The 144,179-nt window shown below is 44.2% G+C and overlaps 1 protein-coding gene across 1 annotated transcript; it reads right to left on the bottom strand.

The window, feature by feature from the left end:
- Positions 1-53,459: 53,459 nt before the first annotated feature.
- On the bottom strand, positions 53,460-142,026 carry LOC126190845 (uncharacterized). The gene is made up of 4 exons (XM_049931430.1): positions 140,968-142,026; positions 120,593-120,659; positions 71,795-71,976; positions 53,460-53,762 (listed from the first exon to the last, which is right to left on the bottom strand). Exons 1-4 carry the CDS (start codon positions 141,041-141,043, stop codon positions 53,632-53,634), a joined length of 456 nt encoding a protein of 151 aa, XP_049787387.1. The 5' UTR covers positions 141,044-142,026; the 3' UTR covers positions 53,460-53,631.
- Between the last annotated feature and the right edge of the window lie 2,153 nt (positions 142,027-144,179).

Genomic DNA, 144,179 nt, shown 5'->3' with positions numbered 1-144,179 from the left:
AGACAGAGGCCCTGTCATGTGGCACTCGCGGTGTATACGCCGAAATGAAATGTAAATAATACATCTTTTGTAGTACTCGTCGCTCTACTGCAGTGTCACACATGCCAAATGAATAGGAAAACGGTAGAATGTCCGCATAGGGCCATGTTTTTACCTCCACTGTCACGTGGCTGAATGTGTATAAGGCCGTGTGGCATCATTCAAACACTGCCAAATTGTCACACTAGCTGTGTATCTCTATCAAAGTGGACATATGTCCTCATCTCGGTGGCGATTAAAACGATTTCGCCCCCGTCGACAAGGTATCCCCCTTTAAACGCTCATCTCTTTTTACCTCCACTGTCACGTGGCTGAATGTGTATAAGGCTGTGTGGCATCATTCAAACACAGCCAAATTGTCACACTAGCTGTGTATCTCTATCAAAGTGGACATATGTCCTCATCTCGGTGGCGATTAAAACGATTTCGCCCCCGTCGACAAGGAATCCCCCTTTAAACGCTCATCTCTTTTTACCTCCACTGTCACGTGGCTGAATGTGTATAAGGCTGTGTGGCATCATTCAAACACAGCCAAATTGTCACACTAGCTGTGTATCTCTATCAAAGTGGACATATGTCCTCATCTCGGTGGCGATTAAAACGATTTCGCCCCCGTCGACAAGGTATCCCTATTTAAACGTTCATCTCTTTTTACCTCCACTGTCACGTGGCTGAATGTGTATAAGGCTGTGTGGCATCATTCAATCACAGCCAAATTGTCACACTAGCTGTGTATCTCTATCAAAGTGGACATATGTCCTCACCTCAGTGGCGATTAAAACGATTTCGCCCCCGTCGACAAGGTATCCCCCTTTAAACGCTCATCTCAATTCTGCACGCCGCTCGGCCAACAGCGGCCTACTGCAGACCGACACTTAAGAGACGCCAAATGCAGATCGACATCGAGAGAGAGGCCCTGTCATGTGGCACTCGCGGTGTATACGCCGAAATGAAATGTAAATAATACATCTTTTGTAGTGCTCGTCGCTCTACTGCAGTGTCACACATGCCAAATGAATAGGAAAACGGTAGAATGTCCGCATAGGGCCATGTTTTTACCTCCACTGTCACGTGGCTGAATGTGTATAAGGCTGTGTGGCATCATTCAAACACAGCCAAACTGTCACTCTAGCTGTGTATCTCTATCAAAGTGGACATATGTCCTCATCTCGGTGGCGATTAAAACGATTTCGCCCCCGTCGACAAGGTATCCCCCTTTAAACGCTCATCTCTTTTTACCTCCACTGTCACGTGGCTGAATGTGTATAAGGCTGTGTGGCATCATTCAAACACAGCCAAATTGTCACACTAGCTGTGTATCTCTATCAAAGTGGACATATGTCCTCACCTCGGTGGCGATTAAAACGATTTCGCCCCCGTCGACAAGGTATCCCCCTTTAAACGCTCATCACCAATTCTGCACGCCGCTCGGCCAACAGCGGCCTACTGCAGACCGATACTTAAGAGACGCCAAATGCAGATCGACATCGAGAGAGAGGCCCTGTCATATGGCACTCGCGGTGTATACACCGAAATGAAATGTAAATAATACATCTTTTGTAGTGGTCGTCGCTCTACTGCAGTGTCACACATGCCGAATGAATAGGAAAACGGTAGAATGTCCGCATAGGGCCATGTTTTTACCTCCACTGTCACGTGGCTGAATGTGTATAAGGCTGTGTGGCATCATTCAAACACAGCCAAATTGTCACACTAGCTGTGTATCTCTATCAAAGTGGACATATGTCCTCACCTCGGTGGCGATTAAAACGATTTCGCCCCCGTCGACAAGGTATCCCCCTTTAAACGCTCATATCTTTTTACCTCCACTGTCACGTGGCTGAATGTGTATAAGGCTGTGTGGCATCATTCAAACACAGCCAAATTGTCACACTAGCTGTGTATCTCTATCAAAGTGGACATATGGCCTCACCTCGGTGGCGATTAAAACAATTTCGCCCCCGTCGACAAGGTATCCCCCTTTAAACGCTCATCTCAATTCTGCACGCCGCTTGGCCAACAGCGGACTACTGCAGACCGACACTTAAGAGACGCCAAATGCAGATCGACATCGAGAGAGAGGCCCTGTCATATGGCACTCGCGGTGTATACGCCGAAATGAAATGTAAATAATACATCTTTTGTAGTGGTCGTCGCTCTACTGCAGTGTCACACATGCCGAATGAATAGGAAAACGGTAGAATGTCCGCATAGGGCCATGTTTTTACCACCACTGTCACGTGGCTGAATGTGTATAAGGCTGTGTGGCATCATTCAAACACAGTCAAATTGTCACACTAGCTGCGTATCTCTATCAAAGTGGACATATGTCCTCATCTCGGTGGCGATTAAAACGATTTCACCCCCGTCGACAAGGTATCCCCCTTGAAACGCTCATCTCTTTTTACCTCCACTGTCACGTGGCTGAATGTGTATAAGGCTGTGTGGCATCATTCAAACACAGCCAAATTGTCACACTAGCTGTGTATCACTATCAAAGTGGACATACGTCCTCACCTCGGTGGCGATTAACACGATTTCGCCCCCGTCGACAAGGTATCCCCCTTTAAACGCTCATCTCATCTCTTTTTACGTTCACTGTCACGTGGCTGAATGTGTATATGGCCGTGTGGCATCAATCAAACACAGCCAAATTGTCACACTAGCTGTGTATCTCTATCAAAGTGGACATATGTCCTCATCTCGGTGGCGATTAAAACGATTTCGCCCCCGTCGACAAGGTATCCCCCTTTAAACGCTCATCTCTTTTTACCTCCACTGTCACGTGGCTGAATGTGTATAAGGCTGTGTGGCATCATTCAAACACAGCCAAATTGTCACACTAGCTGTGTATCTCTATCAAAGTGGACATACGTCCTCACCTCGGTGGCGATTAAAACGATTTCGCCCCCGTCGACAAGGTATCCCCCTTTAAACGCTCATCTCAATTCTGCACGCCGCTCGGCCACCAGCGGACTACTGCAGACCGACACTTAAGAGACGCCAAATGCAGATCGACATCGAGAGACAGGCCCTGTCATATGGCACTCACGGTGTATACGCCGAAATGAAATGTAAATAATACATCTTTTGTAGTGGTCGTCGCTCTACTGCAGTGTCACACATGCCGAATGAATAGGAAAACGGTAGAATGTCCGCATAGGGCCATGTTTTTACCTCCACTGTCACGTGGCTGATTGTGTATAAGACTGTGTGGCATCATTCAAACACAGCCAAATTGTCACACTAGCTGTGTATCTCTATCAAAGTGGACATATGTCCTCATCTCGGTGGCGATTAAAACGATTTCGCCCCCGTCGACAAGGTATCCCCCTTTAAACGCTCATCTCTTTTTACCTCCACTGTCACGTGGCTGAATGTGTATAAGGCTGTGTGGCATCATTCAAACACAGCCAAATTGTCACACTAGCTGTGTATCACTATCAAAGTGGACATATGTCCTCACCTCGGTGGCGATTAACACGATTTCGCCCCCGTCGACAAGGTATCCCCCTTTAAACGCTCATCTCATCTCTTTTTACCTCCACTGTCACGTGGCTGAATGTGTATAAGGCTGTGTGGCATCATTCAAACGCAGCCAAATTGTCACACTAGCTGTGTATCTCTATCAAAGTGGACATATGTCCTCACCTCGGTGGCGATTAAAACGATTTCGCCCCCGTCGACAAGGTATTCCTCTTTAAACGCTCATCTCAATTCTGGACGCCGCTCGGCCAACAGCGGCCTACTGCAGACCGACACTTAAGAGACGCCAAATGCAGATCGACATCGAGAGAGAGGCCCTGTCATATGGCACTCGCGGTGTATACGCCGAAATGAAATGTAAATAATACATCTTTTGTAGTGGTCGTCGCTCTACTGCAGTGTCACACATGCCGAATGAATAGGAAAACGGTAGAATGTCCGCATAGGGCCATGTTTTTACCTCCACTGTCACGTGGCTGAATGTGTATAAGGCCGTGTGGCATCATTCAAACACAGCCAAATTGTCACACTAGCTGTGTATCTCTATCAAAGTGGACATATGTCCTCATCTCGGTGGCGTTTAAAACGATTTCGCCCCCGTCGACAAGGTATCCCCCTTTAAACGCTCATCTCTTTTTACCTCCACTGTCACGTGGCTCAATGTGTATAAGGCTGTGTGGCATCATTCAAACACAGCCAAATTGTCACACTAGCTGTGAATCTCTATCAAAGTGGACATATGTCCTCACCTCGGTGGCGATTAAAACGATTTCGCCCCCGTCGACAAGGTATCCCCCTTTAAACGCTCATCTCAATTCTGCACGCCGCTCGGCCAACAGCGGACTACTGCAGACCGACACTTAAGAGACGCCAAATGCAGATCGACATCGAGAGAGAGGCCCTGTCATATGGCACTCGCGGTGTATACGCCGAAATGAATTGTAAATAATACATCTTTTGTAATGGTCGTCGCTCTACTGAAGTGTCACACATGCCGAATGAATAGGAAAACGGTAGAATGTCCGCATAGGGCCATGTTTTTACCTCCACTGACACGTGGCTGAATGTGTATAAGGCTGTGTGGCATCATTCAAACACAGCCAAATTGTCACACTAGCTGTTTATCACTATCAAAGTGGACATATGTCCTCACCTCAGTGGCGATTAACACGATTTCGCCCCCGTCGACAAGGTATCCCCCTTTAAACGCTCATCTCATCTCTTTTTACCTCCACTGTCACGTAGCTGAATGTGTATAAGGCTGTGTGGCATCATTCAAACACAGCCAAACTGTCACACTAGCTGTGTATCTCTATCAAAGTGGACATATGTCTCACCTCGGTGGCGATTAAAACGATTTCGCCCCCGTCGACAAGGTATCCCCCTTTAAACGCTCATCTCTATTCTGCACGCCGCTCGGCCAACAGCGGCCTACTGCAGACCGACACTTAAGAGACGCCAAATGCAGATCGACATCGAGAGAGAGGCCCTGTCATATGGCACTCGCGGTGTATACGCCGAAATGAAATGTAAATAATACATCTTTTGTAGTGGTCGTCGCTCTACTACAGTGTCACACATGCAGAATGAATAGGAAAACGGTAGAATGTCCGCATAGGGCCATGTTTTTACCTCCAATGTCACGTGGCTGAATGTGTATAAGGCCGTGTGGCATCATTCAAACACTGCCAAATTGTCACACTAGCTGTGTATCTCTATCAAAGTGGACATATGTCCTCATCTCGGTGGCGATTAAAACGATTTCGCCCCCGTCGACAAGGTATCCCCCTTTAAACGCTCATCTCTTTTTAACTCCACTGTCACGTGGCTGAATGTGTATAAGGCTGTGTGGCATCATTCAAACACAGCCAAATTGTCACACTAGCTGTGTATCTCTATCAAAGTGGACATATGTCCTCATCTCGGTGGCGATTAAAACGATTTCGCCCCCGTCGACAAGGAATCCCCCTTTAAACGCTCATCTCTTTTTACCTCCACTGTCACGTGGCTGAATGTGTATAAGGCTGTGTGGCATCATTCAAACACAGCCAAATTGTCACACTAGCTGTGTATCTCTATCAAAGTGGACATATGTCCTCATCTCGGTGGCGATTAAAACGATTTCGCCCCCGTCGACAAGGTATCCCCATTTAAACGCTCATCTCTTTTTACCTCCACTGTCACGTGGCTGAATGTGTATAAGGCTGTGTGGCATCATTCAATCACAGCCAAATTGTCACACTAGCTGTGTATCTCTATCAAAGTGGACATATGTCCTCACCTCAGTGGCGATTAAAACGATTTCGCCCCCGTCGACAAGGTATCCCCCTTTAAACGCTCATCTCAATTCTGCACGCCGCTCGGCCAACAGCGGCCTACTGCAGACCGACACTTAAGAGACGCCAAATGCAGATCGACATCGAGAGAGAGGCCCTGTCATGTGGCACTCGCGGTGTATACGCCGAAATGAAATGTAAATAATACATCTTTTGTAGTGCTCGTCGCTCTACTGCAGTGTCACACATGCCAAATGAATAGGAAAACGGTAGAATGTCCGCATAGGGCCATGTTTTTACCTCCACTGTCACGTGGCTGAATGTGTATAAGGCTGTGTGGCATCATTCAAACACAGCCAAACTGTCACTCTAGCTGTGTATCTCTATCAAAGTGGACATATGTCCTCATCTCGGTGGCGATTAAAACGATTTCGCCCCCGTCGACAAGGTATCCCCCTTTAAACGCTCATCTCTTTTTACCTCCACTGTCACGTGGCTGAATGTGTATAAGGCTGTGTGGCATCATTCAAACACAGCCAAATTGTCACACTAGCTGTGTATCTCTATCAAAGTGGACATATGTCCTCATCTCGGTGGCGATTAAAACGATTTCGCCCCCGTCGACAAGGAATCCCCCTTTAAACGCTCATCTCTTTTTACCTCCACTGTCACGTGGCTGAATGTGTATAAGGCTGTGTGGCATCATTCAAACACAGCCAAATTGTCACACTAGCTGTGTATCTCTATCAAAGTGGACATATGTCCTCATCTCGGTGGCGATTAAAACGATTTCGCCCCCGTCGACAAGGTATCCCCATTTAAACGCTCATCTCTTTTTACCTCCACTGTCACGTAGCTGAATGTGTATAAGGCTGTGTGGCATCATTCAATCACAGCCAAATTGTCACACTAGCTGTGTATCTCTATCAAAGTGGACATATGTCCTCACCTCAGTGGGGATTAAAACGATTTCGCCCCCGTCGACAAGGTATCCCCCTTTAAACGCTCATCTCAATTCTGCACGCCGCTCGGCCAACAGCGGCCTACTGCAGACCGACACTTAAGAGACGCCAAATGCAGATCGACATCGAGACAGAGGCCCTGTCATGTGGCACTCGCGGTGTATACGCCGAAATGAAATGTAAATAATACACCTTTTGTAGTACTCGTCGCTCTACTGCAGTGTCACACATGCCAAATGAATAGGAAAACGGTAGAATGTCCGCATAGGGCCATGTTTTTACCTCCACTGTCACGTGGCTGAATGTGTATAAGGCTGTGTGGCATCATTCAAACACAGCCAAACTGTCACTCTAGCTGTGTATCTCTATCAAAGTGGACATATGTCCTCATTTCGGTGGCGATTAAAACGATTTCGCCCCCGTCGACAAGGTATCCCCCTTTAAACGCTCATCTCTTTTTACCTCCACTGTCACGTGGCTGAATGTGTATAAGGCTGTGTGGCATCATTCAAACACAGCCAAACTGTCACACTAGCTGTGTATCTCTATCAAAGTGGACATATGTCCTCACCTCGGTGGCGATTAAAACGATTTCGCCCCCGTCGACAAGGTATCCCCCTTTAAACGCTCATCACCAATTCTGCACGCCGCTCGGCCAACAGCGGCCTACTGCAGACCGATACTTAAGAGACGCCAAATGCAGATCGACATCGAGAGAGAGGCCCTGTCATATGGCACTCGCGGTGTATACGCCGAAATGAAATGTAAATAATACATCTTTTGTAGTGGTCGTCGCTCTACTGCAGTGTCACACATGCCGAATGAATAGGAAAACGGTAGAATGTCCGCATAGGGCCATGTTTTTACCACCACTGTCACGTGGCTGAATGTGTATAAGGCTGTGTGGCATCATTCAAACACACCCAAATTGTCACACTAGCTGCGTATCTCTATCAAAGTGGACATATGTCCTCACCTCGGTGGCGATTAAAACGATTTCACCCCCGTCGACAAGGTATCCCCCTTGAAACGCTCATCTCTTTTTACCTCCACTGTCACGTGGCTGAATGTGTATAAGGCTGTGTGGCATCATTCAAACACAGCCAAATTTTCACACTAGCTGTGTATCACTATCAAAGTGGACATACGTCCTCACCTCGGTGGCGATTAACACGATTTCGCCCCCGTCGACAAGGTATCCCCCTTTAAACGCTCAACTCATCTCTTTTTACGTTCACTGTCACGTGGCTGAATGTGTATAAGGCCGTGTGGCATCATTCAAACACAGCCAAATTGTCACATTAGCTGTGTATCTCTATCAAAGTGGACATATGTCCTCATCTCGGTGGCGATTAAAACGATTTCGCCCCCGTCGACAAGGTATCCCCCTTTAAACGCTCATCTCTTTTTACCTCCACTGTCACGTGGCTGAATGTGTATAAGGCTGTGTGGCATCATTCAAACACAGCCAAATTGTCACACTAGCTGTGAATCTCTATCAAAGTGGACATATGTCCTCACCTCGGTGGCGATTAAAACGATTTCGCCCCCGTCGACAAGGTATCCCCCTTTAAACGCTCATCTCAATTCTGCACGCCGCTCGGCCAACAGCGGCCTACTGCAGACCGACACTTAAGAGACGCCAAATGCAGATCGACATCGAGAGAGAGGCCCTGTCATATGGCACTCGCGGTGTATACGCCGAAATGAAATGTAAATAATACATCTTTTGTAGTGGTCGTCGCTCTACTGCAGTGTCACACATGCCGAATGAATAGGAAAACGGTAGAATGTCCGCATAGGGCCATGTTTTTACCTCCACTGTCACGTGGCTGAATGTGTATAAGGCCGTGTGGCATCATTCAAACACAGCCAAATTGTCACACTAGCTGTGTATCTCTATCAAAGTGGACATATGTCCTCATCTCGGTGGCGATTAAAACGATTTCGCCCCCGTCGACAAGGTATCCCCCGTTAAACGCTCATCTCTTTTTACCTCCACTGTCACGTGGCTGAATGTGTATAAGGCTGTGTGGCATCATTCAAACACAGCCAAATTGTCACACTAGCTGTGAATCTCTATCAAAGTGGACATATGTCCTCACCTCGGTGGCGATTAAAACGATTTCGCCCCCGTCGACAAGGTATCCCCCTTTAAACGCTCATCTCAATTCTGCACGCCGCTCGGCCAACAGCGGCCTACTGCAGACCGACACTTAAGAGACGCCAAATGCAGATCGACATCGAGAGACAGGCCCTGTCATATGGCACTCGCGGTGTATACGCCGAAATGAAATGTAAATAATACATCTTTTGTAATGGTCGTCGCTCTACTGAAGTGTCACACATGCCGAATGAATAAGAAAACGGTAGAATGTCCGCATAGGGCCATGTTTTTACCTCCACTGACACGTGGCTGAATGTGTATAAGGCTGTGTGGCATCATTCAAACACAGCCAAATTGTCACACTAGCTGTTTATCACTATCAAAGTGGACATATGTCCTCACCTCAGTGGCGATTAACACGATTTCGCCCCCGTCGACAAGGTATCCCCCTTTAAACGCTCATCTCATCTCTTTTTACCTCCACTGTCACGTAGCTGAATGTGTATAAGGCTGTGTGGCATCATTCAAACACAGCCAAATTGTCACACTAGCTGTGTATCTCTATCAAAGTGGACATATGTCTCACCTCGGTGGCGATTAAAACGATTTCGCCCCCGTCGACAAGGTATCCCCCTTTAAACGCTCATCTCTATTCTGCACGCCGCTCGGCCAACAGCGGCCTACTGCAGACCGACACTTAAGAGACGCCAAATGCCTGATCGACATCGAGAGAGAGGCCCTGTCATATGGCACTCGCGGTGTATACGCCGAAATGAAATGTAAATAATACATCTTTTGTAGTGGTCGTCGCTCTACTGCAGTGTCACACATGCCGAATGAATAGGAAAACGGTAGAATGTCCGCATAGGGCCATGTTTTTACCTCCACTGTCACGTGGCTGAATGTGTATAAGGCCGTGTGGCATCATTCAAACACTGCCAAATTGTCACACTAGCTGTGTATCTCTATCAAAGTGGACATATGTCCTCATCTCGGTGGCGATTAAAACGATTTCGCCCCCGTCGACAAGGTATCCCCCTTTAAACGCTCATCTCTTTTTACCTCCACTGTCACGTGGCTGAATGTGTATAAGGCTGTGTGGCATCATTCAAACACAGCCAAATTGTCACACTAGCTGTGTATCTCTATCAAAGTGGACATATGTCCTCATCTCGGTGGCGATTAAAACGATTTCGCCCCCGTCGACAAGGAATCCCCCTTTAAACGCTCATCTCTTTTTACCTCCACTGTCACGTGGCTGAATGTGTATAAGGCTGTGGGGCATCATTCAAACACAGCCAAATTGTCACACTAGCTGTGTATCTCTATCAAAGTGGACATATGTCCTCATCTCGGTGGCGATTAAAACGATTTCGCCCCCGTCGACAAGGTATCCCTATTTAAACGTTCATCTCTTTTTACCTCCACTGTCACGTGGCTGAATGTGTATAAGGCTGTGTGGCATCATTCAATCACAGCCAAATTGTCACACTAGCTGTGTATCTCTATCAAAGTGGACATATGTCCTCACCTCAGTGGCGATTAAAACGATTTCGCCCCCGTCGACAAGGTATCCCCCTTTAAACGCTCATCTCAATTCTGCACGCCGCTCGGCCAACAGCGGCCTACTGCAGACCGACACTTAAGAGACGCCAAATGCAGATCGACATCGAGAGAGAGGCCCTGTCATGTGGCACTCGCGGTGTATACGCCGAAATGAAATGTAAATAATACATCTTTTGTAGTGCTCGTCGCTCTACTGCAGTGTCACACATGCCAAATGAATAGGAAAACGGTAGAATGTCCGCATAGGGCCATGTTTTTACCTCCACTGTCACGTGGCTGAATGTGTATAAGGCTGTGTGGCATCATTCAAACACAGCCAAACTGTCACTCTAGCTGTGTATCTCTATCAAAGTGGACATATGTCCTCATCTCGGTGGCGATTAAAACGATTTCGCCCCCGTCGACAAGGTATCCCCCTTTAAACGCTCATCTCTTTTTACCTCCACTGTCACGTGGCTGAATGTGTATAAGGCTGTGTGGCATCATTCAAACACAGCCAAATTGACACACTAGCTGTGTATCTCTATCAAAGTGGACATATGTCCTCACCTCGGTGGCGATTAAAACGATTTCGCCCCCGTCGACAAGGTATCCCCCTTTAAACGCTCATCACCAATTCTGCACGCCGCTCGGCCAACAGCGGCCTACTGCAGACCGATACTTAAGAGACGCCAAATGCAGATCGACATCGAGAGAGAGGCCCTGTCATATGGCACTCGCGGTGTATACACCGAAATGAAATGTAAATAATACATCTTTTGTAGTGGTCGTCGCTCTACTGCAGTGTCACACATGCCGAATGAATAGGAAAACGGTAGAATGTCCGCATAGGGCCATGTTTTTACCTCCACTGTCACGTGGCTGAATGTGTATAAGGCTGTGTGGCATCATTCAAACACAGCCAAATTGTCACACTAGCTGTGTATCTCTATCAAAGTGGACATATGTCCTCACCTCGGTGGCGATTAAAACGATTTCGCCCCCGTCGACAAGGTATCCCCCTTTAAACGCTCATCTCTTTTTACCTCCACTGTCACGTGGCTGAATGTGTATAAGGCTGTGTGGCATCATTCAAACACAGCCAAATTGTCACACTAGCTGTGTATCTCTATCAAAGTGGACATATGGCCTCACCTCGGTGGCGATTAAAACAATTTCGCCCCCGTCGACAAGGTATCCCCCTTTAAACGCTCATCTCAATTCTGCACGCCGCTTGGCCAACAGCGGACTACTGCAGACCGACACTTAAGAGACGCCAAATGCAGATCGACATCGAGAGAGAGGCCCTGTCATATGGCACTCGCGGTGTATACGCCGAAATGAAATGTAAATAATACATCTTTTGTAGTGGTCGTCGCTCTACTGCAGTGTCACACATGCCGAATGAATAGGAAAACGGTAGAATGTCCGCATAGGGCCATGTTTTTACCACCACTGTCACGTGGCTGAATGTGTATAAGGCTGTGTGGCATCATTCAAACACAGTCAAATTGTCACACTAGCTGCGTATCTCTATCAAAGTGGACATATGTCCTCATCTCGGTGGCGATTAAAACGATTTCACCCCCGTCGACAAGGTATCCCCCTTGAAACGCTCATCTCTTTTTACCTCCACTGTCACGTGGCTGAATGTGTATAAGGCTGTGTGGCATCATTCAAACACAGCCAAATTGTCACACTAGCTGTGTATCACTATCAAAGTGGACATACGTCCTCACCTCGGTGGCGATTAACACGATTTCGCCCCCGTCGACAGGGTATCCCCCTTTAAACGCTCATCTCATCTCTTTTTACGTTCACTGTCACGTGGCTGAATGTGTATAAGGCCGTGTGGCATCATTCAAACACAGCCAAATTGTCACACTAGCTGTGTATCTCTATCAAAGTGGACATATGTCCTCATCTTTGTGGCGATTAAAACGATTTCGCCCCCGTCGACAAGGTATCCCCCTTTAAACGCTCATCTCTTTTTACCTCCACTGTCACGTGGCTGAATGTGTATAAGGCTGTGTGGCATCATTCAAACACAGCCAAATTGTCACACTAGCTGTGTATCTCTATCAAAGTGGACATATGTCCTCACCTCGGTGGCGATTAAAACGATTTCGCCCCCGTCGACAAGGTATCCCCCTTTAAACGCTCATCTCAATTCTGCACGCCGCTCGGCCAACAGCGGACTACTGCAGACCGACACTTAAGAGACGCCAAATGCAGATCGACATCGAGAGACAGGCCCTGTCATATGGCACTCACGGTGTATACGCCGAAATGAAATGTAAATAATACATCTTTTGTAGTGGTCGTCGCTCTACTGCAGTGTCACACATGCCGAATGAATAGGAAAACGGTAGAATGTCCGCATAGGGCCATGTTTTTACCTCCACTGTCACGTGGCTGATTGTGTATAAGGCTGTGTGGCATCATTCAAACACAGCCAAATTGTCACACTAGCTGCGTATCTCTATCAAAGTGGACATATGTCCTCATCTCGGTGGCGATTAAAACGATTTCGCCCCCGTCGACAAGGTATCCCCCTTTAAACGCTCATCTCTTTTTACCTCCACTGTCACGTGGCTGAATGTGTATAAGGCTGTGTGGCATCATTCAAACACAGCCAAATTGTCACACTAGCTGTGTATCACTATCAAAGTGGACATATGTCCTCACCTCGTTGGCGATTAACACGATTTCGCCCCCGTCGACAAGGTATCCCCCTTTAAACGCTCATCTCATCTCTTTTTACCTCCACTGTCACGTGGCTGAATGTGTATAAGGCTGTGTGGCATCATTCAAACGCAGCCAAATTGTCACACTAGCTGTGTATCTCTATCAAAGTGGACATATGTCCTCACCTCGGTGGCGATTAAAACGATTTCGCCCCCGTCGACAAGGTATTCCTCTTTAAACGCTCATCTCAATTCTGGACGCCGCTCGGCCAACAGCGGCCTACTGCAGACCGACACTTAAGAGACGCCAAATGCAGATCGACATCGAGAGAGAGGCCCTGTCATATGGCACTCGCGGTGTATACGCCGAAATGAAATGTAAATAATACTTCTTTTGTAGTGGTCGTCGCTCTACTGCAGTGTCACACATGCCGAATGAATAGGAAAACGGTAGAATGTCCGCATAGGGCCATGTTTTTACCTCCACTGTCACGTGGCTGAATGTGTATAAGGCCGTGTGGCATCATTCAAACACAGCCAAATTGTCACACTAGCTGTGTATCTCTATCAAAGTGGACATATGTCCTCATCTCGGTGGCGTTTAAAACGATTTCGCCCCCGTCGACAAGGTATCCCCCTTTAAACGCTCATCTCTTTTTACCTCCACTGTCACGTGGCTGAATGTGTATAAGGCTGTGTGGCATCATTCAAACACAGCCAAATTGTCACACTAGCTGTGAATCTCTATCAAAGTGGACATATGTCCTCACCTCGGTGGCGATTAAAACGATTTCGCCCCCGTCGACAAGGTATCCCCCTTTAAACGCTCATCTCAATTCTGCACGCCGCTCGGCCAACAGCGGACTACTGCAGACCGACACTTAAGAGACGCCAAATGCAGATCGACATCGAGAGAGAGGCCCTGTCATATGGCACTCGCGGTGTATACGCCGAAATGAATTGTAAATAATACATCTTTTGTAATGGTCGTCGCTCTACTGAAGTGTCACACATGCCGAATGAATAGGAAAACGGTAGAATGTCCGCATAGGGCCATGTTTTTACCTCCACTATCACGTGGCTGAATGTGTATAAGGCTGTGTGGCATCATTCAAACACAGCCAAATTGTCACACTAGCTGTTTATCACTATCAAAGTGGACATATGTCCTCACCTCAGTGGCGATTAACACGATTTCGCCCCCGTCGACAAGGTATCCCCCTTTAAACGCTCATCTCATCTCTTTTTACCTCCACTGTCACGTAGCTGAATGTGTATAAGGCTGTGTGGCATCATTCAAACACAGCCAAATTGTCACACTAGCTGTGTATCTCTATCAAAGTGGACATATGTCTCACCTCGGTGGCGATTAAAACGATTTCGCCCCCGTCGACAAGGTATCCCCCTTTAAACGCTCATCTCTATTCTGCACGCCGCTCGGCCAACAGCGGCCTACTGCAGACCGACACTTAAGAGACGCCAAATGCAGATCGACATCGAGAGAGAGGCCCTCTCATATGGCACTCGCGGTGTATACGCCGAAATGAAATGAAAATAATACATCTTTTGTAGTGGTCGTCGCTCTACTACAGTGTCACACATGCAGAATGAATAGGAAAACGGTAGAATGTCCGCATAGGGCCATGTTTTTACCTCCAATGTCACGTGGCTGAATGTGTATAAGGCCGTGTGGCATCATTCAAACACTGCCAAATTGTCACACTAGCTGTGTATCTCTATCAAAGTGGACATATGTCCTCATCTCGGTGGCGATTAAAACGATTTCGCCCCCGTCGACAAGGTATCCCCCTTTAAACGCTCATCTCTTTTTAACTCCACTGTCACGTGGCTGAATGTGTATAAGGCTGTGTGGCATCATTCAAACACAGCCAAATTGTCACACTAGCTGTGTATCTCTATCAAAGTGGACATATGTCCTCATCTCGGTGGCGATTAAAACGATTTCGCCCCCGTCGACAAGGTATCCCCCTTTAAACGCTCATCTCTTTTTACCTCCACTGTCACGTGGCTGAATGTGTATAAGGCTGTGTGGCATCATTCAAACACAGCCAAATTGTCACACTAGCTGTGTATCTCTATCAAAGTGGACATATGTCCTCACCTCGGTGGCGATTAAAACGATTTCGCCCCCGTCGACAAGGTATCCCCCTTTAAACGCTCATCACCAATTCTGCACGCCGCTCGGCCAACAGCGGCCTACTGCAGACCGATACTTAAGAGACGCCAAATGCAGATCGACATCGGGAGAGAGGCCCTGTCATATGGCACTCGCGGTGTATACACCGAAATGAAATGTAAATAATATATCTTTTGTAGTGGTCGTCGCTCTACTGCAGTGTCACACATGCCGAATGAATAGGAAAACGGTAGAATGTCCGCATAGGGCCATGTTTTTACCTCCACTGTCACGTGGCTGAATGTGTATAAGGCTGTGTGGCATCATTCAAACACAGCCAAATTGTCACACTAGCTGTGTATCTCTATCAAAGTGGACATATGTCCTCACCTCGGTGGCGATTAAAACGATTTCGCCCCCGTCGACAAGGTATCCCCCTTTAAACGCTCATCTCTTTTTACGTTCACTGTCACGTGGCTGAATGTGTATAAGGCCGTGTGGCATCATTCAAACACAGATAAATTATCACTAGCTGTGTATCTCTATCAAAGTGGACATATGTCCTCATCTCGGTGGCGATTAAAACGATTTCGCCCCCGTCGACAAGGTATCCCCCTTTAAACGCTCATCTCTTTTTACCTCCACTGTCACGTGGCTGAATGTGTATAAGGCTGTGTGGCATCATTCAAACACAGCCAAATTGTCACACTAGCTGTGAATCTCTATCAAAGTGGACATATGTCCTCACCTCGGTGGCGATTAAAACGATTTCGCCCCCGTCGACAAGGTATCCCCCTTTAAACGCTCATCTCAATTCTGCACGCCGCACGGCCATCAGCGGCCTACTGCAGACCGACACTTAAGAGACGCCAAATGCAGATCGACATCGAGAGAGAGGCCCTGTCATATGGCACTCGCGGTGTATACGCCGAAATGAAATGTAAATAATACATCTTTTGTAATGGTCGTCGCTCTACTGAAGTGTCACACATGCCGAATGAATAGGAAAACGGTAGAATGTCCGCATAGGGCCATGTTTCTACATCCATTGTCACGTGGCTGAATGTGTATAAGGCTGTGTGGCATCATTCAAACACAGCCAAATTGTCACACTAGCTGTGTATCACTATCAAAGTGGACATATGTCCTCACCTCAGTGGCGATTAACACGATTTCGCCCCCGTCGACAAGGTATCCCCCTTTAAACGCTCATCTCAACTCTTTTTACCTCCACTGTCACGTTGCTGAATGTGTATAAGGCTGTGTGGCATCATTCAAACACAGCCAAATTGTCACACTAGCTGTGTATCTCTATCAAAGTGGACATATGTCTCACCTCGGTGGCGATTAAAACGATTTCGCCCCCGTCGACAAGGTATCCCCCTTTAAACGCTCATCTCTATTCTGCACGCCGCTCGGCCAACAGCGGCCTACTGCAGACCGACACTTAAGAGACGCCAAATGCAGATCGACATCGAGAGAGAGGCCCTGTCATATGGCACTCGCGGTGTATACGCCGAAATGAAATGTAAATAATACATCTTTTGTAGTGGTCGTCGCTCTACTGCAGTGTCACACATGCCGAAAGAATAGGAAAACGGTAGAATGTCCGCATAGGGCCATGTTTTTACCTCCACTGTCATGTGGCTGAATGTGTATAAGGCCGTGTGGCATCATTCAAACACTGCCAAATTGTCACACTAGCTGTGTATCTCTATCAAAGTGGACATATGTCCTCATCTCGGTGGCGATTAAAACGATTTCGCCCCCGTCGACAAGGTATCCCCCTTTAAACGCTCATCTCTTTTTACCTCCACTGTCACGTGGCTGAATGTGTATAAGGCTGTGTGGCATCATTCAAACACAGCCAAATTGTCACACTAGCTGTGTATCTCTATCAAAGTGGACATATGTCCTCACCTCGGTGGCGATTAAAACGATTTCGCCCCCGTCGACAAGGTATCCCCCTTTAAACGCTCATCTCAATTCTGCACGCCGCTCGGCCAACAGCGGCCTACTGCAGACCGACACTTAAGAGACGCCAAATGCAGATCGACATCGAGATAGAGGCCCTGTCATATGGCACTCGCGGTGTATACACCGAAATTAAATGTAAATAATACATCTTTTATAGTGGTCGTCGCTCTACTGCAGTGTCACACATGCCGAATGAATAGGAAAACGGTAGAATGTCCGCATAGGGCCATGTTTTTACCTCCACTGTCACGTGGCTGAATGTGTATAAGGCTGTGTGGCATCATTCAAACACAGCCAAATTGTCACACTAGCTGTGTATCTCTACCAAAGTGGACATATGTCCTCATCTCGGCGGCGATTAAAACGATTTCGCCCCCGTCGACAAGGTATCCCCCTTTAAACGCTCATCTCTTTTTACCTCCACTGTCACGTGGCTGAATGTGTATAAGGCTGTGTGGCATCATTCAAACACAGCCAAATTGTCACACTAGCTGTGTATCTCTATCAAAGTGGACATATGTCCTCACCTCGGTGGCGATTAAAACAAATTCGCCCCCGTCGACAAGGTATCCCCCTTTAAACGCACGTCTCAATTCTGCACGCCGCTCCGCCAACAGCGGCCTACTGCAGACCGACACTTAAGAGACGCCAAATGCAGATCGACATCGAGAGAGAGGCCCTGTCATATGGCACTCGCGGTGTATACGCCGAAATGAAATGTAAATAATACATCTTTTGTAGTGGTCGTCGCTCTACTGCAGTGTCACACATGCCGAATGAATAGGAAAACGGTAGAATGTCCGCATAGGGCCATGTTTTTACGTCCACTGTCACGTGGCTGAATGTGTTTAAGGCTGTGTGGCATCATTCAAACACAGCCAAATTGTCACACTAGCTGTGTATCTCTGTCAAAGTAGACATATGTCCTCATCTCGGTGGCGATTAAAACGATTTCGCCCCCGTCGACAAGGTATCCCCCTTTAAACGCACATCTCTTTTTACCTCCACTTTCACGTGGCTGAATGTGTATAAGGCTGTGTGGCATCATTCAAACACAGCCAAAATGTCACACTAGCTGTGTATCTCTATCAAAGTGGACATATGTCCTCACCTCGGTGGCGATTAAAACGATTTCGCCCCCGTCGACAAGGTATCCCCCTTTAAACGCTCATCTCAATTCTGCACGCCGCTCGGCCAACAGCGGCCTACTGCAGACCGACACTTAAGAGACGCCAAATGCAGATCGACATCGAGAGAGAGGCCCTGTCATATGGCACTCGCGGTGTATACGCCGAAATGAAATGTAAATAATACATCTTTTGTAGTGGTCGTCGCTCTACTGCAGTGTCACACATGCCGAATGAATAGGAAAACGGTAGAATGTCCGCATAGGGCCATGTTTTTACCTCCACTGTCACGTGGCTGAATGTGTATAAGGCTGTGTGGCATCATTCAAACACAGCCAAATTGTCACACTAGCTGTGTATCTCTATCAAAGTGGACATATGTCCTCACCTCGGTGGCGATGAAAACGATTTCGCCCCCGTCGACAAGGTATCCCCCTTTAAACGCTCATCTCAATTCTGCACGCCGCTCGGCCAACAATGGCCTACTGCAGACCGACACTTAAGAGACGCCAAATGCAGATCGACATCGAGAGAGAGGCCCTGTCATATGGCACTCGCGGTGTATACGCCGAAATGAAATGTAAATAATACATCATTTGTAGTGGTCGTCGCTCTATTGCAGTGTCACACATGCCGAATGAATAGGAAAACTTTAGAATGTCCGCATAGGGCCATGTTTTTACCTCCACTGTCACGTGGCTGAATGTGTATAAGGCTGTGTGGCATCATTCAAACACAGCCAAATTGTCACACTAGCTGTGTATCTCTATCAAAGTGGACATATGACCTCATCTCGGTGGCGAAAAAACGATTTCGCCCCCGTCGACAAGGTATCCCCCTTTAAACGCTCATCTCTTTTTACCTCCACTGTCACGTGGCTGAATGTGTATAAGGCTGTGTGGCATCATTCAAACACAGCCAAATTGTCACACTAGCTGTGTATCTCTATCAAAGTGGACATATGTCCTCACCTCGGTGGCGATTAAAACGATTTCGCCCCCGTCGACAAGGTATCCCCCTTTAAACGCTCATCTCAATTCTGCACGCCGCTCGGCCAACAGCGGCCTACTGCAGACCGATACTTAAGAGACGCCAAATGCAGATCGACATCGAGAGAGAGGCCCTGTCATATGGCACTCGCGGTGTATACACCGAAATGAAATGTAAATAATACATCTTTTGTAGTGGTCGTCGCTCTACTGCAGTGTCACACATGCCGAAAGAATAGGAAAACGGTAGAATGTCCGCATAGGGCCATGTTTTTACCTCCACTATCACGTGGCTGAATGTGTATAAGGCTGTGTGGCATCATTCAAACACAGCTAAATTGTCACACTAGCTGTGTATCTCTATCAAAGTGGACATATGTCCTCACCTCGGTGGCGATTAACACGATTTCGCCCCCGTCGACAAGGTATCCCCCTTTAAACGCTCATCTCATCTCTTTTTACCTCCACTGTCACGTGGCTGAATGTGTATAAGGCCGTGTGGCATCATTCAAACACAGCCAAATTGTCACACTAGCTGTGTATCTCTATCAAAGTGGACATATGTCCTCTTCTCGGTGGCGATTAAAACGATTTCGCCCCCGTCGACAAGGTATCCCCCTTTAAACGCTCATCTCTTTTTACCTCCACTGTCACGTGGCTGAATGTGTATAAGGCTGTGTGGCATCATTCAAACACTGCCAAATTGTCACACTAGCTGTGAATCTCTATCAAAGTGGACATATGTCCTCACCTCGGTGGCGATTAAAACGATTCCGCCCCCGTCGACAAGGTATCCCCCTTTAAACGCTCATCTCAATTCTGCACGCCGCTCGGCTAACAGCGGCCTACTGCAGACCGACACTTAAGAGACGCCAAATGCAGATCGACATCGAGAGAGAGGCCCTGTCATATGGCACTCGCGGTGTATACGCCGAAATGAAATGTAAATAATACATCTTTTGTAATGGTCGTCGCTCTACTGAAGTGTCACACATGCCGAATGAATAGGAAAACGGTAGAATGTCCGCATAGGGCCATGTTTTTACCTCCACTGTCACGTGGCTGAATGTGTATAAGGCTGTGTGGCATCATTCAAACACAGCCAAATTGTCACACTAGCTGTGTATCACTATCAAAGTGGACATATGTCCTCACCTCGGTGGCGATTAACACGATTTCGCCCCCGTCGACAAGGTATCCCCCATTAAACGCTCATCTCATCTCTTTTTACCTCCACTGTCACGGAGCTGAATGTGTATGAGGCTGTGTGGCATCATTCAAACAAAGCCAAATTGTCACACAAGCTGTGTATCTCTATCAAAGTGGACATATGTCCTCACCTCGGTGGCGATTAAAACGATTTCGCCCCCGTCGACAAGGTATTCCCCTTTAAACGCTCATCTCTATTCTGCAGGCCGCTCGGCCAACAGCGGCCTACTGCAGACCGACACTTAAGAGACGCCAAATGCAGATCGACATCGAGAGAGAGGCCCTGTCATATGGCACTCGCGGTGTATACGCCGAAATGAAATGTAAATAATACATCATTTGTAGTGGTCGTCGCTCTACTGCAGTGTCACACATGCCGAAAGAATAGGAAAACGGTAGAATGTCCGCATAGGGCCATGTTTTTACCTCCACTGTCACGTGGCTGAATGTGTTTAAGGCTGTGTGGCATCATTCAAACACAGCCAAATTGTCACACTAGCTGTGTATCTCTATCAAAGTAGACATATGTCCTCATCTCGGTGGCGATTAAAACGATTTCGCCCCCGTCGACAAGGTATCCCCCTTTAAACGCTCATCTCAATTCTGCACGCCGCTCGGCCAACAGCGGCCTACTGCAGACCGACACTTAAGAGACGCCAAATGCAGATCGACATCGAGAGAGAGGCCCTGTCATATGGCACTCGCGGTGTATACGCCGAAATGAAATGTAAATAATACATCTTTTGTAGTGGTCGTCGCTCTACTGCAGTGTCACACATGCCGAATGAATAGGAAAACGGTAGAATGTCCGCATAGGGCCATGTTTTTACCTCCACTGTCACGTGGCTGAATGTGTATAAGGCTGTGTGGCATCATTCAAATACAGCCAAATTGTCACACTAGCTGTGTATCTCTATCAAAGTGGACATATGTCCTCATCCCGGTGGCGATTAAAACGATTTCGCCCCCGTCAACAAGGTATCCCCCTTTAAACGCTCATCTCTTTTTACCTCCACTGTCACGTGGCTGAATGTGTATAATGCTGTGTGGCATCATTCAAACACAGCCAAATTGTCACACTAGCTGTGTATCTCTATCAAAGTGGACATATGTCCGCACCTCGGTGGCGATTAAAACGATTTCGCCCCCGTCGACAAGGTATCCCCCTTTAAACGCTCATCTCAATTCTGCACGCCGCTCGGCCAACAGCGGCCTACTGCAGACCGACACTTAAGAGACGCCAAATGCAGATCGACATCGAGAGAGAGGCCCTGTCATATGGCACTCGCGGTGTATACGCCGAAATGAAATGTAAATAATACATCTTTTGTAGTGGTCGTCGCTCTACTGCAGTGTCACACATGCCGAATGAATAGGAAAACGGTAGAATGTCCGCATAGGGCCATGATTTTACCTCCACTGTCACGTGGCTGAATGTGTATAAGGCTGTGTGGCATCATTCAAACACAGCCACATTGTCACACGAGCTGTGTATCTCTATCAAAGTGGACATATGTCCTCACCTCGGTGGCGATTAAAACGATTTCGCCCCCGTCGACAAGGTATCCCCCTTTAAACGCTCACTGCCAACATTGCTTCGCATTACACGTTTAATAACATCATCAATCCGTCATTATACTGACTGCCTGATGGAGGTTTTTCTGATGATTTCTCAATTCTGCACGCCGCTCGACCAACCGCGGCCTACTGCAGACCGACACTTAAGAGACGCCAAATGCAGATCGACATCGAGAGAGAGGCCGTGTCATATGGCACTCGCGGTGTATACGCCGAAATGAAATGTAAATAATACATCTTTTGTAGTGGTCGTCGCTCTACTGCAGTGTCACACATGCCGAACGAATAGGAAAACAGTAGAATGTCCGCATAGGGCCATGTTTTTACCTCCACTGTCACGTGGCTGAATGTGTATAAGGCTGTGTGGCATCATTCAAACACAGCCAAATTGTCACACTAGCTGCGTATCTCTATCAAAGTGGACATATGTCCTCATCTCGGTGGCGATTAAAACGATTTCACCCCCGTCGACAAGGTATCCCCCTTTAAACGCTCATCTCTTTTACCTCCACTGTCACGTGGCTGAATGTGTATAAGGCTGTGTGGCATCATTCAAACACAGCCAAATTGTCACACTAGCTGTGTATCACTATCAAAGTGGACATATGTCCTCACCTCGGTGGCGATTAACACGATTTCGCCCCCGTCGACAAGGTATCCCCCTTTAAACTCTCATCTCATCTCTTTTTACCTCCACTGTCACGTGGCTGAATGTGTATAAGGCCGTGTGGCATCATTCAAACACAGCCAAATTGTCACACTAGCTGTGTATCTCTATCAAAGTGGACATATGTCCTCATCTCGGTGGCGATTAAAACGATTTCGCCCCCGTCGACAAGGTATCCCCCTTTAAACGCTCATCTCTTTTTACCTCCACTGTCACGTGGCTGAATGTGTATAAGGCTGTGTGGCATCATTCAAACACAGCCAAATTGTCACACTAGCTGTGGTTCTCTATCAAAGTGGACATATGTCCTCACCTCGGTGGCGATTAAAACGATTTCGCCCCCGTCGACAAGGTATCCCCCTTTAAACGCTCATCTCAATTCTGCACGCCGCTCGGCTAACAGCGGCCTACTGCAGACCGACACTTAAGAGACGCCAAATGCAGATCGACATCGAGAGAGAGGCCCTGTCATATGGCACTCGCGGTGTATACGCCGAAATGAAATGTAAATAATACATCTTAATAATGGTCGTCGCTCTACTGAAGTGTCACACATGCCGAATGAATAGGAAAACGGTAGAATGTCCACATAGGGCCATGTTTTTACCTCCACTGTCACGTGGCTGAATGTGTATAAGGCTGTGTGGCATCATTCAAACACAGCCAAATTGTCACACTAGCTGTGTATCACTATCAAAGTGGACATATGTCCTCACCTCGGTGGCGATTAACACGATTTCGCCCCCGTCGACAAGGTATCCCCCATTAAACGCTCATCTCATCTCTTTTTACCTCCACTGTCACGTAGCTGAATGTGTATAAGGCTGTGTGGCATCATTCAAACACAGCCAAATTGTCACACTAGCTGTGTATCTCTATCAAAGTGGACATATGTCCTCACCTCGGTGGCGATTAAAACGATTTCGCCCCCGTCGACAAGGTATTCCCCTTTAAACGCTCATCTCTATTCTGCACGCCGCTCGGCCAACAGCGGCCTACTGCAGACCGACACTTAAGAGACGCCAAATGCAGATCGACATCGAGAGAGAGGCCCTGTCATATGGCACTCGCGGTGTATACGCCGAAATGAAATGTAAATAATACATCTTTTGTAGTGGTCGTCGCTCTACTGCAGTGTCACACACGCCGAAAGAATAGGAAAACGGTAGAATGTCCGCATAGGGCCATGTTTTTACCTCCACTGTCACGTGGCTGAATGTGTATAAGGCTGTGTGGCATCATTCAAATACAGCCAAATTGTCACACTAGCTGTGTATCTCTATCAAAGTGGACATATGTCCTCATCCCGGTGGCGATTAAAACGATTTCGCCCCCGTCAACAAGGTATCCCCCTTTAAACGCTCATCTCTTTTTACCTCCACTGTCACGTGGCTGAATGTGTATAATGCTGTGTGGCATCATTCAAACACAGCCAAATTGTCACACTAGCTGTGTATCTCTATCAAAGTGGACATATGTCCTCACCTCGGTGGCGATTAAAACGATTTCGCCCCCGTCGACAAGGTATCCCCCTTTAAACGCTCATCTCAATTCTGCACGCCGCTCGGCCAACAGCGGCCTACTGCAGACCGACACTTAAGAGACGCCAAATGCAGATCGACATCGAGAGAGAGGCCCTGTCATATGGCACTCGCGGTGTATACGCCGAAATGAAATGTAAATAATACATCTTTTGTAGTGGTCGTCGCTCTACTGCAGTGTCACACATGCCGAATGAATAGGAAAACGGTAGAATGTCCGCATAGGGCCATGTTTTTACCTCCACTGTCACGTGGCTGAATGTGTATAAGGCTGTGTGGCATCATTCAAACACAGCCAAATTGTCACACGAGCTGTGTATCTCTATCAAAGTGGACATATGTCCTCACCTCGGTGGCGATTAAAACGATTTCGCCCCCGTCGACAAGGTATCCCCCTTTAAACGCTCACTGCCAACATTGCTTCGCATTACACGTTTAATAACATCATCAATCCGTCATTATACTGACTGCCTGATGGAGGTTTTTCTGATGATTTCTCAATTCTGCACGCCGCTCGACCAACCGCGGCCTACTGCAGACCGACACTTAAGAGACGCCAAATGCAGATCGACATCGAGAGAGAGGCCCTGTCATATGGCACTCGCGGTGTATAAGCCGAAATGAAATGTAAATAATACTTCTTTTGTAGTGGTCGTCGCTCTACTGCAGTGTCACACATGCCGAATGAATAGGAAAACGGTAGAATGTCCGCATAGGGCCATGTTTTTACCTCCACTGTCACGTGGCTGAATGTGTATAAGGCTGTGTGGCATCATTCAAACACAGCCAAATTGTCACACTAGCTGTGTATCTCTATCAAAGTGGACATATGTCCTCATCTCGGTGGCGATTAAAACGATTTCGCCCCCGTCGACAAGGTATCCCCCTTTAAACGCTCATCTCTTTTTACCTCCACTGTCACGTGGCTGAATGTGTATAAGGCTGTGTGGCATCATTCAAACACAGCCAAATTGTCACACTAGCTGTGTATCTCTATCAAAGTGGACATATGTCCTCACCTCGGTGGCGATTAAAACGATTTCGCTCCCGTCGACAAGGTATCCCCCTTTAAACGCTCATCTATCAAAGTGGACATATGTCCTCACCTCTGTGGCGATTAAAACGATTTCGCCCCCGTCGACAAGGTATCCCCCTTTAAACGCTCGTCTCAATTCTGCACGCCGCTCGGCCAACAGCGGCCTACTGCAGACCGACACTTAAGAGACGCCAAATGCAGATCGACATCGAGAGAGAGGCCCTGTCATATGGCACTCGCGGTGTATACGCCGAAATGAAATGTAAATAATACATCTTTTGTAGTGGTCGTCGCTCTACTGCAGTGTCACACATGCCGAAAGAATAGGAAAACGGTAGAATGTCCGCATAGGGCCATGTTTTTACCTCCACTGTCACATGGCTGAATGTGTATAAGGCTGTGTGGCATCATTCAAACACAGCCAAATTGTCACACTAGCTGTGTAGCTCTATCAAAGTGGACATATGTCCTCATCTCGGTGGCGATTAAAACGATTTCGCCCGGTCGACAAGGTATCCCCCTTTAAACGCTCATCTCTTTTTACCTCCACTGTCACGTGGCTGAATGTGTATAAGGCTGTGTGGCATCATTCAAACACAGCCAAATTGTCACACTAGCTGTGTATCTCTATCAAAGTGGACATATGTCCTCACCTCGGTGGCGATTAAAACGATTTCGCCCCTGTCGACAAGGTATCCCCCTTTAAACGCTCATCTCAATTCTGCACGCCGCTCGGCCAACAGCGGCCTACTGCAGACCGACACTTAAGAGACGCCAAATGCAGATCGACATCGAGAGAGAGGCCCTGTCATATGGCACTCGCGGTGTATACGCCGAAATGAAATGTAAATAATACATCTTTTGTAGTGGTCGTCGCTCTACTGCAGTGTCACACATGCCGAAAGAATAGAAAAACGGTAGAATGTCCGCATAGGGCCATGTTTTTACCTCCACTGTCACATGGCTGAATGTGTATAAGGCTGTGTGGCATCATTCAAACACAGCCAAATTGTCACACTAGCTGTGTATCTCTATCAAAGTGGACATATGTCCTCATCTCGGTGGCGATTAAAACGATTTCGCCCCGTCGACAAGGTATCCCCCTTTAAACGCTCATCTCTTTTTACCTCCACTGTCACGTGGCTGAATGTGTATAAGGCTGTGTGGCATCATTCAAACACAGCCAAATTGTCACACTAGCTGTGTATCTCTATCAAAGTGGACATATGTCCTCACCTCGGTGGCGATTAAAACGATTTCGCCCCTGTCGACAAGGTATCCCCCTTTAAACGCTCATCTCAATTCTGCACGCCGCTCGGCCAACAGCGGCCTACTGCAGACCGACACTTAAGAGACGCCAAATGCAGATCGACATCGAGAGAGAGGCCCTGTCATATGGCACTCGCGGTGTATACGCCGAAATGAAATGTAAATAATACATCTTTTGTAGTGGTCGTCACTCTACTGCAGTGTCACACATGCCGAATGAATAGGAAAACGGTAGAATGTCCGCATAGGGCCATGTTTTTACCTCCACTGTCACGTGGCTGAATGTGTATAAGGCTGTGTGGCATCATTCAAACACAGCCAAATTGTCACACTAGCTGTGTATCTCTATCAAAGTGGACATATGTCCTCACCTCGGTGGCGATTAAAACGATTTCGCCCCCGTCGACAAGGTATCCCCCTTTAAACGCTCACTGCCAACATTGCTTCGCATTACACGTTTAATAACATCAGCAATCCGTCATTATACTGACTGCCTGTTGGGGTTTTTCTGATGATTTCTCAATTCTGCCCGCCGCTCGACCAACAGCGGCCTACTGCAGACCGACACTTAAGAAATGCCAAATGCAGATCGACATCGAGAGAGAGGCCCTGTCATATGGCACTCGCGGTGTATACGCCGAAATGAAATGTAAATAATACATCTTTTGTAGTGGTCGTCGCTCTGCTGCAGTGTCACACATGCCGAATGAATAGGAAAACGGTAGAATGTCCGCATAGGGCCATGTTTTTACCTCCACTGTCACGTGGCTGAATGTGTATAAGGCTGTGTGGCATCATTCAAACACAGCCAAATTGTCACACTAGCTGTGTATCTCTATCAAAGTGGACATATGTCCTCACCTCGGTGGCGATTAAAACGATTTCGCCCCCGTCGACAAGGTATCCCCCTTTAAACGCTCACTGCCAACATTGCTTCGCATTACACGTTTAATAACATTATCAATCCGTCATTATACTGATTGCCTGATGGAGGTTTTATGACGTTTTCTCAATTCCGGAAATACTGACGAACACTATGGAAACATAGTAGACCTTGCCGTATGTTACGAATGCAATGGCTAAGAAATACATATCAGCGGCGTCACATATTTTACGTTAATTGCCTGGACATGTCATTGCAGTACAGATAAGACTACTTCACAGGTTTCAAAAAAAATTGTTAACTGTATTTGTTGATATTACAGCACTAAATTTCAAGAATTCGATTGACCTGCCTGTTGTCAGAAACCTGTTATACGTAATCTCGTCGACTGCGACTGCCTCTCTCATAGACAATTTTGCTTTTCTCTTCTACTTCGTATCAACATTAGTAAATTGTTGTAAGAAGAACGACTCACGCTAAAATGGTTTGACATGTATTGTTTCCGTGGTTGAGATTTTCGTTAGGAAATTATCATACAACAATTAGATTTTTTTCCACTATTCCCGGACGTATTTCCCCATTTTTGTTGTTTTCTGTTGTATATCATCTATAGCTAGACTAATTGCTTCACACGCTTTCTTTTGGGTTTTCGGTACAAAATGATGAAAATGGAAGTAAAAAACTTCCAAATCCATTATCGCTTTTGCAGAGCGTTTATTCAGATTATGGCAACACAGTTTGCCAGAACCGGGCAGGAGAAAAACGCTCCACTAAAGAGATTGTGGCAGTTTGAAGTTTGTTCATTCTATTTTCATATCAATATAGATCGTTCCTAGAATGGAATAACATGACGTATATACAGGGTGTTTCAAAAATGACCGGTATATTTTAAACGGCAATAAAAACTAAACAAGCAGCGATAGAAATACACCGTTTGTTGCAATATGCTTGGGACAACAGTATATTTTCAGGCGGACAAACTTTCGAAATTACAGTAGTTACAGTTTTCAACAACAGATGGCGCTGCAAGTGATGTGAAAGATATAGAAGACAACGCAATCTGTGGGTGCACCATTCTGTACGTCGTCTTTCTGCTGTAAGCGTGTGCTGTTTACAACGTGCAAGTGTGCTGTGGACAACATGGTTTATTCCTTAGAACAGAGGATTTTTCTGGTGTTGGAATTCCACCGCCTAGAACACAGTGTTGTTGCAACAAGACGAAGTTTTCAACGGAGGTTTAATGTAACCAAAGGACCGAAAAGCGATACAATAAAAGGATCTGTTTGAAAAATTTCAACGGACTGGGAACGTGACAGATGAACGTGCTGGAAAGGTAGGGCGACCGCGTACGGCAACCACAGAGGGCAACGCGCAGCTAGTGCAGCAGGTGATCCAACAGCGGCCTCGAGTTTCCGTTCGCCGTGTTGCAGCTGCGGTCCAAATGACGCCAACGTCCACGTATCGTCTCATGCGCCAGAGTTTACACCTCTATCCATACAAAATTCAAACGCGGCAACCCCTCAGCGCCGCTACCATTGCTGCACGAGAGACATTCGCTAACGATATAGTGCACAGGATTGATGACGGCGATATGCATGTGGGCAGCATTTGGTTTACTGACGAAGCTTATTTTTACCTGGACGGCTTCGTCAATAAACAGAACTGGCGCATATGGGGAACCGAAAAGCCCCATGTTGCAGTCCCATCGTCCCTGCATCCTCAAAAAGTACTGGTCTGGGCCGCCATTTCTTCCAAAGGAATCATTGGCCCATTTTTCAGATCCGAAACGATTACTGCATCACGCTACCTGGACATTCTTCGTGAATTTGTGGCGGTACAAACTGCCTTAGACGACACTGCGAACACCTCTTGGTTTATGCAAGATGGTGCCCGGCCACATCGCACGGCCGACGTCTTTAATTTCCTGAATAAATATTTCGATGATCGTGTGATTGCTTTGGGCTATCCGAAACATACAGGAGGCGGCGTGGATTGGCCTCCCTGTTCGCCAGACATAAACCCCTGTGACTTCTTTCTGTGGGGACACTTGAAAGACCAGGTGTATCGCCAGAATCCAGAAACAATTGAACAGCTGAAGCAGTACATCTCATCTGCATGTGAAGCCATTCCGCCAGACACGTTGTCAAAGGTTTCGGGTAATTTCATTCAGAGACTACGCCATATTATTGCTACGCATGGTGGATATGTGGAAAATATCGTACTATAGAGTTTCCCAGACCGCAGCGCCATCTGTTGTTGACAATTGTAACTACTGTAATTTCGAAAGTTTGTCTGCCTGAAAATGTACTGTTGTCCCAAGCATATTGCAACAAACGGTGTATTTCTATCGCTGCTCGTTTAGTTTGTATTGCCGTTTCAAATATACCGGTCATTTTTGAAACACCCTGTATAACCTTGTAAAATCGCGTTGACTACAGACGATAATGACAATATTATTGATGGTGTGTGGGTCGCTTTAATATGTTAAGGTATGAAAAACAAGTATTGTCAATAAATATCGAACGTGTGCGCGCCTGTTAACAGCCCTTGTGAAGTGACGTGCTGTGTGTAATCTGTAACAGAGCTGCAGCCAGCAGCCGATGCGGCAACACTGTTGCTGCAAGTGACAGTGGTCAACGATCAAGATGTTTTAAACGGACCGTAGCTCCTGGAAGAAAAGATATTGCGAGACATGGCCTAGCCTCGGCCTAGGGGATGTTTCCAGAATGACATTTTCACTCTGCAGTGGATTCTGTGCTAATATGAAACTTCTGAGGATATTAAAACTGTGTTCGGGACGGAGACTTGAATTCGAGACCTAGCCAACGAAAGACAAAGGTCCCGAGATCGAGTCTCGGCACAGTACGAAGCTATAATCTGCCAGGCAGTTTCGAACTGCGCGCTCTCCGCGGCAGAGGGAAATTTTCATTTTGAAATCTTTACGTTCGTGTCCTCTATTACTTAAGAAGGTTATAGTTATTCTGTACAAAAAAATTTCTGCTCTGCGTCGTAAGACTTCGCGCGATTTTGTCGGTGGCTTCTGCTTTCTATTTACAATGCAATGACATGTCACAGTGCTCGTAATTTCGTCGAATCTTCACAGGCTCAGTACTCAGTACTTAATCCAACATGCAGCACAACTTGCGCTATGAATAGTGGCTCGGTGATATTCGTGTGTATCCTAATGTGTGTTCTGATTCAGCTTACTGCATCGTAAATGTTAAGATTGCAATTTTAATGATTCTCTATATGATTTGCTTTAAGTGCTGTACCATCAAAGGGTAAAACTGACTTTTTTTGTTCAGTAGTTCTGTTACGCCTTTCAGTTTTAATAAAAATCATCTAATAGTTTTTAACTTTACGTGTGTTACTTTATTATAAGAAACTAAATTATATCAGGTTATGCGCCCAGGTTTGTTTTAAATAAACGGAATCTGCGATAAATCCCTGGCCCCTAAGTGTACTCTCACGTAAAGTTAGCCGAGATGGTAACTGAAGCGGAAAAATATCGTATTCTTTTATTCAACGGAACGAATTTCAACAAATGGAAATTCTCCTTGAGGAACTGGAACTATTACCATTTGTGCAAGCGAATTATCTCACAAAAGTAGAATTTGTCGATGGAATGGAGAACACGCAGCGTGCAGCAAAGGAAGCACGATTGGCTGAAATGGCTAAACAAGATCGTAAATGTAAGTCTCATCTTGTTCAACGCATTGCTGACGGTCACTTGCAATACACGAAAGATAAGGTAACTTCTTTTGATTTATGGACCCCTCTGTGCAATACGTTCGAGAGAAAAGGAATTGCTGGTCAACTTCTGTTGAGAAAACAATTGTTAACTACGAAATTTATCTCATCAAATGATTTGCTAGTTAACCACTTTCTGAAGTCTGATAAACTGATTCGTGATTTACGTTCGACTGGAGCTACTGTCGAAGAAACGGACAAAGTGTGCCATTTGCTTTTAACGATGCCTGCGAAATACAACGTAGTGGACACTGCAAACGAAACGCTCTGAATGAAAGACCTGACGCTGAGCTTCGTGAAAAATAGGCTACTGGATGAAGAATCGAAGCGGAAGGGAGTCGTCGGGAAAAACAAAAAAGATGAAACACCGCCTCCTACATCTTTTCATACTCAACGGTATCAAAAAAGGGTTCTTCAGACACCAGTAAACAAGAAGTCAACAAGGAACTTCTTTCAGCTTTACTTGTCACCGTTGCGGGAAGCCTGGACACAAAAGGGCTAATTGTAGAGTTAAGGTACCAAACAAGAACTCAGGAATCAGCAACTCTGTGGTAGTAGCTAACGTCAAAGAGGAAGATGGGTTTTGTCTTGCAGCATCAAATGAAGATCAGTCAACGAACAACGTAAATTGGTTCTTGGACTCTGGAGCGACGGAACATCTGATTAACAGTAAGATACCTCTCACTAATTTAAGGAAACTGGAACATCCAATTAAAGTCAGAATAGCTGAGTCAGGCATTTTTATTGAGGCTAAAGTAAAAGTAAATTACAGTCACTAGTGTGGTAAAGGGAAAGGAAATTCAGATAACGATTAATGATGTTTTATCTGTGCCTGGTCTTAATTATAATTTTCTGTCAGCCTGTCAGTCAGAAAACTAGAAATGAATGGTTTTAGTATTACATTTGAAAAGGCTCAAGGTTTAATTCAAAAAGGAAAAGAAACTGTTGCCATTGCAAATAGGAATTAATCTCAGTTATATGCTCTCAATTTTTTTGCAACGAAAAACCTTGTCAGCTGCTTCAACTGCAACTAATGCGAATCTGTGGCATAACAGATTAGGCAATTTGAGTTATGATAACATTAAACGCCTCCAGTCACAAGTTCATGGTACGGAATTGGACACTTCAACAATCCCCACGGAACAATGTTCAAATTGCGTCGAAGGAAAACAATCACAGCTGCCATACCATCACAATAGGAAACGTGCCACCAGACCTCTTCAGTTGATCCTCAGTGATTTGTGTGGGCCAACTGCGCCGGTATCGTTCGACGGAAAGTATGTGCTCACGTTCGTCGACGACTTTACACATTCCACAGTGGCCTAGCACTGGAATCGAAGTCAGAGGTAACTCGCTATCTGAAGATGTTTCACGCCATGGCTATAGCTCACTTGAAGAGCATCAGATTGTGCTGTGACAGTGGTCTTGAATACATGTCAAATGAATTAAAACATTTTTTTGAAGAACAAGGAATACAGTTTGAGGTTACAGTCAGGTATACTTCTCAGCAAAGTGGTGTTTCAGAACGACTGAACAGAACTATTACTGAGTAAGCTCGTTGTATGGTACTTCAGTGTAAATTAGATAAAATGTTCTGGTCAGAAGCTGTTCGTACTGCCGTGTACCTGCTTAATAGAACGCCTACCGCGGCTTTGGAAGGAAGGGTGCCTGCAGCTTGGTGATATAATGAGAAGCCTAATTTGAGTAAGCTGAGAGTGTTCGCATGAACTGCTTATCTACTGGTACCAAAGGAATTTAGAACAGAGAAATTTGAAGGCAAGTCCTTAAAATGCTATTTCTCTGGTTACTGTCCTAATGGCTACAGGCTCTGGTGTCCAGAGGAAGGAAAAATAGTCACAGGAAGGAACATTGTTTTCTACAAAGGAAGATTTGACTTTGAAAATAAACCATCTGAGGACTGGATCCCAGAATACGTACAGGAATCATCCGAGAAGGGTGATAATGAAGAAGACATCATCGAAGAAGACGCCAAACCAAGTGATGGAGGTCATGAAAGAATTCCCATAGCAGAACTGACCTGTGAAGAGAGAGGAAGCTCAAAATTTATCAGAAAAAAAACTGTTCGATGTTCTACCAGGAAGAGGAACCCTCCTAAATGTCTGAAAGACTATGCTGTTCTTGCACTGCCGGCCGGAGTGGCCGAGCGGTTCTAGGCGCTTCAGTCTGGAACCGCGCGACCGCGACGGTCGCAGGTTAGAATCCTGCCACGATTATGGATGTGTGTGATGTCCTTAGGCTAGTTAGGTTTAAGTAGTTCTAAGTTCTAGGGGACTCATGACCTCAGCAGTTAAGTCCCATAGTGCTCAGAGCCATTTTTTTGTTCTTGCACTCAATGCTGATTCATTTGTGGATGATGTACCGAAAAGTTACAAGAAATTGCAAATCGTGAAGATAAGGAATACTGGTATAAAGCTGTACAGTATGAAACTGACTCTAGAAAAGGAGAATAAGACTTGGATCTCTGTTAAATTACCACCTGGAAGTAAGACTATTGGCAGTAAGTGGGTATTCAAATTAAAAAAGACAAGGATGGAAATATCATAAGACACAAGGCTAGACTTGTAGCAAAAGGATGTTCACAGAAAAGGGAATTTGACTACGATGAGACATATGCAACAATGATCACTTAACACTTCCGGGCTGAGAGGACGTGGTCCATACGTAAGTCTCTCCCCCTGACGTTTCGCCTACGACTGCGGAAGGCATCCTCCGAGGACAAGAGGCGAACTGCAACGAGAGCACGAGTGAGCGCCGTATATACACTCCTGGAAATGGAAAAAAGAACACATTGACACCGGTGTGTCAGCCCACCATACTTGCTCCGGACACTCGAGAGGGCTGTACAAGCAATGATCACACGCACGGCACAGCGGACACACCAGGAACCGCGGTGTTGGCCGTTGAATGGCGCAAGCTGCGCAGCATTTGTGCACCGCCGCCGTCAGTGTCAGCCAGTTTGCCGTGGCATACGGAGCTCCATCGCAGTCTTTAACACTGGTAGCATGCCGCGACAACGTGGACGTGAACCGTATGTGCAGTTGACGGACTTTGAGCGAGGGCGTATAGTGGGCATGCGGGAGACCGGGTGGACGTACCGCCGAATTGCTCAACACGTGGGGCGTGAGGTCTCCACAGTACATCGATGTTGTCGCCAGTGGTCGGCGGAAGGTGCACGTGCCCGTCGACCTGGGACCGGACCGCAGCGACGCACGGATGCACGCCAAGACCGTAGGATCCTACGCAGTGCCGTAGGGGACCGCACCGCCACTTCCCAGCAAATTAGGGACACTGTTGCTCCTGGGGTATCGGCGAGGACCATTCGCAACCGTCTCCATGAAGCTGGGCTACGGTCCCGCACACCGTTAGGCCGTCTTCCGCTCACGCCCCAACATCGTGCAGCCCGCCTCCAGTGGTGTCGCGACAGGCGTGAATGGGGGGACGAATGGAGACGTGTCGTCTTCAGCGATGAGAGTCGCTTCTGCCTTGGTGCCAATGATGGTCGTATGCGTGTTTGGTGCCGTGCAGGTGAGCGCCACAATCAGGACTGCATACGACCGAGGCACACAGGGCCAACACCCGGCATCATGGTGTGGGGAGCGATCTCCTACACTGGCCGTACACCACTGGTGATCGTCGAGGGGACACTGAATAGTGCACAGTACATCGAAACCGTCATCGAACCCATCGTTCTACCATTCCTAGACCGGCAAGGGAACTTGCTGTTCCAACAGGACAATGCACGTCCGCATGTATCCCGTGCCACCCAACGTGCTCTAGAAGGTGTAAGTCAACTACCCTGGCCAGCAAGATCTCTAGATCTGTCCCCCATTGAGCATGTTTGGGACTGGATGAAGCGTCGTCTCACGCGGTCTGCACGTCCAGCACGAACGCTGGTCCAACTTAGGCACCAGGTAGAAATGGCATGGCAAGCCGTTCCACAGGACTACATCCAGCATCTCTACGATCGTCTCCATGGGAGAATAGCAGCCTGCATTGCTGCGAAAGGTGGATATACACTGTACTAGTGCCGACATTGTGCATGCTCTGTTGCCTGTGTCTATGTGCCTGTGGTTCTGTCAGTGTGATCATGTGATGTATCTGACCCCAGGAATGTGTCAATAAAGTTTCCCCTTCCTGGGACAATGAATTCACGGTGTTCTTATTTCAATTTCCAGGAGTGTATAAGTCATTCAGCGGGCGCAGCTGTAAATCACGTGACGTCGGCTGTGCTATAATCTCTGATATTGCCAACTTTCTCAATTGGAATTAATCGATTGCCACGCTGTTTCTGCAATGGTGACATCCATTTCTTATCCATCTTAATGCCTTCATCTTTTCTATCAAAATTGTTGCAGTGTTTGGCAATCTCAATGGCCTCTCTGTACATTCGCGCATAATAATGGCGGTTGTCTCAGTAAACTTTATTTCATGATCGCCTTCCTGAAAAACATGTTCCTCTACAGCCGATTTATCAATATGTCCGAGGCGGCAGTTCCTTTTATGTTCACACCAGACGGGTGTTGACGCTTCATTTGTTATGACTATATATATAGACATATTGATAAATCGCCTGTAGCGGAACGTGTGATTTAGGAAGGTGATCATGAAATAAAGTTTAGTGAGACGACCGTCAGAGCAAAGACGATGCATTATTATGCGCGAATGTACAGAGAGGCCATTGAGATTGCCATACACTGCAATAATTTTAATAGAAATGATGAAGGCATTAAGCTGGATAAGATATGAATGTCAACATTGCAGCAACAGCGTGACAATCGATTTATTTCAATTGAGAAAGTTGGCAATATCAGAGATTATAGCACAGCCGACGTCACGTGATTGACAGCGGCGCCCGCTGGATGGCTTATACAGGGTGTATCAAAAAGGTAAGGCCAAACGTTCAGGAAACATTCCTCACACACAAATAAAGAAAAGATGTTATGTGGACACATGTCCGGAAACGCTTAATTTCCATGTTAGAGCTGATTTTAGTTTCGTCAGTATGTACTGTACTTCCTCGATTCACCGCCAGTTGGCCCAATTGAAGGAAAGGTAATGTTCACTTCGGTGCTTGTGTTGACATGCGACTCATTGCTCTACAGTACTAGCATCAGGCACATCAGTACGTAGCATCAACAGGTTAGTGTTCATCACGAACGTGGATTTGCAGTCAGTGCAATGTTTACAAATGCGGAGTTGGCAGATGCCCATTTGATGTATGGATTAGCACGGGGCAATAGCCGTGGCGCGGTACGTTTGTATCGAGACACATTTCCAGAACGAAGGTGACCCGACAAGAAGACGTTAGAAGCAATTGATCGGCGTCTTAGGGAGCACGGAACATTCCAGCCTATGAATCGCGACTGGGGAAGACCTAGAACGACGAGGACACCTGCAATGGACTAGGCAATTCTTCGTGCAGTCGACGATAATCCTAATGTCAACGTCAGAGAAGTTGCTGCTGTACAAGGTAACGTTGACCACGTCACTGTATGGAGAGTGCTACGGGAGAACCAGTTGTTTCCGTACCATGTACAGCGTGTGCAGGCACTATCAGCAGCTGATTGGCCTCCACGGGTACACTTCTGCGAATGGTTCATCCAACAATGTGTCAATCCTCATTTCGGTGCAAATGTTCTCTTTACGGATGAGGCTTCATTTCAACGTGATCAAATTGTAAATTTTCACAATCAACATGTGTGGGCTGACGAGAATCCGGACGCAATTGTGCAATCACGTCATCAAACACAGATTTTCTGTGAACGTTTGGGCAGGCATTGTTGGTGATGTCTTGACTGGGCCGCATGTTCTTCCACCTACGCTCAATGGAGCACGTTATCATGATTTCATACGGGATACTCTACCTGTGCTGCTAGAACATGTGCCTTTACATGTACGACACAACATGTGGTTCGTTCACGATGGAGCTCCTGCACATTTCAGTCGAAGTGTTCGTACGCTTCTCAACAACAGATTCAGTGACCGATGGATTGGTAGAGGCGGACCAATTCCATGGCCTCCACGCTCTCCTGACCTCAACCTTCTTGACTTTCATTAATGGGGTCATTTGAAAGCTCTTGTCTACGCAACCCCGGTACCAAATGTAGAGACTCTTCGTGCTCGTATTGTGGACGGCTGTGATACAATACGCCATTCTCCAGGGCTGCATCAGCGCATCACGGATTCCATGCGACGGAGGGTGGATGCATGTATCCTCGCTAACGGAGGACATTTTGAACATTTCCTGTAACAATGTAACAAAGTGTTTGAAGTCACGCTGGTACGTTCTGTTGCTGTGTGTTTCCATTCCATGATTAATGTGATTTGAAGAGAAGTAATAAAATGAGCTCTAACATGGAAAGTAAGCGTTTTCGGAGACATGTCCACATAACATAATTTCTTTCTTTGTGTGTGAGGAACGTTTCCCGAAAGTTTGGCCGTACCATTTTGTAACACCCTGTATACGGCGCTCACTCGTGCTCTCGTTGCAGTTCGCCCATTGTCCTCGGAGGATACCTTCCGCAGTCGAGGGCGAAACGTCAGGGGAGAGTCTTATGTAACTGCTAGAATAATGCTACTTACTGCAATCCAGCCAGGATTGGTTCTGGAACAATATGATGTCGCCAACGCTTTTCTTCATGGCTTACTCAAGGAGGAAATATACATGACTAATCCTGAAGGAATGGGTAATCCAGAAGAACTGAAAGACACAACTGGTTTGGTTTGCAGGTTACAGAAACCTTTATGCGGCTTAAAGCAAGCACCACTAACATGGAATCACTCTATTCATACCTTTATTATGTCTATACGATTCGCTCAGTCAGAAGCAGATAAACGTCTTTACTATATGATTTTAAAGGAAGTTGTCATTTACATTGTGCTCTATGTGGATGGCATTTTGATGGCAGGAAATAATAGAGAGGAAACGGACAGAGTGAAATTTAAGTTACAGTAAAAGTTCAATATAAAGGAACTGGGAGAACCACAATCATACTTGGGAATCGAGATTTCTATGAACAACGGAGAAATGTAATTGAGCCAAATATCATATTTGAAGAATTTGCTACAACGATTCAAACACGCAAGCTTTTAATCCGGTCAAGACGCCTATGGAAGTTCAACTCGAAATCAAAGATGGAAAAACGATCGGTAAGCCCTGCAGAGAGTTAATTGGATGTTTGATGTGCGCGAAGACAGCAACAAGACCTGATTTGTGTGTGGTCAATTTCTTGAGCAGATATCAGAACTATCCATCGGACCAAGACTGGGAAAGCTTAAAAAGAGTTTTGAGAAATATCAAAGGATCCGTCAAATATGAGACTACATTATCGAAAGGATAATCAAGAAGTTCTTCTGGCCTATGCTGATGCAAACTGATATAGAAAAGAAGACACAAGACCTACCTCTGGTTATCTATTAAAATGTTTTGGAATCACCGTCTGTTGGGCAACAATGAAACAGACTAGTGTTGCTTTGTCTTCTACAGAGCAGAATATGTAGCTTTGGCGACAGCTACAGCAGAGTTACTCGGGGTGTAATATTTGCTGGACGTTATTCAAATTCCATTCCAGTTACCAATTCGTATATTTGAGGATGATCAGTCCTGTATACTGCTACTGAAAACATGGGAACAACGACGGTTGAGACACGTCAAAGTTAAATACAATTTTGTGCGTCAACTTCACCACCGCAGTATCATCACGGCCGAGGATGTACGTTCAGAGGACCAGATTGCACATATTTTTACTTAAGGCTTTACCAGCTCCTAGATTCATTGCTTTGAGAAGCTTGTTAGGTTTATTTTAATTTTTGTTAGCGTTAAATGTAAAATCATTAAATTGAGGAGGGGTGTTAAGATTGCAATTTTAATGATTCTCTGTGAGACTTGCGTTAAGTGCTGTATCATCAAAGAGTAAAGCAGGCGTTTTCTGTTCGGTTGCTCTGTTACGCCTTTCAGTTTAATAAAAATCATCTAATAGTTTTTAACTTTTCATGTCTTATTTTATCGTAAGAAACTAAAGTACATCAGTAAATAACTGTTAGTTTGCTCAAATTCCTCTGGCAATATCTAGTGCCACGTACAGTACCACAGTCGAAATTGCATTTATGAATGTACGTTTATTGTTCAATTATGTTTGTGCAATATTTCCTCCCAATGAGTATTTTTGCAGTAAGGTTGGATTGCTGTATTTGGAGATGGGGCGCAATCATACATCCTGCCCTGGCCACAGTGCTGGCTGGCTCTCAGTGGCCTAGAGCATGCCTAACGTGATCAAGATTGACTGGTCAGTGATGCCAAACGTTGAGTGACTCTGCTCTGTTAGAAACAACTGACGTGGGCACTATCTACGGAAAAAATTGTTTCCGTACAACAAAAATGAGGATGCAAGCAATCTCCAAATGTACAAGTTGTTGTAATGAAATGTTGAGGCATTAGATACACTAGTAACAGTATTCTAATCGGATATTTCGTGAGTGAGGCCTGGAAACATGTGTGCACAACAATATATAAATAAGGCAAAGCGGAGAGGGATTACGATAGTAAACATTTTCAAGCAATCAGTAGGAAAATGACTTGAAAAGCTACCAGCGTAACTGTTACGGTGTAGAGCACAGGAAATAACAGTAATATGCATTGGCTTACCTGTAATACGGTGTGGCGATCTTGAGATGAAGCCTCGTTGTGCACTCGGAATGTTATTCCATTAAGAGAGAATTGATGTTACATTAAACATTGCAGCTGAAAAGAACACACACAGAACTCCACGTGCGTTTCACACACACCGGGCGCTACTACTATGTAGCAACTAGGTGGCGTGAGTAAAGAACAGTGTTGCCAACAAGACTCAACCGAATGTCACTAAACGTTGGGTGGAAGTCTGTTCTGTAATTCTTTTATAAACTTCACTGTAAAATCAGTGCATCTGTTTGTTATTAATTTGATACTGTCCTCCGATAAGTTAAACTTGCTAGCACAGGTTTCAAACCTCCTCAGGGGACACCGCCTTAACGTAGCACTGTCCGTGCGGACGAGGAGGTTTGCGTGCTCCGGATCCGGAGGGCTATGCCGACGGTACCTTAGCTACCAGAAGGATCACCCAAGCCGGACAGGCCAAAGGGGAGGAGCCAGACAAAGTGTGTCCCACAACGATCTATCGCCCCCCTTTCCTATCCCAAACCTGTCCTCACCATTTCCTTTTCCTGTCATTTCCTGGTATATGTACAAAAGGGCAGAAAGACGTCTATAGGTGTGGAGAAGCCAATCTTTCTACGGGAGAAAACCCTGAATGAAAAATCCTTGTCCTCCAGGTTGGGGGTTGGCGACGGGCTACCAACCCGTCCTGGAAAAAATAATCACCGGTACTAGCATCACAGAAGAGCCTCGGATAGGACTGATCTCTGTAAAACGACCTAAGCAAGAACAAGGACTACGGAAGGAAATACAACTAGGGACCTGGAATGTCAGAAGCCTATACCAACCTGGGGCAGCAAAAGGTGTAGTAAGGGAGGCAGATAAGTATCAAATTGATCTATTGGCCCTGCAAGAAACAAGGTGGACAGAAACCGGAGCTACAGAAATGGAAAACTATGTCATATTCCATGGAGCCTCAGAAACAAACCACTCACTAGGAACTGGTTTTGCAGTGAAGAAATCACTCTGTACCACCCTCATAGATTTTAAATCAATCAACCCCAGAATCTCACTCCTAACCATAGACACGGGAAAACACAAACTCACATATATAAATTGTCATGCCCCAACCGAAGAAAGCGATGACATCAAAAAAGATATTTTCTACGAGGAATTAGAAACGGTTTTAGACAATGTACCAAGTGAACATTACAAAATTATCCTTGGAGATTTTAATGCGAAAATAGGGAAAGAAGCAGCCTTCATGGGGACCATCGGAAAGCACAGTTTACATGATGTGAGCAGTGATAACGGCACTAGGCTGGTTAGCTTTGCGACTGAAAAAGGCTTGTTTATAAGTAGTACTGATTTCGACAGGAAGAGAATACATAAAGGAACCTGGGTGTCTCCAGATGAGAAAACAGTGAACCAAATTGACCACCTAATTGTAGAGAAGAGAATAAAGAAATGGATACAAAATGTTAGAACGGCAAGAGGTGCGGAATGTGGATCAGACCACTTCCTTGTCAGAGAAAGGATGAAAACAATATGGAGAGCCAGGAAGCACAAAAGAATGCAAAGAGTCACTCGATATGACCATGAGAGTCTGACTGAAGATAATATAAGAAGAACTTTCAAGATAGCACTAACAAACTGTTTTGAGGCTTTGAATGAAGAGGAAGGAGATACTGTGGTAGATCAGAACTGGAAGGCGATTGCAGAGACCATTAAAGAAACAGCCCAAGAAGTAATCCCAAAGCGAACTAGGGGAAAAAGAGTGTGGTTCAATGAGGAGTGTGAGGGAGCTATCAGGGAGAGACAACGGGCCAAACTACTGTGGATACAAAGCAATATGCAAGAAGAAGAAAAATCGAAGTTTGAAGAAACACGACGGCAGACCCAAGCCACATTGAGGAAAGCAAAAAGAAAATATGTTAAAAGTATCATGGAGGAAGCTGAACAAGACTTTCATGGAAATAGGTATAAAGAACTTTATAGAAAAGTGAAAAGTTTTAGAGGAGGGACATACCATCAACACAGATTCATAAAAGATGCCAATGGAAGAATGTTAACAGAAGATCAAAAAATTGGAAGAAGATGGATGGAATACTTCAGAGAATTACTAAACTCTGATGAACGAACCGAACTACTTGAGTTTGATGAACCAGTAACAGTAGACCCAGAATATCCTCCACCCACCATTGAAGAGATAAGGAACCAGATTAAAAACCTTAAGAATGGTAAAAGTCCAGGTGAGGACGGTATTCCTGCTGAACTTCTCAAGGCTGGAGACGAAATCCTCTGTTTCAAAATCCACAAGCTAATCGAGCAAATTTGGGTAAAACATGAAATACCAGAGGAATGGAAGGTAGCTGTGATATGCCCCATATATAAAAAGAAAGATAAATCCGTATGTGACAACTACAGGGGCATAGCGCTACTCAACACCTGTTATAAGATCTTCTCCAACTGCCTATTAGAACGAATAAAACCTGTAGCAACAGACATAATTGGAGAATACCAAGGAGGTTTCCAGGCAGGGCGATCAACCACGGACCAGATTTTTGTCCTAAAACAGGTCTGTGAAAAAATGTACGAATACGGACGAGAGATACATCTCCTTTTAGTAGACTTCAAGAAGGCTTACGACAGTATACATAGACCTAGCCTGATTAGAACTATGACAGAGTTTGGTATACCAAAGAAGTTGGTCAAACTGGTAGAGGTGTGCCTAAATGACACAAAACTTAAGGTTAAGGTAGGCAATCAAATGACAGAAAGCTTCCAAGATGTAACAGGATTACGCCAAGGAGATGGGCTATCACCTGTCCTCTTCAACCTGGCACTTGAGAAGGTAATGCGGGATTTCAACAAAGAAAACATCAAGGGCATTCAAATTGGTAATGAACACATTACATATCTGGCCTCTGCAGACGACATTGCACTATTAGCATGCACACAAGAAGATCTGAAGAGAAGTATCCAGACCTTGGAGTTATTGGCAGCTAGGATCGGTCTACAAATTAGCTCTGAAAAGACAGAGTATATGACCATAGGAAGAAAGATCCAGAACTCTCAAGATTTAATTGTGAACAACACCAGGTATAAACATGTGAAAGAGTTCAAATACCTTGGATCATTTTTTACAGAAGTAACATCAACTGAAGCAGAGATAAAAGCACGACTGTAGGCGGGAAACAGATACTATCACTCTCTAGACCCTATATTAAAATGTAGAAGTGTCTCGCAACAACTAAAGCTACGGTTGTATAAGACATTAATAATGCCAGTAGTACTTCATGGTTCTCAAACCTGGAGCACTCGAAAACAAGACCTTACGCGACTGCTAACATTTGAAAGGAAAGTCCTCAGGAAAATATTTGGACCAGTCAGAGGTCAGACTACTGGAGAATGGAGAAGACGCCATAACACTGAATTAGAAGAGCTGTACAAGGAGCCTAACATCTTGGGAGTGATGAGAAGCAAAAGACTGCAATGGGCTGGACATGTTGTTAGAATGGAGGCAACAAGATGGCCCAAAATCACAATGGACTGGATCCCGTCAGGCAGCAGACCAGTGGGAAGACCTAGAAAGAGGTGAGAGAAGACCTGTTGCAGCTGGGAGTCACGGAAAACTGGAGACAGATAGCAGAAGACAGAGACGGATGGAGAGCTCTAACTGTGGTGGCGCGCGGTCCTCTGCGCCTGATCGCGTGAAGAAGAAGAAGAAGAAGCACAGGTTTCAAAAGCATTGCCGAGTGTAGTAAAGGGATTAAGATGACTTTCTTGAAAAGACGTTCATGGTAATACCAGGCTCGTAAATCACTCTTCTATAAACTGATCGCAAAAGAAAAGTAAGCGTGACGAGCAATTTCATGGCTGTTAGAACTTCACATAACACACTTTGTACACAAGCACAGCAAATTGTTTGGATCTTGGAGCACAGAATGGAACATTTCCGCTGCGTAACAATTTTGTCTAGTTTTACATATAGAGAAATGCAATTTCAGTTCATCAGTTCATCGCATTGTAAAATACTACCGACTGCTGGTTGTATGGAATTCCATCGCATAGCACGCACATTACATATTTTCAATGGTGCTGTGCTGCAATTTATTATTTCGAATATTTACTGTATACTCCTAGAGTCACATTTTAAACTGGTTCTTGAAAATTTGTCAGTAGACTTTCTCGGGATAGTTCACATCTATCTTCAGTAGTCTACCGCTTCAGTTTCTTTAGTATTTTGTGACACTTTCCTGTCTATCAAACAAACTTGTGACCATTCGTGCTGCCCTTCTCTGTAAACGTTCAACAAACCTGTTAGTCCTATTTGGTACGGGTCCCACACACTTGAGCAAAATTCTAGAACCAATCGCACATTTGATTTGTAGGCCATCTCCTTTGTAGACTGACTGCCCTTCCCCAGTATTCTACCAGAAGTCAGTCATGTGCTTTACCCACGACCGAGCCTATATGATCATTGCATTTCATATCCCTACAAGGTCCCGATTCCATCTGACTGAATATTATGCAGCTTCTTTCAGACACCCTTCCTTATAGATAATTGTATAATCTGCAAAAAGCCTGAGGTTACTATTAATATTGTTTCCAAGGTCATTAATATACATCATGAACAGCAATGGTCCCAAAACACTTCCCTGGGGCACACCCGACGTTACTTTTACATCTGACGATGACTTTCCATTCACGTTAACATGCTGCGTCCTCCCTTCCAAAAAGTCCTCGATCCAATCACAATTTTCACTTGATATCCCACATGATCGTACTTTAGACAACAAGCGTTGGTGTGGTACTGAGTCAAATGCTTTTCGGAAATCAAGAAATACTGCATCTATCTGCCTGCCTTGACCCAAAGCTTTCATTAAGTCACATGAGAAAAGTGCGAGTTGTGAATCAGAAGATCGATGTTTTCGGAATCCGTATTGGTTGACATGGAGGAGGTCATTCTGTTCAAGATCTCTCGTGTGTTTGAGCTCAGAATATGTTCTAAGAATCTACAACAAATCGCTGTCAAAGATATTAGACGGTAGATTTGTGGATCACTTCTACTACCCTCTTGTAGACAGGTGTGACAGGATATTACCAAAATTTGGGCACAGTATTTGTTCGAAGGATCTACGATGTATTGTGGTTAGAAGAGGGGCTAACTCAGCCACAAATTCAGTATAGAATCTCATAAGGATTCAATCGGACCCTGGAGCTTTGTTCAATTTTAACGATTTCTGCTGTTTCTCAACGCCACTGACACAAGTACTTATTTTACTCATCTTTTCAATACTACCAGGGTTAAATTGGGGTAATTCTCCTGGATTTTGCTGTGTAAGGCAACATTTGAAAACGGAGTTAAGCATCTCAGTTTTTTATTTGTTACCCTCAGTTTCAGTTCCTGTTTCATTCGCTAAGGACTGGACACTAACTTTGGAGACACTAACAGACTTTACGCGTGACCAGAATTTTTTTTGCGTTTTGCGAAAGATCATTTGACAATATTCTGCTACGGTAGTCATTGAAGGCTTCACACATTGCTCTCTGACCAGCCATTTTCAAGCTGTTCATTTTCAAGCCACAGTTGCATCCCTTCTGGTCCTTCATATCTGTTCTCTTCTTTTGAGAAGTTCAGTCTGAGAGTAGCAGAGGAATTGGACCTTGCTTCAGACACTGTTTCTAGAGGAGGACATTTAGTAACTATCCTGTCATTTCATCTGAAATTTGTGTTTTCCAAAAAGCTTCATTTTTCTGAGAGTGAATATGATATACTTGTAAACAAAATTAGTACAGAATGGAACTTGCACAGCCAGCTATTTTAAGCAATGTTTTTATACTTCTTAACAAATTTATCAGAAAATTGCAGGAGATGCCCACGAACTATCAAGACGTCCTTTTCTTGTTGAGTCTGTATTATGACTAAGTAGCTGCTCTACATATATAAAGTTCCTGTCCTGTTGCAACAATACAGCAAGTCTGTCACGTCCAAAGACAGAGAGATACTCAAATGTGAAACATGGGGAAGGGACAAACAGGCACACGCACGCACGCACCCACGCACACACACACACACACACACACACACACGCACACACACACACACAGAGAGAGAGAGAGAGAGAGAGAGAGAGAGAGAGAGAAATCATGACAGCAACAGCAGACACATAAAGGAACATGCCACAGAGGCTGTCGTGAAAACAGGCACTCAACACTTAGGTATACACTCACACACACACACACACACCCTACCACACAAAACCTACAGGTAAAGAAATGTTCCATGGAAAATAATGTGAAAGAAAGTAATGTAATTACTACAAGTAGTGGATTTATGTAGCTGTCAAAATCGTTTGTGTATCCTGTTTAACTATGAACTGTTTTAAATGGTAATTTTTATCGTATATATGTGAGGCCCTTTTGTATATGTTTGAACTATTATTTCATAGTCAGCATACAAATTCATCCAGAAAAACTGACAGTGTGAAGAAAGTTAAAACATTACCACTTACATGCAGCATAATAGCAGAAACACATGCACACAGTTATTTTTAAACAATTTAATCGTGTACTTATGAAGGAAGGATAGGGCTCTTACATGCACTTGAAATTCAGACCCAGGAATTAAAGTGTACACAAAGGACTGATGATAAACACATGTAACATTTTACAAGTGTTCACAGATTTTTTATATTTGCATCCAATGACAGACTAAAAGCTGGGGAAAAAGAAACTTCCTGTCTTTCCGTATAATTCATCTAATCATGCATTTTTCCATTTTGTGAAACGCCATCGATAATTTTAAAGAAAAATTGTTGGCCTATTTGTACATTGTAAGATCAGAAGAATGTTTAGTTCAGTGTGTAGCTGAATTACTAACACAGGTTTTGAACATCACGTTGCTACAGAGCTTGATGTATTGGAGATGTACAGATATGGTAGGTACTCGTAACTTAGTTTTCGTTTACTGGGTAGGCCTATATGAAATTTCTTGCTTTTTCGGCAGACAGCTTACTCGAACTTGTGCAGCACAAAACAGAACTGACTACTACAGACAGACCGATTTGTATCACTTGTGACAAAAAAAGGGACTGTAGTATCAAGTGAATGTAAGGAAGCTAACGTTTTCGAAGAGGCATCTGCGTGACATTCGGTTACAATCATGATAAACTTTGCTCTTCATCATTAAAATCAACCTTTTCAAGAACATAAACAAAACACAAACTTACCTTTGAACTTGAATAAGGAGTAAAGTTCTTCCATTGAATCTTGATAACCATTTCTTCCTCTTTGTTTCATCCTCTAGAAATTTAAAGACATAAATTATTTGGGCTCTTTCGTAATTTCTTCTATATAGCGGCACAGAACGTCGAAATCGAATTTCAGCCGTAAAAAGATCATCAGAGGTTGTTCGAGAACATACAAATCGCCCAGTTTAGTGCACACAGAATAAAGAAAAACTTTTCACGTTCAATCAAGTAATAATTATACTCAAGAACGAGCTCATTTACGATAGATAGCGTGCAGTGTGAATGTTCCTCTGTTGCCTAAGTACGACGCAATGTTGTGACGTCATGCACTACGTGCACAGGCTTTCTTTTATCTAGGAGGTGGAAGTACGAAATCAGTCTTCAGACTGTGGACCACCACAGCAACCAGCAACGGTGTATCCGCGGGAATGTGTCCTTCACGGAGCGCCACTATTTACACTGTAATTTATATGTTCTCAATTTCTTTCCCAATACTTTTACCTCGCCACAGTAAACAAAAGCCACTACCGATTGTAACTTAAGATGACTGATGAGCACTCCATCTGACGTTTCCTGCTTATATCACGACCATTTTTTTTTACACACTAGTGTCTCTATGGGCGTTTGTCTCTTGTTACCTAGCGATGGCAAAACAAGCCGGAAATCGGTTTGAAATAAACATACGTTAGTTTATAAAATGCAGTTTCTTTTCTTTCTTCCAGGGTTTATAACGAATTTATTGGAATTTGCGCAGCTGAATAAGTATTAAGGAGAAAAAAGGACATTTTACTAATAACTATATTTGCATATTCAAGAACAAAAGAATAATTAGCGAACACAAAGAGTGTTAGACAATGCCAAAGAGGTCTATTTAACACAGTGCACTTTGCGCCGTCACACACGAAATATATTGTTCACACAATTTCAACACCCCTCCTTGAACTTATATTTTGTGTGTTTCTTCCACAAGATAAACCAAATAGTCCCACAATCTTCTCAAACTTCTCCCTTTCCAAGGGCTTGGTCAGGAGGTCAGCTAACATGTCTTCTGTGCGCAGATAGTCCACGGCAATGTTCTGTCGCTCTATGTGGTCCCGAATGAAATGGTGCCGTATGTCAATATGCTTTGTCCTAGCACTGGTGACATCATTTTTAGCTAGGTTTATGGCTCCCTTATTGTCACAGAAGATGGTTGTAGGTTCCTCAATTACATTGGGCTCTATTTCACTTATTAATGTTCGTAGCCATAATGCTTCCTGTGGGGTGTAAGATAGTGCCATATACTCGGCCTCTACGGTGCTCAATGCAACAGTTTTTTGCTTTCGACACGACCATGATGTGAGGCCCCCCATTAATTTAAAACAGCAGCCAGTGGTGGCGTATCTGTCTCCCAATTCACTCCCCCAGTCCGCATCACTATATCCCTCTAGTTTTGCGTTACTATCTCTATGGTATTTTAACTCATAGTTTGAGGTTCCTCTTAGGTATCGGAATATCCTCTTTACAGCTTTACAGTGCTTTTCCTTTGGGTCTCTGCAATATCTGCTCACTGCATTGGCGGCAACAGCAATGTCGGATCGTGACGTTTGAGACAAATACAACAGACTCCCTACTGCTTCTAAATAAGGAACATTCTTGTCACATTCCACATCAGTCTCATTTACACTTAACTTCACTCCTACTTCCATTGGAGTACTTATGGGTTTGCAATCACTCATGCCAAATTTATTTAATATTTTTTCCGTATATGGTGATTGACTTATGCTCAATTCTTGTTTTTCTTCATCCTTAGTAATCTGCAGACCTAAATAACATTTGACTTCTCCCAAATCATGCACCTTAAACTTGGTTTGCAGCTGTTTCTTGAAAATTGTCATTTGGCCTTCACTTTCAGTCAGGATAAAGAAATCGTCCACCCATATCGCCATTATTATTATTTCTTCTTTTCTCCCTTTATAGTAAATGCTGGGATCTGCCTTGGATTGCTTCATATTCATATTTATTAGAGTTTCATGTAGACATCGATTCCAGCAACGTCCACTTTGTTTAAGTCCATAAATACTTTTTCTCAAACGCAAAATCTTTTTAATTTCTGATCTGGTTTTTATGGCTTCCCTTGATGGAATGACATATATCTCCTCCTGCAGTTTCCCATTTAAATATGCCGTTTTAACATCCATATGATGAATTATTAAATTTCGTTTTACTGCCAATTCTAAAAGATATCTCAATGATGCATACTTGACTACAGGTGAAAAAGTTTCTTCGTAATCTACCCCTTGTTTTTGTGAATATCCGTTTACCACAAGTCTTGCTTTGTATTTTGGTGATGAGATTTCAGGGTTCTTCAAATTGAATACCCATCTTGCCTGCAGTGGTTTCTTATCTCCTGGCATATCTACCCATTCAAAGGTTTCGTTCTGATATAAAGATTCTAATTCTCTCTTCATCGCTTCTTTCCATTCTTGAGAGTTTGGGCCACTCATTGCTTCTTCTGCTGTTCTTGGCTCATCATTAAAAGACTGTGCTGTTACATCTCAAAATCCGGATTTTCCTTCGGTTTTGGTACACGAGAAGAACGCCTTACATTGTTTTCTTCATTTTTTTCATCCTCTAACTCATTGTCATCATAAATTGTATCCATTTGTCCTTGGCTGTCGTCTTCCTCTTCTTCACTTTCTATTTCCTCATACAAGGTTTCACCTTCTGAACTAGGTGCAGTTGACTTAGTGGTTTTGCTCTCTTTTGAATCCTTTCTATTTTCAAAGAATATTACATCTCTACTTGTGACAATCTTTTTAGTCACTGGATCCATTAATCGGTAGCCCTCTGAATTTTCACCATAGCCTACAAAAATATACTTTTTAGCTTTCGGATCCCATTTTCCTCTTAGCTGTTTTGGAATATGTGCCATTGCATCACGCCCAAAAACCCTTATATTGCTTAGATCAGGTTTCTTTCCTATCCATATCTCATAAGGGGTTCTATTGTTTAATGCGATTGTAGGTGATCTATTGCTCAAATATACAGCTGTTGACACTGCCTCTGCCCAAAAAACTTTGCATAATTCAGCGTCAGTCAGCTTGCTTTCTCAACAATGGTCCTATTAGCCCTCTCAGCAACGCCATTTTGAGATGGGCTGTACCTTATGGTAGTTTGATGCCTGATTCCCTTTTCTGCCAGAAGGTTCTTCAATTTATGGTTAATATATTCTCTCCCGTTATCAGACCTGATGATCTTGATCTTCTTTCCCGTCGACCTTTCAGCCATATTGCAATATTCCTCAAAGATATCTCTCACTTGGTCTTTAGAACTAAGAAAATAAACCTGAGTATATCGTGAGTAATCATCAATAAACGTAAGAAAATAATTACTCCCACCTATGGATTCACACTCTATCAGGCCACATACATCTGTGTGGATTAACTGCAAGACTTCTGTGGATTTACTCTTACTAGTCTTGAAGGGTAACCTTGCTTGTTTTCCCTTTATACATGTCTCACAAGGATCCTTGGACACACTAAAATTCTGTATACCATTTACCATATCCTTTATTATAGACATACTCTTTCTATTTAGATGTCCAAGCCTCTGGTGCCATAAAAAACCTTCTGCTGAATATACTGAATCACTAACATTTTTATGTTTACTGTCAATGGTATCCAACTTAAAAATACCCCTTTCGTTACTTGCTGTAGCTATAACTTCACCACTTTCACTGATTACTCTTGCACCCTGCATGTCAAAAGTGACTGTATTTCCTTTCTTGACAATTTCCCCAACAGACAGCAGGTTAGTTGCCACATTTTTCACATAATGAACATTGTGTGCTCTAACCATATCTGATTCACCATTTACACTTACATGTAGATCTAGTTTCCCAACCAGGTGACACCGGAGCTTGTTGCCATCAACAGTAGATATTCCCATATGAGTCTTATCTTTGATTTCATAAAGAAGTGATTCATCTTTAACAATATGCACATATGCACCTGAGTCTAAAATCCATTCCATATCACGATTACTCATCCCACCAAAAGAATAAAAACATGAGAGTGCCTTACCTTTGTTATTGGTCCTTCTCTCTGGGCTATCAGTAACATACCTCTTTTGCTGAGTGTCTGATCTTGGGCTTACTTTTTCTTTGCACTGAGACGCAATATGTCCCATCTTCTGACATTTATAGCACCTCACCGATTTCTTCTTTTTGTTTTTTGAGTAGAGAGAAGACGCACCTTCCTTCTCCAATGTACAACAGCTTGGAGCACTCTTTACGTCCTGCAGGATTTTCACCTTAACACTGTCGCCTGTGATTGGTATACCCGAGCTTTCAAGTCCCATAATCATAGGTGCATACCTTTCGGGCAGTCCTGCCATCAGCATTGTTCCTATCCATTCGTCAGCGATCTCGAATCTGATGTTTCTCAGTTGGTTCGACGTGGTTATTATTTCGTTAACGTATTCGTCTACACTCTTACATTTGTCCAGACGAGTGGTAATTAACTCGCGTAATAATCCTACTTTTCTCGTAAGACCACCATCCTCGAATGCACTTCGTAAATTGTCCCAGACTTCTTTCGCTGTAGCAGCTTTTTCAACGTGAACATAATTCACCGAATTAATCAGTAATATCAACTTTGATTTTGATTTCTTATCCTTATTTGAATAATTCTGATCTGTGGATTTCATTGTCCCATCTACCACGTCCCATAGGTCGTCTAAACGTAAATACGCTTCTACTGCGAACTTCCAGGTTGCATAGTTTTCGCGACCTATAAGTTTTTCAATCTGTGGAATTCGTGCCGCACTCATTCTTAACGGTAACTTGCTTTTTATTGCCGTAAAGAACACCAAAAAATAATGCGGAAAAAAAATTGCGATCGTCCTGTAAGGATAACTCGCACTTCACGTAAATTGGAACTTTTCCAATACTTTCTCCCTACTATTTTATTGATATACTTATTCCAAATGCAGCCTGGGCCCATAACCTATTGGAATTTTCGCAGCTGAATAAGTATTAAGGAGAAAAAAAGGACCTTTTACAAATAACTATATTTGCACATTCAAGTACAAAAAAATAATTAGCGCACACAAAGAGTGTTAGACAATGCCAAAGAGGTCTATTTTACACAGTGCACTTTGCGCCGTCACACACGAAATATACTGTTCACACAATTCCAACAGAATTGACTGGATCTTTCACTAACAGATTCGAAAATCTTTTCCATGGCTTTCGTGAGTTTCGGATTTTCCCGATTTTTTTGGATTGATTATTGACAAAAATCACGATATCATTGTACTTACCTTTTTGATTTTGTTTAGTGACAATATCCTTATTATACGACAATGCTTGATTCATTGCATGAACGACACCGTAGTTTAACTTGGCGCTTGTATTTGATATTGTTTTCCGAAATCATAGAGTAAAGCTTAATTTTACACTTGCACAACTGTTCAGTTGTTTCTGTATTATTTTTTATAGTTGCCATAAAATAAATAATTAATTATATCACACTGCTAACGCTTAATACTAACATAATAAGATATACAGGAAGAACGAAAATAAATAATCTCTCCTTTTTTTAATCTTATTTGTGTAAGTATTTCTTTTAAGAACAAGTTAAATAAACACTTTCTTACTTATACAACTGTGCTAACAGCTGTTGTTTGATAGCATACGCGGGGAAACCAAATTCGCACACACTTCACAGTATGGTTCCTTGCACGCTAACAATACAAAAATATCTGTGGCAATTTTGGGTCCTCGGCATATTTTGATAAAAACTGGTGGTCAAAGAGTGGCAATTTGGAACATTTGCTGTTTTCTTCACCACGCACTTTCATCTTCTGCCCATTCCATACCACTATCAACATCGCCTTCCCCTTCTCCAGTTGTAATAGATCTCCCAAAGTAAAAAATCACGGGCCGTTTTTTGGTCCACATCTTTTTACTTATCGTTCACTACTGAATTCTTAATTCTCCTAGGATGGAGACCTTCGATAGTCAAGTGTCACATAACCATATATTTAAGCACCACTTTGTCTACCACATCTGAACCTAAAGCATACCATACGAAATGAAAGTACCTGCTGTACTTGTAACTACAGTGTTACCAAGTTGCCATTCTTTGCCTTCTATATCTCACCGGTAATTATCACAGAATGAGACTTTGCTACGAACATTTGTATTTCTAGTATGCAAGGAATCGCGATGTCAGGTGTCCAGTTTTCCTTCATCTCCTCTGTGTGTTTTTTCCACATGCATCTAATCCACAGGACAGGCAAGTCATTGTAAAGGATTTAATGATGAGTGATTTTACGCAATCTTCTGATTATGTGACATTAAATAGAGCCGTAACCTACAGGACGCAGCCAGTATACATCGCATTGACGAACACTGCATATTCATCGATTTGACGCCACTGCCAAGTGGTCGACAAGGACCAGATGGTGGTAGTCATGTGGCACCGAGTTGGCTGTTGCCTGGCATGTCGGTCTGCGCCTGTCGTCCAGTCCTGTTACGAGTTCCCGACGTATCTGCTGGAAGCTGGTGATCTCGTGGAGAGCGCTGCCTGCACGTTTTGCGACCTGGAACAGGGTGCAACACGCAGAAATCACACATACATGCCGAAAGGATTCTCAACTAACTACAGTTGACTGATTAATGGTGCATTACACGCAAGCAGTAAAATCGGGTTAAAATCAGATCAGGAGATCACGCCTGACGTTGTATCTATGACATACACAGAATTACCATGAGCGCTACCTACGAGTAGAGCGCCACACTTGAAGGGATTGCAGCATTTCAGTTAGATTAGATTACATTAGATTAGATTAGTACTTTTTCCATCGATCATGAATACGACACTACGTAATGATGTGGAACACGTTAATAAAAGGTGTCAATACAAGATATTACATTACACAAAATATTACATGAAATTCAATATATTTTTTTGGGGTGGGGGGTCGGGAAATTACCGACTTACTATATCCAAAAATTCATTTAATGAGTAGAAGGAGTTGCCATTAAGAAATTCTTTTAATTTCCTTTTAAATGCTATATGGCTATCTGTCAGAATTTTGATGCTATTAGGTAAGTGACCAAAGACTTTTGTGGCAGCATAATTTACCCCCTTCTGAGCCAAATTTAGATTTAACCTTGAGAATTGAAGATCATCCTTTCTCCTAGTGTTGTAGCCATGTACACTGCTATTACTTTTGAATTCGTTCGGATTGTTAATAACAAATTTCATAAGTAACTATATATATATATATATATATATATATATATATATATATATATATTTTGTGAGGCTACAGTGAAGATCTCTAGCTCTTTAAATAAGTGTCTACAGGATGATCTTGGATGAACTCCAGCAATTATTCTGATTATACGCTTTTGTGCACTGAACACTCTTTTATTCAATGATGAGCTACCCCAGAATATGTGGCCATACGGAAGCAGAGAATGAAAATAGGCGTGGTAAGCTAATTTAGTGAGGTGTATATCGCCAAAATTTGCAATGACCCTAATAGCATAAGTAGCTGAACTCAAACGTTTCAGCAGATCCTCAGTGTGTTTTTTTCCAGTTCAACCCCTCATCAACGATTACACCTAGAAATTTTGAATATTTTACCTTAGCTACCGATTTCTGATCGAAGTCTATATTTATTAACGGTGTCATTCCATTTACTGTGTGGAACTGTATTTTATGTGTTTTGTCAAAGTTGAATGAGAGCCCATTTGCAGATAACCATTTAATGATATTCTGAAAAACATCGTTTACAATTTCGCCAGTTAATTCTTGTCTGTTAGGTGTGATAGCTATACTTGTATCATGGACAAAAAGTACCAGCTTTGCATCTTAGTGAACATAGAATGGCAAGTCATTCATATATATTAAGAACAGCAGAGGACCCAAGACCGAACCTTGCGGCACCCCATTCTTTATTGGCCCCCAGTTTGAGAAATCACCAGTTTTTTGCATATTATGTGAACTGCTTATTTCAGCTTTCTGCACTCTTCCAGTTAGGTATGATTTAAACCATTTGAGCACTCTCCCATTCATACCACAAGTAAAGAACCCCTAGGGACGCATTAGAGACGTCTGTCGAACAATAGAGCGAAAATCCATCATGCCACGAAAGACACTCGCGGCCAGTGACAGGGCCTGCATCGTCACATTACGTTTAGGACCCTTGTCAACAAGGGAAGTTGCCCGACGTATGCACCGGAGTCTAAGTTGTATGGTGCGGTCACGGAATAGGTTCCACTTGGCAGGCGGTGTTGGGAGTTTACACCACAAAAGGCCATCAACGTACGACAGGTGCACATGATGGTCGATATCTACGACTTGGTAGAGTCAAAGGAACCGTGGGTTGAGTGCTCCAGAACTGAATTTGGTGTTTGGAGAGGCTACAGGACGTCACGTATAGCATCAAGCTATAAGGAGACGATTACATGACGCGAATTACAATCTTGACGACCATGCTGAGCACCACGTAGTACACAACAACACCAAGAACTCCGTTATAGATGGGCAAGAACCATGCTGAACGGACGCCACAGGATGGGCGTCGGATTGAGTTTACGGACGGAACTCGGGCCTGTTTGTACCCTGATAATCGCAGACAACATTTTTGGACATAAAACAGGAGTAGCGAATGCCTTCAAGGCGAAAGAACTTGCCCCCCTTCTAACAGCCGTGTACCGCAAGTCTCTAGAGGAACGGAAGGTTCCAAATGACTGGAAAAGAGCACAGGTAGTCCCAGTCTTCAAGAAGGGTCGTCGAGCAGATGCGCAAAACAATAGACCTATATCTCTGACATCGATCTGTTGTAGGATTTTAGAACATGTTTTTTGCTCGAGTATCATGTCGTTTTTTGAAGCCCAGAATCTACTATGTAGGAATCAACATGGATTCCGGAAACAGCGATCGTGTGAGACCCAACTCGCTTTATTTGTTCATGAGACCCAGAAAATATTAGATACAGGCTCCCAGGTAGATGCTATTTTTCTTGACTTCCGGAAGGCATTCGATACAGTTCCGCACTGTCGCCTGATAAACAAAGTAAGAGCCTACGGAATATCAGACCAGCTGTGTGACTGGATTGAAGAGTTTTTAGCAAACAGAACACAGCACGTTGTTATCAATGGAGAGACGTCTACAGACGTTAAAGTAATCTCTGGCATGCCACAGGGGAGTGTTATGGGACCATTGCTTTTCACAATATATATAAATGACCTAGTCGATAGTGTCGGAAGTTCCATGCGGCTTTTCGCGGATGATGCTGTAGTATACAGAGAAGTTGCAGCATTAGAAAATTATAGCGAAATGCAGGAAGATGTGCAGCGGATAGGCACTTGGTGCAGGGAGTGGCAACTGACCCTTAACGTAGACAAATGTAATGTATTGCGAATACATAGAAAGAAGGATCCTTTATTGTATGATTATATGATAGGGGAACAAACACTGGTAGCAGTTACTTCTGTAAAATATCTGGGAGTATGCGCGCGGAACGATTTGAAGTGGAATGATCATATAAAATTAGTTGTTGGTAAGGCGGGTACCAGGTTGAGATTCATTGGGAGAGTCCTTAGAAAATGTAGTCCATCAACAAAGGAGGTGGCTTACAAAACACTCGTTCGACCTGTACTTGAGTATTGCTCATCAGTGTGGGATCCATACCAGATCGGGTTGACGGAGGAGATAGAGAAAATCCAAAGAAGAGCGGCGCGTTTCGTCACAGGGTTATTTGGTAACCGTGATAGCGTTACGGAGATGTTTAACAAACTCAAGTGGCAGACTCTGCAAGAGAGGCGCTCTGCATCGCGGTGTAGCTTGCTCGCCAGGTTTCGAGAGGGTGCGTTTCTGGATGAGGTATCGAATATATTGCTTCCCCCTACTTATACCTCCCGAGCAGATCACGAATGTAAAATTAGAGAGATTAGAGCGCGCACGGAGGCTTTCAGACAGTCGTTCTTCCAGCGAACCATACGCGACTGTAACAGGAAAGGGAGGTAATGACAGTGGCACGTAAAGTGCCCTCCGCCACACACCGTTGGGTGGCTTGCGGAGTACAAATGTAGATGTAGATGTGTCCCACATGTGCAACAAGGTGGTGGTGGAATGATGTTTCCCGGTAGGACTGCCAGTATCTGCTGTGCAGTATACAACGCTCCCACAGTGTCACCTCACCGATGAAAGATATACTGAGATGCGATGCTATAAGCAGTAGGATAAGTTTTGCATCCTTCTCTATCAACACTGGCCACTGTACACCTCGAGTGGTTGTTGAGGGCAGTCTCACTGACCCACGGCACAGGGACGAGAGTGTGCAAGCAACATTGCGGCTGTATCGCCACATTCTGGTGACGTTTCACCTTGATGTTATCTCACGTGCTCATCGCTATTCTCGTGAACACATTCCTTCAGGGACATCGTAATGGAGTGACCCTCTAGATCCCATGACATGAATCAAATCGAACAGTTGTGGGATCGGCTGAAACGAGATGTTTTTGGACTTCGACAATCACGTGCACTCTGCGCGAATTACGCAGAATCACCACTGGGGGCGGGACAACTTGTACCAGGCCTGGCTGGCTTGATGATCTGATCGATGGTACGCCAAGACGAATTCAAGCCTACATCCGAGCAAGGGGACGTTCCACCACTCACTGACGTTGGTGAGAAGCGCTGAGAAAAACCCACCGTGGGACACAGACGATTTTGTTGATAAATGTACATAAGAATGCTTCAGAGCCAGTTTGTATGTTCAGTGATACGAATTTCAAAATAAAGGGATGAGCAAAACTTTTCTATCTTTGACAAAAATAGCAGGACCTTAATTATTCTCGACAAATAATGTTTTGTCAGGCCAGTACTGCTGAAATACACTGCTTGTACTCTGTTACTGAATGTATAAATAACAGGCTTATTTTATTAAAAATACAATAAAACAGGTCAAAACACACGAGCTTACTACAGTACAGATCTACACAAGGAGCAGAAGATGATACTGAAAAATGTAATGCAACTGCTGTTGCAATTACACTGACTATAAACTTTCAGCATTACGTTTCTAGTTGTGAATAAGTTGAGTTTTGTCACACAGACGTGCAGATCCACTATCGATATGGTATTTTATGTCAGCAATCACGTTTCTCAGTTCAGATATACTGTTACATGTCAAGTAAGGCTTTTTTCTTGGCTCCTTTGAGTGATAAAGTTTGTCACACAAGGTACGCAAGATAGGTACTGTTAGCTGACGAAAGATTTCTTTTACCAGTACCTCTCAGATTCTTTGCAAGGCATCGAAAAGCCCACCGTAGGATGTTATGACTTTGAATGAGCTCTGTGCAACCTTTGGTCTAGTGCGCGAAGATCCCTGAAATCGCCCGTTCCATATTGCAGTCAAGGAATCTGTTCTGCGAGGCGTTAGCAATTAATTGAATCTCATCGTCTTGGTGAAATACATTAAATAATCTGTTGTTCCTCCCTATAAGAGTAAAGTCTCTATCAGGTGGTAGGGAACTGTGCCTTCTCACGAGGAACGTCTGGTTCAAAGTGGTGAAATATTCACAGATTACCCTATTTTGGGAAACGGAAGTGATCCATAAGTTGTAGTTCTGCCCCATGCAACAGTCAACCAAGATTGTCAGATTCCAAACCTCATTGAGCGGAGTGAAACATGTAAAGACGATCGTCACAATTCATGAAGATATCTCTGCTGGGCTCTTACACTGAGAACACTGAAATCAGTTACCACCAGTATTATGTGTTGCCAGGTTGTAACAAGGCTACTGCCGGCCGGAGTGGCCGTGCGGTTCTAGGCGCTACAGTCTGGAGCCGAGCGACCACTACGGTCGCAGGTTCGAATCCTGCCTCGGGCATGGATGTAGGTGATGTCCTTAGGTTAGTTAGGTTTAATTAGTTCTAAGTTCTAGGCGACTGATGACCTCAGAAGTTAAGTCGCATAGTGCTCAGAGCCATTTTTTGAACAAGGTTACTGCTATTGACAAAACACAGAATAATGATTCGACTGTGGACAGGAACACTTTTAGCATCGATTAGTACCTTTCCTGTTTTGGAGGCGATTCAGTATGTTTCTTCGCTAAGTCTCTGTCATAATCCGGGTTTCAATCAAGCGAACGGGAATGTTTCCCTCTTTTGTCTTCGAGGGACGAGTTGCTGGTCCATTTGCCGGCCAAAATTTACACGTTGCGAGGTGTAATACGGGAAAAATTACACAGTGTCTTTTCACAAACGCGTAGCTTATCGATATCCGTAGGCGTTCGCAAGATAGTGCAAGAGAGGGCACTTTTCCCCTTCTGGAATCTGGGGGGGGGGGGGGGGGATGGGAAGGGGTTATATACACTCCTGGAAATGGAAAAAAGAACACATTGACACCGGTGTGTCAGACCCACCATACTTGCTCCGGACACTGCGAGAGGGCTGTACAAGCAATGATCACACGCACGGCACAGCGGACACACCAGGAACCGCGGTGTTGGCCGTCGAATGACGCTAGCTGCGCAGCATTTGTGCACCGCCGCCGTCAGTGTCAGCCAGTTTGCCGTGTCATACGGAGCTCCATCGCAGTCTTTAACACTGGTAGCATGCCGCGACAGCGTGGACGTGAACCGTATGTGCAGTTGACGGAGTTTGAGCGAGGGCGTATAGTGGGCATGCGAGAGGCCGGGTGGACGTACCGCCGAATTGCTCAACACGTGGGGCGTGAGGTCTCCACAGTACATCGATGTTGTCGCCAGTGGTCGGCGGAAGGTGCACGTGCCCGTCGACCTGGGACCGGACCGCAGCGACGCACGGATGCACGCCAAGACCGTAGGATCCTACGCAGTGCCGTAGGGGACCGCACCGCCACTTCCCAGCAAATTACGGACACTGTTGCTCCTGGGGTATCGGCGAGGACCATTCTCAACCGTCTCCATGAAGCTGGGCTACGGTCCCGCACACCGTTAGGCCGTCTTCCGCCCACGCGCCAACATCGTGCAGCCCGCCTCCAGTGGTGTCGCGACAGGCGTGAATGGAGGGACGAATGGAGACGTGTCGTCTTCAGCGATGAGAGTCTCTTCTGCCTTGGTGCCAATGTTGGTCGTATGCGTGTTTGGCGCCGTGCAGGTGAGCGCCACAATCAGGACTGCATACGACCGAGGCACACAGGCCAACACCCGGCATCATGGTGTGGGGAGCGATCTCCTACACTGGCCGTACACCACTGGTGATCGTCGAGGGGACACTGAATAGTGCACGGTACATCCAAACCGTCATCGAACCCATCGTTCTACCATTCCTAGACCGGCAAGGGAACTTGCTGTTCCAACAGGACAATGCACGTCCGCATGTATCCCGTGCCACCCAACGTGCTCTAGAAGGTGTAAGTCAACTACCCTGGCCAGCAAGATCTCCGGATCTGTCCCCCATTGAGCATGTTTGGGACTGGATGAAGCGTCGTCTCACGCGGTCTGCACGTCCAGCACGAACGCTGGTCCAACTGAGGCGCCAGGTGGAAATGGCATGGCAAGCCGTTCCTCAGGACTACATCCAGCATCTCTACGATCGTCTTCATGGGAGAATAGCAGCCTGCATTGCTGCAAAAGGTGGATATACACTGTACTAGTGCCGACATTGTGCATGCTCTGTTGCCTGTGTCTATGTGCCTGTGGTTCTGTCAGTGTGATCATGTGATGTATCTGACCCCGGGAATGTGTCAATAAAGTTTCCCCTTTCTGGGACAATGAATTCACGGTGTTCTTATTTCAATTTCCAGGAGTGTATTTTCGATTCATTAGAAAATACTCCCGAATTTGTAGCAGTGATTGTCTGCGATATACGTAAACTGCAGAATTTGAACGGCAGGGAGCAATAGTCAGTACTATGGCTTTAGCAATAGCTATACAGGATGTCTCAGGAGTAATGGCTAATATTCAATGATATAACAGGAACGAGAATTCGAAGCAAAAAAATTTAGCAAACATGGGATCTAAAATGAATTACTTAAGAGCTATGAGCACTTCTTCATCTTCGATATCGGGTAACAAGCTTATTTATTGCAAGCTTTTTGGTTTCCATATTTTGAAAGGTGACAGTATGGACCAAAATAAGGAAAACATGTCCAATAAACAGGGGCTTAAGAGCTGCGAAAACTTGTTCATCTTCGCTACAGTGAAACACATCTCTTCTACGGAACACGTGTTCATAGCTCTTAAGGTGTTTTAGAGCCCATGTTTCTTTGCTTCGAATGACCTTACCTGTTATATCCCTGAATATTGAATGTTCTTCTTGGGAAACCCTGTGTAATTTGGATTTGTTTGGTTGCCACACTGTTTACGGGACATTATTGCCGATTGCTTGGTGCGGCGGCGCTTACGATACTGTCCTTCACAGAACAGAGTTGCAAGAAGCCCCCCAATCTTATCTTTGTTCCTTCCACAGAGAGCACTTATTGAGATGCAAAAAACGACCGACCTAACAACCTGGCGTATGGATTCGGCAATGATTCCCAGACATAAACGCGGCTTCAGTGTATCTACCCGATATCCTTTCCTAATTCCTCCACAAACGCTCCCTCCCCTTGCTACATAACGTAATTTCAATAGTAGTTTACCATTTCCCTGTGGACAAAGAAGACACATGGCGGCTTTCTGATATGGCAGAGCTATTGCAGTAGACCGGGGGAGTTCAACCCGCGTCCCGCGGACAGCATGCGGGCCAAAGCAAGTATCAATACGGTCCAAGAAGTGAGCGTGCATCAGACGATCGGCAATAAAATAAAATAAAATAAAAAATCCATAAAACTCGGTTTTCGTCACGCTATAATTGATCCCCCACAATCTCGTTGTTAAAACCGAACAGTCCGTCAGACTCGCTGCTATGTTTCTTACAGCTACTTCAGTTGCAACTGCGAAAATAGAGATTTAAAGATGCATAATGTAATAATGAAAATAATTTATGGAAATACAAGGAAGTTCTATGTTATATCTGAACAGCTATAGGACTGAATCAGCGTTAATGCTAGGAATTCCTCAGAAGTTTGTGTGTTGAGTACGGTGATACCGCTTATTTTACAGAAGTAAGGTGGCGCATTCGAGACCAGATACATTATTAAAAAGATTTTATAGCATAATTAATGAAATCAAATCGTTCATAATATCGAAAGTAAAATCGGTGCCAGAACTTGAGAATGCCAACTGGGTGGCAGATGTAGAATTTTTGGTAAACTTCACTGCTATTTGCATGACAGGCGTCTTGAGGGTAGAAAACTATTTTCAGTACATTGTTTCAAACAATAAATGGGTCCCAGATGAGACTGAAATTATGGCAAGTACTAGTAAATGCAAATATTCTCTTGTAATTCAAACACGTTGGCCAAACGTAATACTAAAAAAAAAAAGGCTCTGAGTACTATGGGACTTAACATCTGAGGTCATCAGTCCCCAAGAACTTAGAACTACTTAAACCTGAGTAATCTAAGGACATCACACACATCCATGTCCGAGGCAGAATTGGAACCTGCGACGGTAGCACCAGCGTGGTTCCGGAGTGAAGAGCCTAGAACTGACATCGATTTGTTGTAGAATCATGGAACATATTTTGTGTTCAGACATAATGACGAATACGCACAACTACCATGCCGGCTGCCATTCATCTATAGAGGCGGTCATCCCCACTGCCATAAAGAAACAAAACACGCTCAGACACTTTCTCTACATATACGAGGTTCGATCCGAAAGTAATGCCTCCTATTTTTGTGGTGACATTGGGTGTCAGATCCAGATGTCGTCGGTGTAGAGCTAATACTTGAACCTTTCCCGGCCGTTGTGGCCGAGCGGTTCTAGGCGCTTCAGTCTGGAACCGCCCTGCTGGTACCGTCGCAGGTTCGAATCCTGACGCGGGCATGAATGTGGTGTGTTGGGGCTTATTGGCGCTCAACATCGAGGTCATCAGCGCCGGCATGAATGTGCGTGATGTCCTTAGGTTAGTTAGGTTTAAGTAGTTCTAAGATGAATGCGCAACTCCGATGTGTAGGTGTATATCTGAGATAACAATGATACATTATGTAGACCGCCAGTTGAAAATAAGCCATTGCAAGGCAATGGAAGTACAAATAGCGGGATGTAAATTTGGGATTACTCAGCGATACAGATGGCTGTACCGTAGGTGCAACCACAACAGAGGGTTATCTTTTGAGAGGCCAGACAAACGTGTGCTTCCTGAGGAGGGGCAGCAGCCTTTTCAGTAGTTGCAGGAGCAACAGTCTGGCTGATTGACTGATCTGGCTTTGTAACACTAACCAAAACGGCCTTGCTGTGCTGGTACTGCGAACGGCTGAAAGCAAGGGGAAACTACAGCCGAAATTTTCCCGAGGGCATGCAGCTTTACTGCATGGTTAAATGATGATGTAGCCCTTTGGGTAAAATATTATGGAGGTAAAATAGTCCCCCATTCGGATCTCCGGGCGGGGACTACTCAAGAGGACGTCGTTATCAGGAGAAAGGAAACTGGCGTTCTACGGATTGGAGCGTGGAATGTCAGATCACTTAATCGGGAAGGCAGGTTAGAAAATTTAAAAAGGGAAATGGATAGGTTAAAGTTAGATATAGTGGGAATTAGTGAAGTTCGGTGGCAGGAGGAACAAGACTTTTGGTCAGGTGAATACAGGGTTACAAATACAAACTCAAATAGGGGTCATGCAGGAGTAGGTTTAATAATGACTAAAATATAGGAGTGCGGGTAAGGTGCTACAAACAGCATAGTGAACACATTATTGTGGCCAACATAGACACGAAGCCCACGCCCACTACAGTAGTACAAGTTTATATGCCAACTAACTCTGCAGATGATGAAGAAATTGATGAAATGTATGATAAGATAAAACAAATTATTCAGGTAGTGAAGGGAGACGAAAATTTAATAGTCACGGGTAACTGGAATTCGAGAGTAGGAAAAGGGAGAGAAGGAAACATAGGAGGTGAATATGGATTGGGGGTAAGAAATGAAAGAGGAAGCCGTCTGGTAGAATTTTGCACAGAGCGTAACTTAATCATAGCTAACACTTGGTTCAAGAATCATAAAAGAAGGTTGTATACATGGAAGAATCCTGGAGATACTAAAAGGTATCAGATAGATTATATAATGGTAAGACAGAGATTTAGGAACCAGGTTTCAAGTTGTAAGACATTTCCAGGGGCAGATGTGGACTCTGACCACAATACATTGGTTATGAACTGTAGATTAAAACTGAAGAAACTGCAAAAAGGTGGGAATTTAAGGAGATGGGACCTGGATAAACTGACTAAACCAGAGGTTGTACAGAGTTTCAGGGAGAACATAAGGGAACAATTGACAGGAATGGGGGAAAGAAGTACAGTAGAAGAAGAATGGGTAGCTTTGAGGGATGAAGTAGTGAAGGCAGCAGAGGAACAAGTAGGTAAAAAGACGAGGGCTAGTAGAAATCCTTGGGTAACAGAAGAAATACTGAATTTAACTGATGAAAGGAGAAAATATAAAAATGCAGTAAATGAAGCAGGCAAAAAGGAATACAAACGTCTCAAAAATGAGATCGAAAGGAAGTGCAAATGGCTAAGAGATTTGGCTAGAGGACAAATGTAAGGATGTAGAGGCTTACCTCACTAGGGGTAAGATAGATACTGCCTACAGGAAAATTAAAGGGACCTTTGGAGGAAACAGAACCACTTGTACGAACATCAAGAGCTCAGATGGAAACCTAGTTCTAAGCAAAGAAGGGAAAGCAGAAAGGTGGAAGAAGTATATACAGGGTCTATACAAGGGCGATGTACTTGAGGACAATATTATGGATATGGAAGAGGATGTAGATGAAGATGAAATGAGAGATACGATAACGAGTGAAGAGTTTAACAGAGCACTGAAAGACCTGAGTCAAAGCAAGGCCCCAGGAGTAGACAACATTCAATTAGAACTACTGACGGCCTTGGGAGAGCCAGTCCTGACAAAACTGTACCATCTGGTGAGCAAGATGTATGAGACAGGCGAAATACCCTCAGACTTCAAGAAGAATATAATAATTCCAATCCCAAAGAAAGCAGGTGTTGACAGATGTGAAAATTACCGAACTATCAGTTTAATAAGTCACAGCTGCAAAATACTACCGCGAATTCTTTACAGACGAATGGAAAAACTGATAGAAGCCGACCTCGGGGAAGATCAGTTTGGATTCCGTAGAAATGTTGGAACACGTGAGGTAATACTGACCCTACGATGTATTTTAGAAGAAAGATTAAGGAAAAGCAAACCTACGTTTTTAGCATTTGTAGACTTAGAGAAAGCTTTTGACAATGTTGACTGGAGTACTCTCTTTCAAATTCTAAATGTGGCAGGGGTAAAATACAGGGAGCGAATGGCTATTTACAATTTATACAGAAACCAGATGGAAGTTATAAGAGTCGAAGGCATGAAAGGGAAGCAGTGGTTGGGAAGGGAGTGAGACAGGGTTGTAGCCTCTCGCCGATGTTATTCAGTCTGTATATTGAACAAGCAGTAAGGGAAACAAAAGAAAAATTCGGAGTAGATATTAAAATCCATGGAGAAGGAATAAAAACGTTGAGGTTCGCCGATGACATTATAATTCTGCCAGTGACAGCAAAGGGCTTGGAAGAGCAGTTGAACGTAATGGACAGTGTCTTGAAAGGAGGATATACGATGAACATCAACAAAAGCAAAACGAGGATAATGGAATGTAGTCGAATTAAGTCGGGTGATGCTGAGGGAATTCGATTAGGAAATGAGACAGTTAAAGTAGTAAAGGAGTTTTGCTATTTGGGGAGCAAAATATCTGATGATGGACGAAGTAGAGAGGATGTAAAATGTAGACTGGCAATGGCAAGGAAATTGTTTCTGAAGAAGAGAAATTTGTTGACGTCGAGTATAGATATAAGTGTCAGGAAGTCGTTTCTGAAAGTATTTGTATGGAGTGTAGCCATGTATGGAAGTGGAAAATGGACGATAAATAGCTTAGACATGAAGAGAATATAAGCTTTCGAAATGTGGTGCTAGAGAAGAATGCTGAAGATTAGATGGGTAGATCACATAACTAATGAGGAGGTATTGAAGAGAATTGGGGAGAAGAGGAGTTTGTGGCACAACTTGACAAGAAGAAGGGACCAGTTGGTAGGACATGTTCTGAGGCATCAAGGGATCACAAATTTAGCATTGGAGTGCAGCGTGGAGGGTAAAAATTGTAGAGGGAGACCAAGAGATGAATACACTAAGCAGATTCAGAAGGATGTAGGTTGCAGTAGGTACTGGGAGATGAAGAAGCTTGCACAAGATAGAGTAGCATGGAGAGCTGCATCAAACCTGTTTCAGGACTGAAGACCAAACAACAACAAGAAGTCTAGGGGACTGTTGACCTCAGATGTTAAGTCCCATAGAGCTTAGAGCCATTTGATTTTTGAACCTTCTGGCTAAACTTTAAATTGCATAGCATCTGCTGAGTTCCTTGCGCAGTTCCTTCTAGTAGTCTTTTACTAACATGTCTGAGCATGTGAACATTCCCTTTTAAAGATCAGTGTTTCTGCTGTAGTTTTTTTGTGTAAGTGGTTCTATCATGTTATGTAACTGGATCTTAGCTTGGCACGAGTGTGAAATGTCATTAAGTCACCGTTCATTGGTAACTGTTTCCATTATACGTATTTTGAGGGAAATGCTATATTGTAGTTTGAGTTTCTGAAGTTTGTCAGGAATTCTGTTTTCATAATTAGGTAAAATAAAGCGGGGGGTATTAGTGCCTGGCAACATTAAGTTTGTAATTGACCTTTTAACAAGTGCTTCTTTAATGGATTGAAATAGTAAGCTTATTAGGGTATTTTAGTGAAGAATGTTGAGTGTGGCCATCTTAATGTAATAACTGGTTTTAAGGAGTTTTATGAAGTGTCTATGTGAAGTAATTGATAACTGCTATGCTTAAAGTTTCTACAAATGCATGGCACATTAAGTTTTTTATAAACTCCTCTTAAGTGACTGTTTATTTGAGTACTGAGTACGTCGGGTTTCTAACTGTATTTGCAAAGCTTTATCTAGTGGCTGGTCCACAATTTGTAATTGTCAAATTCCTTAAAAGGCGTAATGTCAATAAACTGTCTTAATTATAAATTGTGACCACCAACCATGATTCCATCCAGCTTCCTCTTCTATGGCATCTGAGATATGGTGGGTAAGTGTGGTACGAATAGGGAACCATGTTGCACCTTCCTCTTTCATTTTTAGGTGATTCCGTTGTTCTGTGGAAGCTGGCGGCAGCAGAGGAGTGTTCAAAATGGTGTCTGATAGGGACGCGAGTATTCAACTGCGATGTGTGACTGAATACCTCACTGCGGAAGAAAATGCGCCGATTGAAATCCATCAACGCTTGCTAAAGGTGTATGGAGACGATACAGTAGAAGTGAGCAATGTGAGGCGATGGGTACGGCATTTTCAAGGTGATGAAAAGGGTGTGCATGACAAGCCATGTCCCAAATGGTTCAAATGGATATAAGCACTATGGGACTTAACATCTGAGGTCATCCCCTAGACTTAGAACTATTTAAACCTAGCTTACCAAAGGACATCACACACATCCATGCCCAAGGCAGGATTCGAACCTGCGACCGTAGCAGCAGCGCAGTTCCGGACTGAAGCGCCTAGAACCTCTCGGCCACAGCGGCCGGCTCTACTGCGCATAGCACTTCTTTTGTCATCTTTGTCGTTCGGAAAACATGTCTTACGTCTTGCCCGTCCAGAACCCCACCTATTTTTCTGGAGGTAGCCACAAAGTAGTCACAGTGAAATGAAAGACCCGAAAAGATAGGTTGTTTTGTGATTGTTGAACATCTTCACGTTTCCATTCCAGAGTCTCAGAGTCACCGTTTCGGAACTCATGCTTCACCAGCTTTACCTCGGACCTGAAATGGTCCTTGTCAAAGAAGTTGCCATTCTGCTTAGCAATGTGTTTAAAAGCACTCTCTTATGGCATACATAGTGGAATCTCCGCGTGCTGAAATATAGGGCAGCGTCTTATGACTCGTGGTATACTGACTACTGGGTACCCGAACTGTCTAAATGGTTTACGTTGTACTCAGCCGTCAGAAAATGGTAACTTTCCTTCTTTTCCATCTCGGCACTCAAGCGGCTGTTGGGATACATGCTGCTGATACCATCTGGCGACTTTCGAAGAGTTTTGATGACTGGTGACTCGATCAGAAATGTGTCGTCGGTGTAGTAAGGTGAACGGCAGCCTCCGCAAAGAAGTTAACCACGCTGGATTCAAAAAGTAGGAAAGCGTCAGAGTCTAGTATGTTCTATTGAGAAAAACGGGTCACAGCAAGGGTCCTTCTGAAACTAGATCCAGGCTGACGATAATATAGTTTGGGTGAACTCTGATATGCTTTACTACGAGGGTCACTCCAAAAGAAATGCACACTATTTTTGTAAAAATACAGTTTTCATTCTGCATGTGTGAAAGTTTTACAGTGTGTAGATACATCCTTGCCGCTTGTTTTCGAACTTATTTCAACCTGTTCCCGTGAGTGGCGCCTTCACAGCATGTCTTCAAAGATGGCTGCTACACTTGACGTTCGTCAGAAGCAACGTGCTGTCATAGAATTCCTGTGCTGTGAAAACGAGACAGTGGGAAACATCCACAAGAAGTTGAAAAAGGTGTATGGAGATGCTGCTGTCTGTAGCAGTACAGTTAGTCGGTGGGCAAGCAGGTTACGTGATGAAAGCGGGCACGGCAATATTGAGGATTGTCCTCGCAGCGGCAGGCCTCTTACTGCACACACTCCGAAGTGCAGGGAGTTAACGAATTGGTGACTGCTGACAGACGCATCGCAGTGAACGAATTGTCACGTTACGTTGGGATAGGGGAATGAAGTGTTTGCAGAATACTGAAAGTGTTGACGTTAATAAAGGTTTGTGCCAGGTGCGTTCCCGGGATGTTGACAGTGGCCCACAAAGAAACAAGAAAAACGGTATGAAGCGAACTTTTGGAACAGTACGAGAATAGTGGAGATGAATTTCTTGGAAGAACTGTGACAGGTGATGAAACATGGCTCCATCATTTCTCACCAGAGACGAAGAGGCAATCAATGGAGTGGCATCATGCAAATTCAATAAAGAAAATAAGAATTCAAAACGACACCTTCTGCTGGAAAAGTTATGGCTACGGTGTTTTTCGATTCCGAAGGACTCTTGCTTGTGGACATCATGCCAAGTGGAGCCACCATAAATACTGATGCATATGTGACGACACTGAAGAAGCTTCAAGCTCGACTGAATCGTGTTCGACCACATCGGCAAAAGCAGGATGTTTTGCCGTTGCACGACAATGCACGGCCACATGTCAGTCAAAAAACCAAGGAAGCGATCACAAAACTCAAATGAACAACACTGAAACACCCGCCTTACAGTCCTGACCTGGCTCCATGTGACTATCATCTCTTTGGGAAACTGTAAGACACTCTTCGTGGAACAAGGTTTGAAGATGATGATTCCCTTGTGCACGCTGCCAAACAGTGGCTCCGACAGGTTGGTCCAGAATTTTACCGTGCGGGTGTACAGGCGCTGGCTCCAAGTGGTGTAAGGGAGTTGAGAGGGATGGATATTATGAGGGGAAATGAAAATATTGTTCCTAAAGGATGTATCTACACACTGTTAAACTTTGAAACATGTAGAGTAAAAGATGGATTTAAAAAAAAATTGTGTGCATTTCTTTTGGCGTGACCCTCGTATCTGAACGAGCATCAAAGTTTCTGATGTGATGTTCTCACCTATGGTGGTATCTTAATTTCGTTAGATATTTCAGTAGTCTACAGCAGGGGTCTCCAAACTTTTTAGTCCGCGAGCCACATTGACTCCTCCACGAAGTCATAAGGGCCATGATCCACCTAGTGAGATTAAAGCACCCTAGCACTCCATGATCACCGTAATGTAAGGCTAAATGAAAGATGAAATCGCAAAAATCTAAGGTTCTGGCAATAGCTAACACTGAAACGAACTACGATTTTTATTTAATTATATAATTTTGATTGCTGAACGTACCTGACCGAAATTCTGGCGTATTTTATTCTGGCGAATTTCACCGACAAAAAAGTATGTCATTGCACATTCTTCACGAAAGCGTCCTTAAAAGTCAACGAAATCTCAAAATCATTGTTAGCAACACTATTACTACAAGACGTAGAGGTAGAGAATGTCAACGCATTGTTATTTCAAGCGGCGCAACAGTAAGTTTAGTTATGTAGTCTTGTAGCGAGTAGCAGAGCCAGAGCATATATTTGATAGTTCTGTTGCGTGATTGTGTCCGACGATGTCCCGGTGTACCGGTCGCGATAGGCCTCGAAACTCAATTGTTGGCAGTATAGGTGCCACCTGTAGTGTCCCTTTTGCAATATTCACCCATATCAGGGTGAAACATAAATAAAACCGACAGTATGTGACTCAAAATTATTGCAAACATTGATTTATCATTGATTTAACTGTAAAAATATACAATATATATATATATCGATAAATGCAGAAAAGACATTATTTTTATTGCACGAGATTATAATGTGATTATCTTTGTTAGAGTATAAAATACAATGCAATGCTCATTCTTCTGTCTAGTCTGTTTTGTTCTGTTCGTTCTGGTGTGAGCTGGAGTTAAGGTACGCAAGCTATTGTGCTGCGCTAGCATTTGTTTCTGTCGTAACGTAATTGCAAATATTTAATGGTGTAAACTGTGTCCTAGTAAGAATATATTAGTATAAAGTGATCTCCGTGTGTTATTTCAAGAACCTACGCCACATTTATCTTATGAAAAGAATATTTAATGAAAATTATTTAGCATATTTCCAGCTGCTGCGGAGCGAGTAACAGTAATCTCTGACTGTTAACAATTAGCCGCCATTATGCGGTACATTTAAAAATATTTTTTCACAGCACAATGTCTGATAGCCGGAGCGGAAGAAATTATGTAAAAATATTCTGTGAGATTAATTGAAGTAATCCAGTGAAATAATTTTATTAAAACTTGTCTATTTTCTGTGATAGTAATAATTTCAGAGCTGAGTACTACTATGCTATTGCATTTACAGTAATTTGTAGGGAGCCTGGCGCTTGATAAAACCAGATATAATACGTAATTGGCAACCTACGAAATTCATTATTTTGCTTATTATATCTCTTTCGTATTTTTTTGAAAGCTTAAATTAAAAACTAACTCCACTAAAAATCAGTAACAGATCAAGATAAATCAAAGGACAAACGAATTTACTAGGAGAGTGTTTCCGCTAACTAAATAAACAACATAACATTATATTTCTTTTAAGAGATATAATACACCTCAAATATCTGGCGGGCCGGATACCGGGGATGTCCGGCCAGCTAACGCGGGCCGGTTTGCCGGCTCTCGCGGACCTGTTTCGTCCCGCGGGCCGTAGTTTGGAGACCCCCCTGGTCTACAGTATATGTGAGAGAACCAACAGCACTACTAAACTTACGTGTTGCGGGAGAATGATAGGATATGTGTGAGAATTGTTTTTCACAGCAGCCGTATTTGTCGTCGGTGGTACAACTCGGCGCTGTTGGCATACTTACCGCAGCCAGGCGGTGGCGCCAGTAGGTTGGCGAGCCAGCAGGCAGTGCCGCCTGCGATCGCAGACAGCAGCGCCACAAGCAGCCAGGCGGCCGGACGCGGAAGCCTGCCCGGCGCCTCGACAGCGGAGCACCTGTGCGTGGCGCCCCCTCGCGACGAGTGGTTGACGGTGCACGCCGGCGACCTGCAAGACGAGTTAACACGTGCCCACTCCGTTCTGCCTTTAGAGGACCACGCTGACTGACAGCGTAACCTGTGTTACAAAATCGTAAGTCAGGATAACGTGCTATAAAGAAAAAAGACTGAAGTGTATAGTCCAGTTGAGGTCATTAAGAGAGAAAGTTGAAAAACCCTTGACCTAGTTTAGATACGACGTTAGAATTAAGCAAATTTCTGCACCTACCTCTTCTTACAGCTAAGCCTCCGCACAAGCACTAATGTTCCAGATTTTCCGTTTGAGGTCACTGTACGAGGTGATAAACTCCCACATGATGTCCAGTGCGTTTATTGCAGTGTCTTCCACTGGAGTTTAATCAGCATCACCATAATTTACTCACGCTCACTAAAGGAACAGGCGACGAATCGCGCTACTCGTATATTAATCCATTTGGTACCGATTCCATACTAGGAGCAATAACTCTGGACGTCTATTCTGTAGCTTAAATCATTCGCGGATGAAATATGGCGAGAGCACTATGGGACTTAACATCTGTGGTCATCAGTCCCCTAGAACTTAGAACTACTTAAACCTAACTAACCTAAGGACATCACACACATCCATGCCCGTGGCAGGATTCGAACCTGCGACCGGAGCGGTCACGTGGTTCCAGACTGAAGCGCCTTTAACCGCACGGCCACACCGGCCGGCGCAGATGAAATACATTTCCTTAGGTTTCATCGAAAGAATCTCCGCCCTACATCGATCTCCAGCACTAGTTTTATATTGTCATCTACATGGATGCTCTACAAGTCACATTTAAGTGCCTGGCAGAGGGTTCATCGAACCACCTTCACAATTCTCTATTATTCCAACCTCTTATAGCGCGCGGGAAGAATGAACACCTATATCTTTCCGTACGAGCTCTGATTGCCCTTATTTTATCATGTTGACCGTTCCTCCCTATGTAGGTCGGTGTCAACAAAATATTTTCGCATTCGGAGGAGAAAGTTGTTGATTGGAATTCCATGAGAAGATTCCGTCGCAACGAAAAACGCCTTTCTTTTAATGATTTCCAGCCCAAATCCTGTATCATTTCTGTGACACTCACTCCCACATTTCGCGATAATACAAAACGTGCTGCCTTTCATTGAACTTTTTCGATGAACTCCGTCAGTCCTATCTAGTAAGGATCCCACACCGCGCAACAGTATTCTAAAAGAGGACGGACAAGCGTAGTGTAGGCAGTCTACTTAGTAGGTCTGTACGTTTTCTAAGTGTCCTGTCAATAAAACGCAGTCTTTGGTTAGCCTTTCCAACAACATTTTCTATGTGTTCTTTCCAATTTAAGTTGTTCGTAATTGTAATACCTAGGTATTTAGCTGAATTTACGGCTTTTAGATTAGACTGATATATCGTGTAACCGAAGTGACCTCGTTATTTAGGGTCAACTGCCACTTTTCGCATCATTCAGTTTTTTTTTTTTTCTAACTCGTTTTGCTGTTTGTTTTTATCTTCTGATGACTTTATTAGTCGATAAACGACAGCGTCATCTGCAGACAACCGATGACGGGTGCTCAGATTGTCTCCCAAATCGTTTATATAGATAAGGAACAGCAAAGGGCCTATAACACTACCTTGGGGAACGCCAGAAATCACTTCTGATTTACTCGATGACTTTCCGTCAATTACTACGAACTGTGACCTCTCTGACAAGAAATCGCAAATCCAGTCACATAACTGAGACGATATTCTATAAGCAGGCACTCACATCTAGATATCATAGCGCCTTTTACTATTTCCATTGATTTATCAGCGATAATTGAACCGAAAAATTACGGTTCTTCCAGCGCATGTATGTGCAATACGTTATTTTCTTCACTGTTGAGGGTGAATCGACCTGACCAACCGTCAATCTTCTGTAGGCCTTCCTGCATTCCGCTACAGTTTCTTGGCGTTGCAGTTTTCCTGCAGTCTGACGAAGCGTCTGGCATCAGCCACTACATTATACAGGATGTTCCAGAACGAATGGTCAATTTTCAGGGATATGACAGCAACGATCATTTGAAGCAAGAAATTTCCTGTGGGCGTATTCCCTATTCCGATTAGTTTCCGATACAGAGCACATTTAATGTACATTGTTATTTCTTTTCTGTATTGTTCAATACATTGTCAGGTTTACACGTGTACAACAGATAGTAAGCACTAAAACACGCGTGTCACGAAGTATCAAGTGAAAAATACGCGTTTTGAAGACTTTTACCTCTAAGCATTACTCACACGCGTCACGTTACAGCTGTTGTACAGTTAACAACAAATTGTCGAATATCCCATCGTCAACTTAAATTCATTTGTGCGCGCTTGGAAGAGCACGTTACGTTGCTTGTCTGAGTACCTCTGCATGTTCCCTATTGAGGACAGCAGCGTCCATGATGCGAACACGCAGTTCTCCTCGCGTATTCACCTCTCTTTTCGTTTGTACACCTCAGACTTCATCCAACCCCGTAAACGAAAATTTAACGACGTAAGGTCCGGCGATCTTGGTGGCTATTTGGCTGTACTAGATGTCTGTAATTAAACTCAAGGCCTTCTGAGAGCTGCCGTGTGTGCCGTATACATCGAGGGCACTAAAAAAAAATCACAGGTACGTTCATTAAGCTATGCGCTCGCAGAGTTAGCTGATAAAATAACGGTTTCGCTTTCTGCCACCAGAGGGAAATGTGGCGCTGTAGGCAGTAATGTGGATGTGTGGTATCTGTTCTTTCGGCCATGTTCGGAAACACGAAGTAAGCAGAATCCGAAGCTGATTCTGTCTAACGTCACGATGCAGATGACATCAGTAATCCTTTCCCTTTCCTCCCCTCCTCCCCCCCCCCCACCTACAATTCACATATAGTGTATCACAGCTGCAGATTCTGCTTGGTATTTGTTCTATCGCGCATGCCTGAAAGAACAGACACCATGTAGAGAAGCAGCCTACTCACGCCGTATAAAATTCACATCAGTCTTTCCATTGTGTGCCAGCCAGTCCGCTGTAACTAGCTCTGACGTCATAAATGTTGCGCAATACTTTAAAAATCAAGTAAATAACCTGATACGTTTCTAGCATGTCAGGAGTAATACTAAATCAATATGTGTTGAATATCAGTTCAAAACTTTAACCATTTCCGAAATTTCGAGGTTTTTCTGTAAAAATCATTGGCGCAACAGAAAAGAGCTAGAAACTTAAAAATTTATATTTACATTCCTTTTGCATAGTAATTTAGTAGAAACAGTATTCTGGATCTCACAAATTAAAATTTTAGTTGAAATTCATGTTTTTCTGGTTTTTGTCTTAAAAACTAAGGAAGCAAGATAGATTAAGTAGGCGAATAAATAAGGCTAGGATGTTTAAATTTAAGTAGAAGGGAGATCCGCTATAATCATAAAGATGTGAGAAGTTTCAACTGAATAACTATAAAACTATAGCGATAGCGTATCTCCAAAGGGCAAGTTCAGAGCTCGTCTACTGCGTGTAGTGTAATTAAATTAATTCTCTCGCCCAAAATATTTGACTTAGCCACGTCAGACTTTTATTATGATAACTTACCTGTGTGCTGATTGCACATTTAAATTGAGAGCTTCGTTGGTCATCAGCAAAGGAAGCAATGATTTATTCGATAACATTTTTTTTTAAAGTGGTGCATTACTAGCCCAGTGGCTACTCGGGAGAGCGGATTTGATCAGGCGTTCCGTTAGCCGTCCGCACCGCGGCTATATATATAAGAACGCTGCGCGAGAGAGGAAGGCCCCAGTCAGTTCTCTCCAGACGCTGATTAGCGCACCACCTGTGCCGGGAGTCGCGTCGCGTCGGTATCATTGCTATAAACAGCCTCGGGAGTCGCGTCGCGTCGGTATCATTGCTATAAACAGCCTCGGATGCCGTAATAAGTTACTCGGGATACGTGTAACAATGAAATCGTTTTCGAGTGAAGTGTTAATTCTGGGATGACTTTAATGATCTATCTTCAGTTTGCGTATGTCGTATTTTCACGTGCCGCCGCGGGACAGACATTCTAACATTATTTAGCGTGGCGTTTGATGAACATTATCATCAAATTACGGCGAGCATTCACTTAAACATTTAATTTGTACAGTTACAGTTGCATCAGCGCATTAGACTCTGAACTGCTCTGGTAGTTGGATTGTGTGGATTCTCTTGGTCAGTGACTTTCAGAATATAGTGAACATTTTTAGAGAGAATGGTTTTAGATTATGAATCCCAGACAATCTCCTAATTCCTCAGAGCTATAAGCTGTAGCTATAAATGTATTTCTCAGATGAAGTGGGCACTAGGAATTCTAATTACAGGCTTCACGTTTTGCTAATCACTTTGTGGTTGCCAATATTGTAGTTAGAGAGCCAGTGTTGAGAACGGCAAACATCAGAATTAAATATATAATAGGAACATCATTTTATAACCAATAATTCCACCCGCAGCCACACAACCACACGTTCAGAAAACAGATTCCCCTAGATGAGGAATGGATCCACCTTCTTCAGTGCGGGTGCATAAGTACGTCCAACCTCCTCGGAGAATCTCAGAGTAGCGAGCATGGAGTAAATGGACAGGGACTGGTCTGTGGGAACGTGGGTTGGTCGTTAGGCATGCAGAGATAGTACACCCAAATGTGGTAACATCATGTTCCGTATGGCGCAATGGTTAACGCACTGCCTAGTAAGTAAAAGAGATGTCGGGGTCTAATCCTAGTCCGGCACACTTATTCTCTTGTCGCTGCTGATCTGGGTAACGTCCCTCAGCCTCACTTCAGTAATCCCTTCCCTGTCCTTCCCCTTCTCCCCTCTCCCACCTTCAATTTACATACGCTGTAACCCAGTCAGAATGTGAAATGCTTCCTGTTTTCAAGTCAGTATGCTGTTTGCAGCTAGTCAAGCGTCTCGATTTCTTTTGTGAAATGACTGTTGGTGTAAAGTCAAGAAGATTGAAGCTTTCCATATGAAACGCACTGCTGGTAGTTTTTTTAAACAGAACAGCAGCGAGAATGAGGAAATAGTACCGACAGAAACAGCTGTGAAGAGACCTAAGTCACTAAATGGGTTAAACAATGTTTTTGTTGTGGTCTTCAGTCCTGAGACTGGTTTGATGCAGCTCTCCATGCTACTCTATCCTGTGCAAGCTTCTTCATCCCCCAGTACCTACTGCAACCTACATCCTTCTGAATCTGCTTAGTGTATTCATCTCTTGGTCTCCCTCTACGATTTTTACCCTCCACGCTGCCCTCCAATACTAAACTGGTGATCCCTTGATGCCTCAGAACATGTCCCACCAAGCGATCTCTTCTTCTAGTCAAGTTGTGCCACAAATTTCTCTTCTCCCCAATCATATTCAATACTTCCTTATTAGTTATGTGATCTACCCATGTAATCTTCAGCTTTCTTCTGTAGCACCACATTTCGAAAGCTTCTATTCTCTTCTCGTCCAAACGCTTTATCGTCCATGTTTCACTTCCATACATGGCTACACTCCATACAAATACTTTCAGAAACGACTTCCTGACACTTAAACCTATACTAGATGTTAACAAATTTCTCTTCTTCAGAAATGCTTTCCTTGCCATTGCCAGTCTACATTTGATATCCTCTCTACTTCGACCATCATCAGTTATTTTGCTCTCCAAATAGCAAAACTCCTTTACTACTTTAAGTGTCTCATTTCCTAATCTAATTCCCTCAGCATCACCCGACTTAATTCAACTACATTCCATTATTCTCGTTTTGCTTTTGTTGATGTTCATCTTATATCCTCCTTTCAAGACACTATCCATTCCGTTCAACTGCTCTTCCAAGTCATTTGCTGTCCCTGACAGAATTACAGTGTCATCGGCGAACCTCAAAGTTTTCATTTCTTCTCCATGGATTTTAATACCTACTCCGACTTTTTCTTTTGTTTCCTTCACTGCTTGCTCAATATACAGATTGAGTAACATCGGGGAAAGGCTACAAACCTGTCTCTCTCCCTTCCCAACCACTGCTTCCCTTTCATGTCCCTCGTCTCTTATAACTTCCATCTGGTTTCTGTACAAATTCTTTCAAATTCTGAAGGTGGCAGGGCTAAACAATACGACCAAGAAATCTGAAGAATAAGGTCAACTGTACTCTGTTCATCATAAGAATAAACCTGATGTAAACATAACAGCACGTATTGTTCCGCGTTTGCTTGAATTTCATTAGTACTGTGTCTAGTGCAAATGTGTCTGAATTCCTAACGGACCAAACTGCGGGCTCATCGGTCCGTAGACTTACACACTACTTAAAGTAACTTATGCTAAGAACTACACATACACCCATGCCCGAGGGAGGACTCGAACCTTCTGTGGGAGAGGCCGCGCAATCAGTGACATGTCGCCTCTAACCACGTGGAGTGTCTAGTGGAGTCAAGTACGATCACAAGGATACGTTTTATGCTCTGTTACACGCAAACAGGCTGAGCGATAATGCAGGACAACAGTTTCGCCAGTGCATTTAACTTGGACAGCACTGGGCAGCCAGCTGGTCCAACTAACCAGCAAAGATGTGACCACTTACAGAGAAACAATATAGCTTCAAATGTCATTTAATTTTTAAAGAGAATGAAATAACATTCGGCTAAACTCCAGCACTACCACACGCTTCTTAGGTGAGCTGACAGAAAGCGAAGAATTCTATCGTTCTCAACTAACATAGTATTCTAATTGCAAACAAGAATGATGAAAACTCCTAAATTCATCTACATCTACATTTATACACCGCAAGCCACCCAACGGTGTGTGGCGGAGGACACTTTACGTGCCACTGTCATTACCTCCCTCTTCTGTTCCAGTCGCGTATGGTTCGCGGGAAGAACGACTGTCTGAAAGCCTCCGTGCGTGCTCGAATCTCTCTAATTTTACATTCGTGATCTCCTCGGGAGGTATAAGTAGGGGGAAGCAATATACTCGATACCTCATCCAGAAACGCACCCTCTCGAAACCAGGCGAGCAAGCTACACCGCGATGCAGAGCGCCTCTCTTGCAGAGTCTGCCACTTGAGTTTGCTAAACATCTCCGTAACGCTATCACGGTTACCAAATAACCGTGTGACGAAACGCGCCGCTCTTCTTTGGATCTTCTCTATCTCCTCTGTCAACCCGACCTGGTACGGATCCCACACTGATGAGCAATACTCAAGTACAGGTCGAACGAGTGTTTTGTAAGCCACCTCCTCTGTTGATGGACTACATTTTCTAAGGACTTTCCCAATGAATCTCAACCTGGTACCGCCTTACCAACAATTAATTTTATATGATCATTCCACTTCAAATCGTTCCGCACGCATACTCCCAGATATTTTACAGAAGTAACTGCTACCCAGTGTTTGTTCCGCTATCATATAATCATACAATAAAGGATCCTTCTTTCTATGTATTCGCAATACATTACATTTGTCTATGTTAAGGGTCTGTTGCCACTCCCTGCACCAAGTGCCTATCCGCTGCAGATCTTCCTGCATATCGCTACAATTTTCTAATGCTGCAACTTCTCTGTATACTACAGCATCATCCGCGAAAAGCCGCATGGAACTTCCGACACTATCTAATAGGTCATTTATATATATTGTGAAAAGCAATGGTCCCATAACACTCCCCTGTGGCACGCCAGGGGTTACTTTAACGTCTGTAGACGTCTCTCAATTGAGAACAATATGCTGTGTTCTGTTTGCTAAAAACTCTTCAATCCAGCCACACAGCTGGTCTGATATTCCGTAGGCTCTTACTTTGTTTATCAGGCGACAGTGCGGAACTGTATCGAACGCCTTCCGGAAGTCAAGGAAAATAGCATCTACCTGGGAGCCTGTACCTAATATTTTCTGGGTCTCATGAACAAACAACGCGAGTTGGGTCTCACACGATCGCTGTTTCCGGAATCCATTTTGATTCCTACATAGTAGATTCTGGGTTTCCAAAAACGACATGATACTCGAGCAAAAAACATGTTCTGAAATTCTACAAGAGATCGACGTCAGAGATATAGGTCTATTGTTTTGCGCATCTGCTCGACGACGCTTCTTGAAGACTGGGACTACCTGTGCTCTTTTCCAATCATTTGGAACCTTCCGTTCCTCTAGAGACTTGCGGTACACGACTGTTAGAAGGAGGGCAAGTTCTTTCGCGTACTCTGTGTAGAATCGAATTGGTATCCCGTCAGGTCCAGTGGACTTTCCTCTGTTGAGTGATTCCAGTTGCTTTTATATTCCTTGGACACTTATTTCGATGTCAGCCATTTTTTCGCTTGTGCGAGGATTTAGAGAAGGAACTGCAGTGCGGTCTTTCTCTGTGAAACAGCTTTGGAAAAAGGTGTTTAGTATTTCAGCTTTACGCGTGTCATCCTCTTTTTCAATGCCATCATCATCCCGGAGTGTCTGGATATGCTGTTTCGAGCCACTTACTGATTTAACGTAAGACCAGAACTTCCTAGGATTTTCTGTCAAGTCGGTACATATAATTTTACTTTCGAATTCACTGAACGCTTCACGCATAGCCCTCCTTACGCTAACTTTGACATCGTTTAGCTTCTGTTTGTCTGAGAGGTTTTGCCTGCGTTTAAACTTGGAGTGAAGCTCTCTTTGCTTTTGCAGTAGTTTCCTAACTTTATTGTTGAACCACGGTGTGTTTTTCCCGTCCCTCACAGTTTTACTCGGCACGTACCTGTCTAAAACGCATTTTACGATTGCCTTGAACTTTTTCCATAAACAGTCAACATTGTCAGTGTCGGAACAGAAATTTTCGTTTTGATCTGTTAGGTAGTCTGAAATCTGCCTTCTATTACTCTTGCTAAACAGGTAAACCTTCCTCCCTTTTTTTTATATTCCTATTAACTTCCATATTCAGGGATTCTGCAACGGCCTTATGATCACTGATTCCCTGTTCTGCACTTACAGAGTCGAAAAGTTCGGGTCTGTTTGTTATCAGTAGGTCCAAGATGTTATCTCCACGAGTCGGTTCTCTGTTTAATTGTTCGAGGTAATTTTCGGATAGTGCACTCAGTATAAAGTCACTCGATGCTCTATCCCTACCACCCGTCCTAAACATCTGAGTGTCCCAGTCTATATCTGGTAAATTGAAATCTCCACCTAAGACTATAACATGCTGAGAAAATTTATGTGTTATGTATTCCAAATTTTCTCCACTGCCACTAATGCTGCTGAGTCGGGAGGTCGGTAAAAGGAGCCAACTATTAACCTAACTCGGTTGTTGAGTGTAACCTCCACCCATAATAATTCACAGGAACTATCCACTTCTATTTCACTACAGGATAAACCACTACTAACAGCGACAAACACGCCACCACCGGTCGCATGCAATCTATCCTTTCTAAACACCGTCTGTGCCTTTGTAAAAATTTCGGCAGAATTTATCTCTGGCTTCAGCCAGCTTTCTGTGCCTATAACGATTTCAGCCTTGGTGCTTTCTATCAGCGCTTGAAGTTCCGGTACTTTACCAAGGCAGCTTCGACAGTTTACAATTACAATACCGATTGCTGCTTGCCCCCCGCATGTCCTGACTTTGTCCCGCACCCGTTGAGGCTGCTGCCCTTTCTGTACTTGCCCGAGGCCATCTAACCGAAAAACCGCCCAGTCCACGCCACACAACCCCTGCTACCCGTGTAGCCGCTTGCTGCGTGTAGTGGACTCCTGACCTATCCAGCGGAACCCGAAACCCCACCACCCTATCGCGCAAGTCGAGGAATCTGCAGCCCACACGGTCGCAGAACCGTCTCAGCCTCTGATTCAGACCCTCCACTCGCTCTGTACCAAAGGTCCGCAGTCAGTCCTGTCGACTATGTTGCAGATGGTGAGCTCTGCTTTCATCCCGCTAGCGAGACTGGCAGTCTTCACCAAATCAGATAGCCGCCGGAAGCCAGAGAGGATTTCCTCCTATCCATAGCGACACACATAATTGGTGCCGACATAAGCCACCTGCAGATGGGTGCACCCTGTACCCTTCATGGCATCCGGAAGGACCCTTTCCACATCTGGAATGACTCCCCCCGGTATGCACACGAAGTGCACATTGGTTTTCTTCCCCTCTCTTGCTGCCATATCCCTAAGGGGCCCCATTACGCGCCTGACGTTGCAGCTCCCAACTACCAGTAAGCCCACCCTCTGCGACCGCCCGGATCTTGCAGACTGAGGGGCAACCTCTGGAACAGGACAAGCAGCCATGTCCGGCCGAAGATCAGTATCAGCCTGAGACAGAGCCTGAAACCAGTTCGTCAGACAAACTGGAGAGGCCTTCCGTTCAGCCCTCCGGAATGTCTTTCGCCCCCTGCCACACCTCGAGACAACCTCCCACTCTACCACAGGTGAGGGATCAGCCTCAATGTGGGCAGTATCCCGGGCAGCCACAGTCGTAGTCCGATCGGGGGATGCATGGGACGAGCTGGCCGTCCCCGACAAACCCCCATCTGGACCCCCACAGTGATGCCCATTGGCAACAGCCTCAAGCTGTGTGACCAAAACAGGGTAATCTTTTTGAGCGAGCAAAGTGTGATGTAAAAGCATACTTTAGAGATTTCTCGGCATTGTAGAATACTGAAGCTACTGAAGGTATTAATTAGTCAGCTGTCTGGTAATCTCTTGGATCCTTCCCTATCCGAATCCGAGAAATGTATTTCAGTTCTGGAAATGTCATCTGCTACGTTGATAACGAGTCGATGAACACCAGAATCCACGAAGCCACGATGTGGCATTTTCTCCTCTTCTTTTATGACGAGCCATTCTATATTCCGCCAGCGTTCGATACTGACAAGTGAAACAGCTGCGTGCGTTAGTTCCAGAACGTCTGGCTGCTTTAAGTCTTGTTATTCCTCGCGGCAAATCCCTTAACTTGGCTCCAGATCAGTTCTGCTCGGCTGATATTGTGATGGTGCAGTGGCAAATTTAAAAATGCAGCATTTGTATGGCGTGCTCAATGCTGCGAATCCGCAGCTCGTGGTCTAGCGGCTAGCGTTGTTGCCTCCGGGTCATGTGGTCCCTGGTTCGATTCCCGACCGGGCTGGGGATTTTCTCTGCCCGGGACTGGGCGTTCGTGTTATCATCATCATTCGTGACACTGGATGCTTGTACTGTATAAAAAATGGAGTGTGTAAAAATTGGGACTTCGTACGGGCGCCAATGACCGCGCAATTGAGCGCCCCACAAACCAAATGTCATCGATGCTGTGAAAAGGGTGTTTTTTATGTTTATACGACACTTATCACTATGGTTCATGTGGGACTACATCTGTGGTATAAAACAATGGATATAGTCAGAATAAAAAGTATTTGGTTTTTCATTTTTGTCCTAAAATTAAATTCTTACGTTTTCATAATTTAAGCAACCTTTATTAACACTTTTTCATAAAATATCGATAATTAAGAATTTTTATTTGAATCGAAAACAGGAATTTTGCGTGCACCATGTAAGTAGAAACAAGAAGACGTGCATTATTCATAAAAATGATAATGAATTTTACGATTACGAGATGTAGGTATTTCAAACTGAGCGGAAAAAAGGGATAGCGAAGGCGGGATCCGAACCAGCTCTCTATGAAATACTGCCACTTACCAGTCTAATACGCTACCGATTATGCTGTATGTCCAAGCGCTTGTAAATTCTGAAATTTACGAAAAACATTAAGAAGAACCTATTTGTCTGCACTTTTTAACCGTGTTCCACTCGCGCGTTTCACTACGGAGCAGAAAGCAGCCTCAGCCATTTTCATACTGCGTATTATCAGCACGACAATCAGAGCACAACAGTACAGAGACTGTGACTGTACAAGATTTTTGAAGTAAAAACTACATTGTTAAAGCGTGATGAACAAAAACGTTGATGGTTGTTAATACATTGGAGAATCTTACAGTTTCATTTAACATGACTTAGTTAAAAAAAATGTAGTGTGACTAGGGCCTTCCGTCGGGTAGACCGTTCGCTGGGTGCAAGTCTTTCGATATGACGCCACTTCGGCGACTTGCGCGTCGATGGGGATGAAATGATGATGATGATGACAACACAACACCCAGTCCCTGAGGGCAGAAAATCTCCGACCCAGCCGGGAACTGAACCCGGGCCCTTAGGATTGACATTCTGTCTCAGCTACCGGGCGGGGACACATGACTTAGTAATAAGATAACTAATATAGGACCTACTTCCACGAGCGAAACAACGCCAGCGTACGTGTGCTACGGCTTCTGACCAACCATTGCCTTTGTGTTTGCTTACATTAGGTTTATTCTTATGATGAACAGAGTGTAGGTGGTACGGTAGGGAGAGGGGGGCGGCCCATTCCCATGGCAATTGTTGATGAAGTTGCTTTAGCTATAGCCGACCGTGCAGCCAATGCTGTAGCTGGTCAACAGTTCAAAGATTTTGCTCAGTGCTTTATACTGACGTCACTACAACATTCAGGATCCAAATGAAGGCCCAAAATAGGCTACAACGCCTTGACTTTGCCCTACTTTTTTAGCACGGCTGGAAAATGGATGACACGCGGCTGGGGCAAATCCCTTGGGTGGACCAACCACACTTTACTCTGCACGGTGTCGTGATTGCACAGAACTCTTTTATATGATTTTCTACTCCGTCACATGTTGTGCAGGAACATCCACTGCACTCAGATTAACGTGACTGCGCGGTGTGGTTTCACAGCCTCCTTCATTCTCACTCCATCTTTCTTCCAGATGCTGACACCTGGAAGCCCTGTTAGATATAAAGTGACATCTCCATGTTATAACAGCCTCCTTCTGCAACACGTAATTTCCAGCTTTACAAGATCTCAACTGTGTTCACACAGTTAATTTAATGCAAGATTGGGCCACACCACATGTCACTTGCAAGGTGAAAAATTTTCTTCGGGAAATATTCGGCGACAATGGCATCATCTCAAGGGAATTTCAAAATGTGTGGCCTTCCAGATGTCCCGACCAAAATCCACGTGACTTCCAGTTGTAGGGATACCTGAAAGATCGTGTCTATCATGTTGTTGTTGTTGTTGTGGTCTTCAGTCCTGAGACTGGTTTGATGCAGCTCTCCATACTACTCTATCCTGTGCAAGCTTCATCATCTCTCAGTACCTACTGCAGCCTACATACTTCTGAATCTGCTTAGTGTATTCATCTCTTGGTCTCCCTTTACGATTTTTACCCTCCGCGCTGCCCTCCAATACTAAATTGGTGATCCCTAGATGTCTCAGAACACGTCCTACCAACCGATCCCTTCTTCTAGTCAAGTTGTGCCACAAACTACTCTCCTCTCCAATTCTATTCAACACCTCCTTCACTCTCAGTCCATCTTTCTTACAGATGCTGACACCTGGATGCCCTGTTAGATGTGGAGTGAAATCTCCATGTTATAACAGCCTCCTTCTGCAACACGTAATTTCTAGCTTTACAAGATCTCAACTGTGTTCACACACCTAATTTAATGCTCTAGCTATAGCCGAGATCCACCAATCTAATCTCCAGCATTTTTCTGTAGCACCACATTTCGAAAGCTTCTGTTCTCTTCTCTAAACTATTTATCGCCCACGTTTCACTTCCATACATGGTTACAGTCCATACAAATACTTTCAGAAATGACTTCATGACATTTAAATCTATACTCGATGTTAACAAATTTTTCTTCTTCAGAAACGCTTTCCTTGCCATTGCCAGTCTACATTTTATATCCTCTCTACTTCGTCCATCATCAGATATTTTGCTCCCCAAATAGCAAAACTCCTTTACTACTTTAACTGTCTCATTTCCTAATCGAATTCCCTCAGCATCACCCGACTTAATTCGACTACATTCCATTATCCTCGTGTTGCTCTTGTTGATGCTCATCTTACACCCTCCCTTCCAGACACTGTCCATTCCGTTCAACTGCTCTTCCAAGTCCTTTGCTGTCTCTGACAGAATTACAATGTCATCGGCGAACCTCAAAGTTTTTATTTCTTCTCCATGTATTTTAATACCTACTCCGAACTTTTATTTTGTTTCCTTTATTGCTTGTTCAATATACAGATTGAATAACATCGGGGAAAGGCTACAACCCTGTCTCACTCCTTTCCCAACCACTGCTTCCCTTTCATACCCCTCGACTCTTATAACTGCCATCTGCTTTCTGTCCAAATTGTAAATAGCCTTTCGATCCCTGTATTTTCCCCTGCCACATTCAGAATGTGAAAGAGAGTACTCCAATCAACATTGTCAAAAGCTTTATCCAAGTCTACAAAGGTTAGAAACGCAGATTTGCCTTTCCTGAATCTTTCTTCTAAAATAAGTCGTAGAGTCAGTATTGCCTCACGTGTTCCAACATTTCTACGGAATCCAAACTGACCTTCCCTGATGTCGGCTTCTATCAGTTTTTCCATTCGTCTGTAAAGAATTCGTGTTGGTATTTTGCAGCTGTGACTTATTAAACTGATAGTTCGGTAATTTTCACATATGTCAACACCTGCTTTCTTTGGGATTGGAATTATTATATTCCTCTTGAAGTCTGATGGTATTTCGCCTGTCTCATACGTCTTGCTCACCAGATGGTAGAGTTTTGTCAGGACTGGCTCTCCCAAGGCTGTCAATAGTTCTAACGGAATGTTGTCTACTCCGGGGGCCTTGTTTCGACTCAGGTCTTTCAGCGCCCTGTCAAACTCTTCACGCAGTATCGTATCTCCCATTTCATCTTTATCTACATCCTCTTCCATTTCTATAATATTGTCCTCAAGTACATCGCCCTTGTATAGACCCTCTATATACTCCTTTCACCTTTCTACTTTCCCCTCTTTGCTTAGAACTGGGTTTCCATCTGAGCTCTTGATACTCATGCAGGTGGTTCTCCTTTCTCCAAAGGTCTCTCTAATTTTCCTGTAGGCAGTATATATCTTACCCCTAGTGAGATAAGCCCCTACTTCCTTACATTTGTCCTCTCGCCATCCCTGCTTAGCCATTTTGCACTTCCTGTCGATATCATTTTTGAGACGTTTGTATTCCTTTTTGCCTGATTTATTTACTGTATTTTTATATTTTCTCCTTTCATCAATTAAATTCAATATTTCTTCTGTTACCCAAGGATTTCTACTAGCCCTCGTCTTTTACCTACTTTATCCTCTGCTGCCTTCACTGTTTCATCCCTCAAAGCTACCCATTCTTCTTCTACTGTATTTCTTTCCCCCATTCCTCTCAATTGTTCCCTTATACTCTCCCTGAACTCTGTACAACATCTGGTTCATTCAGTTTATCCAGGTCCCATCTCCTTAATTTCCCATCTTTTTTGTCATTCGCTCATCTAAAATGACTGTATCTATCAAGATGTTACTGATCTTGCCACACCAATCATTGATCGAAAAACGAATCTCGAAACTGGTTTCCCCTGTAGCGTGTGGATTTTCCTGCGACTATCGACGATTATTACATGTGTCGTTGATTCCATTCCGTGTAATGTAGCTTCATCGGTGACTAGTATTAATAGAAGCAAATGACGATTGCCATTCAACCAGTGACAGAAATGAAGTCACGTGGCATTGTCGACAATGTAAGGATTGCGGATACGATATATCTGAAATGGGTACAAGTTTCTCGCATGTTCGTCATACATGTGTTCGTGGGATATTGATACATGCAGTATGTCGCCGTGTGCTGTTAATGAGACTACGCTGCACTTTCAACAGTATGTTGCTATTGCTGCACAGGCTATTGAACTACACGTTCAGACAGAAAATAGGAACTTTGAGAAACACCTGTTCCACGTAACGTGCTGAAAATCCTGGTAAACACTCTATGGTCTGGAATTTAATGTGGCGGAAAGCACCGACGCTATTCTTCGACAGCAGGTGGAACACAACCATGCAGAATCCGTAAACATACACGATATATGCGTGTTCTTCATTATTGTAGACATGTGTCATTGTAGCCAGTGCACGTACAACACTGTTACCGACGACTGATGATGCTTTACCTCAATGAAGCGAAACGCGTCTGGTGAAAAAAATTGCGCATTTTTGTAGTTGCAACGAGAGAACAAAAATACCCTCAAGACAGTTACCGGTCCTTCTCTCTAATACCCACTCAGTCCCATGCACTACTTCACTCGCAACGCACAGTGGGCAACTGCGCATTTAACGAGCAGTTTAATGCCAGAAACACATCCTTAGAAAACAGGTTGAAATTAACGAGGCATACTGGGCTAGAATAAAACGTCAAAGGTGTTCGGTCGGTAAGAAATGTATGTGCACACCACTAGCTAAAACACAAACGTACGAGGCCTCTTCAAAAAAATCCGGAACATTCATAATTTCACGTCAATGGTGTGTTGCAATAAAATGCGGTTGGCATCTCTGCATACCCCTTTCTTTAAGATGTAACTGCCGGACATTCCATTGTTGCATGTCTGTTAGTTATTGTTCAGTGCTGTATTGCGTAGAATGGTGTGTCGGAGAGTTTGCGACTTTCGAGGAGGCAGAATTACAGGATCAACGCCCTTGCATTAAATTTCACGTGAAACTCAAGAAAACGTTTACAGAGACACAATAAATGTTCAGGAGCATTAAGGCGATGGGTGATTAAGCCGTATACGGTGTTACGAATGGTTCACATGCTTTAAAAAGGGCCACACGCAAGATGAAGGTGACCGTCGTTCAGAACGCTCTTCTATGCCTACCGACGACGATCATGTCAGAAACGTCAACGAAATTGTGGGTGCCAGTCGAAGACTGACTGACCGAGAGATTGCAAAAGAATGTAACATTTCAGTTGAATCAAGTCATGAAATCCTGACAGCATCTTGGAGTGTATTATGTTGTCGCCTAGATGGTCCTACGGCTCAAGAGTCAAGAACTTCGCCTCGCAATGTGTGATCAATTGGATCGCCTCAGTAAGAGAATCATAACAGATGATGAGATGTGGGTCTATGGTTATAAAGTTGAGACGTTGAAAGGACGTGATTCTGAAACAATAGACGAGATAACAGAAAATTCCCAGAGGGGGCTTCACGCAGTCCACCAAAACACGTACCAAGAGTGCTTCCGGAAGTGCCCAACACTGCTTCTGGAAGTGCAAACGGCGTTGGGGCGGCGTCTCAATTGTGGAGTCAAACTGAGCTTGGATGGCGTGTACAGGTTTATCTGGCCATGCAGCTTCAACGCGATACCACAGTTCATCAAGAGTAGTTCAAAGGGCTCTGAGCACTATGGGATTTAACATCTATGGTCATCAGTCCCCTAGAACTTAGAACTACTTAAACCTAACTAACCTAAGGACAGCACACAACACCCAGTCATCACGAGGCAGAGAAAATCCCTGACCCCTCCGGGAATCGAACCCGGGAACCCGGGCGCGGGAAGCGGGAACACTACCGCCCGACCACGAGCTGCGGACGATCAAGAGTAGTGATTGGTGCTCGGCCACCATTGACCAGACGTTTTCAATTGATGAGAGATCTGGAGAATGTGCTGGCCACAGCAGCAGTCGAACATTTTCTGTATCCAGAAAGGCCCGTACAGGACCTGCAACATGCGGTCGTGCATTATGCTGCTGAAATGTACGGTTTCGCAGGGATTCAATGAAGGGTAGAGCCACGGGTCGCAACACATCTGAAATGTAACGTCCACTGTTCAAAGTGTCGTCAATGAGAACAAGAGGTGACCGAGACTTGTAACCAATGGCACCCCATACCATCACGCCGGGTGATACGCCAGTACGGCGATGACGAATACACGCTTCCAATGTGCGTTCCCCGCGATCTCGCCAAACACAGATGCGACCATCATGGTGCTGTAAACAGAACCTGGATTCATACGAAAAAATGACATTTTGCCATTGGTGCGCCCAGGTTCGTCGTTGAGTACGCCATCGCAGACGCTCCTGCCTGTGATGCAGCGTCAAGGGTAACCGCAGCCATGGTTTCCGAGCTTATAGTCCATGCTGCTGCAAACGTCGTCGAACTGTTCCTGCAGATGGTTGTTGTCTTGCAAACGTCCCCATCTGTTTACTCAGGGATCGAGACGTTGCTGCAAGATCTGTTACAGCCATGCGGATAAGATGACTGTCATGTCGACTGCTAGTGATACGAGGCCGTTGGGATTCAGCACGGCGTTCCGTATTACCCTCCTGAACCCACCGATTCCATATTCTGCTAACAGTCATTGGAACTCGACCAACGCGAGCAGCAATGTCGCGATACGATAAACCGCAATCGCGATAGGCTACAATCCGACCTTTATCAAAGTCGGAAACGTCATGGTACGCCTTTCTGCTCCTTACACGAGCAATCACAACAACGTTTCACCAGGCAACGCCGGTCAACTGTTGTTTGCGTATGGGAAATCGGTTGGAAACTTTCCTCATGTCAGCACGTTGTAGGTATCGCTACCGGCGCCAACCTTTTGTGAATGCTCTGAAAAGCTAATAATTTGCATATCACAGCATCTTATTCCTTTCGGTTAAATTTCGCGTCTGTAACACGTGATCTTCGTGGTGTAGCAATTTTAATGGCCAGTAGTGTACATTTGCATGATGGCTGTGAAATGGAAGGTATTGCACGACTATGTTTCTGCTGTTCCACTATCGAATTGTGTCTGGGGAAAATGAAAATCTAAAGCTTTCCGTACGAAACATGATTTCTCTTATTTTATAGCAATGGCTTTTCCTCCTGGTGTAAGTAGGAGAAATTAAAATATTTGGCATTAGGAGAAATTTCACTGCAATGAAAAACACCTTTGTTTTGATGATCGTCATTCCAAATCGCTATATCAAATCTGTGACACTATCTCCCCTATGTTATTACAACACAAAACGAAGCTCCACTGTTTCAACTTTTCCCAAGTCGCCCATGGAACCTATCGCGCAATAATCCCATGAGGTTCGTATGTTTTTAAAGTAATTTCCTTAGCTAAAGTATTGCATCTTCTAAGTGTTCCAACAGTTAAATGTTGTGTTCCGGTTCGCTTTTCTTGCAGAAATCTCTATTCGATGGTATCAATTTTAGTTGTTCCTCACTGAAACTCTTACATAATTTGGGGATGAACGACATCATAACTTGTATCATTTATCGTGTAACGTAAATGCAACGGTGTCTTCTTAGAATACATGTGGAGGGCACAAAGATATTATTATTCAAGGTCAATAGACACTTTTTGCACCATTAAGATATTTTGACTTTGTAAGAGAAAATCATCACGAATTCAGTCGCATAGCTGAAATGATATTTCCCAAGCATGCAGTTTCATTAAAAACCACTCAGGAGGAACACCTCTGGAAACCTTTTGTACTTTTAGTAATATGGAATGAAGTCGAGATCTCATACGATAAAAGAAACAATCAGCCCACAGTTGAGTTGCTAGAAGCCGTATATATGCGGTCGAGAAATTGTATGACGCACGGGTGAACAGGGAAATATGCGTTTCGTGCTGTCTTAAGAATGAGTGGAGCTTTTGAATGCGTGGAGATTTTCTCAACATTATGTCGTTTTGCATTGTCTCGTTTGACTGTGGCGTCATTAGTCAATGTTATGAAAGGGACATGAGACCTGCTGTTGCCAAGTATATCTCTATTTTGGCTACGATGCGGTATATATGATCTTTCTCCTCGACTGCTCAGTCTGTATGTCGAGACAGCAATTATGTAACAGAAAGGTTCATAATCTGAACCAAAATCCAGAGATACCAAGGATAATAATTCGATTTTGACATTGCTAGCCGGCCAGAGTGGCCGAGCGGTTCTAGGCGCTTCAGTCCGGATTCGCGCTACTGCTACGGTCGCAGGTTCGAATCCAACCACGGGCATGGGTGTGTTTGATGTCTTTAGGTTAGTTAGGTTTAAGTAGTTCTAAGTTCTAGGGGACTGATGACCTCAGAAGTTAAGTTCCCATAGTGCTCAGAGCCACATTGCTATTCTCAGTGCAGTCGAAATTAGCAATCCTGGCCAAAAGAAGCGTACTTCTGTTAAAGAGAAGTCATAATTTGAGGACAAAATTTGTGAGAATGTATTTCTGGAGCACGGCGATGTATAGATGTAGAGAAAAAGCGAGAAAGAAGAGAATGGAAGCATCTGAGATATGATATTAAGGGGAGTAAATATGATGAAACTGGTCTACAAGTGACATTTTCCCATTATCTCTTAATAATATTTGATCTCTTCTGAACAATGTAATGCATTATAATTCCAATTGGAAGTACACTTCAGTCCTTCAAGATTTAATGGTGCAAACGTTATAAAATCTAGTCGACCTGCATTAATGTACTTAAATATCTCTATCTCTGAAAGTATTCAGCCTGAAAGGCTTTCAGCAAATCATTCCTTGATTTGATGTCCATTATTTCATGATTTCACATAAGAGGTTGGATGCGCTGTGTAGAAGTGGCAGAATTCAGCATGCATCTAGTGCTTTCTAAATGTTGAATTGTAAAGAAAATGAACTTCAACTGGTAAAGGAAGATTTACAGGTAATGAACTCCAGCATTATTTCTGAATGGTAACAAAATACAACCCATATCAACGACAAGAAATGAAAAAAATTAGTGTAGGCTACACTCTTACACAAATAATCCACTGATGATACGATACCCCTATGCATGATCATTGTCCACCGGGTGCTGAGTCAGGGGGCAAGTACTGCAAAGCTCAGGCAGCAGGTAGAGAGGAACAGTTTAGGTATAAAACAGCGAACTATCTGCAGTGATGGAAGCTATTACACCTGACCTACTTTCCAAATGTCTCCATGGTCGAATGAAAAACCCGAATGAGTGTTTCAATAATGTCATTTGAAGACGAATACAAAAAATGTGGTTGTAGGTACGAAAATTCTATACCTGGGTGTTTGTGAAGCCGTTAAAACATTTAATGATGGTAACAAGAAATGAATAAGGGTACTAGACGGACTAGATAATACTTCAGGAACCAACATGCTTTAAGCCTTCCAAAGAATCAATGGATTTAGGATCATGGAAGCTCACCGTACAGCAGAAGAAATAGTTAAAGGAGCAAGAGGTAGGAAAAGAAGGAAGCGTCTAGGCTTACGCGGTAATCAAGAAGAGGTTACAAAAAATGCTAATTATAGACCTGGCTCTCTATAAGGGGCGTCACGAGTTCTGGTATCATCCGAAACTTCGATTTCATGAAAAATGACGTTTTTAGAACGTTTGACCCATTATCTCAGAAAATACACTACTGGCCATTAAAACTGCTGCACCAAGAAGAAATGCAGATGATAAACGGGTATTCATTGGACAAATATATTATACTAGAACTAACATGTGATTACATTTTCACGCAATTTGGGTGCATAGATCCTGAGACATCAGTACCCAGAACAACCACCTCTGGCCGTAATAACGACCTTGATACGCCTGGGCGTTGAATCAAACAGAGCTTGGATGGCGTGTACAGGTACAGCTGCCAATGCAGCTTCAACACGATACCACAGTTCATCAAGAGTAGTGACTGGCGTATTGTGAGGAGCCAGTTGCTCGGCCACCATGGACCAGACGTTTTCAGTTGGTGAGAGATCTGGAGAATGTGCTGGCCAGGGCAGCAGTCGAACATTTTCTGTACCCAGAAACGCCCGTACAGGACCTACAACATGCGGTCGTGCATTATCCTGCTGAAATGTAGGGTTTCGCAGGGATCGACTGAAGGGTAGAGCCACTGGTCGTAACACATCTAAAATGTAACGTCCACTTGTCAAAGTGCCGTCAATGCGAACATGAGGTGACCGAGACGTGTAACCAATGGTACCCCATAGCATCACGCTGGGTGATACGCCAGTATGGCGATGGCGAATACAGACTTCCAATGTCCGTTCACCGTGATGTCGCCAAACACAGATGCGACCATCATGATGCAGTAAACAGAACCTGGATTCATCCGAAAATATGACGTTTTGCCATTGGTGCGCCCAGGTTCGTCGTTGATTACGCCATCGCAGGCGCTCCTGTCTGTTGGTTCAAATGGCTCTGAGCACTATGGGACTTAACATCTGAGGTCATCAGTCCCCTAGACCTTAAAACTACTTAAACCTAACTAACCTAAGGACATCACACACATACATGCCCGAGGCAGGATTCGAACCTGCGACCGTAGCGGTCACGCGGTTCCAGACTGAAGCGCCTAGAACCGCTCGGCCACAACGGCTGGCCCTCCTGTCTGTGATGCAGCGTCAAGGGTAACCGCAGCCATGGTCTCCGAGCTGATAGTCCATGCTGCTGCAAACGTCGTCGAACTGTTCGTGCAGACGGTTATTGTCTTGAAAACGTCCCCATCTGTTGACTCAGGGATAGAGACGTGGCTGCAAGATCTGTTACAGCCATGCGGATAAAATGCCTGTCATTTCGACTGCTAGTTATACGAGGCATTTGGGATCCAGCACGGCATTCCGTATTGCCCTCCTGAACCCACCGATTCCATATTCTGCTAACAGTCATTGGACCTCGACCAACGCGAGCATCAATGTCGCGATACGATAAACCGCAATCACGATAGGCTGCAATCAGACCTTTATCAAAGTCGGAAACGTGATGATACGCCTTTCTGCTCCTTACACGAGGCATCACAACGTTTCACCAGGCAACGCCGGTCAACTGCTGTTTTTGTGTATGAGAAATCGGTTCGAAACTTTCCTCATGTCAGCACGTTGTAGGTGCCGCCACCGGCGCCAACCTTGTGTGAATGCTCTGAGAAGCTAATCATTTGCATATCATAGCATCTTCCTCCTGTCGGTTAAATTTCGCGTCTGTAGGACGTAATGTTCGTGGTGTAGCAATTTTAATGGCCAGTAGTGTATTACAGATATCTATATCTAATTTAACACTTTGCCGTCGGGGACGGTTGTAAGGGAATGTAGAAAGACTTGGTTAAAACTTCTGCTTGGTATAATGAATGTTAGTTCTTTTTAAATGATCATAAATATCAGATAACTAACTGAGTTCCAGCGTTACCCAGATATGTACTTACTCCAGTTCTATTAGTCCACCTCCTCTTTCCCCATCCTCTGACCATATCCCCCACCTTTCTCTCTATCCACGTTATTCTCTTCCCTCTCTCTGTCCACCTCGTCCACCCTGCACTCTCTGTCCATCTCCTCCCACCCTTCTCTCTGTCCAGCTGCTGAGCCCCTATCTCTCTCTGTCCATCTTTATTCCCCACACACTCTCCATCTCTCTGGCCATCTACTGCAGCTCCTCTCTCTGTCCACATCAAATTCCCTTTCTCTATCCATGTCCCCCTCCGAATCTCTCTGTCGACATCATCCTCCACTACTCTCAGACCATCCCCTCCTCCCAATTATCTCTGTCCACTCTTCCTCTCCCCTCTCTGTGTTCATCTACTCCTCTCCCTATCTTTGCCCATGTCCCCCTCCCCTATCTCTGTGCATCCCCTCCTCCGCATATCTGTTTCCATATTCTCTGTCTGTCCATCTCTTCCTCCTCCTCCCCCTTATGTCTCCACAGTATCACCTGCACAGCAGCAGCACGTTGCTGGTTCTTACCCCCACAGCATTTTTTTCCAGACAGTGGTTCAAATGGCTCTGAGCACTATGGGACTCAACTGCTGTGGTCATAAGTCCCCTAGAACTTAGAACTACTTAAACCTAACTAACCTAAGGACAGCACACAACACCCAGCCATCACGAGGCAGAGAAAATCCCTGACCCCGCCGGGAATCGAACCCGGGAACCCGGGCGTGGGAAGCGAGAACGCTACCGCACGACCACGAGATGCGGGCATTCCAGACAGTGCGTACTATGTGCAGCAAGTTTGTTTGAAATTGATCAAAGAGTTTAGTAGGAGCTTTTTACCCACCACTTTGCCCTCAGACACACAGTTGGATATATTTAATGTATTTTACACATATTTGTACACATATTTCAACTGTATCTCTAGTGAAATTCGTTCTGCAGTTTCGTTTTCAAGCAGCTCAACGTTTATGACGTCACATCTTTTGAACTAAGTTGTACAATGATATAATTTTGCAGGTACATTCACAGGCGTAACAGGATACTGTAAGCGAATTGTGTTGCGAATAGAGTTAGTACCAAAGAAGTAATAAAAGTAAACGTCAAGCATGATGTGGCAATTTTTCACACATCTTTGTTTTTGACATCATATCTCTTGAACTATGTGCAGTACAATGATATAATTTTGTTGATAAATTCAGAGGCAAATGTGGACACCGTCTGCGGAATTTGTTACGAACAGAGTTCGTAGCTCACAAGTAATAAATTTAGACATCATGCATGACTCAGTATTTTTTGCTAAACTCCTGAACTATGTGTCATGCAATGACATAATTTTGTAGATACATTTAAGCGGCGTAAGTGAATACCATCTGCAAACTGTGCCGCGAATACACTAAGAAGTAAATAAGAATTGGTTGAAAACGTCGTGCCTGTTGCGACGGTTTTACTGTATGAACAGCGAAAATGTAGTAAGCGACGAACTTTTTCCGTTTCATCAGTTTGTGGGGATTTGCAGCGAGAAAGAGTTTGGTAAAGGTTTGAAATTATGTGTAAAGTTCGTTGCAGGCCACGAACTGCTCTTATTCTCAAATACTAGCTGAACTAAGTCTGGGTATTCGAGTGTTGTGGGCAACACTTCTCTTTCACCCCTTCGATTGGTAGGTAGTTTTTACTCCCACAGCTATTCCTTCCAGACACATAAGTGAAATGTATAGCAAGTTTGGTGGAAGTCGGCCCAGTGGTTTAGGAGGAGATGTGGTACATACGTACCTACACGAATACATATATACCTACGTTTTCGTAATACGTATGGATGAGTAATACAAAGAGAAAAGACAGGATAGTATCTCATTATAAGATTGGTGGAGAAAATCTTGAGAACGTCATATCGTGTAGGTATTTAGCAGTAATACCAAGGAACTATATGTAATGAGACTATGATGTAAAATCATCGTCAGGGAAGGCGAATGGGAGATTCAGCTTTGTTTGAAGCACTGAAAAGTGAAGTGCATCTACGTAGGAAATCCCATACAAGACGATAATCCGTCCAATTCTCTTGCTCCACTGTTTGTAACCCGTATAAAGTAGGTAGGACAATAGACGTTGAAGAAATTTAGAGACGCCCTGCTAGGGTCGTAATAGGTCGGTGTTGAGTGTATGAAGGTGTAACAGAAATGTTCAGGGAACTTAAAATGGGATTAACTGGAAGAAACACGTCGTACTTCTCGCGGAACCCTGTGGGGTACATTTAGAGAACCTGTATTCGAAGAAGACTGTGCGACTGTTATGTTACAACCATATCAGAGATAACAGAAATTGGGGTGAGTACAGAGGCACATAACCGTTTTTATCGCTAATCATTTTCATCGCTAAGTGCTCGAATGGAACAAGACAGAAAAATGCTAGAATTAATAGGAACAACCGTCCAGTATGCACTGTGCAGTGGCCTGCATAGCATATACGAGGGAATAGAAGATGCAGTCTTCCTTCAGCACAGCCCCATGTACCAGTATTTCAACACACCAAGACCGGTTACACCTTGCCCAGATTGGAGTATCATTCTTTACAACATCAAAGATGATGTATCTAGCTGAGCTATCCTTTTTATACGAAATGCCATCGCCTCGAACGTGAGCCTAACTTAATCTCACAGTTCATTTTTTTTTCTTTTTTTTCAGAAGTTAGCTCCAATAAGCTGCGAACTCTGACCGAAAGAAAAAGGCCGATAATGCATCATAGCAGTATAAAGATTGAAGACCTTACTTCAGACCCGATAAATTTTTGTCACTTGAGATGACGCCAGATGCCAATCGCTTGTCAACACATTCGTTCAGCTTTCCTGGCACTAAATCCTGCTATACCTTAAAATAAATGTACCTTTCCGAATTAATGTAATGGGAAACTGTTCCACCTTCGACCCTCAGTTTTTTTGGTGATTACTACTTGTTGTTGCGGTCCCCAGCCCGAAGACTAGTTTCACGAATCTCTGCATGCCAGTGTATCCTGTGCAAGCGTCATCATCTCTGCATAACTAATTCAGCCTGCATCCGCTCCAACCTGTTTACCGCGGTCAAGCCTTGGTCTCCCCCCTAAAATATTTACTCCATCACTCCCCTCACTTACCAGCTTGATTATGCCTTGGTGCCTCAGAATGCATCTTTGCAACCAAATCCTTCCCTTAGTGAAGCTGTATCATGTATTTATATTCTCCATAATCAAATTCAGAATCTGCTCATTAGTTATCCGATCGACCAGTCTAATAATCAGCTTTCTTCTGTAGCACCATATTTCCTGTTTGCACTCTTTGTCGTTCATGTTTCATTACCGCACAAGGCAAATGTGCATATCAAATTATCATCTTTTTTAGGTTTTGAGGAATCCGCCCCCGAAAATTTTCGAAGAAATTCTGGCATGCCACGGATATGTATTCTAAGCTAAACATATATACGTACATATTAATTTTTACCCTTGAGATTGAAAACACTGATGGGGACGTTTGTTGCAGGTTACCTACGATCAAAATAAAATCAACGGTGTTCGAAATTGTATTTAGAAAAGAAAATTTTGTCTGCTTGTACGTCATGGACCATAAATAAAGAAAATAATGATAGAATCATTCTTCGTACTATTTGGATATTTGTTGACAATTTTAATGCAAAGGGTACCTCAGTCTTCAACACGATGATTGATTTGAACCCATCCTTACTGTACTAGGCACTGTTCTCTTCTTTTTTCTCTCTCCGTTCTTACCCAGACAGTTACAGGACGTACAGTTCCATGTAAACGCTAACACCCCTCTCCCCCGCGGACACACACGCACGCAAACACAAACACACACACACACACACCAAGTGTCGTCAATTTAGGCATCTGTCTCCGACGGTTTTCTACGCTGCCGTGACGTTGATACTTACTTTGAGTGATAAAACAAAACCCTGTTTCTTGCTCTCCTCCTCGTACCTTCAGTGATCGCAAACGTTTCTTCTTCTTTTCTGTTTTTTAACATTTCATTATAACACCAGCGGTCTAGGGTCAGTGCGGCTTTACCGGTGCGGACGAGCTGTGTGTTTCCGCCTGCAGTGCTGGCCCTCTCGCCTTGTTTACTTTCTTCGGCCGGCACTGGCGTGACGGCACAGCGCGACAGTATCACGGCGAAGAAATACCGAAAACCAGCATTGAGATTCGATTTTAGAAACGACTTTGCTAGATCAAAAGCACTCGATGTCGAGCACTTTTTAAAGGATGAGGCAAAGACATCGTCGGCATCCACTTTTCGATCGTAAGTAACACGGTCTATTGGAAACTTACTAAAGACGCAACGTGGAAAGGATTCTTCGAGATGCGAAATAAGATCTTCGCTCCTACCAACGCAGACAGAAACGTCCGTAACGTCGAGGTTGCTCATTCTGGAGTGGGACTGCGGACTGTACGCATATTTGAACTACTCTTCAAACTCCCGGCAGCTGATGTCGTGGCGGCGCTCTGCCCCTATGGTATAGTATACGAACACATGGCAGGGAAGTGGACACAGTTTAAGACGTATCCAGTCCTTAATCGCGTAGCCAGGTGCGCATTGAAATCCGATAGCACGTACCATCATACATCGAAATAGGAGGCTGCCGGACCACAGTTATTTATGACAGACAGTCTAAAACGTGCTATGGATGTGGCAAGGAAGGTCACTTACGTTCCTAGTGCCTCCAACGTTGGCTCACACAAATTCCATCACAGGACGTGGTAACTCCACCGACGCCGACAATCCTCCCACTAACTTAGGCGGCGTTGCTCAACAGACCTGCGTCGCAGTACCGGAACCACCCTCTGCAGACCGACACCGCCAGCAGGATGGCAATCAATGCACTTACCGTACCAACGGAAGCCTCTGTGCCGGCGAGGTGTGAGTCAGTGCCATCGTGCGACACAGAAGGCCACACCCGAAAACAACGTTCTCCGAAATGCCAAAAACGACGCCGTGGGACCACGTCGGAACACGGCAGTTCCCACTCGTAGGAGGAAGACGAACTGATCCTGCAGGACGCCGACCAAGAAACTGACAACATTGCCACTGACTCCATCCCTGCAGACAGCGGGGAGGACAGAGCCCGGCTGCCAGCCCTCTGTGACGAACAGTGATCAAGTGGGAGGTTCCATTGCAAGCTGCGAAGCCGCTCGTTCCCTCCACCACGATCTTATTTAAATGACCAGACTCCCGGGCCAATATCGTGGGCCGAGGATGTCTAGACTGAGCAAGACGCCGACCCAGATCTGGAGCCCGCTGCGCTCTTAACAATACCGTAGGACCATGGTAGGCGAGATGTCACGTCACTCGCAACGTTCGCTTCTCTCCACTGTTACCGTGGATAACATTGCCCGACCACCGCACCGCCAGATTTCCCACCTAACCACGATGTTGATGATGATGTTTGGTTTGTGGGACACTCAATTGCGGGGTCATCAGCGCCCGTACAAATTCCCAATTTTTACACAGCCAAATTTTTGGAGGCGGTCCAGTCTAACCACTGTCACGAATGATGATGATGATGAGGACAAAACAAACACCTAGTCCCCAGGCAGAGAAAATCCCCAACCTGGCCGCGAGTCGAACCCAGGACCCTGTGATCCAGAGGCAGCAACCCTAGCCACTAGACCACGAGCTGCAGACCTCAAGCCACGATGAATATCAACATGATCAGCTGTCCTGCCAAGATCCAACTTCTAAGAGGAACATTAGGAGCCACAGAAGTTGACTTTGCATTGCTGAAAGAAGTGCGGACGACCACACTCGTACACTATGCAAAGTAAGCGACGTCTGGCATTCTAGTGCGTGACGGTATGGAAGCCACCGCCATCACGTATCGCCCCTCCGCACGAGGATTAGCGGTCACCGCCCATGCCACCCGATTCATTAACATTTATGTACCGTCGGGCACCTCCAAACGTCGTGACCGGGCCAGGTTCTACTCCACTGACTTGCCTCCCTTTTTCTAGGACGGTACGAACTCAGTGTCTTTGCTGGCGATTTTAATTGCATCCTTCATCCCAAGGACAAATTCCGCAGTACACACCTTGTTCAGAACTGCGTATGGTGATTCACAATCTTCATATGTGACATATGAGGGAAAAGATATACGGTGACAGTTCTGGACAAACACATCTTTCCAGTCATTCGGCGAGCCGACTGGATCGCATATATGTGTCTCAAGGTCTTACACGGAGAGTGGTGGTCGCCGAACGATAGCCTCTGGCCTTTTCTGATCACGGTGGCTACATCTGCGCGATGCATCTCCACATTCAAAAAATTTGCCATGCTAACAGCCTTTGGAAGATGGAAGTAACACACCTCCAGGACCAGGAATGCCACCGGCAAGTCGCCGCAGTGTGGGCTAACTGTGAACGACGTCACTCCCGAAGCCAGTCGACCTTGGCGTGGTGGCTCTTCAGCGCCAAACTGGCAGTCCGCAAGTCACTTACGCTCTTTGGCAAGGACACAGCTGCGTGACACTGGCAGACCCTGGACGTCGAAGCTCTACCCCCATCACCAGACAGACAACGAGAACGACATGGAGTCAAAGCTCAAATTTTTTCGTTGACAAAACGTCGGTTATAAGGCGCCGGAGTCTGCTCGCGAAGACATGGCCGAACCACAGGAGGGGTTGCATCACATTGTGGCTGACATGCGCCAACACCACCGACAGTTTATTACACGCCTAGTGACGCAAGGGGGTCGCTCCTGTACGACCCGAGCAACCATAGTGAGAGCCATGAAGGATCATTTACATCATCTTCACCAGGAAAGTGCTGTAGACAGTGAGGCCATTGCGGAAGCATTACAACAGGTGACACACACTACTGACAGAGCAACGGCGACGGCATTACTGGAGGCAGTCTCGTATGAGAAGATGGATGACGCCTTGGACAAATGTTTGGTCAACAAGTCTCCTGGGCCTCAAGGATTACGAGTCAAGTTTTACTGGATCATCATGGTGCCCCACTGGGTTCCAATACTACGAGAACTCATGTCCATGGACTGCGTCATACCGCCTTCCTCATACCAGTACACAAGCCAGCATGATGGCAGTTGGTCAGTGACTATCGGCCACTTACAATATTGAAAGCCAAGATCTTCGTCTGGCTTTTAGCAGGCCGCATTAAGAAGACTTTGTCAATGATTCTCGCCCCAGAACAGACGTCACAGGGGGGAGACGAGTGGCATCGATTTCAGTAGGGCCTTCGACAGAGTGCACAACAACTTCCTACTACAGATGATGAACCATATGGGATTCCCTCCCAGACTCACCCACACCACACCCTGCGACGCCTTTTAGCAGTAGCCAGCTCTCACGTCCAGGTCAACGGACAGACGGCGGGTCCAATACCCATGAAGAAGTCTCTGCGACAAGGTTGCCCCATTTCTAGCTGCCTTTATGCAACTGAATTCGAGCCACTTGTCGGGGGTCTCCATCACAGGCCATCTGGCACCACCCTGCGAGACACCACCTTTCGCTATAGGGCATACGCCGACGAGCTGCTACTGCTGTTTCGTTCCGCTCATGAAGCCCGCAGCGCTTGATCGAGCGCTGTGGGCAGGCCTTGGGCAGTATTCTGAACATCAACAAGTCGGTGGCGCTGGACGTCGGGCGCGGTCTCGGGCTGGGCGCTGTCGGCCCCCTCTCACCAGTTACCGAACTGAGATATCTGGGAGTCACGTACACGAAGCATGTGCGCGGCACGGCCGCGGCAAACTATCGACGGTTACTACAGGCTGTACGCGTGACGGTGTGCCTGAACCTGCTCCGGGACTTGAACCAGTTGCAACGTGTGGAATACCTGAACCTCCGCGTGGCATCAAAACTCAATGACTTGGCACAGGTCCTCCCCCTACCAGCGGCGATAGGTCGCAGACTTCAGGCGGCCTTCGGTTATTTCCTATCTACAGGACACATATTTACAGTACGTTACGACATTCTCTCCCTCCCCCTACTCAATGGTGGGCTCGGACTGGTTAATGTCTGAGCACAGGCAGCTGCCCTTTGTATGAGCAATATGTGGAAACGATGGACCACTCAAAACACCTCTCTCACGAGTCGTCTATTGGACAAAGTAAGAGCCTACGGAATATCAGACCAGCTGTGAGGCTGGATTGAAGAGTTTTTAGCAAACAGAACACAGCATGTTGTTATCAACGGAGAGACGTCTACAGACGTTAAAGTAACCTCTGGCGTGCCACAGGGGAGTGTTATGGGACCATTGATTTTCACAATATATATAAATGACCTAGTAGATAGTGTCGGAAGTTCCATGCGGCTTTTCGCGGATGATGCTGAAGTATATAGAGAAGTTGCAGCATTAGAAAATTGTAGCGAAATGCAGGAAGATCTGCAGCGGATAGGCACTTGGTGCAGGGATTGGCAACTGACCCTTAACATAGACAAATGTAATGCATTGCGAATACATAGAAAGAAGGATCCTTTATTGTATGGTTATATGATAGCGGAACAAACACTGGTAGCAGTTACTTCTGTAAAATATCTGGGAGTATGCGTGCGGAACGATTTGAAGTGGAATGATCATATAAAATTAATTGTTGGTAAGGCGGGTACCAGGTTGAGATTCATTGGGAGAGTCCTTAGAAAATGTAGTCCATCAACAAAGGAGGTGGCTTACAAAACACTCGTTCGAACTATACTTGAGTATTGCTCATCAGTGTGGGATCCGCACCAGATCGGGTTGACGGAGGAGATAGAGAAGATCCAAAGAAGAGCGGCGCGTTTCGTCACAGGGTTATTTGGTAACCGTGATAGCGTTACGGGGATGTTTAACAAACTCAAGTGGCAGACTCTGCAAGAGAGGCGCTCTGCATCGCGGTGTAGCTTGCTCGCCAGGTTTCGAGAGGGTGTGTTTCTGGATGAGGTATCGAATATATTGCTTCCCCCTACTTATACCTCCCGAGGAGATCACGAATGTAAAATTAGAGAGATTAGAGCGCGCACAGAGGCTTTCAGACAGTCGTTCTTCCCGCGAACCATACGCGACTGGAACAGGAAAGGGAGGTAATGACAGTGGCACGTAAAGTGCCCTCCGCCACACACCGTTGGGTGGCTTGCGGAGTATAAATGTAGATGTAGATGTAGATGTCCTGGTGCCAGTCTCCCACGTCCCACCAGTGTCGGCGGCGCACGTCGGGTCACACCTCTCCCACTTACCGACATTCATTCTGGAATACAGCTATGTGGCCTCAGATTTGTCCACAACGTCCCCGCTAAAGGCGGAAGAACCTTACACCACCCTTCTGCGGGCAGTTCCGCGTAATATGCTAGAAACCAAGTACCCAACTGTCAATTGGCCACGAGTGTGGAGAACGGTTCATCACCATTTTCTGCCAACCACCGTGCGTACGACGTGGTATCGAGTCACCAATAAATAATATGCGATGCGACACTGGACTCCCCAGTTTGCCCCGACTGTCGTCTCCTGGACACTGACGAACATCGCTTCAGGTGCGCGTCGTCGTCCGGCTTTTGGCGACTGAGACAGAAGATCTTAGCTTGTTACCTAAGTGTTCCATCTGACGTGATTGGGCCTCGATCCCTTCTGTGTACGGAAACTGTTACTTTCCCCCCGCCAATTATCATGCGCTTACATGGTTCAAGGGATTATATCTTCGGCGAAGGGAAGAAAGAGGAACTTGATTACTGGTGGTACCTGCAAAATTCTCACACCACTCTTGGACGCACACCGAGATGCCGTGCCCTCTTGATATACACTTCTGGAAATTGAAATAAGAACACCGTGAATTCATTGTCCCAGGAAGGGGAAACTTTATTGACACATTCCTGGGGTCAGATACATCACATGATCACACTGACAGAACCACAGGCACATAGACACAGGCAACAGAGCATGCACAATGTCGGCACTAGTACTGTGTATATCCACCTTTCGCAGCAATGCAGGCTGCTATTCTCCCATGGAGACGATCGTAGAGATGCTGGATGTAGTCCTGTGGAACGGCTTGCCATGCCATTTCCACCTGGCGCCTCAGTTGGACCAGCGTTCGTGCTGGACGTGCAGACCGCGTGAGACGACGCTTCAACCAGTCCCAAACATGCTCAATGGGGGACAGATCCGGAGATCTTGCTGGCCAGGGTAGTTGACTTACACCTTCTAGAGCACGTTGGATGGCACGGGATACATGCGGACGTGCATTGTCCTGTTGGAACAGCAAGTTCCCTTGCCGGTCTAGGAATGGTAGAACGATGGGTTCGATGACGGTTTGGATGTACCGTGCACTATTCAGTGTCCCCTCGACGATCACCAGTGGTGTACGGCCAGTGTAGGAGATCGCTCCCCACACCATGATGCCGGGTGTTGGCCCTGTGTGCCTCGGTCGTATGCAGTCCTAATTGTGGCGCTCACCTGCACGGCGCCAAACACGCATACGACCATCATTGGCACCAAGGCAGAAGCGACTCTCATCGCTGAAGACGACACGTCTCCATTCGTCCCTCCATTCACGCCTGTCGCGACACCACTGGAGGCAGGCTGCACGATGTTGGGGCGTGAGCGGAAGACGGCCTAACGGTGTGCGGGACAGTAGCCCAGCTTCATGGAGACGGTTGCGAATGGTCCTCGCCGATACCCCAGGAGCAACAGTGTCCCTAATTTGCTGGGAAGTGGCGGTGCGGTCCCCCTTCGGCACTGCGTAGGATCCTACGGTCTTGGCGTGCATCCGTGCGTCGCTGCGGTCCGGTCCCAGGTCGACGGGCACGTGCACCTTCCGCCGACCACTGGCGACAACATCGATGTACTGTGGAGACCTCACGCCCCACGTGTTGAGCAATTCGGCGGTACGTCCACCAGGCCTCCCGCATGCCCACTATACGCCCTCGCTCAAAGTCCGTCAACTGCACATACGGTTCACGTCCACGCTGTCGCGGCATGCTACCAGTGTTAAAGACTGCGATGGAGCTCCGTATGCCACGGCAAACTGGCTGACACTGACGGCGGCGGTGCACAAATGCTGCGCAGCTAGCTCCATTCGACGGCCAACACCGCGGTTCCTGGTGTGTCCGCTGTGCCGTGCGTGTGATCATTGCTTGTACAGCCCTCTCGCAGTGTCCGGAGCAAGTATGGTGGGTCTGACACACCGGTGTCAATGTGTTCTTTTTTTCATTTCCAGGAGTGTATTATTTACGCAGCGTTATCGTAAACCCGCCCGCTAGATGGGGAGTGCCAGGCACAGTGTAACGTACGGCGCAACATCTCATCGAAAACAGCGTGTCCTCAACTGCAAGCAGTGACAAAGGAAAGGGATTCGTTGATTTCGGGAACGCAGCATGAATTTGCTGTAGATATTTTAGACGGTGTTGATGGATACAGAAAACGCTAGTGGCAGTGGACAAGAAAACTCCAGTTACACCATTTCTTGAAGAAAGATTCTTTTCGCTAAAGTAGAGCAATCAGTATACAAAGCTACTTGACTTTATACTTTGAATCACATTTTTATTGTAATATTTCGGTGTTTCATATGTACACATGTACTAATTGTAATCATGTAATCAGATAGAACAAATAAATGAATAAAAATTTAATAAAACAAATTATGGACACATGGAACCTGTCCCATGGGAGAATTTTGGGAATAGTTAGGGGCAACGCCTAAGAGGGGTAGTTCTTTTCTTTTTGTTTTATGATAAAGTGGCGGTGCCAAGTAGAAGTAGATTTACTTTTTGTTTCTTTTATTTTTGGAGATTAAACTTAGCTACATGACAAGATAGGTCCATGATAAAAAATGTCGTCTAAGACAAAAAAGGGGACAGCGTGTTTGATTACTAATCAAAACGTCCTCGGTCCCGGGTCCTAACCCCGCCATCATTTAAATTTTTACTAAAAATTAGCACTGGTGGCCGAAGACTTTCGGCATAAGAAGTCACCCTCATTCTGCCAAGCGCCTTGTGAAAGATGGCGAAGCAGTGGACAGAGGTTAAGGGCACTGTCTTGTCCTCCGGGTGGGAAACTGCCTCTAAAGGCAAAAAGATCAGCGTTCATCACCGGCATGAGGCTGCAGAAGGCAACGGATACCACTGCATTAAAGATATATAATGTCTATCTGCAAGACACATGGCCTGTAACTGAAAAATCATGATCTCTCCATTGGCAAAAGATTACGGAATAGTCCCCCCATTAGGATCTGCAGGAGGGGATTGCCAAGGGGGAGATCAGCAAGGGAAAAATATTGAATAACCAACGAAAGAATAACGTTCTATGAGTCGGGACGTGAAATGTCAAGAGGCTTCAACGCGTTAGCGAAGCAACAAAATATGAAAAGCGAAATGCAAAGGCTCAATCTAGATACAGCGCGGATTAATGAAGTGAAATGGAAAAAAGACAAGGATTTCTTGTCTGATGAGTATAAGATAGTATCAACAATAGCAGAAAATAGTATGAAGGGGGTAGGATTTGTTACGAATGGAAAGGTAGGGCAGAGAGGGAGTTATTGTGAACAGTTCAGAGATAGGGTTGTTTTCATCAGAATCCGTACTAAACAGACACAGACAATGATAGTTCGGGTACAAATGCCGACGTCGCAAGCTGAAGATGAAGAAATAGAGAAAGTATACCGAAGAGACAGAAAAATTATATGAGGATACTGAGCGGGTAATTCAGTACGCAAAGAGAGATGGAAAACAAAGTCATGGGGGACTGGAATGCGGTTGTATGGGAAGGAGTAGAGGAAATGGTTATGGGAGAATATGGATTTGGTACTAGGTATCAGAGAGGAGAAAGACTAATTGAGTTCTTAATAAATTTCAGCTAGTAATAGCGAATATTCTGTTGAAGGATCCCATACTCGGAAAAGGCTGGGAGATACAGGAAGATTTAAGTTAGATTAAATCATGGTCAGAAAGAGATTACAAAATCAGGTATTGGATTGTAAAGCGTATCCAGCAGCAGATATAGACTCAGACCACAATGTAATAGTGATGAAGAGTAAGCTGCAGTTTAAGAGATTAGTCAGGAAGGATCAATACGCATAGAAGTGGGATATGGAAGTACTAAGGATTGACGAGATACGCTTGAAGTTCTCTAAGGCTATATACAGTGCGATAAGAAATAGCTAAGTGGACATTTCAATTGAAGAGGAATGACACCCATAAAAAGGGCAGTCACAGAAGTTGGAATGGAAAAACAAGGATACTAAGAAGTTAACTGTGAAGAAACCACGGGTAACAGAAGAAATACTTCATTTGATCGATGAAAGAAGTAAGTACAAAAATGTTCAGCGAAATTCAGGAATACAGAAATGCATGTTGCTGAGTAATGAAATAAACAGGAAATGCAGGGAAGCTAAGCCGAAACAGCTACACGAAAAAAAAAAATGTGAAGAAATCGAAATCATTGCCGGAAGGACTGATTCGGTAATAGAAAAGCAGAAACAACCTTCGGTGAAATTAAAAGCTCGGAGGTAACATTTAGTGTGCAACAGTAATTCCAATGCTAAATGCAATGCCTCTACCGGGTGGGGGAGGGGGGGGGGAAGGGGAGCGGGAGATTTTATCTTTTTATTTTTTATTTTGGATTTGAGTTACAAGGACCACACAGCTAACAACGGTTACAAAGTGCCAAAAAACTTAATTACAAAAAAGCAGAATAGAACAAAATTACGAAGTTGGCGTACAGCCACACTCTTAAAGCAAAATAAAAGCACTAATAGACAAAAACAGGACAGGCGGCGGCAGTGATAACAATGACGTTGGAGCAGAATTACAAATAGCAGTACACAACAATATTACGACAAACAGGCATATGCTCTAAAAGACTAAATATGAAAGAGCAAACATCATACAAACAATACAACAGTAGCTGAAGAACAAAATTTCAAACATCCCATATTACAATAGAGAAATGTAGCATACAGACAGACGTAGTTAAAGTTAAAAATAAGACAAACACAGTACAATTAACGATATGTACAACAGTCTCAGTAGAACAGTGTCATAAGATGCACAAGAGAGCTATAACGAAAATGTAATGTACAAACAGACGTTTGTAGACAAATTAAATCACAAAATTATGCACCCGATTACGAACCGGGCTGATGCTGTGTGAAAATGAAGACCTCGGTAACTGATAAATTAAATTGGGATTCTGATGGCTTTCAAGTAGTCTGTGAACAAGTTATATTTATCAAAACGGTGGAGTAAAACAGGAACACTAGTGGGAAGGGATAATCAGATTTCTATAATAATTGGGGGAAGTGGCAACAAAACGATTATTCACGTTGGTCTCCTGGATGGAATGAACGGTCTAATGAGTGAAGAACATGGATTGAGAGTAAATCCAAGAAAGACGGAAGTAATGAGAAGTAGCAGAAATGAGAACAGCGATAAACTTAACATCAGGATTATGGTCACGAAGTAGATGAAGTTAAGGAATTCTACCACCTAGGCAGCAACAAAATCACTGACGGACGGAGCACGGAGGACATCAAAAGCAGACTAGCGCTGGAAAATGTGGTGTCACCGCCAGACACCACACTTGCTAGGTGGTAGCTTTAAATCGGCCGCGGTCCATTAGCACATGTCGGACCCGCGTGTCGCCACTGTCAGTAATTGCAGACCTAGCGCCACCACACGGCAGGTCTCGAGCGACGTACTAGCACTCGCCCAGTTGTACGACGACTTTGCTAGCGACTACACTGACGAAGCCTTTCTCTCATTTGCCGAGAGACAGTTAGAATAGCCTTCAGCTAAGTCCATGACTACGACCTAGCAAGGCGCCATTAACCATATCTGGAGACAGTCTCACTTGTATCAACAATAGCGATGTACCACAAGGATGAAGCAAAGTTAAGTATTATAGAAGCTACGTACTTTTCTTATTATCATTCATTACGTATCCTGTTCCAGACTTCACGCCAGTCGGCGTGTGTGTACGCGTGCCTTTCGGTTACCCGTCACTGTGGACTGGCTGTCTTGTCAGTCCACTACAGAAAAAAGGGCATTCCTGGCCGACAGAAGTCAACTAGTACCAAACATAGGCCTTAATTCGAGGAAGAAATTTCTGAGAATATACGATTCGAGTACAGCATTTGAAACGTCCCCTTAGAATAATTGTACATATGAAATGTCCACTTAGAACAATTGTACAAGCCTGTGCTTAACCTGACACACACAATGTTTTTAGCGCAACGCAATCTGACTATCAAAAATCCCTGCAAAAGAATGGCCCTGACAAACATTAAACTATACCTTTTACAAATCACTTACCTCACAAAAATCTTCGTTGCTCGAACTACTGCAATACAGCGAGTGCCACTACTGCCAGCTAAATAAAAGATACAAACTACGGAAGGCACTAACTACTGATAGTCTTAGCAAATGAAAGATTCTAATAGAGAACAAACAATGTATTTACCTCAAGATTCATAATATATACAGCAGTTCATGACATTTTTCAAAACTCCGCCATCTCTCTCCCCACATCCACCACTGCTGGCGGCTCACCTCCAACTGCCCAACGCTACGCGCTGTTCACATCCAGCTGTAGCAGTTCATGACAACAATGGCAGACAACAATGCAAACTAGCCACATACTGCACACAGCACAGCCAGTGATTTTCATATAGAGCGCTACGTGGCATTACCCATATAAAAATCTAAACAGCCTACTTACATAGCCCCCATGCTCCCCACAAAAAATTTTACAAAATATTTTTGGGCAGTGGCCAATAAAGATTTAATAAAATTTTTCACAATTACAATAACAAAGATATCAAATGCACACACTTATTGATACAATGTTGGTCAACAGCTAAAATTTTTTTCACAGTCAATAAAGACAGTCCTGATCATTCATCATAAGAGTAAACCTGCAGTTTGTTTGCTCAAAGTCTGAGCAGTAAAATACAATGCACACGGAAGTAGTGGATTTCCATGCAGTCTTGAAGAAGTAGTATTGTCCTTCCAACGGTAAGACAGTGCTGACTCTTGACATGCTGACAGGTAATGGGCCACAACAGAGCAAACCCACAGCAGAGTCAGTCGACGTTTCGAAGAATATTGGTAGGTAGGTCATCACAGAGTAGACCCACTGTAGTCCTGGTAGAGATTGTGGTATTGGTGGGCCACCAGAGGTGCAGACCCACTGTAGTCCTTGTAGAGATGGCCAGCACCCATCTGTTGCGACTGTGCAGGTGCACAATCACCATTGAAGAGTCTTGCGGATAATAGAGCAAGTCCATAACCACCACTTGTGCACTCACAAAGTTTTTGGAATTGTCCTTAGAACCAGCAATGCTGTTATCCAGTCCCTTGCTGAATTAGTAACACACGTGCAAACACTAACAGTCCCAACTTCTCACATAGTGTCCATATAGTATGACCAACAGAAAAGTGTGCAGTGAAATGAATGCTTACAAGTTAATAATATGATGAACTGGTGTCAATTACAATTTTATGACGTAAGAATACAATTACAAAGGTACAAAATACATCATTAAAAACATAACAATACAGATAACATTTGTAGTAATAGGGGCTTTACAAAAGAATAGAAATAAACATATACATCAGTGTTACAGGAATGATGACATGAGTACAAAAATAAAAGATCAGAATCACTTTCGAAACATCAATTTCACACATGAGCATTAAAACAAAACAGAATAAATAATGTCTAAGCATCATTACAAAGAAAATAACAGAGTATTAGAAAAATTCTACAACATAGCTCTCATCAGCTAAACACATAAAGACAGGAAAAACACAAATACACAAGGGTACACAAACATATAGCGGAATAATAGAAGGAAAGGACAGGGTTTGTTTTACTGCAGTATTTTCAAAACTTTCTTTACTTCTCGGAGATCTCCCTTCATTCATCATTATTCCCAAAAAGTCCTATCTATACCTCCTTCCTGTATTCTATTCATATTATTTCTGATTGTACAATACTCATTTGGGCCCAATCTTTTTCATATCACTTCGCATTGCATTCTTTACCTATTCTCCATAGTCAGTTTCTTATATAGTCTACCCCCTCTTAAGCTAACTTAAATCTACTGAGCTCAGATATATATACCAAGGGACGAGGCAATGCAGCATCACAACAAATCAACACAAACAGAAATGACAAAAAATGCAAATTGGCAAAGCTAGCAGCATAAATTAGCAAAGCAAGTGCAATATTACAACTAATATAAGGCACTGTGCAGGAAACAAGAAAAACTAGCTTAGAAGAGTAACACAAAGGTCAATTCAGTAACACTATGCCTGGCAAACAGCAGCAACTTATACCTAAACATGACATAGCTCAAGCAGAAAAAATATTACAGTAAAAACAACAATGCAGACAAGGGAAATGCATATTCACATCTTAATGTCTATGTAATTAAAGTGGTGCACCGTAACAACTTATTGTAAAAAAAAATGTTACCATGTACTTGAAAAGAAAATTATGTGTTACTGTTACTAGTTCCTTCTTATTGTTCTTCCCTTTCCAAGTGCTCCTTTTTTAAAGAATGTGGATCATAAAATAATTATTTAATAGATCTGTTGACAGAAAGAGTTCACATTAGCAAATGCATCTCAGTTTATAAAAGCAATGCTGCAACACAGCTGGAAACCAGATATCAAATGAAATAAGCAATTACACAAACCAAAGCATAAAAATATCATTCAGTAGTCATGTGACATTTCATTTCATAAGTTAATGGCTCTCAACTCTCGTAGAAAGACACGTGTCATAATCAGGTGTGCAGATGTAAAAATAAGTTTTTAAGTAACGAGGGTGTCGCATTAGCGATGAAAGGCACATCCTAATGGCTTATTCTCCAGGTGTTTGACACAGCTGTGTGCCCACAACGCATTACAAAAATCATATGTTTTCAAGTAACGAGCGTGTCGCATTAGCGATGCCCTCTACAAAGAATTGTCAACAGCGAGTTTAATGGCCTCCTTTTGTCCTTCTCTTCCACCTGTGCCGCTGGCACACCCTAATGGCTTTCTTTTCTACCTGAGCGTCTGAAAAGGCTTGTTCTCCAGGTGTCTGACACACCTGGGTGCCCACGTCACATTATGTGCAGGTGGTCACTTAACTTTCTTACGGAAATATTTACGACAGTAGTTTCCGCTACAGTGACAGTCTCATATAAAAATATTTCACAGGTCAAGAATTTTATTGACATAAACATACCTCAACAGCATAATACACATCGTCGTCGTAAAAATAACATCATAAAACCTCAGTCAAATCTCAAAATCGTCGTAGCTTCCTCCAATAATTTCAAAACCTAACAAAATTCTCTGCTCATGTCAAAAGTGTCATCTGCCTCCAACGTACTTTAAAATCATACTCCCTTACCAAATACATCATTCAAAGCTTTCATAGTATCACAATGGTACCAAAAAATATGAACAGTTCACACAGTACAGACAAAATACAATTTCGTAAGTGTGAAGTTACCCAACTGTGCAATTGCGTAAACATCTGTCACTGACGTAGTAAAAAAGATTTGTCTCTCTCAGTTAAATGATCAGATAGCTGTGTAATTTATGTGTTAGAGAAATATGGTACCGATGTGTAAAGTTGTATAAGCAAATACCATATTAGCTAGGGCTCCTTGTGCTCGCCAAACACATGGTACACAAAGTAGGCGTGTACCCCCCTGAGGATTATTGTAATTATACCCTCAGGTGTTACAGATTACAGCAATGGAATGAAATGTATTGCGAAAAACTTTCTTTGTAATTCAAAAATCTTTAAAAATAAATGTTTTAAGTACAAAATTAATCACTTAAATACGTGTCCTGTAGCGCTAAATGTGCGTCTTGCTGTAAGATAATCTCTGGGAAGTGTCGTAGTCATTGTCCTCCGAAAGCTAAGTTCTGCAGAAGTCAATGTACTTACCTCATGATAAACAAAGTGAAATGCTTTGCGTATAGATATCATACTTATTACGCTTATTGCCGTGATACGCCATTGTTTGACGCCCGCTCCATTTCCCTATGCACAGTTACCAAATTACTACTTTGAACATTAGTTAACTCATTACACAGTGGCGCTAACACATTGCTTTCGTCTTCACTGTCGTTTCTTAGTTTACTTTGGAGCCGAGTGTTACGTTTTTCACACGCCATTATTGAGACAATATTTCACACGATAACACACAAAAACACAATTTGAAGAGCAAAAATAAGAGAACACATTAATATAGCACTGAAAATAATATCTAGTTAATTGCAGCAGCGAAATACTTGGCGCAAAGCTACATGCATGCCACAACTGTTTTACTGTACAACAATGAAAGACTGCAACTACAAAGGAGATTCTCTCTACAATTACGCGCTAGCAATAAACAAAAGCTGCACTAAATACACAAACTACAAGAAAAAATCAGAAGATTCCAGTGAGGTATCCTAGGCTAAGGGTCGACATATGAAACGTCCCCTTAGAATAATTGTACATATGAAATGTCCACTTAGAACAATTGTACAAGCCTGTGCTTAACCTGACACACACAATGTTTTTAGCGCAACGCAATCTGACTATCAAAAATCCCTGCAAAAGAATGGCCCTGACAAACATTAAACTATACCTTTTACAAATCACTTACCTCACAAAAATCTTCGTTGCTCGAACTACTGCAATACAGCGAGTGCCACTACTGCCAGCTAAATAAAAGATACAAACTACGGAAGGCACTAACTACTGATAGTCTTAGCAAATGAAAGATTCTAATAGAGAACAAACAATGTATTTACCTCAAGATTCATAATATATACAGCAGTTCATGACATTTTTCAAAACTCCGCCATCTCTCTCCCCACATCCACCACTGCTGGCGGCTCACCTCCAACTGCCCAACGCTACGCGCTGTTCACATCCAGCTGTAGCAGTTCATGACAACAATGGCAGACAACAATGCAAACTAGCCACATACTGCACACAGCACAGCCAGTGATTTTCATATAGAGCGCTACGTGGCATTACCCATATAAAAATCTAAACAGCCTACTTACACATTGTATGATAGTGAAACATGGGCCGTGGGAAAAACCAGAACAGGAGAGAATCGAAGCATTTGAGAAGTGGTGCAACAAGCAAATGTAAAAAGTTTGGTGGACGGATAAGATAACGAGTGAGGAGGTTCCGTGCAGATTTGGAGAGGAAATGTGATCAAAAGTATCGGACACCTGGCTGAAAATGACTTACAAGTTCGTGGAACCCTCCATCGGTAACGCTGGAATTCAGTAAGAAGTTGGTCCACTATTATTCTTTATGACAGCTTCCACTCTCGCAGGCATACTTTCAGTCAGGTACTGGAAGGTTTCTTCGGGAATGACAGCCCATTCTTCACGAAGTGCTGCACTGAGGAGAGGTATCGATGTCGCTCGATGAGGCCTGGTACGATGTCGGCGTTCCAAAACATCCCAAAGGTGTTGTATAGGATTCAGGTCTGGACTCTGTGCAGGCCAGACAATTACAGAGATGTTATTCTCGTGTAACCACTCCGCCACATGCCGTGCATTATGAACAGGTGCAGTCGTCATCCCCGAATTGCTCTTCAACAGTTGGAAGCAAGAGTGGGCTTAAAACATCAATGTAGGCCTGTGCTGTGATAGTGCCACGCAAAACGACAAGGCCTGCAAGCCTCCTCCATGAGAAGCACGACTACACCATAACACTACCGCCTCCGAATTTTACTGTTGGCACTACACACGCTGGCAGATGAAGTTCACCGGGCATTCGCCATACCCACACCCCGCCATCGGATCGCCACGTTGTGTTCAAATGGCTCTGAGCACTATGAGACTTAACATCTGAGGTCATCAGTCCCGTAGAACTTAGAACTACTTAAACCTAACTAACCTAAGGACATCACGCACCTCCATGCCCGATGCAGGATTCGAACCTGCGACCGTAGCGGTCACGCGGTTCCAGACTGAAGCGCCTAGAACCGCACGGCCACACCGGCCGGCCGCCACGTTGTGTACCGTGATTCGTTACTCCACACAACATTTTCCCACAGTTCAATCGTCCAACGTTTAAGCTCCTTTCATCAAGCGAGGCGTCGTTTGACATTTACCGGCGTGATGTGTGGCTCATGAACAGCCGTTCGACCATGAAATCCAAGTTTTCTCTTCTCCCGCCTAACTATCATAGTACTTGCAGTGGATCCTGATGCAGTTTGGAATTCCTACGTGGTGGTCTCGATAGATGTCTGCCTATTACACATTACGACCCTTTTCAACTGTCGGCCGTCTCTGTCAGTCAACAGACGAGGTCGGTCTGTATGCTTTTGTGCTGTACGTGTCTCTTCACGTTCCCACTTCACTATCACATCGGTAATAGTGGACCTTGGGATGTTTACGAGAGTGGAAATCTCGAGTACAGATGTATGACACAAGTGACACCCAATTACCTGACCACGTTCGAAGTCTGTGAGTTCCGCAGAGCGCCCCAGTCCGTTCTCTCACGATGTCTGATGACTACTGAGGTCGCTGATATGGAGTACCTGGCAGTAGGTGGCAACGCATTGCACCTAATATGAAAAACGTATGTTTCGGGGGTGTCCGGATACTTTTGATCACATAGTGTGTGTGGGGAACACTGGCAAGAAGGGCAGGATGATAGGACATCCGTTAAGACATCAAGGAATAACTTCCATGGTAAGGGAAGAAGCTGCGAGAGTAAAAACTACAGTGGAAGACAGAGGTTGGAATACATCCAGCACATAAATGAGGGCGTTGGTTGCAAGTGTTACTCTCAGATGAAGATGTTGGCACAGGAGGGGAAACTGGTGACAGGCCGCGTCAAATCAGTCAGAAGACTGATGACTAAAAAAATTATATACATATGTCGATATTTACGGACAAACAATTGCGACAGTTTTGACAGAGGTATCTTAGCAGCCAAAAGCATTCATATGGACGATAAGCTATCATCAAAGTTGTTATCTTTAGCCGTGGAAGACACAGTCACCGGCTTGGACAGGGATAGCAGAGGGATCAAAGTCGATGGCTAGAAAACCAGACACCTCCAATTCTCTGGCGACATCATTCTCATAACTGAAGATCTGATTGAATAAACGACTACTGCGAATCAACAACTGAAAGTGGTCTCTGCAGCTGTCTGGATAGCAACATGCACAAATGTAAGTTCCGAGTAGAAATATGCAAATAGTTAAAAATAAGAAACTACGGAATTTGTCTCCTAACAGATGAACTTTGAGAAATAAATTCATTTATGAAAAGCCAATTACAAGTCATAAATCCCACAAAAAATGGGCTTGAGTATGGCCTCATTCAGAAAGCTTTATTTCATCATAACCAACACGAATATTCCAGTGAACCTAAAAACGAAAGAGTGCAGTATCTTTGTACTAGCAGTGACAACGTATGGTCTCGAAATACTGTCTCTCGGAAAGGTGATTGTTCGTAAGCTACAGTGTTATAATGTTCACAAACCGTACTGGAGAGGCTGGTACCGGCCATTAGTTACGAGGTTATCAGAAGCAGAAAGCGGTTGAGATTCGCAAAAGAGTTGCCTGGCTGAAATAGCAATGGGGTTGTCAAATAGTTAGACAAGATCTCAATAGATGGAAGAATAAATTCATTTTTTGGAGCCTTTGGGAGAAAAAAGAAGCCAAGAACGACACCAGAAAGCTATGATCCGATGATATTAAGGTGACTCCTGGAAAACGATGACTCCTGATGTCTTACAATCGATCTTATTAAATGGAAGAATACCGATGAGACTTTCATTGAGCGTTGAACGGTTAATTGTTGAAGAAGAAGGATATTCAAATCGCGGCAGGGGCTATAACTGAATAAATACTGTGTTATTTCAAATTTTGAGGGTCCATCAATGAGTTACGAGTTTCGATCTGGGAAGAGGAGCGAGACCAGACTGATTGAAATTAATAAGTGCCTACTGGCCAGGCTGCTGTATATTGGTCACTGCTGACGCTGATGTCTCAGTTAATGCCCAAACAGGGTAAAAAACTGAGGCGCGTGATTAATCGGTCACAGCATGTAATGACGTAATTTATTTTCTTGGTTTTCGTTTTTCTACAGAGACATCGGAGCATATACTTTTTCTGAAGCATCTTCATTGCGGCTGTTCGCCTGTACAGGCTATTTTTTGAAAGCAGAAATGAACTGGTACCCTCCTAAGTGTATTTGGCACTAGACTTCTACTTGCAACCGCGAACCACCTTCACTTCTACATCTACATCTACATCTACATTTATACTCCGCAAGCCACCCAACGGTGTGTGGCGGAGGGCACTTTACTTGCCACTGTCATTACCTCCCTTTCCTGTTCCAGTCGCGTATGGTTCGCGGGAAGAACGACTGTCTGAAAGCCTCCGTGCGCGCTCTAATCTCTCTAATTTTACATTCGTGATCTCCTCGGGAGGTATAAGTAGGGTGAAGCAATATATTCGATACCTCATCCAGAAACGCACCCTCTCGAAACCTGGCGAGCAAGCTACATCGCGATGCAGAGCGCCTCTCTTGCAGAGTCTGCCACTTGAGTTTGTTAAATAACTCCGTAACACTATCACAGTTACCAAATAACCCTGTGACGAAACGCGCCGCTCTTCTTTGGATCTTCTCTATCTCCTCCGTCAACCCGATCTGGTACGGATCCCACACTGATGAGCAATACTCAAGTATAGGTCGAACGAGTGTTTTGTAAGCCACCTCCTTTGTTGATGGACTACATTTTCTAAGGACTCTCCCAATGAATCTCAACCTGGTACCCGCCTTACCAACAATTAATTTTATATGATTATTTTACAGAAGTAACTGCTACCAGAGTTTGTTCCACTATCATATAATCATACAATAAAGGATCCTTCTTTCTATGTCTTCGCAATACATTACATTTGTCTATGTTAAGGGTCAGTTGCCACTCCCTGCACCAAGTGCCTATCCGCTGCAGATCTTCCTGCATTTCGCTACAATTTTCTAATACTGCAACTTCTCTGTATACTACAGCATCATCCGCAAAAAGCCGCATGGAACTTCCGACACTATCTACTAGGTCATTTATATATATTGTGAAAAGCAATGGTCCCATAACACTCCCCTGTGGCACGCCAGAGGTTACTTTAACGTATGTAGACGTCTCTCCGTTGATAACAACATGCTGTGTTCTGTTTGCTAAAAACTCTTCACTCCAGCCACACAGCTGGTCTGATATTCCGTAGGCTCTTACTTTGTTTATCAGGCGACAGTGCGGAACTGTATCGAACGCCTTCCGGAAGTCAAGAAAAATAGCATCTACCTGGGAGCCTGTATCTAATATTTTCTGGGTCTCATGAACAAATAAAGCGAGCTGGGTCTCACACGATCGCTGTTTCCGGAATCCATGTTGGTTCCTACAGAGTAGATTCTGGGTTTCCAAAAACGACATGATACTCGAGCAAAAAACATGTTCTAAAATTCTACAACATATCGACGTCAGAGATATAGGTCTATAGTTTTGCGCATCTGCTCGACGACCCTTCTTGAAGACTGGGACTACCTGTGCTCTTTTCCAATCATTTGGAACCTTCCGTTCCTCTAGAGACTTGCGGTACATGGCTGTTAGAAGGGGGGCAAGTTCTTTCGCGTACTCTGTGTAGAATCAAATTGGTATCCCGTCAGGTCTAGTGGACTTTCCTCTGTTGAGTGATTCCAGTTGCTTTTCTGGAATCACTCAACAGAGGAATTCTTCGTGATCGAACATAACCGTTGCTTGATCTCTTCATTTCATCATTACGCACAGTAACAGCCAGACAGATTTAGACAACGGAAATGAACCGACCGCAACGCCGCAGTTCCGAAACCTAATGTTCTCAGAACAATGGAGGCTGGAATATCCTCTGTCACCGGGATTCTAAACCACATATTTCTTTGAACAGTTTAGTTCTAGTAATATGCACTATTTTATTGTTCAATCTTAATTTAGGCGTTTGTAATAGCGTTAAATAGACTCTAGGAGTGTTTTAAAAAAATTGTTCATGGGTGTGTTTGATGGAACCATAGCCATTACAAATATTAATCATGTGTCACTTTACCTACCATTTCAAAATTAGAAACACTTGCAGAAAACTGTTTGGATGTACAAAAAATTAATGGGTTACAGTTCGCTCGCTTGACCAGTTTTTGAGTACAGAGCTCGTCCTTAGCAGAATTAATAAAGGAGACGGAAAAGATCCAGAACCATTCTTGAATAGAACAGGAAAGGGAGGAATTACGCTAGTTTCGCGAGTGCCCTCCATCACACACCGTATTCTTGCGGGGTACAGACGTAGATACCTGAACATGTTGTTTAGTGAAGCAGACTTATAAAGGCATACGACCTGTTCTATGGTTCATTTGTGAAACGGGATGAAAAGGAGCAGTAGTCTGAGATAAAAGTAGTTGCACTACAATGATGAGTAGCTGCTGATTACATTCCATTTAAGAAACACGTGTTAACTAGGAAAACCGATTTACATTTACCGCCTGAAGGATGGAAGGTGGTAATACGTTAATGGAAATACGTAATAAGAACATTCCGTTAAATTTTTATGCTTAGTAAGGTTCACACTTTGCGGAAACGGAAGAAAGGTCGAGCAACCCAGGCGACTAAACTGCACTCTGCCGTAGGACAGTTTCTTTCTTACCTGCTGCACGTGCTGCACGATCTCTCCTGGCAGCCCTCATCATCACGGACGCTGTAGGAACCCTCCACTGAAAAGCAAAATAAAGCCCTAAATTAGGACATATATTTAAGAAGTAAACTATGTAGGAGTTTCAGAGACAAAAGTACAAAAGGAAGACCCAATTTTACGGTGCAATTACGATGGATGTACCAGTTACAATCATTTTATACGAAGTTTCTGGAAGTAAGGGAAGATAACGATTTAAGATCGTAAAAATCATGTTGAACTACTGAACGCCATTTGTAAATTGCCGTTGCCTATAAAGACACTAGGGACTACCCACAGGAGCTTGTTATGCAAGCATGAGAAAATAACCTGCAGCGCGTTGATTGCAGAAACAAAGATCACAAGAAATTATGTTTACTTAACAAAGAGCTGAAAAAGCTGCTGAAATAAATGGATATGTGGGATGAGAACATCATTTTTAATTTATAATTTTGTAATTTTGTAGCGATTTTTGTTTTTGTTTGTATATAAGCCTTCTATCATCACGAAAAGGCGGTTCAGCAGAGAGAAAGGAAAGTGCTACACCATGAACGCGATCGCTACCAAACTAACGCTACAGTATTTCTATCCACGTGGAATATATTAAGTAAAAGTTCACTATTATGCGAGGCTCTTTTCAGTATTTTCGGTACAGAAAAAAACCATCCCTATAGATAATGAATGTTGTGAGTACATGATGGCTGGCACACAGACATTTTAGGCGGAGATCGCAGCGCAGGATGCATGGAAGACGTGCAAGTGCTGCTTGTCATCATCTTTCGAACGGCGAGAATCATTGGCCGGCCATGGGAGCCTCATGTAGACAGAGCACACAGACTGCTGGCTGTTGTGTAATGGCTGTAGAACGAGCGATAACGAGACGGACGCGGGACAACAGTGTAGCAAGGACACTAGACATGGCTCCTCCCAGGAGAACTACACCAAGACAACATCGTACGGCAGTACAACTGATTCCGACCAATAGACGGATTACAATAGTTGAACAATGGGCAGAGGTTATAGGCAGATGTCCACCACGAGCTGTCAGGAACAGATTGCTGAAAGCTAGGGGGAACTCTCTAGTTCCGTGCGTCATTTTTCACTGAGGCCTTACTACAGACAACAGAGACTTGCATGGTGTAGAGAGTGAACTAGGAAATTGAGTGGCATTCTCTGGTGCTCAGCAATGAATCTCCCTTTAGCTTTTGGCGTTCAGATCGACGCTAACGTGTACGTAGACGATCTGATGCAAGGTAACGGAAACCAGCGATTCTCGAAACCCATACCTCTCCAGCTTGTGGAAGCAATGTGTGGGGAACAGTTCAGTGTGACAATAGGGCTCATTAGGCAAATGTTTGAGGGGTTTGAGTACTCGACAGTATACCTGTATGGCAAGAATGGTAAATCCAGCATGATCATCGCACCAAATGACATTTTCTAACAGTGTAGTGCAAGACCTCACACTAAATTTCGCATGACAAACGCCGTCAGGATGTACGGATCCTCGACTGGTCTTCCCAGTCACCTTCTATGTCACTCACAGAGCGTGACTGGTATGAATAGCAAGGGACGTATTTTGAAAGCAGCTACCATCCTGCAGTCTCCATGAATCACACAGCACATGGTAAAACATCCCTAAAGATGATATTCGTACGCTGGTTGCATCCATGCGACAACCAGTACAGGAATGTGTTCGTTCCCGTGGGAATCACACCCCATACTGATATTGCTGAGGGATATCTTCGTTCCGAATGGAATGACAGTTATCGTTTAATGTCAGTTTATGATGGACGTCTCGATAAAGATAAATAGCAGACTTGACCTTCATCATATACACTTCCCATATGTTGTTGTTGTGGTCTTCCGTCCTGAGACTGGTTTGATGCAGCTCTCCATGCTACTCTATCCTGTGCAAGCTTCTTCATCTCCCAGTACTTACTGCAACCTACATCCATCTGAATCTGCTTAGTGTATTCATCTCTTGGTCTCCTTCTACGATTTTTACCCTCCACGCTGCCCGCCAATGCTAAATTTCTGATCCCCTGATGCCTCAGAACATGTCCTACCAACCGGTCCCTCCTTCTTGTCAAGTTGTGCCACAAACTCTTCTTCTCCCCAATTGTATTCAATACTTCCTCATTAGTTTTGTGATCTATCCATCTAATCTTCAGCATTCTTCCGATATAGCAATTTATAAAACACTCAGGAGTACAAAAAATGGTTCAAATGGCTCTGAGCACTATGGGACTTAACTGCTGTGGTCATCAGTCCCCTAGAACTTAGAACTACTTAAACCTAACTAACCTAAGGACATCACACACACCCATGCCCGAGGCAGGATTCGAACCTGCGACCTTAGCGGTCACGCGGCTCCAGACTGTAGCGCCCAGAACCGCACGGCCACTCCGGCCGGCTCAGGAGTACACTAAGGTGACAAAAGTCATGGAATATCTTCTAATATCGTGTCGAACTTCCTTTTTCCGGGCCTAGTGCAGCAACTCGGCGTGTCATGGACCCAACAAGTGATGCCGCAGTTTGAAAACTTGCGGCGTCCTGTCAACACGGCGAGGACAAAACGCACATTACGACGGGCTGGTTCAGTTACCAGAACGGAACTCGACAAGAACGCCGAGTCTTTGCTCACTCAGCACCTGTACCTAGCTTCCACTCTACCAGCACACACTTGGGAGTGGCTGGACGGCAACCCGTACGCCAGCAGTGAGCTCTACAAGAAGAAAGCCACCAACAAACAGTGCGAGAAGTTCCTCCGACTCCCGGGCGGAGGTCAACAGGAGGAGGAAGCCAGCAATATTAAGACCGTCATCAACCTGACAGAGAGAGCACTGGATGAGACGCCAATCTCCGTGCTGTCGAAATGCCCGCACTTTTTTCCGATTCCAAGTATGTTATCAAACCGAGACATCATCAGCAACGTCGAGCAAGCCATACGAGGACTCCCTCCGAGAGCAGCCGAGGAAGTGAGGAGTGAGACCAGCAGGGTACTCGAGAAAGCAAGAATGCCGAAGAACAATATTACGGCAGAAGAGCGCAAGGCACTGGTGAATCTTCACCATGACAAGGGTATAGTGGTCTCAGCAGCAGACAAAGAGAATGCGACAGTCCTACTGCAGTCAGAAGATTACTGACAGAAGATCGACACTTTACTACAAGATCGAGCATACATGGAATTGCGGAAAGACGCGACTGCTTCTGTTACGCGCAAGACTATCGGTCTTCTGAACAGCTCAGGACTTGACAGAAACACCATAATTACCTCGGTACCGGCTCCACCGCGACTGTATGGCCTCCCGAAGATCCATACGGAGAATGTCCCACTGTCCTATATTGAAGACCATAAATTCTCCGACGTATGGTGTAGCCAAGCACCTAGCACAGCTGTTAAAACCACACGTGGGTCACTGCCCTCACCATGTCAAGAACTCGACCGAATTTGTTAAGGTTTCGCCTGGACGAGAATGGTCTACTAGTCAGCTTTGATGTCACTTCTCATTTCACCCGGGTGCCTCTGGTAATTCCTTAGCTCTACTCGATGATCACTTCGATGAGTACACACTCAGAGTCTTTCGACTGGTGTTAACCATAACGCACTTCAAATGTGGTGGGAAATTCTATGAGTATACAGATGGTGTTGCCATGGGTTCCACCCTGGCCCCAAGTATTGCCAATTTGTACATGGAGCGCTCTGAAGATGTGGCACTGAACACCTCCCGCCATAAACCAAAGGTGATCTACAGATACGTTGACGACACTTTTGTAGTGTGGACCCATGGCAAGGAAAAAACTACAGGAGTCCCTGCGCCATCTCAATGGCATACATGAGAGCATCAAATTCACCACGGAGGTAGAAGAGAATGGCTGCCTTCCCTTCTTGGATATTTTGATCAAGAAAAATCCGGACGGTACGTTGGAACACTCAGTCTACAGGAAGAAGACGCACACGGACTTATATCTCAAAGCTTGGAGCTGCCACCATCCAACACAACGTAACTGGGTACTATACACCTTAGTACAAACAGCCAGGTCGATCTGTGACAGCGAGAGTTTGCCGCGTGAGTTAGCACATCTGCGGGAAATCTTCCGAAATAACGGTTACACCGAGACACAAATAAGTCGCCCCTTGCCTGCAGACAAGAGGCGTGAGGATAAAACAGAAGAAGACGAAGCAAAACATGCGGCGTTTCTGCCGTTTGCTGGACTGCCGACAGCCAAGATCGCAAGAATATTAAAGAAGCACGAAATAACGACCATCTTTCGCGCACCGCAAAAAGTTAAAGATATACTTGGCTCACCCAAAGACCAGCTGGGGCTGATGCCGGGCGTTTACAGTATTGAGTGCGAATGTGGGATGGAATATATCGGGCAGACACAACAATGTACCTCCCAGCGCTGTACTGAACATATCAGGAACGTACGGCTAGGACAGACAAACAAGTCCGCAGTAGCAGAACATAGCATTACCGAGGGACACACCTTCGAATTCGAAAAACCGGTTTCTGGGACTCGATCTTCAAAGAGGCAGTGGAGATACGTCTGCACAACAATTTAGTAAACAGGGATAGCGGTTTTCATCTCAGTGCAGCGTCGAATCCCGCAATTGACAAAATACGTCAGGAACGCTCCGATCTGAAGGCAGCGGCGTCCGCAGACAGATTGGAGAGCCACCGGGTCTCGACGCCGGGCCACGCCGCGGCCTCCCCCCAAAACCACCGACGCGCTACCCCCTTCCGGAGGAACGAGATTGGCCGGCCTACAGTAGCGGACGACGGCCAAGCAGCTATATAGATAACACTCCAGGATAGAATCCTTAGGATGATCAAGAAACTCCAGCGTGACTTCCCAACTAGGGAGCCATATAATATCACAGGAGTACAGACAATTAAGGATAGAATTAGACAGACGGCTCGACTTATCTACGAAAAGTCACAGCAGTCCGAAAATAGGATTGTCTCGAATGTCGGGAACAAACCAAACAGAAGAGGCACAACGAGATGGCCCGACCTGCTAAGGCAGTGAAAAACTGCCACAGTGATGTACACTCCTGGAAATTGAAATACGAACACCGTGAATTCATTGTCCCAGGAAGGGGAAACTTTATTGACACATTCCTGGGGTCAGATACATCACATGATCACACTGACAGGACCACAGGCACATAGACACAGGCAACAGAGCATGCACAATGTCGGCACTAGTACAGTGTATATCCACCTTTCGCAGCAATGCAGGCTGCTATTCTCCCATGGAGGCGATCGTAGAGATGCTGGATGTAGTCCTGTGGAACGGCTTGCCATGCCATTTCCACCTGGCGCCTCAGTTGGACCAGCGTTCGTGCTGGACGTGCAGACCGCGTGAGACGACGCTTCATCCAGTCCCAAACGTGCTCAATGGGGGACAGATCCGGAGATCAAGCCGGCCAGGGTAGTTGACTTACACCTTCTAGAGCACGTTGGGTGGCACAGGATACATGCGGACGTGCATTGTCCTGTTGGAACAGCAAGTTCCCTTGCCGGTCTAGGAATGGTAGAACGATGGGTTCGATGACGGTTTGGATGTACCGTGTACTATTCAGTGTCCCCTCGACGATCACCAGTGGTGTACGGCCAGTGTAGGAGATCGCTCCCCACACCATGATGCCGGGTGTTGGCCCTGTGCGCCTCGGTCGTATGCAGTCCTGATTGTGGCGCTCACCTGCACGGCGCCAAACACGCATACGACCATCATTGGCACCAAGGCAGAAGCGACTCTCATCGCTGAAGACGACACGTCTCCATTCGTCCCTCCATTCACGCCTGTCGCGACACCACTGGAGGCGGGCTGCACGATGTTGGGGCGTGAGCGGAAGACGGCCTAACGGTGTGCGGGACCGTAGCCCAGCTTCATGGAGACGGTTGCGAATGGTCCTCGCCGATACCCCAGGAGCAACAGTGTCCCTAATTTGCTGGGAAGTGGCGGTGCGGTCCCCTACGGCACTGCGTAGGATCCTACGGTCTTGGCGTGCATCCGTGCGTCGCTGCAGTCCGGTCCCAGGTCGACGGGCACGTGCACCTTCCGCCGACCACTGGCGACAACATCGATGTACTGTGGAGACCTCACGCCCCACGTGTTGAGCAATTCGGCGGTACGTCCACCCGGCCTCCCGCATGCCCACTATACGCCCTCGCTCAAAGTCCGTCAACTGCACATACGGTTCACGTCCACGCTGTCGCGGCATGCTACCAGTGTTAAAGACTGCGATGGAGCTCCGTATGCCACGGCAAACTGGCTGACACTGACGGCGGCGGTGCACAAATGCTGCGCAGCTAGCGCCATTCGACGGCCAACACCGCGGTTCCTGGTGTGTCCGCTGTGCCGTGCGTGTGATCATTGCTTGTACAGCCCTCTCGCAGTGTCCGGAGCAAGTATGGTGGGTCTGACACACCGGTGTCAATGTGTTCTTTTTTCCATTTCCAGGAGTGTATATTAACCATCATAAAATTCTCAACACACTATAGGACCAACATAAGCAATAGGATCACCTAAAATACACGTTATGAAGCGTAACCTAGAGATAGTCAGGAACTATCCAATTAGGTAAAGAGCGAGCATCCCGACTCAAAAGCTATCTCACGGATAGAACTTTCTCCATCAAGTAGAAACTGCCACCTCCACTAAAAGGCGTACTCGTGCCGGGGTGCCACAGGGATCGGTCCAGTGGCCCGTTTTGTACAGTCTGTACACTGCAGACACTCCAATGGCCCCCCTGGTGCACACCGCACAGTACGCTGGCGACACCGCCTTCTACACGAGAAATGCGAACAAGGACATGGTCATCCGTAGCCTACAAAGGGTTTTAGATGCCACAGAAACTTGGGCCCGTCGCTGGTGCATCACCATCAACTCTGAAAAGACGCAGGCTATGCTGATTACCCGGAGGCTCGGAAGGCGCGAACCTCCTCAACACCCCCCCCCCCCTCCACCTTCACCTAAACGGGACCCAACTCCCCTGGCGCAGAACCGCAAAGTACCTTGGCGTAAGCTTGGACTCTCGTCTTATGAGGAAACCCCACATAGACGAGGTCCACAGGAAAGTCTGCGCCATAACGTCCATCCTGTATCCAATCCTCAACGCAACCAGCTCCCTTCCCTGCTCTGTAGGAGTGAATGTGTATCAGGCCCTGATCTGGCCAGTAATGAAATATGCATGCCCAGTCTAGGGATACGCGGCGAAGCAGCACCTGGACAAACTCCAGACGCTGCAGAATCGCGCCCTCAGGAGGGCACTGCACCTACCCCTCGGATTCCCTACCGATGATCTGCACGCCGCAGCTGAAATCCCACTCCTGAGAGAGCGTTTCCAAGATATGGCAAGGGCCTTCTATGAAGGCTCTTCCAGGTCAAGAAACGTCCTCTTCCACTCCCTAGGTCGGTATGACATGTCCCGAGACAAGCACAAAAGCCCGATGATGATCTTTGACGATTAAGTCGAAGAGGAAATCCCAATATCCAATCCCTAATCCTGCTCCCTCCCACATACTACCAATCATCTTGCCAACCTCAGGCAAGTACCAGACACACACAAAACGTTCATCACATTTCATAGACACCAAAAAATCACAGATAAATTCACACACAGAAGTACACAGAGGAGTAAAAGCCGAAAGGCTACAACCCCCCCCCCCCCACACACACACACTTCCCCAAAGAGGGGAAAGTATAAGATGAGAGTGAGACAGCATCGCGACACTTCGCCTGAAGATGATGGGTACGAACTCATCGAAACGTTGCGACAAGACGAACCCATCACTCGGCTGATAACTCGAGAAGAATTCATCAACGGTCACCTGATGCAAGTCTTTTTTGTTGGCGCCACTTCAGCGACTTGCGTGTCTATGGGGATGAAATGATGATGAAGACAACACAACACCCAATCCCTGAGCGGAGAAAATCTCTGACCCAGAAAATGTTTCAAATGGCTCTGAGCACTATGGGACTTAACATCTGAGGTCAACAGTCCCCTAGAACTTAGAACTACTTAAACCTAACTAACCTAAGGACATCACACACATCCATGCCCGAGGCAGGGTTCGAACCTGCGACCTTAGCGGCTCGCGGTTCCGGACTGAAACGCCTAGAACCGCTCGACCACACCTGCCGGCCTCTGACCCATCCGGGAATCGAACCCACGCCCCTTTGCACAGCATTCTGCCGTGCTGACCAATTTTCTTTTTTTGACTGAGGACATTTTGATTACTAATCAAAGACGCTATCCCTTTTTTTTTCTAAGCACTGTGAAAAAGAAAAATTGGTTCTCCCAAAAGGGTAAGAACCTACGACATTAGTATTATCGTTCTACATCTTTTTGTTATTTCTTAGACCTCTTCCACTTCAGGCGTTGGCCCCTATCACCCATACTACCCTCAAAAATCTATCTAACCTAAGAAAGAAACAAAGGCCATGCCACCGCCACTTTCACCCTAAAAGCTGAGTAGGACGGTTGTTTGCCACCACTTCAGGCTCCACCCACGAACAAGAATTAAATACGCCTCTGAACGTTTTATTACAAAAAAGAAAAGGATAAAGGAAGAGGTACAATACTTTTATTTTATGGCCACTCAGCTACTGAGGCGGACTATAGATGCCTCATTAGTCAAGTTGGGCAAGCACGTATTACGCATTCATGATGTAAAAACATGTTATCATTCAGAGCAGCAAAGGAATCTCACTGTGAAACGCAGAGAACAGGGCATACAGTGGAAAAAGTAGACTAGTGTTAGGGCCTACGATTGGGGTTAAATGTTGATTGCGCGGAGAAGCATGTGAAAAGAAGTAATATTTAGAGCAACAATAGAAATCGTTTCAAAAATACCAAAATTTTGCTAATAAGAATATTTACATGTATATAAAATTCACAGTTTTTTTAATAAGTGTCATCAGTTGCATGAGCTATAACATATTAAGAACATTGTTTTTATATCTTTCTGTCCAAGATACAACCTTCGTTTTACGCAGTCACAAGTAGTGGTAACAGTTTTTCTAATGATGAGGTATGAGAAAAACGACCATACAAAGTTACGCAATAAACATTTGTCACCTATATATTATGAAACTGATGCTTTCGGCGTGGAACTAAAGTTGTATCAAGCACAATCAATTTTCAATTTGCGTCGTCATTTAACGCCCAACGCGTCTTTCAGACAAGTGTTTCTGTAAGAGCATGCAAAAATTTAACAGGACATAAAGGATGGTCCAGTAAACAGTTTTAGGTAGGGAACCTGGAGTCAGAGAAGCGAGATAACATAATAGAAATAAAATCACATTACTGCGTAATTTTTTATTTACATTAGTTACATTTAAATGCAACTAGCATAACTGACATAATGAAAGTACAATTTGTACTGCATCTTACAAAATATGCTGAAACTGAGGGCCATCAACCTCAATGCCTCGACGAATAAAATTCTGGCCCATTCTGACAAATATCGCTGGTGTGTTTCGAATCACAGCCCAGGCAGCTACAATTTTTGCAACTAATTCCATCTCGGTATCCACTGGGGTCTCATACAGAAGCCACTTTAGATATTCCCGTAGAAAATAATGGGGAGGTTCAGGTCAGGTGATCTCGTAGATCATGGAATATGACCTCCCCTTCCAATCCAGCGAACAGGAAACACAGAATTTGGTTGCGGACATCCACACTGAAGGGAGGCGATGCACTGCCATGCTGTATCAACATCCTCTCACGAACAGCCAAGGGTACGTTATCCAACAACTCAGGTAAGAATTCTTTGCATGAATATCAAGTACAGGTGACCATTCAGACGGCTAGGTAGACTTCCTAGTAATCAGGTTCGTCCTCCTTGTTTCCTTCAAGGAAATGAAGAATGTACATGTTAATAAACGGTACAGTACGTGTAGACTTGTACGCATGTTAGTTGTAAATAAGCAGGAAAACAGTTATGTTCAAATGGCTCCAAACACTATGGGACTTAACATCTGATGTCACCAGTCCCTTAGGCTTAGAACTACTTAAACCTAACTAACCTAAGGACATCACACACATCCATGCCCGATGCAGGATTCGAACCTGCGACCGTAGCAGCAGCGCGGTTCCGGAAACACTTATGTTAGATAAAGCGGTAGACAAGTTTACTTCCATATCTCATGAAGCTTGCTTCTCCGACCCCATGTTTCCTACCTCAAACTGTCCAGTGGAGCAATATCTATGTCGTGTTACATTTTTGCACGTTCTTACAGAAACACCCTGTATAGCTAGTTACAGATGTGAAAAATTTTGTCAACTGGTAAGGAGAACCAGTGCAGAGAGCTGGGGTTTACATTGGTCCTCAGAATCGAAATTCGATGAATTACGAAGATTTTGAAAATAATGTTATCTGATTCACTTCAACAATTTTCGTAGTTAATGGAAACAACACTTTTAAATATGTTCTGCTTTTTGTCTTAATACTGTTTCCATATTTCTTGGTTTTAATAACAGCATAAAATGTAAAAGTATCTTTTCTGTAACAACTAGATGTGATGGCTAAAAGAGGATGTCATTTCTTATGACAGGATTTGAGGAATCGTGTGAAAACGAAATGTTTCGTCCCAAACTGACACGGTGTCAAACAGTTGTGTATGAACGGTGAACGAGAAGACATACAGTTTAGCACACAAGAGGAATTCACCAAACAAGAGGTGTTTTTGGTATTTTTACGAAGTATAGGCTACATAAAACGAATTTTTAGTGAACGTTTTAAACATTTACAGTTGTTAGTCATTTAGCTCACAGAAAGTCATTATGCTGGCCGTCTCACTATCGGGAATCTACTGAGTCTACGTCAACTTGTGTCCTCTATAAAACGATCTTTAAAAATTCTTTTTATGTAGCCCACACTTCGTACAAGTACCAGAAATACCTCTTGTTTGGTGAATTTCTCTTGTGTGCTAAACTGTGCGTCTTCTCGTTCAATATGCAGTAGGTCGGTGAATAATTTCAGGCAGACATGAGAAAAACTGTGACACAGAGCTCCACATCGCATAGTACGTAATGACAGGGACTTGGCTTTGTTCCAACCATGAAGTTGTGATCTCCCCCTTCCTAATCGGTCTACTGGACTACAACATAACTGACCGTGATCGCATATGCCTAATGAAATTTTACAGTGAGTAAGGCTATCGTTACCGAAGGAAAATAACAGCGGTTAGTTGGAGGAAAGTGTACAACAGACTCTTCTGAAGGAAGAATGTATTGCGAACTTAATGATGATAATTTTTAAATGGATAGAATATAGCGCAATCGCTCACACGTACCGCACAGGGGGGAAAAGGGTACCATGTAATATTTACTACAAAAATCACAGATGATACAAATAAAACACCGATTACCTAAAAAAGGGGATAGTTAAACGGCCCCCAGCCCGTTAGGGCAATGAATCTCCAGAATCTTAAGAAATGCTATGGCAAAGAAATTCAAGCAAATAATCACTGGCGTGGCAACAGAAGAGTGTCACGCTGTTCCACAACACAACAGTTTTCAAGAAAATAAATGAATCAGAAAGCACTAAGTTTGCAGTTACTTATTCTGAAACAATAAAATTTGAAAGTATAGTTAAATGGAGGTACTGGTTAAATAAATGACTGGCTTAACTTAAACTTTGTGATGTATAAAATGACTTTCAGTAATCTCAGTGTAACGTAATACAAAATTTAGAAAAAAAGCAAGCCATTTAGTTTTGATTATTGAAAGATTGAGCTGAATTTACTACCAGCAAATGAGCAACTGATTTTACTTGTAAAATAACAACAATAAAGTACATAGCAAGCCAGCAGAAGTCACTCGCGAAGCTAAATACAGAATAAATGAAATTGCGTACTCTCAGTTTGTGCTGTATCTTTAGTTATTGGTTTTGCCAGTGAAATTTTACGTTACTTTAAGTAAATGAAGTTAATACTAAAATTTCCAAATTAGTTTAGCCTCTGGTATGCAATACAAGACTGAACAGTTTTTGAGGCAGAAAATTCAGACTGAAACCGATCATTAGCAACCACACAAAACAGGCAGTAAATAGTGAAGCCGAGTGGACTAAGGCGCTGCAGTCATGGACTGCGCGGCTGGTCCCGGCGGAGGCTCGAGTCCTCCCTCGGGCATGGGTGTGTGTGTTTGTCCTTAGAATAATTTAGGTTAAATAGTGCGTAAGCTTCGGGACTGATGACCTTAGCAGTTAAGTCCCATAATATTTCACACACATTTGAACACAGTAAATAGTGAATCAATTTTTATAGTCATACGACACTCGGTGATTGCCTGGAAAAGAAAAGGGACCCTGCCTGGTAATAATATCTGAGGACAATGACAACACAGGTGCCCTACAAGTTTTAACTATTGCAGGTTATTATTCAAATTAGTCATACTTTGTGAAAGAAATGTAACTGAGGAAAGCCTCTACATTCCTATATCTGTCAGTTAAGTCTTATAATGCACTTGTGCAGACGACGAAGAATGTAGCCGACGACAATGCTGAGCTGCCGTTGTTGCTGCTGCTGTTGTTTGAGAACCACGAGTCGTTCCCAGAGCCACTTATAATGCGGGAGCACCCCACGAACGCTTCCGCACTCTTTCATCACTCAAGCTGCTCTGCTGCCTCTCTTATCGCTACGTGGTGGAGACTCTCCACACGCAAAGATGAACAATGGCACAGCTACTGCCATTTCGTCATTGCTATCCACATGTTATAGTGGAAGTGTGTGATTAGGGAAGGTAAACCTTCCCTACAGGAAGTGCACCATCACTAGAACGATCGGTAAGAGCTTACCATAAACTGAAAATAGCACGTCCACTGTACTCGACTAGGGAAAATGTACAGTAGCATGTTATTATCCACTAACGAAGGTGTACCATCGCTGCTCCCGGATTATAAAGATGCGTCCAACAACGCTACCACGCATCAGCGTGAATGTAATTGTCGTCAGCTCGTTATTGTTATGTTATAAAGCAGTGCAGTTATGGTTGACAGTAGAGTAGTTACAGTTCACAGTAGTGCAGATGTGACTGGCAGTAGTGCAGTTGCGATTGACATCAGTGCAGCTATGGTTCAATTAGTGAAGTTCTACGAACATCTTAGAGTGGAATGGGGAAATCTCATTTATAAATCTGGCTTCATGGACAGAGAAAAGTACGAGTCAAATCACTAAAATCTGGGCGAAAGTGGGACGGCAACGATTACAAGTTTTTGAAGAGATGTGAAGTGCTGGAAGTGAAATGAGTAACCAAATTAATACAACAGTAGACGCGACCGAATGATGAAATACTTGAAGTCAAGGTTCTGTAACATTCAGAGATGTCTAAATTTATCTTAGTGTGTGCGAGCCTTGTTTACAAAAGCAAAAAGGTCAGGAAAAGGAATAGCAGTGAAGCCAGTGCTCTTCAAGAAGCTACATTTCAGAAGTTGATCTCATCGACTCCCAATCGCAACCAAATGGAGATTACAAATTCTTAATGGTTTATCTGGACCACCTCATTAAATTCATTGTTCCCAGGCCACTGAAGTCTAAAACAGCTGAAGAGGTATGCGATAACATTATTGACATTTTTACGTTGTTAGGTGCTCCCTCAATATTGCAGTTTGACAATGGCAGGGAGTTCGTTAACAAGATAATGGGCAGCCTAACTGAACCATGGCCCAATTTTAAGATTGTCCACAGTAAACCTAGACACTGTCAGAGCCAAGGCATCGTAGACCGAGCAAATCAAGACACAGAAAATATACTAACTACATGTCTGCACGAGCACAATACCTTGGGGTGGAGGCATGCAGTAAGATTTGTGCAGCTAATGAAGAATAGCGCTGCATATTTTGGAATTAAAAGATGTCCATATGAAGCGAGGTCTGGCTGCCCTCCTAAACATGATTTGTCTTCAACAAATTTACCTCCTGAAGCATCGATGAACGGTCATTCTGAGGATGACCTCGAAAATATAATTAATCAAGTGAGTGTTAGCAGTAAGACAGGGATTGAAACGTTACAGGATAATGATCTCAGTAAATCTACATTGCAAGAGGATAACATACCAACAGGAACAGAGGTTGAGAACAGAGAGATAGAAAGTATTCCTGACTGATTTAGACGAGTCAACTCGTGGTATTAAAAACACAAAACTGAAGCGTACAAGTGCTTAGAAGAACAAGCGCAAAGAATGCGGCAGTGTTCAGTGGAAAAGGGCTGTACTGTGAGAGTTCCAGTTTCCGAATTCGGTAGAGGAGGAGGAGATGCTAGGTCTATCTTGGGAGTCGCCCTCGAGACAACGGCCGATGGTTTATACCCAATCGGGGCGAGAGATGGTGTGCTGAGTCAACTATACGCACGGTAATAAATTGTTTGTTTTTAAATAATTATGGAAGGGACGATACGAAATGCCATTGCGGCTACAACATTTGTTTCAAGTCCCAGTTCAGTACTTGCCCTCCGAGAATAATCTCAGAGGAGTAAGTTCCAGCAGAGCAAACTATTGCCCTGAGGACAGTTGCGACGTCTAAGTCGACGGAAAGCGGCCAGGGATTCTTCAATTGCAACTTCTAGCAAAAATGTCCGGCTCTAACATGCTTTTGCAAAACAAAAATGTGTTGTGGAACTCAAAGTGCCAAGGTGCACGTCCTTAATGTTAGTCAGGGCCATTCCTTTGTAGGGATTTCTGAAAGTCAGATTGCGTTGCGCTAAAAAAATATTGTGTGTCAGTTTAAGCACAGTCTTGTATAAATGTTCTAAGGGGACGTTTCACATCATTACAGGTCGAGGCTGATTATTGAAGAGAACTGGAATTAGTAGTCCACTTTCACTAAACGGGTCAGTGAAAGTGCACTATCACCAGTCATGGTATACCTTCCCTGAAACTTCCACTTGCACTATAACAGATTTATTTTAAAAAAAGTTCCCTTGGCTATTACCCTGAAATTTACAAAGTTTTCATTATAATTACAATCAGTTATATACAAACAGAAATCAATACACAATTACATCGATTACGTATTAAATACAGTTTGTATAACAAAGCTTACAGATTCAGAATCAGAAGTACAGTACAAGTTATCAACGGATACTAAACGGCAAAATTTTTTGGAAGGTGTAGAAGGTATTTTAGCTGCATTTTCGGTGTTAAAACGTGACTTAACAATAGATGCTCGTTTCAAAGTTCAGCAAGGCAGATCTTGAGGGATGCGCTGTGAATAAACAGTTGATAACTCTATAAGGACAAAAAAATGCAATCTTTCAATAGTTGCAACAATGCTACATCACCAAGCAGCATGCATGTAATAACAGAAGAACGGCATTATGTCATCTGAGAAATTACAATGTTGCTTCCATATTGCCGGCCGCGGTGGTCTAGCGGTTCTAGGCGCTCAGTCAGAAACCGCGCGACTGCTACGGTCGCAGGTTCGAATCCTGCCTCGGGCATGGGTGTGTGTGATGTCCTTAGGTTAGTTAGGTTTAAGTAGTTCTAAGTTCTAGGGGACTTATGACCACAGATGTTGAGTCCCATAGTGCTCAGAGCCATTTGAACCATTTGAACCAGCTTCCATATTTCCCGGTGACTAACGGTGCGATGCATTTTCCAATGTGGATAGGAAAACGTATTTAGACTTATATCCCATCTTCTGCAAATGTCGGTTCTAGGCGCTACAGTCTATAACCGTGCGACCGCTACGGTCGCAGGTTCGAATCCTGCCTCGGGCATAGATGTGTGTGATGTCCTTAGGTTAGTTAGGTTTAAGTAGTTCTAAGTTCTAGGGGACTGCTGACCACAGCAGTTAAGTCCCATAGTGCTCAGAGCCATTTGAACCATTTTTTTCTGCTAATGTTATCATATAATAATAAAATCTGAGTGCAAATTAAGTCCCATAGTGCTCAGAGCCATTTGAACCATTTTTTTCTGCTAATGTTATCATATAATAATAAAATCTGAGTGCAAAGTAATATATACGTTATAGCTGAGTCATGGGTGTAGTATCGCGAATACTTCAACACAAGAAATGAATTGTGACCTGATATGTTGAAGTTAAAAAGGAACAGAGTTGAGTATATCCGTGTGCTTCAGGTGTACTTATGATAATCTGCTCCATACATTGCTTGTTTCTCGAGTTGCTTCACGTTTCCTTTTTTTCCATTGCTGGACATCAGCGACTATTTATTCTTGTAAAAGATTTTTTGGCCTTATTCTTGCTTCTATGCCTTGCGTGTACCTTTCATGTTTATCTGTTTTGCTTCTCAGATATCAAAATGTACATGTCCCTTCCAGATTCTCTTACACAGCTGTTAACATTTCCTTCAACATGTCCACTTACGACGATTTCTTATTATTTATGTGCGTATCTTAACCTACAGATGACATATACGCCATTAAATTGAGAATAAACCCAATTCCGGTTCACAGTTATCACGGTTGCATCAACAGTGAACCGTATTGCGCTAATTTTGAAATGTTGATAGCACAAACAATTCTTTTATTCCTTCACTCCATTTTCAGTGAACAGGTTGCCTTACATATTTCCTGGTTTTCATTTCTTATACAAATCTGTCACTGAAGACTACTATAATTCGCTTTGAAGAAAGAGAGTGGGTTTAGTTTTCTTTCTGTTATCAGTACAACATTGCCCAAAAAAGGAAAAACGTTTTATTTCATCCCACATTATAAAACGCCTTCTTGTATTTATAGCGCCACAACAAGCTCCAAAATACCTCCTAATCTGCATTTTGAATGCAAATACAAAACATAATGGTTTCAAGGTTTATACAAGCTTGGCGACGCTGCAGTAACGAAAATTTCAGAAAAACGGTGGGAGTTTCGTGGCTCATTGTCTTGGGCTCTGATGTATCTATGATATCATCATCCAACAAAAGTATTACAATCAAATCTCATCTATGTTCCAGATTTTGAGACCTTTTATCTTGCTCGTTATACAGCTGCAAGTCATTTACTTCTGCGTAGCGTTCAAAGCGCGAAAGTGGCACTACGGTACCTTATCAGTGAATCCACATTATTAATGAAGTATTATGCAAACGCGAATTGTTTTTTCGTACAGCGTTCATTTCGCAATATTTTATATTAAGGCTCTGTATGTCCATCTTTATGTACATAGTTGCAGGACCTCGGCTGTGCAGTGCATAATGTCAAATCAAAACACCCTCCAGCCATCTAAATTTCCAATTCTAAGCCAACAAGTTATGATATAAGGGATCTCTGTGTCACTCATACCAGTCATTGAATGCTGGCCCCTATTTTGTCTGGACCAGAGCTGGGAATCTTCCTACACGCCGGTGAGGGAGCCTGAAGATGGTGTAATATTACGCCGAAAATGGCTGTTCAATAAAATAACAATTGGAAATTTAGACGGCTGAAAGGTGTTTTTATTCGTCATTGTGATTTAATTTAGCCTGGTCGTCCACAAAGATTCATTTTGAAGAGACCGCCAATATTTATGGCAGTCTGATGCGGTCATCTCGTGACAGCTTGATTAGATATCCGTTATTGGCTGTGAAGCTGTTGTCCCTGCAAGCTTACGTTGACCATTATTAGTCTGCGTAATAAGTAGATGCATTTGACAACACAGTCGGCCATGCCTACAGAAGAGTACGTTACTGTGGTTAATATTCTCAGTTTATAATGCATGATACCAAATGGACAGATAATAGTACTTTATATTATTGATAACCTACTGCTCTTTGCCGAAAGCTGAAGACCTAACTATTCCAACATAGTTTTGTTTTCCGTAACCACAATCATTAACGCCTATGAACTTACAATTATTATCAAACAATTCTTGCAACATATAAGAACAACAATGTTTGTGCATATAACCAGAATGAGAAACGCAAATACATCAAATTTCTCTCTACAAACCTATGCAATTAGTAAAATTTCAAACATTTTAGCAGTCAGTGACCATATTCCAGATGTCATCGGCTTCTGTAATTCTCATATAACGCATTTGAAAATTGTCTAACGCAACATTACTTACTACTTTTACTGTTTTGCAACAGTTTCAACACCAATACGAAAAAAATAAAGTTTATAAGCCCTACTTCTAAGTGACTGACAAGTCTACTGGTTGTTTTTGATGTGGTCTTCAGTCCTGAGACTGGTTTGATGCAGCTCGCCATGCTACTCTATCCTGTGCAAGCTTCTTCATCTCCCAGTACCTACTGCAACCTACATCCTTCTGAATCTGCTTAGTGTATTCATCTCTTGGCCTCCCCCTACGATTTTTACCCTCCACGCTGCCCTCCAGTACTAAATTGGTGATCCCTTGATGCCTCAGAACATGTCCTACCAACCGATCCCTTCTTCTGGTCAAGTTGTGCCACAAACTTCTCTTCTCCCCAATCCTATTCAATACTTCCTCATTAGTTATGTGATCTACCCATCTAATCTTCAGCATTCTTCTGTAGCACCACATTTCGAAAGCTTCTATTCTCTTCTTGTCCAAACTATTTACCGTCCATGTTTCACTTCCATACATGGCTACACTCCATACAAATACTTTCAGAAATGACTTCCTGACACTTAAGTCTACTGGTACCTCAAACAAAATCGGAATTAAGCAAAGCATGCGAATTTTTTATGCACTGTATCATGTATTGGTAGTTACGCAATGTGGCTTCCAAGACTAAAGGACGTTTAGTCCCGCATAATGTTATCACTCAGCAACAGCAGCACAAAATACGTGGGAATGTTAATGTATAAATTTAGGACTAACTTGGATTCCACGACAAAGAGAAAACCCGATTCCCAACTGACTGACTGCAGCAGTGTATGTCTGCTTTATTCAGAGGATTCTGTGTTTTAAGGGGGTAGTTCACTTCTAAAAATCTGGTGGCAATATCGTCGAATGGAGTGACAGTGAATGTACGTTTGACGAGTTACTCAACAAAGAACTGCATGGAAGTGGTAATTGTAACTTGAAAAAATGTCACTGACAGAACATACTGGCAGTGTAGCTTCTTCATCACGACCATCATCTTCTACCAGAAGACAGCCCGTCGCCGCACACTCATTGAACAAAGCTATCGGCAAAGCAGTACAGCACATGGAACATCAGGAAAAACTATGTTCTTCAAAACTTAAAGAGAGAAGATAGAAAGAGACGAAGAAGTTGACAGTTTTTTTTTTTTTTTTTTTTTTTTTTTTTTTTTGGTGGACCTCTGATACACTTCCGAACACTTTCACCTGGTGATAAAATGGAATACCGCATGCGAATTAAGTTGAGGAAACAATTTTTGAAAGGATGTAACGGAAGGTTTTCGTTTTCATTTGCATATAGCCAGCAGATTTTACAGGCTACCGCGTTAAATTAGTATAAAAATGGTAAAACTCTCCAAAAGTGTATCTTTGAGTATTGGTGCAGTGAGCAGCACATTGGCTTTGCTTGGTCACACTTTCTGGTAAATCATAAACAGTAAAGCTGAAAGAAAACATCACTCACTGTTCTCTCCACTGATATTCAGGTCCACGCTGTTATAAAAGCTGTGACACCAACACGTTATACAGGCCACGAGCCACACAGTGCTTCTACGCTGTTGTTGATCTTATCTCCAGCATAAAAATATTCGTAGAATTCCCTGAAGCTTGAACAATTGGCCTGCAATACTTGTGTGCACTGAAACTGTACATGTTAATACTGCAAGACTTGCCTGCCTTAAAACGTTTTTATGTAAATTTACAGAATATCCCTAAAACGTGATATCACAGGACACGACAGACTTAAAATTTCACTGTCAGCGGCAGTGTATATAATTCTTACTGATGATTATATGAGAACAGATAACGATTTGACGAGGACACTATACAACAAGGATGAATCTAATCAACAACCGACTTTTATTTAGTTTCGTTTGTTGTGTAAATGAAACTGGCGATGTATATATAATATCTTACGCGCTCAGCTTCAATACAAAAAAAGTACCATTTGTAACGCATTTATGTACGTCATTACACCTTATTAAAGCTAATTCGCCGGTGCATCTTACATTAACAGCAATAAATCCAGCCTTGCTTACTGTAACAACAGATATATTTCTTTTCAGACCAGATAGTTCCTACTGACGTATCATACAATCGTATCAATTTTCTTTGATACCAAATACACTTAGTGAATGATTACGCATGAAAAGGAAGACGACGAGTCAAAGTATCTAAACAGTTGCGCATAACAGGGACAAGAAGCTAAAGAAACACTGGAGGTGTAGTATTTACGGTTGTACGTTTCAGCGAAGATCATGCCACACAATATCTGCTTGTAAATTACGATTGCTCCATATATTTTAAAGACGTTTATACATATACTAAATTGTTCACTTACCATATGAGTGTGCAACAGTGAGCAGAATGAAGAAAGTGAGCAGTTTCCATTTCTGAAGAAATGCCGTGCACGTCATTGCGAGTGTCTCGACGAGGTCAGTAATAAAAACGTTCGACACTAGCCGTTACGCTGTTAATCAAGTGAACGAAGAACCAGCCTCTCAGACTACTGTGATAAGGCTGCTATCTCGTGTAATCGCTCACCGAGCTGTCACAGGTGATTCCATAGGGCTGCGGCGTGGGAAACTGCCACTCCTTCTCCAGAGAGGTTCATTAAAAGCATCAGCCGAATCAAATCAACAAAATAATCGATAACGTTCTCAAGTTCGAACAGTCGACCAGAAACAGTTGACAGACACACGTTGAAAACTAGCACTCAGAACGTATCGTTTCCCAACAGACTTCAATTATGTACGCCAAACGGAACATTGTAGCGGATAATTAAAAATTTCACGCGATTTAAACATGATGAAGAAACAGATGTCTGTATTTTTATACGGACAACTGACGACTAAAATTTCAATGTGTTTATAGAGTCGAGAATTATGTTTCGTGGAAATGAAATGGAAACTGACAGTCCGCAACGTTGAAATCCGATTAGTAGATTACGACAGTTGCTTAGCCAAACATGGAATGGCACATGAGTGACTGGATGTTTTACCGATCAAGCCACAGCAAACCTAACAAAAATATTCTACGAGTGATGCGGTCCTATCACGGGAGTAGTTGTGATACGTACGAACAAATATACTAATGGATCTTATGATACTCCTTCCGACATAGTTAAACCGTACTTGATATAATGCGTTTCTCCCGTTCTTTATATGTTTTCCTCGGGATTCTACTAGTACGGTACACTTTCTACGCCTGACGCGCCTAGAAGATTTACAGGAATGCTGCGCGAGCCACTGCACTAGTTACGTCGCGTCGAACGGACACCTGTCTCTCCTCGCTGTAGCAGCAGAGATGGCCTTTGGTCACGCGCGCGACGGCAGTCATGTGTCGCGATAAACTGAGCGCCTGGCCACCACATGTTGCGGCGAGGGACGGCTCGTGTTGCAATTGTTACGGCAGCGCTGCGCGGGCAGCCGAGGATCGCAGAAAACGCCGCCGGCTGGCGTGACGCCACAGGCCGGCCTCTGACGTGCTGCTCTGACGAAACCCGTTTCGCGGCCGGTCGACAAGGTTAAGCTCGCGCTGCCAAAGGACGCGCCGACCGCTACACACGTGGGTCGCGTTTCACTGGCTTTGCGCCATTCATCATAGACGGTTTTGTCGTGCTACGTCATTGATGTGATAATTTAATAAAACCTGTTATTCAAAACCAAATCCTGAAGAGAAAATGTCGAAACTTAAGTAGAGGTAGACAGCGAGTGACTTCAATGTACCGTCGACCAGGGTTACTTTGGTCCTTGCGGGGTTACTTTAGTCCAACACCAAAAAAAAGTTTTAAATTTTTGTGCTGAACAAACTAAACAAGATATATTGGTATTTTTGGGTTTAAAATATATTTTATACCCTACTTGAGCCTATTTTAATACTTCTGGGTAATTTAAAGTCTGTACCATAGGCAACACTGGAGGTTCTGTAAATCTTTGTTTTCATGTGTGATTTGTTTACCTCCAAACTTTTCGTCTTGTACGAATTCAGTTGTTGTTGTTGTTGTGGTCTTCAGTCCAGAGACTGGTTTGATGCAGCTCTCCATGTTACTCTATCCTGTGCAAGCTTCTTCATCTCCCAGTACCGACTGCAATCTTCATCCTTCTGAATCTGTTTAGTGTATTCATCTCTTGGTCTCCCTCTACGATTTATACCCACCGCGCTGCCCTCCAATACTAAATTGGTGATCCCTTGATGCCTCAGAATATGTCTTACCAACTGATCCCTTCTTCTAGTCAAGTTGCGCCACAAATTTCTCTTCTCTCCAATTCTGTTCAATACCTCCTCATTAGTTATGTGATCTACCCAGCTAACCCTCAGTATTCTTCTGTAGCACCACATTTCGAAAACTTCTATTCTCTTTTTGTCTAAACTATTTATCGTCCACGTTTCACTTCCATAAATGGCTACACTCCACACAGATACTTCCAGAAATGACTTCCTGACACTTAAATCTATACTCGATGTTAACAAATTTTTCTTCTTCAGAAACTCTTTTCTTGCCATTGCCAGTCTACATTTTATATCATCTCTACTTCGATCATCATCAGTTATTTTGCTCCCCAAATAGCAAAACTCCTTTACTACTTTAAGTGTCTCATTTCCTAATCTAATTCCCTACGTTCCATTATCCTCGTTTTGCTTTTGTAAATGTTCATCTTATATCCTCCTTTCAAGACACTCCATTCCGTTCAGCTGCTCTTCCAGGTCCTTTGCTGTCTCCGACAGAATTAAAATGTACGAATTCATTGACAAGATAAAAATAAGGTAAATGTCAAAATATCGTCTTTCGGTGTGATAATTGGTTTTCCTTAGTCTTTTTCTAATCAGTACATGTTTAACTTTTTGCAAACTTCACCTAAAAACTAGTTTTTCGGGGCTACTTTGTACCAGGCCTAATTTGGACTAAAGCAGCCCCATCAGTCAGATGATTCTAGTTCTTACAGTCTTTATGATGATGCTTCTGATGCTTCTGATGATGACTCACACTTTTCTTTAAATGAATGTGAATCTGAAGATTTCGATGAAGAGGCTGATACCGTCAAGCTTATCAAGGAAACACTACCGGCACCGGACCTAGAATCATTAAAACGTAACTTGAAATAAGGCGACTTTGTTCAAAAAATGGTTCAAATGGCTCTGAGCACTATGGGACGCAACATCTTAGGTCATAAGTCCCCTAGAACTTAGAACTACTTAAACCTAACTAACCTAAGGACATCACACACACCAATGGCCGAGGCAGGATTCGAACCTGCGACCGTAGCAGTCCCGCGGTTCCGGACTGCAGCGTCAGAACCGCACGGCCACCGCGGCCGGGAGGCGACTTTGTTATTACCATGCATGAAAGAAACCACTAATCAGGTTTGATAACAAAACTGCCTAATGGGGGAGAGCTAGGCCCTACAGTAGACTGTATGAGCAATAGCAAAAAGTCCTGGAAGTGGCCTGACAAAAGGATATTCTTGTTTATGAGTGGACTGACGTGAAGAGAAAAATCAAACCTCCCAAGCTCACGAAACAAGGACACTTTAATGTTGCTGAGATGGCTAA

The sequence above is a fragment of the Schistocerca cancellata genome, chromosome 6 (assembly GCF_023864275.1).
Source record: "Schistocerca cancellata isolate TAMUIC-IGC-003103 chromosome 6, iqSchCanc2.1, whole genome shotgun sequence".
In the NCBI taxonomy this organism is placed as follows: Eukaryota; Metazoa; Arthropoda; class Insecta; order Orthoptera; family Acrididae; genus Schistocerca; species Schistocerca cancellata.
The sequence above is the reverse complement of the archived record's forward strand: the minus strand, read 5'-3'. Positions and strand labels throughout refer to the sequence as shown.

Excerpts from the sequence above, each read along its gene's own strand:
- LOC126190845 (XM_049931430.1), bottom strand. The coding sequence starts at position 141,043 with ATGACGTGCACGGCATTTCTTCAGAAATGGAAACTGCTCACTTTCTTC. Across the intron at positions 71,977-120,592 it reads TCGTGCAGCACGTGCAGCAG|GTCGCCGGCGTGCACCGTCA; the intron begins GTAAGAAAGAAA and ends CTCGTCTTGCAG. Across the intron at positions 53,763-71,794 it reads GGCGCCACCGCCTGGCTGCG|GTCGCAAAACGTGCAGGCAG; the intron begins GTAAGTATGCCA and ends ACCCTGTTCCAG.